Genomic DNA, 144,179 nt, shown 5'->3' with positions numbered 1-144,179 from the left:
AAAGCCACGATTCAGCTTTTTGCCGCCTTCTGAGAGCCTATGGGAGCCGTAGGAAGTGTCACGTTATAGCAGAGATCCTCAGTCTTCAATAAACAGAGGCAAGAAGAACGACACCTTGTCAGACAGGCCACTTCCTGCATGAAATCTTCTCAGGTTTTGGCCTGCCAAATGAGTTCTGTTATACTCACAGACACCATTCAAACAGTTTTAGAAACTTTGGAGTGTTTTCTATCCAAAGCTAATAATTATATGCATATTCTAGTTTCTGGGCAGGAGTAATAATCAGATTAAATCGGGTACGTTTTTTATCCGGCTGTGAAAATACTGCCCCCTAGCCATAACAGGTTAAAATGGTGTAAAATACTTGTATGGTTGAGGAATTTTAATTTTGAGATATGTTTGAATTTGGCGCCCTGCACTTTCAGTGGCTGTTGTCATATCGATCCCGTTAACGAGATTTCAGCCATAAGAAGTTAACACAACTAGGCTACCTGCCACCCCATATCCCCCACACAGGGCAGTAAAATAAACATTTTCATTGGTAGCACTGGTTGTCCAAAAAGTTAGAAGCATCGTGAAATTTAGGAGCACCAGAAAAAGATTTGATAAAAATATAAATCGTTTGAGATTTGGCCTGTATTGGGCTTATATGTATTCTTGCTACTTTTGAAGCAAATGTCCTCTAGAAACTAATATGTAACACTAAATACATTATAAGCTACAAATTTTGATACCACTTTCAGAATAATGGGTTTTTACATTGTAAAAATCACAAGCTTCCTTTTGAGATGCATAACATTGAAAATAGTACACTGTCAGGTGTATGACGACAACATTCAAGAGATCGGTCACTCATTCGGTGCTCTCTTTCACTTTTTTCCTGTGCCCCTAAACATTTGCATAATACTGGTAAAGTTACCCGGTTTTTAGCTAGCTTGCCAATAAAAATGACTGAATAAAGTGTAAACAAATAGTTAACGTGGAGTTTATGAATGTAAAATGTGATCCGCTATAGGAAGAAACATGTTGCACTGGGTCATAGCTTTTGACCAGGTTACATGTTTTCGCTCATGTAACGGTGCGACAATGACGCTAACGAATCTGCACTCACCTGTTCCTCTAAGGAACGCCTTATGATTACTACAATTATGCGCAGGGGGTAAAAAAATGCCATGCTCCCAAAATAAAACTACTAGCCGCACAACAAAATGTTTGGTCGTACATCAGCCTTGTCCCTGTCTGATTCACAGTTGACATCTCTTGGCCACTTGAAACCAGTTGTGTTTGGTTCGGGTAGTGAGTCACTGTACCAAAATGGCAGAACAGATTTGCATGGCCGAAATCTTAAAATGACCCTAGCAATCAGGCATTTCAAACTTTCAAAATCAGGAAACTCTTCTCCCCACCCCCCTTATTCACTGTTCCTATTGTAAACAGGTGAGATAGGTAAACACATGGAGGACACATTCAAGGTAATGTGCACAAACATTGACTTATCACATAGGCTGCTACTGTTTATTATTCGTCACTTTATTCCTAGTTATATGTACATTTCTAACTCCTATAGCTGGTTGTCACATGTAGACTACTGGAATTGATTAGCTAACAAACAAGCAACAAAGAGGTGTTGCCACTGCCCTGGGCGTCCACTCAACCTACTGCCAGTCAAGTCAATGAAGACATAAGGAAAACTATATTTAGTTAACTTTGTACTTCACAAGTCGAAGCTAGGCAGTGTAAATTGTATTAATCTGGTTACGCATACAAAAAACGATCCAAAACAAAACCAAAATGTAAAATCTACGGAGCAAACGAATTCGACTAAGTCCCATTGACTAAGCATAGATTTCGATTAGCATGCGTGAGTTAAATAAAGGTAAAAAATAAAATGTTTTAAATAGTTATGTCAGTTAATAAGAACAAATTCTTATTTTCAATGACTGCCTAGGAACAGTGGTTTAACTGCCTTGTTCAGGGGCAGAACGACAGATTTTTACCTTGTCAGCTCGAGGATTTGAACTCGCAACCTTTCGGTTATGCTCTAACCACTAGGCTACGCTGCCGCCCAAAGCATGACAAATTGAACACAGTATGTATTCCGGTATCATGGTAAAAAAAAAAAATTGTAGGTTATGGCCAACATTTCACTCCGACGATGGAGTTGAATTTCTCTCGTTTCAGCTCAAAAACGATCGCCATATTTCCTAAAATATTTTGTTAAAGAGTAACGTAACGTTAGACTGATCACAGGACCAATATCTGCGCTTTGGTTATGATCACCAGAAATTGCCCACTATGTGGCACCGCCGATCAACATAAACACAATAAAGTTGTTCATTTCAAATGTAAAAACAAAAGTTGCCGCAACCATTGTTATGCAATATTTCCTTTTAAAATAAACTACCAGTGTATCATAGCCTCACCTAACGACACAATCAATCTAACAGTATCTCTACACGATGGGGACTTCGAAAAGGCCACACGTATGGTTAACGTAACTAACGTTAGCTATGTGACGCTATCTTGGTTTTGGTTTTAGCTATTTATTGAAACCACAATCAAATTAATCAAAGTTGTACTTCATCAATTCACCGAAAACGGATAAATTGAACCATATCTCTAAATGAGCTAGCAATACCTGGCTAATTAGCTGACTAGCTAGCTAGGTTTTACATTCCTTTGTTGAACAGCCAACACGAAACCTCCTTCATTGAAGGCCGCAAATTAGAAACATCCCGAGCTTAAGGTTTAGGCTACATTTAAGTTCCTTGTCGACTATCAATTTCGACGCTATGTTATATTATTTGTCTTACCTGTCTAGCTCGCTGAAGTGCGTCTTTAAAAGCGTCGTTCATTCCGGCGCCATTTCCCGACGGCGGAGCAACGTTCGAGTAGTCGGCCATATCTGTTATAACACTTCTCTTCTCAAACCCGGAGAGAGAAGATGGCCGTTCTCGTTGAAAAAGATTATCGCGCTGTGACACAGCAGAAAAAGGGCCACACAAATCTCGCGAGTACAGGCAAAACAGGCAATTGGCTGTGTGATACGTCGATCAAGGACCAAGGCGGGATTTGGGTTGTACTATCCAATGGTTACACTTTTACAAAAAATGATGGGAAAATCCTTTCAAATCTTTGTTTTTACGCCTGCTACGTTAGGTTACAAATCTGGTTACAATGTACACATGTTTTAGTAACTTTCATATTTAGTATGATAACCAAATAAGTATATTTGGAAAATGTAATACTGTAGGAAGTCCTGTATTTTGTGATATACATTATAATATGGACTGAAGACCAAATCAAATCAAATCAAATGTATTTATATAGCCCTTATTACATCAGCTGATATCTCAAAGTGCTGTACAGAAACCCAGCCTAAAACCCCAAACAGCAAGCAATGCAGGTGTAGAAGACACCCTCTTTGTGAGCACACACTGCACTGTAATTTAGAGTCTAAAACACTACTCTAGTTTTTGCATAAATGTGTGTGAAAGAAAGACAAGGGAGGAGGCCATAGATACTTCACAATGATTTAATGACAATAGGGGTCAACGAAGGATTGGTCAGGCTGGAGATTGAGCTCCAATCAGCCCATCCAACAACAGTCCTTTGTTAGTATATTTATTCGTTCTATTTGGTAGTTCATTGCGATTTGAAGTATTTTGGGACAGTTTATGGACAACGGCATCAAGTTTGAAGGTTGTCGTTGTGTACAGAGTATTACATAAAATCAGTCACAAAAAACATACAAATTATAATTGACTATGACTCTGAATCAGGAAAGCACTGTGTCTAGTTTCTTCATCAAGGTGTAGTTTAACAGAGCACATGGAATCGCCCGGACGAAACTGGCCCCCATCCCATTGTAGTATCCTCGTATTCCATGTCTCTCATAGATGCCTGTGAACCCCTGAAGAAAAGTTGTGGGTGAAGTTGAACTGAAAGCTGTAAGACAAGGAAGTAAGAATAGCCTGTTATGGACACATCACATCCAGTATGTCCAGTACAGTGACACAATTCTAATCAGGGACAGGAGGAGCATATCGTGATCATATAAACTGACCGAGACACACTTCTGGTCCTAGGGACGGTGGGTGTCCTGGTTAGATCACATGGCCCTAGGGACGATGTCCTGGTTAGATCACATGGCCCTAGGAACGGTGGGTGTCCTAGTTAGATCACATGGCCCTAGGGACGCTGTCCTAGTTAGATCACATGGCCCTAGGGACGCTGTCCTGGTTAGAGCACATGGCCCTAGGGACGGTGGGTGTCCTGGTTAGATCGCATGGCCCTAGGGACGGTGTCCTGGTTAGATCACATGGCCCTAGGGATGCTGTCCTGGTTAGATCACATGGCCCTAGGGACAGTGGGTGTCCTGGTTAGAGCACATGGCCCTAGGGACGGTGTCCTGGTTAGATCACATGGCCCTAGGGACGGTGTCCTGATTAGAGCACATAGCCTTAGGGACGGTGGGTGTCCTGGTTAGATCTCATGGCCCTAGGGACGGTGTCCTGGTTAGATCACATGGCCCTAGGGACGGTGGGTGTCCTGGTTAGAGCACATGGCCCTAGGGACGATGTCCTGGTTAGATCACATGACCTTAGGGACAGTGTCCTGGTTAGATCACATGGCCCTAGGGACGGTGGATGTCCTGGTTAGATCACATGGCCCTAGGGATGGTGGGTGTCCTGGTTAGATCACATGACCTTAGGGACGGTGGGTGTCCTGGTTAGAGCACATGGCCTTAGGGACGGTGGGTGTCCTGGTTAGATCGCATGGCCCTAGGGACGGTGAGTGTCCTGGTTAGATCACATGGCCCTAGGGACGGTGTCCTGGTTAGATCGCTTGGCCCTAGGGATGGTGGGTGTCCTGGTTAAATCACATGGCCCTAGGGACGGTGGGTGTCCTGGTTAGATCGCATGGCCCTAGGGATGGTGGGTGTCCTGGTTAGATCACATGGCCCTAGGGATGGTGGGTGTCCTGGTTAGATCACATGACCCTAGGGAACGGTGGGTATCCTGATTAGATCACATGGCCCTAGGGATGATGTCCTGGTTAGATCACATGGCCTTAGGGACAGTGGGTGTCCTGGTTAGATCGCATGGCCCTAGGGACGATGTCCTGGTTAAATCGCATGGCCTTAGGGACAGTGGGTGTCCTGGTTAGATCACATGGCCTTAGGGACGGTGGGTGTCCTGGTTAGAGCACATGGCCCTAGGGACGGTGGGTGTCCTGGTTAGATCACATGACCCTAGGAACGGTGGGTGTCCTGGTTAGATCACATGGCCCTAGGGACGCTGTCCTGGTTAGATCACATGGCCCTAGGGACGGTGTCCTTGTTAGATCACATGGCCCTAGGGACGGTGTCCTGGTTAGATCGCATGGCCCTAGGGACGTTGTCCTGGTTAGATCGCATGGCCTTAGGGACAATGGGTGTCCTGGTTAGAGCACATGGCCTTAGGGACGGTGTCCTGGTTAGAGCACATGGCCCTAGGGACGGTGTCCTGGTTAGATCACATGGCCCTAGGGACGGTGTCCTGGTTAGATCACATGGTCAGGAAAGCTTATATGCAGAGTTCATTGAAACAGATAAATGAGTGGCTTATTTTAATTGAATTAAAATGTTCCTGATTATTGTTCTTTGCATGGATCGACCGTTACCCTGAGCTTGCTGCTGCGTTCTGATCACAGCTAGAGGATAGCTGCTCATCTGTCCAGCGGAGAAGGCCACGAAACTGAAAAAGAAGAGCTGGGAGTCACTGCTGTAGTCCTGTTGGGTCTTAGCCCAGGTCACAATGGACTGCGAGAGAGGGAGAGAGAGGGGGGAGGGAGGGAGGAGAGATTGATGGGGAGGTGAGAAAACGAGAGAGAGAGAGAGAGGGGGACAGAGAGATACAGAGAGAGAGAAAGGAGAGAGAAATAGAGTGGAGAGTCAGTGATAGCATACCCATTCAATTAGATTGATGTAAAATCAATGGGTTCGAACCCAGGCCTCCTTCTTTCATAGGCTTTTGCTCAGAGGGCAAACAACACAATCTTGTGGCACGCAGATAGACAATAAAATAAGGTTGATGTAGTTCATGTTGGGTTCTCTGAACAGGTTGGTCATAGCCAACTCAAGATGGACTGACAGCTGAGAGGGGGGGGGGTCAATCCGAGACAACTCAAGACGGACTAACAGCTGTGAGAGAGGCGGGGAGAGGAAGAGAGTGGAGTTGATTACTGTAAAACAAGGTTGATTTATGTTTTCATACCCATCTTGAAGTGTGAACTTGCTCAGAAGGGCTAGAGTTTTCACCATTCCACGAACGGAGTGTGTAGGCCAACAAGTGCACACAAGTCCACATATAGAACTCAATTCATAGGATCTCTATGGTAATATACTTGAAATGGAATGTACATGGAGACTGAGTCCCAAATGATACCCAATTGTCTATAGTTCACTGCAGATAGTTCACTACAGATTGATAGTTCACTACAGATAGATAGTTCACTAGAGATAGTACACTTCAGATGGTACACTACAGATAGATAGTACACTACAGATGGTACACTACAGATGGTACGCCACAGATAGATAGTTCACTACAGATAGATAGTACACTACAGATGGTACACTACAGATGGTACACTACAGATAGATAGTTCACTACAGATAGTACACTTCAGATGGTACACTACAGATAGATAGTACACTACAGATGGTACACTACAGATAGATAGTACACTACAGATGGTACACTACAGATGGTACACTACAGATAGATAGTTCACTACAGATAGTTCACTACAGATAGATAGTTCACTACAGATAGTTCACTACAGATAGTACACTTCAGATGGTACACTACAGATAGATAGTACACTACAGATGGTACACTACAGATAGATAGTACACTACAGATGGTACACTACATATAGTTCACTACAGACAGTTCACTACAGACAGTTCACTACAGATAGATAGTTCACTACAGATAGCTCACTACAGATAGTTCACTACAGAGAGTTCACTACAGATAGATAGTTCACTACAGAGAGTTCACTACAGAGAGTTCACTACAGAGAGTTCACTACAGATGTGATAGAGTGTTAGGCCGTCTGACCTGGTGAACGGCACACTCCACCCCAGCGTACGGGATCATACAGAGGATACTGTGTCTGAAACCCCTGTAGAAGGATGCAGCAGATTCATTCCTGTAGATGGAGCGGGCGCACTGCACCACCCCGCTGTAGGTACCGGCCCATAGGTTCAGTCTCACCTTTAGCACCTGGCAGATGGAAGCAGGGAGCACGTCATTGGCCTAAGTTCTTAACCAATAAATATAGTAGCTAGACAGTGCAGAGCTTCTTACAAGTTGTATATTGACAGTGAGAAATTGTTATGTATATGGTTGACAACGCACTGGAGAAATCAATGATTAAAAGGCACCAAACGGGTCCCCACCAACACTTGATATAACACAAACAGGAATGCATTCAGACTGAGGTCGTGTTCCAGGCCAACTACATTACAGACATTGCATTTGATAATTCTATCCTCCTGATTCCTGCTTACAAGCAAAAACTAAAGCAAGAAGTACCAGTGGCTCGCTAAAATATGGAAGTGGTTAGATGATGCGGATGCTACATGTTTTGCTAGCACAGAGTGGAAAATATTCCGTGATTCATCCAATGGCATTGAGGAGTACACCACCTCAGTCACCGGCTTCATCAAATCAAATTGTATTCGTCACATGCACTGTATACAAGTGAAATGTTTACTTACAAGCCCTTAACCAACAATGCAGTTTTAAGAAAAATAAGAGTTAAGTAAAAAATAGATAAGTAACAAATAATTAAACAGCAGCAGTAAATAACAATAGCGAGGCTATATACAGGGTGTTACGGTACAGAGTCAATGTGGAGGCTATATACAGGGGGTACCGGTACAGAGTCAGTGTGGAGGCTATATACAGGGGGTACAGGTACAGAGTCAATGTGGAGGCTATATACAGGGGGTACCGGTAAAGAGTCAATATGGAGCCTATATACAGGGGGTACCGGTATAGAGTCAGTGTGGAGGCTATATACAGGGGGTACCGGTACAGAGTCAATGTGGAGGCTATGTACAGGGTGTTATGGTACAGAGTCAGTGTGGAGGCTATATACAGGGGGTACCGGTACAGAGTCAGTGTGGAGGCTATATACAGGGGGTACAGGTACAGAGTCAATGTGGAGGCTATATACAGGGGGTACCGGTAAAGAGTCAATATGGAGCCTATATACAGGGGGTACCGGTATAGAGTCAGTGTGGAGGCTATATACAGGGGGTACCGGTACAGAGTCAATGTGGAGGCTATGTACAGGGTGTTATGGTACAGAGTCAGTGTGGAGGCTATATACAGGGTGTTACGGTACAGAGTCAATGTGGAGGCTATATACAGGGTGTTACGGTACAGAGTCAGTGTGGAGGCTATATACAGGGTGTTACGGTACAGAGTCAATGTGGAGGCTATATACAGGGTGTTACGGTACAGAGTCAATGTGGAGGCTATATACAGGGTGTTACGGTACAGAGTCAGTGTGGAGGCTATATACAGGGGGTACTGGTACAGAGTCAGTGTGCGGGGGCACTGGTTAGTCAAAATAATTGAGGTAATAGTATTTGATATTTTATTAGGATCCCCATTAGCTGTTGCAAAAACAGCAGCTACTCTTCCTGGGGTCCAGACAAAACATGAAACATAATACAAAATGACATAATACAGAACATCAATAGACAAGAACAGCTCAAGGACAGAACTACATACATTTTTTGAAAAGCCACACGTTGCCTACATATCAATACATACACACAAACTATCCAGGTCAAACAGGGGAGAGGTGTTGTGCTGTGAGGTGTTGTTGTTTTATGTGTTTTTTGAAACCAGGTTTGCTGTTTATTTGAGCAATATGAGATGGAAGGAAGTTCCATGCAATAAGGGCTCTATATAATACTGTACGCTTTCTTGAATTTGATCTGGATTTGGTTGACTGTGAAAAGACCCCTGGTGGCATGTCTGGTGGGGTAAGTGTGTGTGTCAGAGCTGTGTGTAAGTTGACTATGCAAACAGTTTGGGATTTCCAACACATTGTTTCTTGTAAAAAAACTTTTTAAAGAAGTGATGCAGTCAGTCTCTCCTCAACTCTTAGCCAAGAGAGACTGGCATATTTATATCAGCCATCTGATTACAATGAAGAGAAAAACGTGCCGCTCTGTTCTGGGCCAGCTGCAGGTTAACTAGGTCTTTCCTTACAGCACTGGATCACACGACTGGACAATAATCAAGTTCAGACAAAACTAGAGCTTGCAGAACTTGCTTTTTGCAGTGTGGTGTCAAAAAAAGCAGAACATCTCTTTATTATGGACAGACCTCTCCCCATCTTTACAACCATTGAATCTATATGTTTTGACCATGACACTTACAATGTAAGGTAATGGCAAGTAATTTAGTCTCCTCAACTTGTTCAACAGCCACACCATTTATTACCAGATTCAGCTGAGGTCTAGAACTTAAGGAATGATTTGTACCAAATACAATGCTTTTAGTATTAGAGATGTTCAGGACCAGTTTATTACTGGCCACCCATTTCAAAACAGACAGCAGCTCTTTGTTAAGGGTTTCAGTGACTTCATTAGCTGTGGTTGCTGATGAGTATATGGTTGAATCATCAACATACACAGACACACATGCCTTGTTTAATGCCAGTGGCAGGTCATTGGTAAAAATAGAAAAGAGTAGAGGGCCTAGAGAGCTTCCCTGCGGTACACCACACTTTACATGTTTGACATGAGAGAAGCTTCCATTAAAGAAAACCCTTTGAGTTCTATTAGATAGATGGCTCTGAATCCGCAATATGACAGAGGTTGAAAAGCCACAACACACAAGTTATTTCAACAACAGGTTATGGTCAATAATATCAAAGGCTGCACTGAAATCTAACAGTACAGCGCCCACAATCTTCTTATTATCAATTTCTTTCAACCAATCATCAGTCATTTGTGTCAGTGCAGTACATGTTGAGTGCCCTTCTCTATAAGCATGCTGAAAGTCTGTTGTTAATTTGTTTACAGAGAAATAGCATTGTATTTGGTCAAACACAATTTTTTCCAACAGTTTGCTTGTAAGGGCCGACACTGGAGTCGAGAAGCAGGCACAGGGAGTAAAACATTTCATGGGGAACTGACAAAGAACCAGATAGGAACAGCGTCAGCACACGGGTACACAATGACAAATGATAATCAATGCAGAAGCAGGGTACAGAGCGGGGAACCAGACCAATATAGGGAAGGTAATGACAGAGGTGATTGAGTCCAGGTGAGTCCAATAATTTCTGATGCGCGTGGCGGGGGGGAAGGCAGGTGTGCATAATGATGATGAGTGCGCAATGCTGGGGAGCCTGGCACCCTCGAGAGCCAGGGGGGAAGAGCGGGTGACATCGCTAAGAGCTGGCAGCAAGCTGATAGGTCTGCTGTTAGAACCAGTCAAGGCTGCTTCACCACTCTTGGGTAGCGGAATGACTTTGGCTTCCCTCCAGGCCTGAGGACAAAGACTTTCCTCTAGGCTCAGATTAAAGATATGACAGATAGGAGTGGCTATAGAGTCAGCTACCATCCTCAGTAGCTTTCCATCTAAGTTGTCAATGCCAGGAGGTTTGTCATTATTTATCTATAACAATAATTTCCCCACCTCTCCCACACTAACTTCATACAATCCAAAACGTTTTTCCATCATTCTTGATATCATTGATCTTGGCTTCATAATACAGTTTCTTCTTCTTTTTGTTGAGTTTAGTCACATAATTTCTCATTTTGCAGTTAGTCAGCTAGTCAGATGTGCAGACAGACTTATTCGCCACTCCTTTTCCCCGTCTCTTTCAACCATACAGTTTTTCAATTCCTCACCAATCCATGGAGCCTTAACAGTTCTATCATGTACAGTTGAAGTTGGAAGTTTACATACACCTTAGCCAAATACATTTAAACTCAGTTTTTCACAATTCCTGACATTTAATCCTTGTAACAATTCCTTGTTTTAGGTCAATTAGGATCCCCACTTTATTTTAAGAATGTGAAATGTCAGAATAATAGTAGAGAGAATTATTTATTTCAGCTTTTATTTCTTTCATCACATTCTCAGTGGGTCAGAAGTTTACATACACTCAATTAGTATTTGGTAGCATTACCTTTAAATTGTTTAACTTGGGTCAAATGTTCTGGGTAGCCTTCCACACGCTTCCCACAATAAGTTGTGTGAATTTTGGCCCATTCCTCCTGACAGATCTGGTGTAACTGAGTCAGGTTTGTAGGCCTCCTTGCTCACACACACTTTTTCAGTTCTGCCCACAAATGTTCTATGGGATTGAGGTCAGGGCTTTGTGATGGCAACTCCAATACCTTGACTTTGTTGTCCTTACGCCATTTTGCCACAACTTTGGAAGTATGCTTGGGTCATTGTCCATTTGGAAAATCCATTTGCGACCAAGCTTTAACTTCCTGACTGATGTCTTGAGATGTTGCTTCAAAATATCCACATAATTTTCCTGCCTTATGATGTCATCTATTTTGTGTAGTGCACCAGTCCCTCCTGCAGCAAAGCACCCCCACAACATGATGCTGCCACCCCCATGCTTCACGGATGGGATGGTGTTCTTCGGCTTGCAAGCATCCCCCTTTTCCTCCAAACGTAAAGATGGTCATTATGGCCAAACAGTTCCATTTTTGTTTCATCAGACCAGAGGACATTTGTCCAAAAAGTACGATCTTTGTCCCCATGTGCAATTGCAAACCGTAGTCTGTCTTCTTTATGGCGGTTATGGAGTAGTGGCGTCTTCCTTCCTGAGCGGCCTTTCACGTTATGTCGATATACGACTCGTTTTACTGTGGATATAGATACTTTTGTACCTGTTTCCTCCAACATCTTCACAAGGTCCTTTGCTGTTGTTCTGGGATTGATTTGCACCTTTCACACCAAAGTACGTTCATCTCTAGGAGACAGAACGCGTCTCCTTCCTGAGCGGTATGACGTCTGCGTGGTCCCATGGTGTTTATACTTGCGCACTATTGTTTGTACAGATGAACGTGGTACCTTCAGGCATTTGAAAATTGCTCCCAAGGATGAACCAGACTTCTGGAGGTCTACAATTTATTTTCTGAAGTCTTGGCTGATTTATTTAGATTTTCCCGTGATGTCAAGCAAAGAGGCACTGAGTTTAAAGGTAGGCCTTGAAATACGTCAAATTATGTCAATTAGCCTATCAGAAGCTTCTAAAGCCATGACATAATTTTCTGAATTTTCCAAGCTGTTTAAAGGCACAGTCAACTTAGTGTATGTAAACTTCGGACCCACTGGAATTGTGATACAGTGAATTATAAGTGAAATAATCTGTCTGTAAACAATTGTTGGAAATATTACTTGTGTCATGCACAAAGTAGATGTCCTAACCGAATTACCAAAACTATAGTTTGTTAACAAGAAATTTGAGGAGTGGTTGAAAAACTAGTTTTAATGACTCCAACCTAAGTGTATGTAAACTTCTGACTTCAACTGTACATGTAGGTAGAGTTAAAGTGACTATGCATAGATAATAAACAGAGAGTAGCAGCAGCGTAAAAGAGAGAGCAGGGGCAATGCAAATAGCCCTTTGATGAGCTGTTCAGGAGTCTTATGGCTTGGGGGTAGAAACTGTTAAGAAGCTTTTTGGACCTAGACTTGACTCTGGTACCGCTTGCCGTGCGGTAGCAAAGAGAACAGTCTATGACTAGGGTTGTTGGAGCCTTTGACAATTTTTAGGGCCTTCCTCTGACACCGCCTGGTATAGAGGTCCTGGATGGCAGGAAGCTTGGCCCCAGTGATGTACTGGTGTTGATGTGAGCCATTACCAGTCTTTCAAAGCACTTCATGGCTACAGACGTGAGTGCTACGGGTTGGTAGTCATTTAGGCAGGTTACCTTAGTGTTCTTGGGCACAGGGACTGTGGTGGTCTGCTTGAAACATGTTGGTATTACAGACTCAGTCAGGGACAGGTTGAAAATGTCAGTGAAGACGCTTGTCAGTTGGTCAGCGCATGCTCGGAGTTACGTTCTGGTAATCCATCAGGCCCTGCGGCCTTGTGAATGTTGACCTGTTCAAAGGTCTTACTCACATTGGCTACGAAGAGCGTGATCACACAGTCGTCCGGAACAGCTCATGCTCTCATGCATGTTTCAGAGTTACTTGCTTGGAAGCGAGCATAGAAGTTATTCAGCTCGTCTGGTAGGCTTGTGTCACTGGGCAGCTCGCAGCTGTACTTCCCTTTATAGTCTGTAATAGTTTGCAAGCCCTGCCACATCCGACGAGCGTCGGAGCCGGTGTAGTATGATTCAATCTTAGTCCTGTATTGACGCTTTGCCTGTTTTATGGTTCGTCGGAGGGCATAGCGGGATTTTTTATAAGCTTACAAGAGTCCCGCTCCTTGAAAGCGGCAGCTCTACCCTTTAGCTCAGTGCGGATGTTGCCTGTAATCCATGGCTTCTGGTTGGGGTATGTACGTACGGTCAATAGTGGGACGACGTCATCGATGCATTTATTAATGAAGCCAGTGACTGATGTGGTGAACATATTCCAGTCTGTGCTGTATCTTAGCATCTGCTTCATCTGACCACTTCTTTATTAACCGAGTCACTGGTGCTTCCTGCTTTAGTTTTTGCTTGTAAGCAGGAATCTGGAGGATAGAATTATGGTCAGATTAGCCAAATGGGGGGCGAGGGAGAGCTTTGTACGCGTCTCTGTGTGTGGAGTAAAGGTGGTCTTGAGTTTTTTCCTCTCTGGTTGCACATTTAACATGCTGGTAGAAACTAGGTAAAATGGATTTAAGTTTCCCTGCATGAAAGTCCCCGGCTAGTAGGAGCGCCACCTCTAGATGAGCGTTTTCCTGTTTTCCTGTTTGTTTAGAAATATACATAGACCGCCACCCTTTGTCTTACCATAGGACGCTGTTCTATCCTGCCGAAAAAGCATAAAACCCGCCAGCTGTATGTTGTCATGTCATCGTTCTGCCACGACTCAGTGAAACATAAGATATTACAGTTTTTAATGTCCCTTTGGTAGGATATACGTGATCGTTGTTAGTCTATTATATTATCATATGATGCGGTTCGCTGATTTGTTGCTTCAATTTATTCAGCCTTACTGTATATCAGTAGTTCATACCTCTACAGATTAGAAGGCCGCATGCACAGCGTATTCGGAAAGTATTCAGACCCCTTTATCCACATTTTGTTACGTTACAGCCTTATCCTAAAATGGATTAAATGAATTCTTTTCCTTGTCAATCTACACACAATACCCCATAATGACAAAGTGAAAACTAGTTTTTAGACATTTTTGCAAATGCAAATGTTAAAAAAAAAATTAAAACAGAAATACCTTATTGACATAGTATTCAGCCCTTTGCTATGAGACTCGAAATTGAGCTCAGCTGCATCCTGTTTCCATTGATCATCCTTGAAATGTTTCTACAACTTGATTGGAGTCCACCTGTGGTAAATTCAGTTGATTGGACATGATTTGGAAAGGCACACACCTGTCTATATAAAGGTCCCACAGTTGACAGTGCATGTCAAAGCAAAAACCAGGCCATGAGGTCGAAGGAATGGTCTGTAGAGCTCCGAGACAGGTTTGTGTCAAGGCACAGATCTGGAGAAGGGTACCAAAACATTTCTGCAGCATTGAAGGTCCCCAAGAACACAGTGGCCTCCATCATTCTGAAATGAATGACGTTTGGAACCACCAAGACTCTTCCTAGAGCTGGCCGCCCGGTCAAACTGAGCAATCGGGTGAGAAGGTCCTTGGTCTGGGAGGTGACCAAGAACCGATGTTCACTCTGACAGAGCGCCAGAGTTCCTCTGTGGAGATGGAAGGACCTTCCAGAAGGACAACCATCTCTGCAGCACTCCCCCAGTCAGGCCTTTATAATAAAGCGGCAAGACGGAAGCCACTCCTCAGTAAAAGGCACATGACAGCCCGCTTGGAGTTGGAGCCAAAAGACACCTAAAGACTTTTAGAGAAACAAGATTATCTGGTCTGATGAACCCAAGATTGAGCTCTTTGGCCTGAATGCCAATCCCTACACTGAAGCATGGTAGTGGAAGCATCATGCTGTGGGGCTGTTTTTCAGTGGCAGAGACTGGGAGACTAGTCAGGATCGAGGGAAAGATTAACAGAGCAAAGTAGTGAGAAATCCTTGATGAAAACCTGCTCAGGGCCTCAGACTGGGGCAAAGGTTCACCTTCTAATACAACAACAACCCTTAACACACAGCCAAGACAACGCAATGGCTTTGGGACAAGTCTCTGAATTATGTGGCCCAGCCAGAGCCCGAACTAGAATCTGATCAAACATCTCTAGAGAGACCTGAAAATAGCTGTGCAGCGACGCTCCCCATCCAATCTGACAGAGAGAAGAGAAGAATGGGAGAAACTCCCCGAATACAGGTGTGCCAAGCTTGCAGCGTCATACCCAAAAAGACTTAACACACCGGCCGTCCTACAATCTAAACTTGATGCCCTCAATCTCACACAAATGATCAATGAACCTACCAGGTACCACCCCAAATCCGTAAACACGGGCAGCCTCATAGATATCATCCTGACCAACCTGCCTTCTAAGTACACCTCTGCTGTATTCAACCAGGATCTCAGCGATCACTGCCTCATTGCCTGCGTCCGTAATGAATCTGCGGTCAAACAACCACACCTCATCACTGTCAAACGCTCCCTAAAACACTTCTGCGAGTAGGCCTTTCTAATCGACCTGGCCCGGGTATTGACCTCATTCCGTCAGTAGAGGATGCCTGGTTATTCTTTAAAAGTGCTTTCCTTACCATTTTAAATAAGCATGCCCCATTCAAAAAATGTAGAACCAGGAACAGATATAGCCCTTGGTTCACTCCAGACCTGACTGCCCTTGCCCAGCACAAAAACATAATGTGGCGTACTGCATTAGCATCGAATAGCCCCCGCGATATGCACCTTTTCAGGGAAGTTAGGAAGCAATATACACAGGCAGTTAGGAAAGCAAAGGCTAGCTTTTTCAAACAGAAAATTGCATCCTGTAGCACAAACTCCAAAAAGTTCTGGGACACTGTAAAGTCCATGGAGAATAAGAGCACCTCCTCCTAGCTGCCCACTGCACTGAGGCTAGGAAACACTGTCACCACTGATAAATCCACGATAATTGAGAATTTCAATAAGCATTTCTCTACGGCTGGCCATGCTTTCCACCTGGCTACCCCTACCCTGGTCACCAGCCCTGCACTCCCCACAGCAACTTGGCCAAGCCTCCCCCATTTCTCCTTCACCCAAACCACTATTACTAGCGTGTTCAACCTCTCTTTCGTATCGTCTGAGATCCCCAAAGATTGGAAAGCTGCCGCGGTCATCCCCCTCTTCAAAGGGGGAGACACTCTAGACCCAAACTGTTACAGACCTATATCTATCCTACCCAGCCTTTCTAAAGTCTTCAAAAGCCAAGTTAACAAACAGATCACCGACCATTTTTAATCCCACCGTACCTTCTCCGCTATGCAATCTGGTTTCAGAGCTGGTCATGGGTGCACCTCAGCCACGCTCAAGGTCCTAAACGATATCATAACCGCCATCGATAAAAGACAATACTGTGCAGCCGTATTCATTGACCTGGCCAAGGCTTTCGACTCTGTCAATCACCACATTCTTATTGGCAGACTCAACAGCCTTGTTGACTGCCTTGCCTGGTTTACCAACTACTTCTCAGACAGAGTTCAGTGTGTCAAATCGGAGGGCCTGTTGTCCGGACCCCTGGCAGTCTCTATGGGGTGCCACAGGGTTCAATTCTCGGGCCGACTCTTTTCTCTGTATACATCAATGATGTCGCTCTTGCTGCTGGTGATTCTCTGATCCACCTCTACGCAGACGACACCATTCTGTATACATCTGGCCCTTCTTTGGACACTGTGTTAACTAACCTCCGGACGAGCTTCAATGCCATACAACTCCCCATTCCGTGGCCTCCAACTGCTTTTAAATGCAAGTAAAACTAAATGCATGCTCTTCAACCAATCGCTGCCAGAACCTGCCCGCCCGTCCAGCATCACTACTCTGGACAGTTCTGACTTATAATATGTGGACAACTGTCACGACTTCCGCCAAAGTCGGTTCCTCTCCTTGTTCGGGCGGCGTTCGGCGGTCGACGTCACCGGTCTTCTAGCCATCGCCGATCCACCTTTCATTTTCCATTTGTTTTGTCTTGTTTTCCTACACACCTGGTTTCAATTCCCTCATTATTTGTTGTGTATATAACCCTCTGTTCCCCCCATGTCTGTGTGTGGAATTGTTTGTTGTAAAGTGTATGTGCACTTATGACTGGTTTTGCGACGGGTTATTTTACCCATATTTTGTTGTTCTGGGTGCAGCTTGTTTGTGCATTATTAAAGTGCTCCAGTTACCCATTTCTGCTCTCCTGCGCCTGACTTCCCTGCAGCCAGTTACGCACCACTTACAACAACTACAAATACCTAGGTGTCTGGTTAGACTGTAAACTCTCCTTCCAGACTCACATTAAGCATATCCAATCCAAAATTACATCTAGAATTGGCTTCCCATTTCGCAACAAAGCATCCTTCACTCATGCTGCCAAACATACCCTCGTAAAACTGACCATCCTACAGATCCTCGACTTCGGCGATGTCATTTACAAAATAGCCTCCAACACTTTACTCAACAAATTGGATGCAGTCTATCACAGTGCCATCCGTTTTGTCACCAAAGCCCCATATACTACCCACCACTGCGACCTGTATGATCTCGTTGGCTGGCCCTTGCTTCATACTCTTCGCCAAACCCACTGGCCCCAGGTCATCTATAAGTCTTTGCTAGGTAAAGCCCCGCCTTATCTCAGCGGTCACCATAGCAGCACCCACCCGTAGCACGCGTTCCAGCAGATATATTTCACTGGTCACCCCCAAAGCCAATTCCTCCTTTGGCCGCCTTTCCTTCCAGTTCTCTGCTGCCAATGACTGGAACGAATTGCAAAAATCCCCGAAGCTGGAGACTCATATATCTCTCTCATTAACTTTAAGCATCAGCTGTCAGAGCAGCTCACAGATCATTGCACCTGTACATAGCCCATCTGTAAATAGCCCATCCAACTACCTCATCCCCATATTGTTATTTATTTTTTTGCTCCTTTGCACCCCAGTATCTCTACTTGCACATTCATCTTCTGCACATCTATCACTCCAGTGTTTAATTGCTAAATTGTAATTACTTTGCCACTACGGCCTATTTATTGCCCTAGCTCCCCAATTTTTTTTTTTTGTCATTTTAGCAGACGCTCTTATCCAGAGCGACTTACAGTAGTGAATGCATACATTTCATACATGTTTTTACTGTACCGTACTGGTCCCCCGTGGGAATCGAACCCACAACCCTGGCGTGGCAAACACCATGCTCTACCAACTGAGCCACATGGGACCACTGTATATAGATTTTTCTATTGTGTTATTGATTGTATGTTTGTTTTACTCCATGTGCAACTCTGTGTTGTTGTTTGTGTCGCATTGCTTTGCTTTATCTTGGCCAGGTCGCAGTTGTAAATGAGAACTTGTTCTCACCTGGCCTACCTGGTTAAATAAAGGTGAAAAAAATCAGTATATATTTAAACTCGAGGCTGTAATCACTGCCAAAGTTGCTTCAACAAAGTACTGAGTAAAGGGTCTGAATACTTATGTAAATGTGATATTTTCGGTTTTTTATTTTTAATACATTTGCAAACATTTCTACAAACCTGTTTTTGCTTTGTCATTATGGGGTATTGTGTGTATATTAATGGGGGGGGGGGGCATTTAATCAATTTTATAACGTAGCAAAATGTCAAGGGGTCTGAATACTTTCCGAATGTACTGTATATCTGTAGTTCAGACCTGTCATAGTGCTCTGGTACCTCTAGAGGGTAGAAGACAGCATGAGCCACTGCCCCAGATACACAGCCCAGCCCAAACCTCTGCTGTACTGACAGGCTCTCCTGCTGCCAGCCCTGGGTGTACACCTTCATCTAGAGAGAGAGAGAGAGAGAGAGAGAGGAGAGAGAGAGAGAGAGAGAGAGAGAGAGAGAGAGAGAGAGAGAGAGAGAGAGAGAGAGAGAGAGAGAGAGAGAGAGAGAGAGAGAGCTGGTCCTGGGGCTATGCTCACTGTGTACTCTCTGTATAGGGCCAAATAGCATTCCAGTTTGCTCTACCTTTTGGTCAAATTCTTTCCAATGTGTCAAGTAATTATCTTTTTGTTTTCTCATGATTTGGTTGGGTCTAATTGTGTTGCTGTCCTGGGGCTCTGTGGGGTCTGTTTGTGTTTGTGAACAGAGCCCCAGGACAGCAACACAGTTAGACCCAACCAAATCATGAGAAAACAAAAAGATAATTACTTGACACATTGGAAAGAATTTGACCAAAAGGTAGAGCAAACTGGAATGCTATTTCCCTATACAGAGAGTACACAGTGAGCATAGCCTTACTATTGAGAAAGGCCGCCATATGCAGACCTGGCTCTCAAGAGAAGACAGGCAATGTGCACACTGCCCACAAAATGAGATGGAAACTGAGCTGCACTTCCTAACCGCTTGCCAAATGTATGACCATATTAGAGGCACATATTTCCCTTAGATTACACAGATCCACAAAGAATTCCAAAACAAATCCAATTTTGATAAACTCCCATATCTACTGGGTGAAATACCACTGTGTGCCATCACAGCAGCAGGATCTGTTGCCACAAGAAAAGGGCAGCCAGTGAAGAACAAACACCATGTTAAATACAACCCATATTTAGGTTTATTTATTTTCCCTTTTGTAATTTTAACTATTTGCACATCATTATTACACTGGACATAGCCATAATATGAAATGTGTCTATACCTTTGGAACTTGTGAGTGTAATGTTTACTGTTAATTTGTTACTGATTATATCACTTTTGTTTATTATTTATTTCACTTGGGTTGGCAATGTAAACATATGCTTCCCATGCTAATAAAGCCCTTTGAATTGAATTGAGAGAGAGGGGGGGGATTGGGTAAAGTATCCATATCCGAACGTATTGGTTGTAAATTCTCCAGTGGCCTACATGTTATTACAGTATAATACGTCTTACCTGAGCGTAGATAAGGCACTGTAGAGTTGACTGAGGGGTTCCCTTCAGCACATTCACAGCATTTCCCTGCCACATCGACCTCACACCACCTGCCTTTAGCTCTCTGAATCCCTGGGAGGACGCTTTGGATCCATACACCTAAATAAACACAGACAATATCTTCTTTAATTAATAAGCTCTGTCTCCAGTCCATGGATTCACGGTTCATACAGGTAACAACCAAAACAATAGAAACACCCATTAGCAACGGTCATCGAATTTGGTAAAATGTTTTTTTTTTTTTTACAATTCAAATAAATACAATAGTTGGATAATGGATGAAGATTGTCCAAACTGTTAGAATTGTATAATCCATAGTGAATTAATTATAGCACATACAATATTTTACTGGCACGGACATGCTAATGAATGGAGTAGAGGGATTTTGGTGGGAATTCAATATTCAATTTATTGTTAATTGAATTTTTTTGGGGGGAATGCACTCATATATTTTTACATATATATATATATATATATATATTGCTAATCGTTTCAGGTATTTTTCTTATATCTTGTGTTAAAATAGAGAAAATTATATATGCCTAATTTGCATAAATACACTGGGTGTATTTGCATATATCAAATATTAACATAAAGTGTTGGAACAGGCCTCATGACCTGTCTATACATAACTTGCATTGTTTTACGAGATCCGACAATAATATCACTATAATCCGAGTGTTCATTTTCGGGGAAATTGCTTTAATTTCATTGCATCTAATTTGTAAAAATATCAACTGTACTAAATGATTTAAAAAAAAATCAATTCCCATTTTTTTTTTTAAATCAACTCGTATTTCTTCTCTTTCTTGTGATGTAAGTGTCGAGATAGTGCGTTAAATGCCAGACGAAGCGTTTGTCGTTTTTATAGATACAACGGAAAGACAAAAGTATTTCATTGGACCCATTCCAGCCATTACCAGGGTGTGTTTGACAGGTCATTTACAGGCCTTTCCACAGTCGTAATGATAACGGGGGGAAAACGATAGACACAAGCCAAAGTATGAAAGAGACGCAGGAGTAAAAATGAAAGCAATCAATCCAGCGATTCCCTCAAACACAGTAAATAGTTGGCCGAAGAAGACAGATCCTTAGGTGGGACTTGCTACTTCAATGCACCTTGGCGTATATTCTACAACAGTGCCGTGTATGCATGGATTCCAAGGGAAGCCAGGCTCCCCCCCCAAAAAAACATTGACCAATACTAAAAAATAATTGATCTTTCTGTATTTCATAATTTTCCTTCAATTCGCAAGAGGCTGAGGGGAGAAGATGGGGAGGGCCAGTGTGTGTGTGTGTGTGCGTGTGTGTTGAGAGAGTAGAAGCAGCGGAGTTATGGCTTGACAACTTTTTTTTACCGGTTGTAGGTAGGCTATTTAGATTGGTCATTATGGAGACTCCCTTTTCCCATAAAACATATTAACACGCTAGAATTGATATAACAGCGACGAAGCATTGGAAAAGGACTTTAGGGGCACTAGAGCTCTTTAGATAAATTCATTCTGAGGTGGTTTAAAGTAAACTGCATTGTAATGTCGATAACAGTATCAAATGAAGGCTTTTACTCATGCTCAGTTCTAGGGTCCGATAGCGCTGTGCAAATGGAAATGGAAGTTAATGGAACTTCTGTTATGGGAAAACGTCCACAATGAAAATTACCTTTAATATACATTTTTACATTTTAGTCATTTAGCAGACGCTCTTATCCAGAGCGACTTACAGTAGTGAATGCATACATTTCATACATTTTTATATTTGTTTGTAATTTTTTTTATACTGGTCCCCCGTGGGAATCGAACCCACAACCCTGGCGTTGCAAACACCATGCTCTACCAACTGAGCCACACGGGACCATATAAAGAATGATAGATACATTTGCATCTGTTGGCCATCAAGTAAGCTATTAATTTCTATGCCATTGTAGGATACTGTAGCCTACCATTTTGATACGGTACACTATGTTGAAATGATGATATCACTGGAGACATTGCAAATCAATTTGTGCCACTTTGTGTAGCCTTACCTGGAGCTGGGAAACTGATTTAATAAAAAAAACGAACTCAGTTTGTTGATGTTGCCTTGTGTTATTACTCAATTATTAACGTCAATGTTTAGTTAATTAAACTGGAAGTTAAAAATTGTGATTATGATCACAGCTCTATCATAAATGTATCATTCCCCACATTTAATGTCCGTTTCATTGTGGACTTTTCCCTGAAATGAGATGATGGCATGTTGGCCAATCATGGGCTATAAACTACCTACATCTAGCTCAGCAAACCATAGCAAAGCTAAATTGAAATTATAAACCCAGATTTTAGTGAGTAGCCTATGCCTATTGAAATAACAAGTCAATCTCACAAATAGGCCATTTATAATGGTTTGTAGTCTTAACATCTAACACATAATAACCGCACAATTACCAGAAAATAAATACATTCATTTTTTTAAGTTGGTCGAAGTGTTTCGTGCACAGAGATTTCAAGATCCTCTGTCCAACTTTAATCAGTCAAACTCTCCTGTCAGATTTACCAATAGCTATGCACATGGGCAAACAGGATTTATTTACAATTATTACCTGGCTGCTTTGAGCCCTTTATACTGGCCATATAGCACACCTCCTCGGGCCCTATTGCTTCATCATGGCAGTCAAAACAAGTTAAATCGACATCCATTGCTGGAAAATGATCTGGAGAGTTTAATAAGTGCGATTTATCTTTTCTCTTACGACATATAATTATTATTTTGATGGAAAACCCGAAAATCGTTTTTTTAACCTATGTCGTTAAAAATTAAGTCAATATTCCTTCATAATTTAATCAGTAGCGTTATGGAAAAAGGGTTTAATGGATAAATGGCAACTTCTCTCTTGATGCAAAAAACCTTTTAGGTTTTCACGGGTTATTGGGCTAGAAATGTTAGCTACAACCTGCCATCAAATCCCATTGAAGCATACCTCATGGACAGAAAAACTTGGAATTGTTGCATCTCGTTGTGTTGTTCTCTGGTGGCTAGCTAGCCACCTAGCTAAAATTGTCCCTTTCCTAAATTAGCCATGGATAGAGATATTGATTTGGACTTGCGGTTTTACTTAATGTTCCTTACTGGCTAATGATTATAATGGGAATTCTGATCCAACCATTAATTCATACATTGTGCCCCTGGCCTGAGAGGATGTTAGTTCAATATCTAGCTAGATGTACAAGGCTAATGTTAACTAGCTAACGTTCCCCATGAATAATGTCCTGCACAGCATTTTTATACACGACCCTAATCATGATCGGATGTTAATTGCTTAATTAACTCAGGAACCACACCTGTGTGGAAGCACCTGCTTTCAATATACTTTGTATCCCTCATTTACTCAAGTGTTTCCATTATTTTGGCAGTTACCTGTAGGTCTCTACTGTTCGTTGCTGTAGGATTGAGGTTAGAGTTAGAGTTAATTTCCGAACCATGTTTAATATGAGACTACGAAGTCTGGCAATGCAAAGTGTTACTGGGTGTTATCAAGTTGTAACAAAGAAGTATTTAGGTTATAATATTGTTCCTGTAGTTGTGTCTTGAGGCGGTCGATAGGAGCAGTCAGGGTTCTGGACACGGCGTCGGCCAGCCCCGCAGCCAGGACGAAACTCCTCCATTCCCCTGAGCCTGCTGACAGGTCCGGGGGAAGCTCCAGGGGCATGGTCCGGCTCTCACCCACATCAAACACCTAGAGAGGCAGACAGGAAGACTACATCAAGGCGGTGACCCGATCCTGTAGGTTCATGCTCTACAACATTCGCAGAGTACGACCCTGCCTCACACAGGAAGCGGCGCAGGTCCTAATCCAGGCACTTGTCATCTCCCGTCTGGATTACTGCAACTCGTTGTTGGCTGGGCTCCCTGCCTGTGCCATTAAACCCCTACAACTCATCCAGAACGCCGCAGCCCGTCTGGTGTTCAACCTTCCCAAGTTCTCTCACTTCACCCCGCTCCTCCGCTCTCTCCACTGGCTTCCAGTCGAAGCTCGCATCCGCTACAAGACCATGGTGCTTGCCTACGGAGCTGTGAGGGGAACGGCACCTCCGTACCTTCAGGCTCTGATCAGGCCCTACACCCAAACAAGGGCACTGCGTTCATCCACCTCTGGCCTGCTCGCCTCCCTACCTCTGAGGAAGCACAGTTCCCGCTCAGCCCAGTCAAAACTGTTCGCTGCTCTGGCACCCCAATGGTGGAACAAGCTCCCTCACGACGCCAGGACAGCGGAGTCAATCACCACCTTCCGGAGACACCTGAAACCCCACCTCTTTAAGGAATACCTGGGATAGGATAAAGTAATCCTTCTAACCCCCCCTTAAAAGATTTAGATGCACTATTGTAAAGCGGTTGTTCCACTGGATATTATAAGGTGAATGCACCAATTTGTAAGTCGCTCTGGATAAGAGCGTCTGCTAAATGACTTAAATGTAAATGTAAATGTACATGAAACACCTGGAGAGGCAGACAGGAAGACTACCCCAAAACACCTGGAGAGGCAGACAGGAAGACTACATGAAACACCTGGAGAGGCAGACAGGAAGACTACCCCAAAACACCTGGAGAGGCAGACAGGAAGACTACCCCAAAACACCTGGAGAGGCAGACAGGAAGACTACATGAAACACCTGGAGAGGCAGAAAGGAAGACTACCCCAAAACACCTGGAGAGGCAGACAGGAAGACTACCCCAAAACACCTGGAGAGGCAGACAGGAAGACTACCCCAAAACACCTGGAGAGGCAGAAAGGAAGACTACATGAAACACCTGGAGAGGCAGACAGGAAGACTACATGAAACACCTGGAGAGGCAGACAGGAAGACTACATGAAACACCTGGAGAGGCAGACAGGAAGACTACCCCAAAACACCTGGAGAGGCAGACAGGAAGACTACCCCAAAACACCTGGAGAGGCAGACAGGAAGACTACATGAAACACCTAGAGAGGCAGACAGGAAGACTACATGAAACACCTGGAGAGGCAGACAGGAAGACTACATATATCACCAACTGACAGACAGACTCCTTCTACAGGGGCTTCAGACCCAGCATGCAATGTATAATCTCCTACACTGAGGTGGAGTGTGCGGTTCATCAGGTAAGACAACACACACACGCACACACACGCACACGCACACACACACATACACACACACACACACACACACACACACACACACACACACACACACACACACACACACACACACACACACACACACACACACACACAGCAGACTACATCTCACAAGGACAACAGCAGGGTTTGAATTTTCATTGTTGGACATAAAAGACTGTAAAAACACCAGGAAATCAGCCTCAAGTTATGTTAATTTAAGAAATCTGTTCCCAAGTTTTCCCACGCATAATAGAGATACATGTGATCGTATACAAATAGAAGAAAGGTTTGAAATGATTATAGTTTAGTGAAACATTATATCTGTTTGTGCGTCTTGCGGGACAATTTGCCGTCTACAACTTATTTTGTAATTATGTTCCGGCCCCCGACTGTCCACTCATAATCGGCCTGCGGCTGAATCGAATTGATGATCCCTGGACTACAGTGTGACTAGCTGGGTTTGTACCCGGCTCGTCTGCACACCACAATACTGTGTTAGGCACTAGCTCAGGGAGCTAACGCAATTCCTCTTGTCTCAAGCACTTCGAGCGTCATCTACTAATGATCTCAATGCCGGTGGGGCTCTAGGATGCCAGGCCCAAGTCTCATCAGTGTAACAGACTGGTCTCCTGTTCACTACAAGACTGTGTTAGGCCTCTGAGCTAAAGGCTAGGCATTAACCCTATATGAAGGCTCAGAGAAAACGAGACCCATGCCTCAGAGTCTCACCAGAGTGTGTTTCCATGAAGTGACCAGTTCTCCCAGGTTCTCTGCAGGGTTGAGGATGACATGCTGCAGAAACTCTCCCCAGTCCACGGTCATAGAACTGTCCTTGTCCATCCTGTCAACAACAACAATAACATCGACAACAACAAACAATCAAGATAATGGGTCAACATGATGATAATCAATACATTAATAAACACATTGACCAAAGTGAATGATCCTGTAAGCATCCATATTCTACAGGTCTGTACTGTGTTGTAGACATGATCAAATTGTGCCCAATATAATAATTGCATTCGAGTGTATGTGTGATTAGTGTTATTAAGGTAGACATTAAGTCTGTCAATACATGCAATTAATTTGTTATTACATATTAATCAATATTATCACAAGGTTTTTAACGATGTAATAACACGACAGAGCGAACAGTGAGAGGATAGAAAGGGGGGGGGGAAAGGAACTCTTACATTTGTATAATTCTTTTTGCATTCGGCTTTGATATGTTCACTCCTAACTCCTTAAATAGATCTACGATTTCCTCCTGGCCAATGACCCCTAGTCAGAGAAGACAACATGACCCCTAGTCAGAGAAGACAACATGACCCCTAGTCAGAGAAGACAACATGACCCCTAGTCAGAGAAGACAACATGACCCCTAGTCAGAGAAGACAACATGACCCCTAGTCAGAGAAGACAACATGACCCCTAGTCAGAGAAGACAACATGACCCCTAGTCTGAGAATACAACATGGATAGAAACAGCATGGATCATGTCAAATGTGAATTTCTGGGCCCATATTTATCAAGCGTCTCAGAGTGGAAGTTCTGATCTATGATCAGTTTAGATACATTTCTGGGCCCATATTCATCAGGTGTCTCAGAGTGGAAGTTCTGATCTACGATCAGTTTAGCGTTGTAGATCATACACTCGTAGAGGAAGTAGTTCTATATAGAATGAACCCTATTTCTAAGAGTGTATGGAACCAGATTATTATGGAAGGACCTGATCCTAGATCAGCACAGAGCTGTGGATAATGAAGACCTGATCATAGATCAGCCCAGAGCTGTGGATAATGAAGGACCTGATCCTAGATCAGCCCAGAGCTGTGGATAATGAAGCCCTGATCCTAGATCAGCCCAGAGCTGTGGATAATGAAGGACCTGATCCTAGATCAGCACTAATACTCTGAGATGCTTAATTAAGGGCTTGTCAGTAAGCATTTCACGGTAAGGTCTACACCTGTTGTATTCGGCGCATGTGACAAATTCAATTCGATTTGATTTCTGAGTTTCTAATATTGTCTATAGACAGAGAAAGAGTTCCTTTCAAATGGATAGGGTAAGAGCAGCCTGGATGCCAGTCTGTTTGTGAGGTCAGGCTAAACCTGAAACGGAGAGAGCAGAAACAAAGCACCCAGGTTAGGTTGAGAGACAGACAGGCAGACAGACAGACAGACAGACAGACAGGTTAGAATGACAGACAGACAGACAGACAGACAGACAGACAGACAGACAGACAGACAGACAGACAGACAGGCAGGCAGGCAGGCAGGCGACAGACAGACAGACAGACAGACAGACAGACAGACAGACAGACAGACAGACAGACAGACAGACAGACAGACAGACAAAGTTGTTTCCTCTTCCTGATTCTGAAGGTGTGTTATGGAGTACAGTAGGAGGTCCTGGTGTTCTGTATATGCAATTAAAAACACAACAATGCATGCAAGTCTCCATTAGGCAAATACATTTGACCTTGAAAACTATTCATTTCAGTATATATGATTTATGAATATAGCACTTTAAGTCACGTCAATTCAAATGAGCTATGCATTATATGATGTGACAAAAAAAACAAAAAAGACTCTTCATTGCATCTATTGCATGTAGACCTAGTGTGATACTGTGCAAAAACAAAGACAAAAGCATGCTCAGAATGTCCTCTATGATACTGGAATGCCCCTGTCCCGGGGTTGGGCCCTAAAATTAGCCTACCAGTTTTTTACGCACCGACGATTGGACTACACCACCGCTCTACTTACCGCAATTATTCTTGTCAAGGGCCATGAAGTGAATTCTCCATTTCTTCTCTCTGTCCCTCATATAGCTTAGAAATTCGTCATAATCTAAACGTCCATCCTTGTTTCTGTCATAGTTATTAACGACATTCTGGAAAAGTTAATAAAAAAGGCAATATATCATTTGGCTGCACCATATGAATAGACATTAGACGTACATGTTGACTCTCCCTGTTATGCTGCTGGTAAATTAGAATAGGCTTCACATTTTATTTATATTAGTTATCAAATATTGTAATAAATAAATACCTGAGCCTTCTGATCTGCAGCCATAATTCCAGTTTTTTTCATCTCATTATGAAGTTCTTCCACTGATATAGACCCGTCGTTATTCTTGTCTAGTTTCACAAACAAACCACGGAACTGATCCATGATTCTTCAGTAAAATATATTTTTAATGACAAAATTTGAAATGGAATATAAATAGCACCAATTCTCGTCTGTCTTAATACTACTACAACTACAAGCTATTAATAAGGTGCAAAGGCAATGTGCTTTTTTTGTGTTTTTTTCCCCCACATGAACGCTGAGTCATAAAGCAGCGACAGCCCGAGTGAGCATGTCTTCAATGCGGTAGATGCTCCTCTACGGCAATAGACATGATGATGATGATGACGCGGTAGCCCTACTGTAAAGACGTGAGCCTGCACTTCCACCCCTGTCCACCAGGTGTAGTGCTGAGCCTAGACAAACAGACTGGCCACTGGTCCAGTCAGTGTATTTAACTGATCTGAAATAGATGCGGGAGGCCGGGGCCACCAGGGCCCCAAATAAAAATAGACTATGACGACTTGACCCATGACAACAACAAACAAAAAAAACGTCCCATTCTAACTCCCGGGTCTATAATTCTCTGTTGGTTAATGTATAGACCCAGGTGTTACAATGGTTCACCTTCTATGTTATCGAAGGTCGAGAAGGTCCTGTATTGTTTCAGAACAATGACATGCTGGAATGGTACGGAGATGGGGAGTCGGTCGGGGAGAGGACAGCACCAGAGGTCACTGTCTGGGGTTCATGAAGGACTATGGGTTGTCATAGTTCATTCAGGCCTACTTCTATCGACCTTCTTCCCCGGAAAATAGTGGCACCCTATTCCCTATGTAATGCACTACTCTTGTGCCATTTGGGACAAGGCTCACACTAGGTTGATGGGTCAGCAGTCGTTTAGGCCTAGTTCTGTTTATGTTATGTAACAAGAAGGGATCTCTCTGACATAGTTACGGGCCAGAGAGGTACGGGCCAGAGAGGTACGGGCCAGAGAGGTACGGGCCAGAGAGGTACGGGCCAGAGAGGTATGGGCCAGAGAGGTACGGGCCAGAGAGGTATGGGCCAGAGAGGTACGGGCCAGAGAGGTACGGGCCAGAGAGGTATGGGCCAGAGAGGTACGGGCCAGAGGTCTATAAGCCTGGACAATAGGCCTACAGGTCAGAGGTTAGTGTCTGTCTCAGTAGGTACAGGTCAGAGGTTAGTGTCTGTCTCAGTAGGTACAGGTCAGAGGTTAGTGTCTGTCTCAGTAGGTACAGGTCAGAGGTTAGTGTCTGTCTCAGTAGGTACAGGTCAGAGGTTAGTGTCTGTCTCAGTAGGTACAGGTCAGAGGTTAGTGTCTGTCTCAGTAGGTACAGGTCAGAGGTTAGTGTCTGTCTCAGGAGGTACAGGTCAGAGGTTAGTGCCTGTCTCAGTAGGTACAGGTCAGAGGTTAGTGTCTGTCTCAGTAGGTACAGGTCAGAGGTTAGTGTCTGTCTCAGTAGGTACAGGTCAGAGGTTAGTGTCTGTCTCAGTAGGTACAGGTCAGAGGTTAGTGTCTGTCTCAGTAGGTACAGGTCAGAGGTTAGTCTCTGTCTCAGTAGGTACAGGTCAGAGGTTAGTGCCTGTCTCAGTAGGTACAGGTCAGAGGTTAGTGTCTGTCTCAGTAGGTACAGGTCAGAGGTTAGTGTCTGTCTCAGTAGGTACAGGTCAGAGGTTAGTGTCTGTCTCAGTAGGTACAGGTCAGAGGTTAGTGTCTGTCTCAGTAGGTACAGGTCAGAGGTTAGTGTCTGTCTCAGTAGGTACAGGTCAGAGGTTAGTGTCTGTCTCAGGAGGTACAGGTCAGAGCTTAGTGCCTGTCTCAGTAGGTACAGGTCAGAGGTTAGTGTCTGTCTCAGTAGGTACAGGTCAGAGGTTAGTGTCTGTCTCAGTAGGTACAGGTCAGAGGTTAGTGCCTGTCTCAGTAGGTACAGGTCAGAGGTTAGTGTCTGTCTCAGTAGGTACAGGTCAGAGGTTAGTGCCTGTCTCAGTAGGTACAGGTCAGAGGTTAGTGTCTGTCTCAGGAGGTACAGGTCAGAGGTTAGTGTCTGTCTCAGTAGGTACAGGTCAGAGGTTAGTGTCTGTCTCAGTAGGTACAGGTCAGAGGTTAGTGCCTGTCTCAGTAGGTACAGGTCAGAGGTTATAAGCCTGGACAGGAGGCCTATCCTCTGTCTTGTCCACCCTCTAACCAAACCACAGCCCTTTATTATAAGGCTTATAATAACCTGTTAAGGCTATTACAATGTAATTGACTAGGTTCTTTTCACTCAACTTGGGATGCCAAGTCCATATAGGTGGGTGTTTACAGGCATAAAAAAACTGAATCTTTGCACCTCAACAGATGACCCCCCCCAAAAACGGAATCTTTGCACCTCAACAGATGAATCCCAAAAAAAACAGCCAAATATGGGAAATGACGTGCTTCAGCACCGTTTAAGTTCTAGAAAGAGCCCCTGGATTCCAGCGAGCAGCGTAGAGCATGCCAGTGGGGTCGGACGTAAGAGGAGGGGAGCCACGGCTGTTTTAAAGTGTGTCTATATCGGGATGTGGATAAATATCACGGGGTCCACAACTCTGAGTAATCACTCTAAACGTAGCCAGGCTACTTAATCCATCTGTAGCTGTTCACCGTTCAACTGCCTGACTGTGTGTCCGTGTCTGGCTGGCACTGATATTACTGGTGAGAGTTGCAGAGAGAGAGGAGCGGTTAAGTTTTCCACTTGCCGCCATATCAGAGGGGTCTCTCTCTCTCTCTCTCTCTCTCCGGGATATATTTTCATAGCGGATTGACTGACAGGCAGCGTCCGTCAAAAACTAGCGGGTTCTCTTCTCTCCAGCGTGGGGCCCGCTTCGGGGAAACTATGGGGAAAGATTATTATAAAATCCTGGGGATAGTGAAAGGAGCGGCTGATGAGGACATTAAAAAGGCGTACAGAAAACAGGCTCTGAAATGGCACCCGGACAAAAACAAGGCGGCCAACGCCGAGGAGAAATTTAAGGAGATCGCCGAGGCATATGAAGTCCTCAGTGATCCGAAGAAAAGGGAGATATATGATCAGTATGGAGAGGAAGGTAGGATAATATCACACTCCGCATTTCATTATTGTCTTCTTCTTTTGATTACCTGGTTTTCATGTCATTTCACCCACCCCGTCGTTGAGCGCACACATCAAAATGTGCGTATAGTATAATTGGCCATTATCCAATACAGACCGACATTTTAACCACACTGGCTAGAGAAGACATCATTTCACTCTCATTTCATTTATTCGTAACATTTATCATAATAAACCAATAAGCTGTTATTTCCCTTTAGTCAGGGTGGCGTATCAGTACGCCCATTAATATGCAGACATTGCTCTTGGTTGGTCAGAAATATATAACAGCAATTCTTTCCAAATATATTATCAGATTGTATTATTATTATTACTGTCAATTACAGTAATTGCTGTTGAACATGTCAGTATCGAGCTGTTTTGCAGCCCAAGGCATTAAAACCATTTCAAAAGCAGATGAGAAAACAGCAGATTTGCCATGGTAGGAGGAATCCACTGTACACTATAGACCTGGATCAAATAATATGTACACTATAAACCTGGATCAAATACTATGTACACTACAGACCTGGATCAAATAATATGTACACTATAGACCTGGATCAAATACTATGTACACTATAGACCTGGATCAAATACTATGTACACTATAGACCTGGATCAAATAATATGTACACTATATACCTGGATCAAATAATATGTACACTATAGACCTGGATCAAATACTATGTACACTATAGACCTGGATCAAATAATATGTACACTATAGACCTGGATCAAATACTATGTACACTATAGACCTGGATCAAATAATATGTACACTATAGACCTGGATCAAATACTATGTACACTATAGACCTGGATCAAATACTATGTACACTATAGACCTGGATCAAATAATATGTACACTATAGACCTGGATCAAATACTATGTACACTATAGACCTGGATCAAATAATATGTACACTATAGACCTGGATCAAATACTATGTATGGCAAATATTCCAGCACATTGACTAAGACTATTCCATTAATCCCATTGACTAAGACTATTCCATTGGTCCCATTGACTAAGACTATTCCATTAATCCCATTGACTAAGACTATTCCATTGGTCCCATTGACTAGGACTATTCCATTGGTCCCATTGACTAGGACTATCCCATTGGTCCCATTGACTAGGACTATCCCATTGGTCCCATTGACCAAGACTATTCCATTGGTCCCATTGACTAGGACTACCCCATTGGTCCCATTGACCAAGACTATTCCATTGGTCCCATTGACCAAGACTATTCCATTGGTCCCATTGAGTAGGACTATTCCATTGGTCCCATTGACCAAGACTATTCCATTGGTCCCATTGACTAGGACTACCCCATTGGTCCCATTGACCAAGACTATTCCATTGGTCCCATTGACCAAGACTATTCCATTGGTCCCATTGAGTAGGACTATTCCATTGGTCCCATTGACCAAGACTATCCCATTGGTCCCATTGACCAAGACTATTCCATTGGTCCCATTGACCAAGACTATCCCATTGGTCCCATTGACCAAGACTATTCCATTGGTCCCATTGACTAGGACTATCCCATTGGTCCCATTGACTAGGACTATCCCATTGACTAAGACTATCCCATTGGTCCCATTGACTAGGACTATTCCATTGGTCCCATTGACTAAGACTATCCCATTGGTCCCATTGACTAGGACTATTCCATTGGTCCCATTGACTAGGACTATCCCATTGGCCCCATTGACTAAGACTACCCCATTGGTCCCATTGTAGGCAGCCGGGCAAACTCAAGTGAAGCTCAAGTTAGTGTCAAAGTAATTGCTGTAACCTACATGTATGTATTTGACCCAGGTCTAGTAGCCTATCGTACAGCGACTTATTAGCATTATCCGAATGGTTCCTGACTCGTGTCACTCAGGTCTCAAATGAGCTTATCAATACATATCAGCATTATCTATCAATACATATAAAACATTATCCATCAATACATAGATAGCATTATCTATTGTTATCGGTATTATCTATCAATGCATAGGTTATCGTCATTATCAATACATAGGTTATTAACATTATCTATCAATACATATTAACATTATCTATTGTTATCGGCATTATAAATACATACAGTATGTTATCATCATTATCTATCATTACATAGGCTATCAACATTATCTATCAATACAAAGGTTATCAACATTGTCTATCAATACAAAGGTTATCAGCATTATCTATCAATACATAGGTTATCAACATTATCTATCAATACAAAGGTTATCAACATAATCTATCAATACATACATGTAGGTTATCTGCATGATCTAATCTATCAATACATACATGTAGGTTATCAGCATTATCTGAATGATGTCGTTGTTTCCCAGCTGCTGTCACTCAGGTCTCAGTACATAATATGTTAAATGCAATGCATTATCTGAATGATGTCATTGTTTCCCAGCTGCTGTCACTCAGGTCTCAGTACATAATATGTTAAATGCGATGCATTATCTGAATGATGTCATTGTTTCCCAGCTGCTGTCACTCAGGTCTCAGTACATAATATGTTAAATGCAATGCATTATCTGAATGGTTGTTGACTCGTGTCATTTCCTGTCAGGTCTCAAAGGAGGTCCCAGTAGTGGTCCGGATGACCAGGGCAGCAACTTCACCTCCTACACATTCCACGGAGACCCCCACGCGACCTTCGCCACCTTCTTCGGCGGCGCCAACCCTTTCGAGATGTTCTTCGGACGCAAGGCTAACGGGCGCGGTCCGGGCGGAGACGACGAGGACATGGATGTGGACGGCAACGATCCGTTCGGCTCCTTCACCTCGTTTAATCTCAACGGGTTCCCTCGGGACCGCCACGTGGGGCTGGGCGGGCAGCAGAGGAGGAAGCAGGACCCTGCCGTTCATCACGAGCTGCGCGTATCGCTAGAGGAAGTGTTTCACGGTTGCACCAAGAGGATGAAGATCAGCAGGAAGAGGATGAACCCAGACGGACGGACCATGAGGACGGAGGATAAGATTCTCACCATAGAGATTAAGAGAGGTTGGAAGGAGGGAACCAAGATCACGTTCCCTAGAGAAGGAGACGAGTCGCCCAATACGATCCCTGCTGATATTGTGTTCGTCATTAAGGACAAGCCTCACATGCACTTTAGAAGGGAGGGGTCGGACATCGTGTATCCGGTGAAAGTTAGTCTACGACAGGTGAGATGGGTTTTTGCTTTGTGGATCTCGGTGGGCTGCCTTATCAAAGTAACAGTAAGGGGAAACACTGCCAATAGAAAGTGGTTCAATGTGGAATAACAGATTGATTTGGCTGGTTTAAATGCTGTACAACTGGACACACAGTACCAGTCAAAAGTTTGGACACACCTACTCATTCCAGGGTTTTTCTTTATTTTGACAATTTTCTACATTGTAGAATGATAGTGAAGACATCAAAACTATGAAATAGCACATATGGAATCATGTAGTAACAAAAAAAGTGTTAAACAAATCAAAATATATTTTATATTTGAGATCTTAAAAGTAGCCACCCTTTGCCTTGATGACAGCTTTTCACACTCTTGGCATTCTCTCAACTAGCTTCATGAGGTAGTCACCTGGAATGCATTTCAATTAACAGGTGTGCCTTGTTAAAAGTTAATTTGTGGAATTTATTTCCTTAATGCATTTCAGTCAATCTGTTGTTTTGTGACAAGGTATACAGAAGATAGCCCAATTTGGTAGAAGACCAAGTCCATATTAGAGGTCGACCGATTAATCGGAAAGGCCGATTAATTAGGGCCGATTTCAAGTTTTCATACCAATCGGTAATCTGTATTTTTGGACACCGATTGTGGCCGATTTATATATTTTTTTATACACCTTTATTTAACTAGTCAAGTCAGTTAAGAACAAATTCTTATTTTCAATGACGGCCCAGGAACAGTGGGTTAACTGCCTTGTTCAGGGGCAGAACAACAGATTTTTACCTTGTCAGCTTGGGGATTCGTTTTTGCAACCTTCCGGTTACTAGTCCAATGCTCTAACCACCTGCCTTACATTGCACTCCACGAGGAGACTGCGTGGCAGGCTGACTACCTGTTACGTGAGGGCAGCAAGAAGCCAAGGTAAGTTGCTAGCTAGCATTAAACATATCTTATAAAAAACTATCAATCTTAACATAATCACTAGTTAACTACACATGGTTGATGATATTACTAGTTTATCTAGCGTGTCCTGCGTTGCATATAATCGATGCGGTGCCTGTTAATTTATCATTGAATCACAGCCTACTTCGACAAACGGGTGATGATTTAACAAGCGCATTCGCGAAAAAAGCACTGTCGTTGCACCAATGTACGTAACCATAAACATCAATGCCTTTCTTAAAATCCATGCACAAGTATATATTTTTAAACCTGCATATTTAGTTAATATTGCCTGCTAACATACATTTCTTATAAATAGGGAAATTGTGTCACTTCTCTTGCGTTCCGTTTAAGCAGTCAGGGTATATGCAGCAGTTTGGGCCGCCTGGCTCGCAATGTAACAGCAATATTTAGACTTAGGGATGCCATCCGTTAGATAAAATACGGAACGGTTCCGTATTTCTCTGAAAGTGTTCATTCAGTATTGTTGTAATTGTCATTATTACCAATAAAATAAAAAATCATCCGATTAAATATCGTCCTTTTTTGGTCCTCCAATAATCGGTATCGGCGGCGAAAAATTATAATCGGTCGACCTCTAGTCCATATTATGGTAAGAACAGCTCAAATAAGCGAAGAGAAACGACAGTCCATCATTACTTTAAGACATGAAGGTCAGTCAATCCGTAAAACTTTAAGAACTTTGAACGTTTCTTCAAGTGCAGTCGCAAAAACCATCAAGCTCTATGATGAACTGGCTCTCATGAGGACCGCCACAGGAAAGGAAGACCCAGATTTACCTCTGCTGCAGAGGATAAGTTCATTATATTTAACTGCACCTCGAGGCTGTATAAGAGCTATTTGACCAAGAAGGAGAGTGATGGAGTGCTGCATCAGATGACCTGGCCTCCACAATCACCCGACCTCAACCCAATTGAGATGGTTTGGGATGAGTTGGACCACAGAGTGAAGGAAAAGCTGCCAACAAGTGCTCAGCATATGGGGGAACTCCTTCAAGACTGTTGGAAAAGCATTCCAGGTGAAGGTGGTTGAGAGAATGCCAAGAGTGTGCAAAGCTGTCAACAAGGCAAAGGGTGGCTAATTGGAAGAATTGTGAGTATAAAATATATATTTACTACATGATGTAACCAAAAAATTTGTTATTTCATAGTTTTGATGTCTTCACTATTATTCTACAATGTATATAAAGGTTAAATAAAAATAAAACATTTGTAAATAAGAATTTGTTCTTAACTGACTTGCTTAGTTAAATAAAGGTTACATAAAAAAAAAAAAAGACAGGATTGTGTAGAGGCACAGATCTGGGGAAGGGTACCAAAACATTTCTGCAGCATTGAAGTTCCCCAATAACACAGTTGCCTCCATCATTCTTAAATGGAAGAAGTTTGGAACCACCAAGACTCTTCCTCGAGCTGGCCGACCGGCCAAACTGAGCAATCGGGGGAGAAGGGCCTTGGTCAGGGAGGTGACCAAGAACCCGATTTGTCACTCTGACAGAGTTCCTCTGTGGAGATGGGAGAACCTTCCAGAAGGACAACCATCTCTGCAGCACTCTACCAATCAGGCCTTTATGGTAGAGTGGCCAGACGGAAGCCACTCCTCAGTAAAAGGCACATGACAGTCCGCTTGGAGTTTGACAAAAGGCACCTAAAGGACTCTCAGACCATGAGAAACAAGATTCTCTGGTCTGATGAAAACAAAGTTTGAACTCTGTGGCCTGAATGCCAAGCGTCACGTCTGGAGCAAACCTGGCACCATCCCTATGGTGAAGCATGGTGGTGGCAGCATCATGCTGTGGGGATGTTATTCAGCGGCAGGGACTGGGAGACTAGTCAGGATCGAGGGAAAGATCCTTAAAGAAAACCTGCTCAGGACCTCAAGACTGTGGCGACGGTTCACTTTCCAACAGGACAACGACTCTAAGCACACAGCCAAGACAATGCAGGAGTGGCTTCGGGACAAGTCTCTGAATGTCCTTGAGTGGATCAGCCAGAGCCCGGACTTGAACCCGATCAAACATCTCTGGAGAGACCTGAAAATAGCTGTGCAGCGACGCTCCCCATCCAACCTGACAGAGCTTGAGAGGATCTGAATAGAAGGGGAGAAACTTCCCAAATACAGGTGTGCCAAGCTTGTATCGTCACACGAAGAATACTCAAGGCTGTAATCGCTGCCACAGTTGTTTCAACAAAGTACTGAGTAAAGGGTCTGAATACTTATGTAAATGTGATTTTTGTTTTTGTTTTATAAATTTGCTAAAATTTCTAAACATCTGTCTTTGCTTTGTCATTATGGGGTACTGTGTGTAGATTCTCTCTCTATCTCCTCTTCTCCCCTCTCTGTCTCCTCTTCTCCCCTCTCTCTCTCTCTCTCTCTCTTTCTCTCTCCTTTTCTCCTTTCTCTCCTCCTCTCCTCTTCTTCTTCTCTGTCTCCTCTCTCTCTTCTTCTTCTTCTCACTCTCCTCTTCTCTTGTTATTCATGTATTGAAAATAGCTTCACCTTAAATCACAGCCTTGCTAATCAGTAATGGAGCATAGTTTCTGCTTGAAGGAAAAGTCCTATGTTAGCAAAGCACCAAACCAGAAAAACACATGTTCAATCTGTCAAGGAAATCAAACCACCAATCTGGAGACGATTCCAGACTAATAATAGCTATAATATCTAGTTACAGTATCTTGTGGTTTGTGTGCACGCGTGTGTGTGTGTGCATTGGTGTCGTGCGTGTGTGTGTCTGAGTCTCTGTCTGTGTGTTGTCCACTCTGTCAACATGTCACTGACTATGTACCCTCTCTTTTACCTCTTCTAGTCGTTGTGTGGTTGCTCGGTGACGGTGTCTACAATAGATGGGAAGACGTGTAACATGAAGATCACGGATGTGATAAAGCCAGGCATGAGACAGACTGTAGCAGGACAGGGCCTTCCCTTACCCAAGAACCCCGAGCAGAGAGGGGACCTGGTGGTGGAGTTTGACGTGAACTTTCCTGAGAGTCTCCCCAGCAACGCCAAGGATGTCCTGAAGAGGCATTTACCTGCTTCCTAGAAGAACAGACACACAGAGAGACAGAAAGACAGACACACACAGAGAGACAGACACACACAGGGAGACAGAGAAACACACAGACAGACAGACAGACAGACAGACAGACAGACAGACAGACAGACAGACAGACAGACAGACAGACAGACAGACAGACAGACAGACAGACAGCGACAGACGCGCGCTTTCAACCTCCTCTCTCTCCTCTCCTCCTCGCTCTCTCACCCTCCTCTCTTCTCTCTCTCTCTCTCTCCTCTCTCTCTCCTCTCTCTCATCCTCCTCTCTCCTCTCTCTCTCCTCTCTCTCTCATCCTCCTGTCTCTGTCCTCTCTCTCTCATCCTCTCTCTCTCCTCTCTCTCTCATCCTCCTCTCTCCTCACACATGAGGACAATGATGACTGTTCACAGATCGAGGCCCTTTCTAAAGAATGTGCAATGTATATTTTTTATCTGTTGGGTGTTTTGTCTAAATACCACGCATGCTGCGAAGTTGATATACGTGGAAGTAAATGTGTTGATATTTGACAGTAAACATTTGATTATTTGGGTCCTTCCCACATTCACCTCATGTTCCTTTCTGTTATGTTTCATTTGATTTGGTGTGTGTCCCAAATGGAACCCTATTCTGTTCATATCCTCATAGGACTCTGGTCTAAAGTAGTGCACTATATATAGGGAATAGGGCCCCATAGGACTCTGGTCTAAAGTAGTGCACTATGTAGGGAATAGGGCCCCATAGGACTCTGGTCTAAAGTAGTGCACTATATAGGGAATAGGGCCCCATAGGACTCTGGTCTAAAGTAGTGCACTATATAGGGAATAGGGTTCCATAGGGCTCTGATCTAAAGTAGTGCACTATGTAGGGAATAGGGCCCCATAAGACTCTGGTCTAAAGTAGTGCACTATATAGGGAATAGGGTGCCCTTTGGGACTAGACATAGTGTGTGCCACGGAATGTAACATTGATTATATACTATATAATGTAACACAAGACAAGGATGTAGAGATCTGAGGACCAATGGGGTTTGTTCAGGAAGCAACTTGACTTGGTTTTATACTGGCCCCATTGTTCTGGAGAAGATTCACATTAAATGTCCTGAGCATTTGAAACAAAGTACTGTACATATTTTCATAATAAACATTTGTAACTCTGAAAGGCATACAGTACTTTACAAATAAAACATTTGGAAATCTCGTTTACACCATGGAAAGAGCCCCAATCATTTCAACACAAAACTACGATGATATTTATCTTCAGGTTCTGTAACTACACTGTCTAAAGTATAATATCATGTCAAAACAGCCCTGTACAGGTCATGAGGAAATACATATAGTCTGTCTGTCTGCCTGTCTGCCTGTCTGTCTGTCTGTGTCCACAGCTGCAGTAACCAACGACTGGTTGGCTGTTACTAACACATAAACAGTGTAACTAACACAGAGACGACCTTTCAACGTTCCCCCAGGAGACACCACATCACTCAGACAGATTTATAGGAGCTAAGTGTAGTTAACTGATTCCCTATATAGTGCACCCTATTCCCTATATAGTGCACACTATTCCCTATATAGTGCACCCTATTCCCTATATAGTGCACACTATTTCCTATATAGTGCACCCTATTCCCTATTTAGTGCACACTATTCCCTATTTAGTGCACCCTATTCCCTATATAGTGCACACTATTTCCTATATAGTGCACCCTATTCCCTATTTAGTGCACACTATTCCCTATATAGTGCACCCTATTCCCTATATAGTGCACACTATTCCCTATATAGTGCACACTATTCCCTATATAGTGCACCCTATTCCCTATATAGTGCACACTATTCCCTATATAGTGCACCCTATTCCCTATATAGTGCACACTATTCCCTATATAGTGCACCCTATTCCCTATATTGTGCACCCTATTCCCTATATAGTGCACCCTAGTCCCTATATAGTGCACACTATTCCCTATATAGTGCACACTATTCCCTATATAGTGCACCCTATTCCCTATATAATGCACCCTATTCCCTATATAGTGCACCCTATTCCCTATATAGTGCACCCTATTCCCTATATAGTGCACTCTATTCCCTATATAATGCACCCTATTCCCTTTATAGTGCACTCTATTCCCTATATAGTGCACCCGATTCCCTATATAGTGCACCCGATTCCCTATATAATGCACCCGATTCCCTATATAGTGCACCCTATTCCCTATATAATGCACCCTATTCCCTTTATAGTGCACTCTATTCCCTATATAGTGCACCCGATTCCCTATATAATGCACCCGATTCCCTATATAGTGCACCCTATTCTCTATATATAGTGCACCATATTCCCTATATAGTGCACTCTATTCCCTATATAGTGCACCCTATTACCTATATAGTGCACCCTATTCCCTATATATAGTGCACCATATTCCCTATATAGTGCACTCTATTCCCTATATAGTGCACCCTATTACCTATATAGTGCACCCGATTCCCTATATAATGCACCCTATTCCCTATATAGTGCACCCGATTCCCTATATAATGCACCCTATTCCCTATATAGTGCACCCGATTCCCTATATAATGCACCCGATTCCCTATATAATGCACCCTATTCCCTATATAGTGCACCCTATTCCCTATATATAGTGCACCCTATTCCCTATATAGTGCACTCTATTCCCTATATAGTGCACCCTATTCCCTATATATAGTGCACCCTATACCCTATATAGTGCACCCTATTCCCTATATAGTGCACCCTATTCCCTATATAGTGCACCCTATTCCCTATATATAGTGCACCCTATTCCCTATATAGTGCACTCTATTCCCTATATAGTGCACCCTATTCCCTATATATAGTGCACCCTATTCCCTATATAGTGCACTCTATTCCCTATATAGTGCACCCTATTCCCTATATAATGCACCCTATTCCCTATATATAGTGCACCCTATTCCCTATATAGTGCACTCTATTCCCTATATAGTGCACCCTATTCCCTATATAATGCACCCTATTCCCTATATAATGCACCCTATTCCCTATATAGTGCACCCTATTCCCTACATAGTGCACACTATTCCCTATATAGTGCACCCTATTCCCTATATAATGTACCCTATTCCCTATATAGTGCACCCTATTCCCTATATAGTGCACACTATTCCCTATATAGTGCACCCTATTCCCTATATAGAGTCCCAGATGCAGAAACTGGTGGCAGATGGTTGGAGTCTTACAATGTTTATTAATCCAAAGGGGAAGGCAAGAGAACGGTCGTGGACAGGCAAAAAGGCCAAAACCAGATGAATTGACATTATTAATTTGAAGGATTTGCTAATACAACAATAGATATAATTATAGGGTGAGGGAAGTTAAAATCAATAAATTCAACAAAGTGAACTGTACGCAGCAGTGGTAACAGTTGTAAGCGCTTATAGTAACAAAATGTGTACTCTGTATGTCCTTTTGGATGCGTGTTGTTTCGAGTGAAGAAGACGGGCAGGCAGGCAGGTCTATGGCGCAGAGATACACCGCCAGGTCTCCTGCCCCCAGCCAAGCCTCCTTTCCCCGCACAGCAGACTGAAACAGAGTCGCTGTTGTTCTCCGCGGAGCAGCCTGTGTATTTTATATAGCCCGGTGGACATCACGCCACACGTCCGTCACCAACCTGTTGAATATGACCTACTGTTTAATGATCAAGTCAGGTTGGGTTGACAAGTTGATCATTAAACTCGCTGTCGAAGAACAAAGTCGAACCTGGAGAAAAGGACAGTCAGTCAGTCGAGTTTAGTCGAGGTAAAGGCGGAAGGAAGGAGGATTTGTGGAAGAGGTAACCACACCAATGTTCTAGCCGGAACAGACAGTTCACCGGATTTATCAACCGAGCAAAAACAGATTTATTAACAACACCACACGATGCCTTTAGGACTGAGACGAAAGAAGAACAAGTCGAGAGAGAGCTCGAACCTGGTAGAGAATGAGGAGGTCGGTGGACACGCCGCGGGCAGCTCCGTGAAGTCGACAGTAAACGAAGAGGGGCTCCCACCACCACCTGCTAACTTGCGGCCCAAACTAGTGTTCCACACTCAGCTCGCCCACGGCAGCCCCACCGGAAGGATCGATGGATTTAATAACGTTAAAGAACTCTACGGGAAAATAGCTGAGACGTTCAATTTAAGTCCACCAGAGGTAGGTTTAAAAAAAAAAAAAAAAATTACAGCTTTTGTAGTTTTAGACCAGTGGTCACCTACCTTTTCTATGTCATGGTCCCTTTCTGAGTTCAAATACAAGCTGAGATCTACCGCTCACATTGTTTTTAAAAACATGACTTAAAAAAACGTCAAAAGCCTATGCAACATTCACCAATGAAACCAGTTCTGTAGCAGTGAGGTTTGTGCAGCAGGCTATAAGCCCAGTACATTATCACTGCATATTGGCTATGCTTGAATTTTTCTTCTCAGACCATTTTGAAATGATATTTTAGAAAATGTAGGTATATGATCAAACTTTAGTCTTCCAGCTGGTGGCGAAACTCAAGTCGAACTGCATTATTTCTGCCACATGCACCAATTCATGTTGTTACTCCTATGACCAGAGAAAGTCCAATATTAATCGATATTAAAAAAAGACACACTCCAATAATAATAACAAAACAATCTTATCGGAACAGTGGCCAGCGGTATGATAGATACTTGACTTGCTCTCTGGGCCTGTCTAGTAGGCGGAGGGTCTACCTTCAGACTAGTCAAATGTTTCAAAACGGGAACGCTTGGCCTGCTAAATCAAGTGCACCTACCCTCAACAGCCAACACGAATAATACAAATAAGACGCTTTATCGTTTTTTGGTTTTTTTTTTTCTTCAAAAATGTTTGGTGATCGACTAGAATGCCTTGGAGACCGACCAGTCGATTGCCTTGGAGACCGACCAGTCGATTCCCTTGGAGACCGACCAGTCGATTGCCTTGGAGACCGACCAGTCGATTGCCTTGGAGACCGACCAGTCGATTCCCTTGGAGACCGACCAGTCGATTCCCTTGGAGACCGACCAGTCGATTCCCTTGGAGACTGACCAGTCGATTGCCTTGGAGACCGACCAGTCGATTGCCTTGGAGACCGACCAGTCGATTGCGATCGACCGGTTGGTGACCACTGTTCTAGACAGATAAAAACAAATGCCAGGCGAGTGGTGTAGCCAGTTTAGTGGCCAGCCGGTGCAAGGTTCGAGCAGGGCCAGAACCCCCCACCCTTCACGCTATATTTAATTAATCGTTCCACCCATGAGGTCAAAAGAGGGCAATTTGGTCATTTGACTGCAGGAAAGGGCAACGCAATAAGGCTCGAGGGAGTATGGTATATGGTCAATATACCACGGCTAAGGGCTGTGACTTTAAATCATATTTCTCTCAAAATTGTGATTCACCATGGTCACAACCATAAACTGTCAACTCTACCTGCCTGATAGATTAATATACTGTTGAATAGGAATTTTGGTTTAAATATGTTACATTTAATTAGGTTTTAGAGTCTTAATTAAAGCATGTGAGGAGAAACAGGTTTGTTTTTTAATGTCAACTCCGTCAGGTTTGTTTTTTAATGTCAACTCCGTCAGGTTTGTTTTTAATGTCAACTCCGTCAGGTTTGTTTTTAATGTCAACTCCGTCAGGTTTGTTTTTTAATGTCAACTCCGTCAGGTTTGTTTTTTAATGTCAACTCCGTCAGTTTTTTTTTTAATGTCAACTCCGTCAGGTTTGTTTTTAATGTCAACTCCGTCAGGTTTGTTTTTAATGTCAACTCGGTCAGGTTTGTTTTTAATGTCAACTCCGTCAGGTTTGTTTTTAATGTCAACTCCGTCAGGTTTGTTTTTAATGTCAACTCCGTCAGGTTTGTTTTTTAATGTCAACTCCGTCAGGTTTGTTTTTAATGTCAACTCCGTCAGGTTTGTTTTTTAATGTCAATTCCGTCAGTTTTTTTTTTTTTAATGTCAACTCCGTCAGGTTTGTTTTTTAATGTCAACTCCGTCAGGTTTGTTTTTTAATGTCAACTCAGTCAGGTTTGTTTTTTAATGTCAACTCCGTCAGGTTTGTTTTTTAAGGTCAACTCCGTCAGTGTGCTGACACATCTGATTGAATGGTTGTGTTTTTATTGGGGATTTTCAAATTAATAATTTTTTTGATTTTACAAATGTTTGTATTGAATTTTTATTTTTAGAGGCAAAAATATGTCTGTTTTGAGTATCTGTTATCTACTCCGTCACTAATGGAGTCAATCATTGTTTTTTTGTCAATATTTGGAAAAAATGTGTAATCACTGTTCTGCTTAAACAACGGAAATATTTACTGTGCTAGGCCTAATGTTTACTTTATAAATATTTAATGTTCTAAATCTAAAACATGCTAACGTGCCAAAATGCTAACGCTAACGAATTTCATCGTGCTACAAAACAAAGCAAAAAATACGTTTGGAGATTAGTATTACATATTTGAATAATCTAATATTAGAATGAAACAATCAAGGCCTTTAAACACTTGTTGGACAATAACTGTACAATTTACATTCCTTTTATGGTGTTGGACGAAGTTGAGATAAATCCAGATAGCTGCATTTTATGGGGAAAAGAGATGTATTAAATTAGGGGGTTATTCAAGATAAATATTTGTGGAAAGAAAGTTGAAATTGTCCCATCTTTTAAGAATTCCTGAGGTTTAAAACAGGACATTTTTCTCTCAGCCTCATGGCAAAATGTGTATTATAAACCAGGTGGTTCGAGCCCTGAATGCCGATTGGCTGAATGCCGTGGTATATCAGACCAAAAAAAAAAAGTACATTTTACTGTTCTAACTACGTTGGTAACCAGTTTATCATAGCAATAAGGCACCACGGGGGTATTTGGTATATAGCCACTATATTGCGGCTAAGGGGCAGTATCCAGGCACTCTGTGTTGCATCATGCATAAGAACAGCCCTTAGCCGTGGTATATTGGCCATATACCATACTCCCTCGAGCCTTATTGCGTAGCCCTTTCCTGCAGTCAAATGACTGCAAACCCCTAAGTAGATACATGTAAGAATCACCTTTGGCAGCGATTACAGCTGTTGAGTCTTTCTGGGTGAGTCTCTAAGAGCTTTGCACACCTGGATTGTGTGACATTTGCTCATTATTCTTTTCAAAATTCTTCAAACTCAGTCAAATTGGTTGTGGATCATTGCTAGACAACTACTTTCAGATCTTGCCATAGATTTCCAAGTAGATTTAAGTCAAAACTGTAACTCGGCCACTCAGGAACATTCACTGTCTTCTTGGTAAACAACTCCAGTGTAGATTTGGCCTTGTGTTTTAGGTTATTATCCTGCTGAAAGGTGAATTTGTCTCACAGTGTCTGGTGGAAAGCAGACTGAACCAGGTTTTCCTCTAGGATTTTTTTCTGTGCTGAGCTCCATTCCATTTCTTTTTATCCTGAAAAACTCCTTAGTCCTTAACGATGACAAGCATACCCATAACATGATGCAGCCACCACTATGCTTGAACATATGGGGAAAAGTTGTGCTCTGTAATGTGTTCTATTGGATTTGCCCCGAACACAATACTTTGTTTTCAAGACAAAAAGTTAATTGCTTTGACACATTTTTTGCAGTATTACTTTAGTGCCTTGTTGCAAGCATGTTTTAGAATATTTTTTATTCTGTACAGCCTTCCTTCTTTTCACTCTGTCATTTAGGTTAGTATTGTGGAGTAACTACAATGTTGTTGATCATCCTCAGTTTTCTCCTATCACAGCCATTATTAAACTCAGTAACTGTTTTAAAGTCACCATTGGCCTCATGGTGAAATCCCTGACCGGTTTCCTTCCTCTCCGGCAACTGAGTTAGAAAGGACACCTGTATCTTTGTAGTGACTGGGTGTATTGATACACCATCAGAAGTGTATTTAATAACTTCACCATGCTCAATGTTTACTTTTTCTATATTTACCAATCTACCAATAGGTGTCATTATTTGTGAGGCATTGGAAAACCTCCCTGGTCGTTGTGGTTGAATCAATGTTTGACATTTTCTGCTCAACAAGGACCTTACAGATAATTTTATGTGTGGGGTACAGAGATGAGGTAATCATTCAACAATCATGTTAAACAATATTAGTCCATGCAACTTATTATGTGACTTGTTAAGCACATCTTTACTCCTGAACTTATTGAGGCTAGTCATAACAAAGGAGTTGGTTGAATACTGATTGATTCAAGACATTTCAACTTTTCATTTTGAATTAATTTGTAAACATTTCTGAAAACATAATTCCATTTTGACATTATGGGGTATTGTGTTTGTAGGCCAGTAGCATAAAATGTCAATTTAATACATTTTAAATTCAGGCTGTAACACAACAAAATGTGGGGAAAGTCTGGCTCGCAGTCGGAATTCATCTGGAGGTGTTCATGTCATCTCAATTCATCCCAAAGGTGTTCGATGGGGTTGAGGTCAAGGCTCTGTGCAGGCCAGTCAAGTTCTTCCATGCCGATCTCAACAAACCATTTTCGTATGGACCTCGCTTTCTGAACGGGGGCATTGTCATGCTGAAACAGGAAAAGGCCTTCCCCAAACTGTTGCCACAAAGTTGGAAGCACAGAATCATCTAGAATGTCATTGTATGCTGTGGCATTAAGATTTCCCTTCACTGGAACTAAGGGGCCTGAACCATGAAAAACAGCCCCAGACCATTATTCCTCCTCCACCAAACTTTACAGTTGACACTATGCATTCGGGCAGTGTTCTCCTCGCATCCACCAAACCCAGATTCGTCCGTCGGACTGTCAGATGGTGAAGCGTGATTCATCACTCCAGAGAACCCATTTCCATTGCTCCAAAGTCCAATTGCTTTACACCACTCCAGCTGATGCTTGGCGTTGCACATGGTGAGTCTTAGGCTTGTGTGCAGCTGCTCAGTCATGTAAACCCATTTCATGAAGCTCCCGATGAACTGTTATTGTGCTGACGTTGCTTCCAGAGGCAGTTTGGAACTCGGTAGTGAGTGTTGCAACAGAGGACAGAAGATTTTTTACTTGTGTAGCTTACCACTTAACAGCTGAGCCATTGTTGCTCCTAGACGTTTCCACTTTACAATAACAGCACTTACAGTTGACCCGGGGGCAGCTCTAGCAGGGCAGAAATTTGACAAACTGACTTGTTGGAAAGGTGGCATCCTATGACGATGCCACACAGTCACCGAGCTCTTCAGTAAGACCATTCTACTGCCAATGTTTGTCTATGGAGAATGCATGGCTGTGTGCTCCATTTTATACACCTGTCAGCAACGGGTGTTGCTGAAATAGCCGAATCCACTAATTTGAAGGGGTGTCCACATACTTTTGTATATTAAGTGTTATTACCTATCTGTACTATTAGCCAGGGTAGGGCTCACCAAGTCATTTGGTTAAAGTTTGAATATTCAAGCTGCCTTCCTTCCTTTGGACAGATGACACTTGTTGTCTTTACTTTATTGGTCAATGGATTACAGTGTGTTTTTCTTCTACACTGAGAGAGAGACCTGGTGTTAATACTGAGAGAGAGAGACCTGGTGTTAATACTGAGAGAGAGAGAGACCTGGTGTTAATACTGAGAGAGAGAGAGACCTGGTGTTAATACTGAGAGAGAGAGAGACCTGGTGTTAATACTGAGAGAGAGAGAGACCTGGTGTTAATACTGAGAGAGAGAGAGACCTGGTGTTAATACTGAGAGAGAGACCTGGTGTTAACCCTGAGAGAGACCTGGTGTTAATACTGAGAGAGAGAGACCTGGTGTTAATACTGAGAGAGAGACCTGGTGTTAATACTGAGAGAGAGAGAGACCTGGTGTTAATACTGAGAGAGAGAGAGACCTGGTGTTAATACTGAGAGAGAGAGAGACCTGGTGTTAATACTGAGAGAGAGAGAGACCTGGTGTTAATACTGAGAGAGAGAGAGACCTGGTGTTAATACTGAGAGAGAGACCTGGTGTTAACCCTGAGAGAGACCTGGTGTTAATACTGAGAGAGAGAGACCTGGTGTTAATACTGAGAGAGAGACCTGGTGTTAACACTGAGAGAGAGAGACCTGGTGTTAACACAGAGAGAGAGACCTGGTGTTAACACTGAGAGAGAGAGACCTGGTGTTAACACTGAGAGAGAGACCTGGTGTTAATACTGAGAGAGAGAGACCTGGTGTTAATACTGAGAGAAAGACCTGGTGTTAACACTGAGAGAGAGACCTGGTGTTAATACTGAGAGAGAGAGACCTGGTGTTAACACTGAGAGAGAGACCTGGTGTTAATACTTAGAGAGAGACCTGGTGTTAACACTGAGAGAGAGACCTGGTGTTAATACTGAGAGAGAGAGACCTGGTGTTAACACTGAGAGAGAGACCTGGTGTTAATACTGAGAGAGAGACCTGGTGTTAACACTGAGAGAGAGACCTGGTGTTAACACTGAGAGAGACCTGGTGTTAACACAGAGAGAGAGACCAGGTGTTAACACAGAGAGAGAGACCTGGTGTTAACACTGAGAGAGAGACCTGGTGTTAATACTGAGAGAGAGACCTGGTGTTAATACTGAGAGAGAGAGAGACCTGGTGTTAACACTGAGAGATAGAGACCTGGTGTTAATACTGAGAGAAAGACCTGGTGTTAACACTGAGAGATAGAGACCTGGTGTTAATACTGAGAGAAAGACCTGGTGTTAACACTGAGAGAGAGAGACCTGGTGTTAACACTGAGAGAGAGACCTGGTGTTAATACTGAGAGAGACCTGGTGTTAATACTGAGAGAAAGACCTGGTGTTAACACTGAGAGAGAGACCTGGTGTTAATACCAACGGTAGTCTCATGTCGTCTAAGTAGACTGAGCTAAAGGAGAACAACGGTAGTCTCATGTCGTCTCTGTAGACTGAGCTAGAGGAGACCAACGGTAGTCTCATGTCGTCTATGTAGACAGCTAGAGGAGAACAACGGTAGTCTCATCTCAGTAGTCTCAAATTATTTCCTTATAATGCATTTGGCTCAAATAACACTGATGGAGGGTCAGTGTGTGTACGTCATTAATACAGATGGAGGGGTCAGTGTGTGTACGTCTGTAATACAGATGAAGGGTCAGTGTGTGTACGTCTGTAATACAGATGGAGGGTCAGTGTGTGTACGTCTGTAATACAGATGGAGGGTCAGTGTGTGTACGTCTATAATACAGATGGAGGGTCAGTGTGTGTACGTCTGTAATACAGATGGAGGGTCAGTGTCTGTAGGTCTGTAATACAGATGGAGGGTCAGTGTGTGTACGTCTGTAATACAGATGGAGGGTCAGTGTGTGTACGTCTGTAATACAGATGGAGGGTCAGTGTGTGTACGTCATTAATACAGATGGAGGGGTCAGTGTGTGTACGTCTGTAATACAGATGAAGGGTCAGTGTGTGTACGTCTGTAATACAGATGGATGGTCAGTGTGTGTACGTCTGTAATACAGATGGATGGTCAGTGTGTGTACGTCTGTAATACAGATGGAGGGTCAGTGTGTGTACGTCATTAATACAGATGGAGGGTCAGTGTGTGTACGTCTGTAATACAGATGGAGGGTCAGTGTGTGTACATCATTAACACAGATGGATGGTCAGTGTGTGTACGTCTGTAATACAGATGGAGGGTCAGTGTGTGTACGTCTGTAATACAGATGGAGGGTCAGTGTGTACGTCTGTAATACAGATGGAGGGTCAGTGTGTGTACGTCTGTAATACAGATGGGGGGTCAGTGTGTGTACGTCTGTAATACAGACGGAGAATCAGTGTGTGTACGTCTGTAATACAGACGGAGGGTCAGTGTGTGTACGTCTGTAATACAGATCGAGGGTCAGTGTGTGTACGTCTGTAATACAGATGGAGGGTCAGTGTGTGTACGTCTGTAATACAGACGGAGGGTCAGTGTGTGTACGTCTGTAATACAGACGGAGGGTCAGTGTGTGTACGTCATTAATACAGATGGAGGGTCAGTGTGTGTACGTCATTAATACAGATGGAGGGTCAGTGTGTGTACGTCTGTAATACAGATGGAGGACCAGTGTGTGTACGTCATTAATACAGATGGAGTGGCAGGGTGTGTACGTCTGTAATACAGATGGAGGGTCAGTGTGTGTACGTCTGTAATACAGATGGAGGATCTTCATTTGATCACTCTTTTATTGCTGAGAAGTTTGTAGAGCAGGAAATGCAAACTTGTAGTGTATTCAAGGTTTAAAAAGGTTTCTAAAGTTAGTAATTTCCATTGATTATTATCTACATAATAAATCACATTTCCTGTTGCTGCAGGATTATTTTCCTGCTACAGCAAACTGGCTCAAATTGAGATCTGTATGCAACAGGTCTGAACAGCAACATAGAACGTGTTGAGTTAGGATCAGACAGACAGACAGACAGACAGACAGACAGACAGACAGACAGACAGACAGACAGACAGACAGACAGACAGAGCACAGGCCGGCAGAGCACAGGCAGGCAGAGCACAGGCAGACAGACAGAGCACAGACAGACAGACAGACAGACAGACAGACAGACAGACAGACAGACAGACAGACAGACAGACAGACAGACAGAGCACAGGCAGGCAGATGGACAGACAGAGCTCAGACAGAGCTCAGACAGAGAGGGACAGACAGACAGACAGACAGACAGACAGACAGACAGACAGACAGACAGACAGACAGACAGACAGACAGACAGACAGACAGACAGACAGACAGACAGACAGACAGAGCACAGACAGACAGACAGAGCACAGACAGACAGAGCTCAGACAGACAGACAGAGCTCAGACAGAGCTCAGGCAGACAGACAGACAGAGCTCAGACAGACAGACAGACAGACAGACAGACAGACAGACAGACAGACAGACAGACAGACAGACAGACAGACAGACAGACAGACAGGCAGAGCTCAGAGAGACAGACAGAGCTCAGTTGTGAATTTAGCCGGGATTACGGTGAAAGGGTTGATTAAGTAGTTGTTTACCAGCCAAGGGGATAGAAGTGTTGCACACAGCGGGTGAGACGTAAACAAGGTTAAGACGTAGAGTTCCCATTGGCTGCTCAGAGGTTGGTGTGTGATGTCACAGACAGGAAGGAATAGGTTGAGGTGACTCTGTTGATTGTCACCTGAATACAAACTCTTTGTGACACACCTGACTGAGAAAAACTCTGGACCCCAGTAGGCGGAAGGAGAAACTCCTGGCCCCTTCATAAAGGTCTTTAGCCAGTGATGTTTTGTTTCTATAGTCGGAAGGAAAAACTCCTGTCCCCTTGATAGAGGTCTTTATCCAGTGATGTTTTGTTTCTATAGTCAGAAGGAGAAACTCCTGTCCCCTTCATAATCCAGTGATGTTTTGTTTCTATAGTCGGAAGGAGAAACTCCTGTCCCCTTCATAATACAGTGATGTTTTGTTTCTATAGTCGGAAGGAGAAACTCCTGTCCCCTTCATAATCCAGTGATGTTTTGTTTCTATAGTCGGAAGGAGAAACTCCTGTCCCCTTCATAATCCAGTGATGTTTTGTTTCTATAGTCGGAAGGAGAAACTCCTGTCCCCTTCATAATCCAGTGATGTTTTGTTTCTATAGTCGGAAGGAGAAACTCCTGTCCCCTTCATAATCCAGTGATGTTTTGTTTCTATAGTCGGAAGGAGAAACTCCTGTCCCCTTCATAATCCAGTGATGTTTTGTTTCTATAGTCGGAAGGAGAAACTCCTGTCCCCTTCATAATACAGTGATGTTTTGTTTCTATAGTCGGAAGGAGAAACTCCTGTCCCCTTCATAATCCAGTGATGTTTTGTTTCTATAGTCGGAAGGAGAAACTCCTGTCCCCTTCATAATCCAGTGATGTTTTGTTTCTATAGTCGGAAGGAGAAACTCCTGTCCCCTTCATAATCCAGTGATGTTTTGTTTCTATAGTCGGAAGGAGAAACTCCTGTCCCCTTCATAATCCAGTGATGTTTTGTTTCTATAGTCGGAAGGAGAAACTCCTGTCCCCTTCATAATCCAGTGATGTTTTGTTTCTATAGTCGGAAGGAGAAACTCCTGTCCCCTTCATAATCCAGTGATGTTTTGTTTCTATTGTCGGAAGGAGAAACTCCTGGCCCCTTCATAAAGGTCTTTATCAAGGTGTAACGCGTGTCGTGGACCAAGACGCAACAGGGAAGTGTATACTCATCTTCACTTTTTAATATTGAAGTAGGAGAAACAAATATACAATTAACGGAAACAACACTAACCGTTCTGTCAGGTGATAGGCACAAAACAGAATACAACTTCCCACAATACAAACAAACCCCTAATTATAGGAGCTTCAATCAGAAGCAACGAGGAGCCGCTGCTTCCAATTGAAGGTCAAGAACAAAACTGCACATAGAAACAGAGTGACTAGAATAAACATAGAAAATGCCCTAACATAGAACATATACCAAAACTCTAGACCACTCTAATCAAACACCCCTTGTCTATTCACATAGACTAACAATCCCCGAAACATATAAACAAAATACCCCCTGCCACGTCCTGACCATACTAAACACTAACAAATAACACCTTTACAGGTCAGAACGTGACACAAGGGATGTTTTGTTTCTGTAGTCGGAAGGAAAAACTCCTGTCCCCTTCATAATCCAGTGATGTTTTGTTTCTATAGTCTGAAGGAAAAACTCCTGTCCCCTTCATAATCCAGTGATGTTTTGTTTCTATTGTCTGAAGGAAAAACTCCTATCCCTTTCATAAAGGTCTTTTTCCAGTGATGTTTTGTTTCTATAGTCGGAAGGGAAGACTCCAGATCCAAATAAATGTCCCTTTCCCTGAAGCGTTTTATTTATGTCATTATCATTACTGCACTTGTACATAGCCCATCTATAATTTTGCCCAAACAACTACCTCTTCCCCTACTGTATTTATTTATTGATTTAGCTCCTTTGCACCCCATTATTTCTGTTTCTACTTTGCACTTTCTTCTACTACAAATCTACCATTCCAGTGTTTTACTTGCTATATTGTATTTACTTTTCCCCCATGGCCTTTTTTACCTTTACCTCCCTTATCTCACCTCATTTGCTCACATTGTATATAGACTTATTTTTCTACTGTATTATTGACTGTATGTTTGTTTTACTCCATGTGTAACTCTGTGTTGTTGTACGTTGTCGAACTGCTTTGCTTTATCTTGGCCAGGTCGCAATTGTAAATGAGAACTTGTTCTCAACTGGCCTACCTGGTTAAATAAAGGACTTGTTCTCAACTAGCCTACCTGGTTAAATAAAGGTTAAATAAATATATATTTTTTAAATCATAATGATCATCATGTAGGCATTACTCATTCTGAAGCACAGTGGATCCTCAGGCTCTCCATCCATGTCAATGATCAACCAGACCTATAGTACATGACCCTAACAGCTCTTCCTGTTAACAACCAGACCTACAGTACATGACCCTAACAGCTCTTCCTGTCAACAACCAGACCTACAGTACATTACCCTAACAGCTCTTCCTGTTAACAACCAGACCTACAGTACATTACCCTAACAGCTCTTCCTGTTAACAACCAGACCTACAGTACATTACCCTAACAGCTCTTCCTGTTAACAACCAGACCTACAGTACATGACCCTAACAGCTCTTCCTGTTAACAACCAGACCTACAGTACATGACCCTAACAGCTCTTCCTGTTAACCAGACCTATAGTACATGACCCCAACAGCTCTTCCTGTTAACCAGACCTACAGTACATGACCCTAACAGCTCTTCCTGTTAACAACCAGACCTACAGTACATGACCCTAACAGCTCTTCCTGTTAACAACCAGACCTACAGTACATGACCCTAACAGCTCTTCCTGTCAACAACCAGACCTACAGTACATTACCCTAACAGCTCTTCCTGTTAACAACCAGACCTACAGTACATTACCCTAACAGCTCTTCCTGTTAACAACCAGACCTACAGTACATGACCCTAACAGCTCTTCCTGTTAACAACCAGACCTACAGTACATGACCCTAACAGCTCTTCCTGTTAACCAGACCTATAGTACATGACCCCAACAGCTCTTCCTGTTAACCAGACCTACAGTACATGACCCTAACAGCTCTTCCTGTTAACAACCAGACCTACAGTACATGACCATAACAGCTCTTCCTGTTAACCAGACCTATAGTACATGACCCCAACAGCTCTTCCTGTTAACCAGACCTACAGTACATGAGAGCTGTTAGGGTCATCAGAGCTGAAAGTTATACCGAACCAAAATATAAATGCAACATGTAAAGTGTTGGTCCCATGTTTCATGAGCTGAAATAAAAGATCCCAGAAATGTTTCATATGCACAAAAAGCGTATTTCTCTCAAAATTTGTGCACAAATTTCTTTACATCCCTGTTAGTGAGCATTTCTCCTTTGTCAAGATAATCCATCCTCCTGACAGGTGTGGCATATCAAGAAGCTGATTAAACAGCATGATCATTACACAGGTGCACCTTGTGCTGGGGACAATAAAAGGCCACTCTAAAATGTGCTGTTTTGTCACGCAACGCAATGCCACAGATGTCTCAAGTTGAGGAAGCGCGCAATTGGCATGCTGACTGCAGGAATGTCCACCAGAGCTGTTGCCAGAGAATTGAATGTTAATTTCTCTACCATAAGCCGCCTCTAAAGTCGTTTTAGAGAATTTGTGTGTTCGTCGTCCTCGCCGGTATCTTGACCTGACTGCCGTTCAGCGTTGTAACTGACTTCAGTGGGCCAATGCTCACATTCGATGGCCACTGGCCTCGCTGGAGAAATGTGCTCTTCACGGATTAATCCCGGTTTCAACTGTACCGGGCAGATGGCAGACAGCGTGTATGGCATTGTGTGGACGAACGCAATTGCATTTTTAGCGATGGCAATTTGAATGCACAGAGACGAGATCCTGAGGCCCATTGTCATGACATTCATCCGCTGCCATCACCTCATGTTTCAGCAAGGTATCTGTGACCAACAGATGCATCTCTGTATTCCCAGTCACGTGACATCTATAGATTAGAGACTAATGCATTTCCATATATGAACATTTTTAACTCTGTAAAATCTGAGGAAGGGTTTAATGTTGCATTTCTGTTGTTGTTCATTGTAGTCAGTCAGACAGACAGACAGACAGACAGACAGTCAGACATACAGTCAGACAGACAGCCAGTCAGACAACTAGTCAGACAGACAGACAGCCAGACAGACAACTAGTCAGACAGACAGTCAGACAGACAGTCAGACATCCAGTCAGACAGACATCCAGTCAGACAACTAGTCAGACAGACAGACAGCCAGACAGACAACTAGTCAGAAAGACAGTCAGTCACGCAGTCAGACAGAAAGACAGACAGACAGACAGACAGCGCGCGCGCGCGCGCGCGCGCGCGCTAGTCAGTCAGTCACGCAGTCAGACAGTCAGTAAATGAATGATCAGATTTACCTGAACTTCCTTCGTCTTGGCTGAGCAAATTAACACAGCATCTGTCACGTCAGCATGTCATTGCACATCTCTAGGTTAGCCATTACAAAAATTCCATGGTTTTCTCATTAGATGAAGCAACAAAATTCCTTAAACAAGTTATTCAGTTAGTTATATACAGTATTCAGTTAGTTACACTATATATACAAAAGTATATGGACACCCCTTCGAATTAGTGGATTCAGCTATTTCAGCCTCACCCGTTGCTGACAGGTGTATAACATCGAGCACAACGCCATGCAATCTCCATAGACAAACATTGGCAGTAGAATGACCCATACTGAAGAGCTCAGTGACTTCAGCTTGGCGCTGTCATAAAATGCCACCTTTCCAACAAGTCAGTTCATTAAATGTCTGCCCTGCTAGAGCTGCCCCGGTCAACTGTAAGTGCTGTTATTGTGAAGTGGAAACATCTAGGAGCAACAACGGCTCAGCCGCGAAGTGGTAGGCCACACAAACTCACAGAACGGGACTGCGCTGAGCAGGACAGCACTGAGCGGGACAGCGCTGAAACTCGTAGCGAATAAAAATTGTCTGTCATGGTTCGGGCCTCAACCCCATCGAACACCTTGGGATGAATTAGAACGCCGACTGCGAGCCAGGTCTAATCTCCCAACATCAGTGCCCGACCTCACTAATGCTTTTGTGGATGAATGGAAGCAAGTCCCTGCAACAATGTTCCAACATCTAGTGGAAAGCCTTCCCAGAAGAGTGGAGGCTGTTATAGCAGCAAAAGGGGGGACCAACTCCATATTAATGCCCATGATTTTTGGAATGAGATATTTGACGAGCAGGTGTCCACATACTTTTGATCATGTCGTGTATCTCAGAGTGGAGGTCATTAAAGGTTCAATGCAGCAAATTTTTTTTTATCTCCATATCAACATTTGGCAGAGAGCTCTATTAACTCATTTATTTATTTTCAAGCCAAAACTCCGTCCCACCAAAAAAGGGCTGAAATGTATTTTTCAAACAGCTCTTACAATTAAAAGGGCATTATCATAATTTTCGAAATTCCACAGTATTATTCCAACCTCATAGTGTGGAAGTATATAAAAAACAGAGAAATCACGTGTTTGACTGCACTGTGCCTTTAAAGCAGACATTAACCTGATATTTATTGCAGAGACAAGTCTCATCTGGCTACTGCTTATTATCGATCCTGTGGCCTAGTCACTTTACCCCTACCTAAACAGCGCATTCTGAAAGTATTCAGACCCCTTGACTTTTTCCACATTTTATTACGTTACAGCCTTATTCTAAAATGTATTTAAAAAAAATGTTTTTCCTCACCAATATACACACACAATACCCCATAATGACAAAGCAAAAACAGTTGCTTGGGAGAAACTCCCCAAATAAATTCCCCAAATACAGGTGTACCAAGCTTGTAGCCTCATACCCAAGAAGCCTCGAGGCTGTAATCGCATTTTTGCAAATGTATTGAAAATTAAATACAGAAAATTAAATACAGAAATATAACACCCCTAAGTCAATACTTTGTAGAAGCACCTTTGTCTGCGATTACAGCTTTGAGTCGTCTTATGTCTCAATCAACTTTGCACATCTGGATTTGGGGATTTTCTCTCATTCTTCTTTGTACATTTTCTCAAGCTCTGTTAAGTTAGATGGGAAGCGGCGGTGAACGGCCAATCTTCAAGTCTTTCCACAGATTTGGCTGGACCACTCAAAGACTTTCACATTCTTGTTCTGAAGCCGTTCCAGCTTTGCTTTGGCTGTATGCTTGGTGTCATTGTCCTGTTGGAATGTAAATCTTCACCCCAGTCTAAAGTTGTTTGCTCTCTGAAGCAGGTTCTCATCAAGGATTTGCCTCCATTCATTGTTCCCTCTATCCTTACCAGTCTCCCAGTTCCAGCTGCTGAAAAGCATCCCCATAGCATGATGCTGCCACCGCCGTGCTTCACTGTAAGAATGGTGTTAGACAGGTGATAAGCTGGAATAAGTCAAAATGTGGAATAAGTCAATGGGTATGAATACTTTCCTACGGCACTGTACATGGTCCTGTATGGCTCAGTTGGTGCTTGCACCGCCAGGGTTGTGGGCTCAGTTGGTAGAGCATGGCGCTTGCACCGCCAGGGTTGTGGGCTCAGCTGGTAGAGCATGGTGCTTGCACCGCCAGGGTTGTGGGCTCAGCTGGTAGAGCATGGTGCTTGCACCGCCAGGGTTGTGGGTTCCATTCTTTGGGCCACCCATTTCCAAAATGTATGTCGTGCGTAGCCTATTATAATATATTACATGGTCTGTTCTTGAGTCGTTTTATTAGGTCTTGAATGAAATCAGACAGACTGTCAGGCCAGGTTTTTTACCTCTTCCATGTCCATATACTCTACCTCCCTCAGTTCTAACTCCTTCAGTTTTACCTCCCTCAGTTCTACCTCCCTCAGTTCTACCTCCTTCAGTTCTACCTCCTTCAGTTCTACCTCCCTTAATTCTACCTCCCTCAGTTCTACCTCTCTCAGTTCTACCTCCCTCAGTTCTACCTCCTTCAGTTCTCTCTCCCTCAGTTCTACCTCCCTCAGTTTTACCTCCCTCAGTTCTACCTCCTTCAGTTCTACCTCCTTCAGTTCTACCTCCCTCAGTTCTACCTCCCTCAGTTCTACCTCCTTCAGTTCCCTCTCCCTCAGTTTTACCTCCCTCAGTTCTACCTCCTTCAGTTCTACCTCCTTCAGTTCTAACTCCCTCAGTTCTACCTCCCTCAGTTCTACCTCCTTCAGTTCTACCTCCTTCAGTTCTACCTCCCTCAGTTCTAACTCCTTCAGTTTTACCTCCCTCAGTTCTACCTCCCTCAGTTCTACCTCCTTCAGTTCCCTCTCCCTCAGTTTTACCTACTTCAGTTCTACCTCCCTCAGTTCTACCTCCCTCAGTTCTAACTCCCTCAGTTCTACCTCCCTCAGTTCTACCTCCCTCAGTTCTACCTCCCTCAGTTCTAACTCCTTCAGTTCTACCTCCTTCAGTTCTACCTCCTTCAGTTCTATCTTCCTCAGTTCTACCTTCCTCAGTTCTACCTCCTTCAGTTCTACCTGTGTGTGTGTGTGTGTGTGTGTGTGTGTGTGTGTGTGTGTGTGTGTGTGTATGTGTGTGTGTGTGTCAGGAGAGACAGAGAACATTCTGAGAGAGAGAGAGAGAGAGAAGAGCTAGAGAAAGGACGAGAAGAGAGAGAGAGAGAGATGAAAGAGAAGTGTCAGAGGGAGAGAGAGTGTGAAGGCCCTGATTTCATTGACAGCGTATTCTACTGTTCGTCTCTCCTGTGGCCTTCTGGGTAATGGCCTGACCTGCTACATTAGAACAGGTAGGTAGGCACCACTCTCTCAGAATTAAAATCTGTTGAATTTTAATGAGCCTCTAATTGTGAGAGAGAAGAGCTAGAGAAAGGTAGAGAAGAGGGAGAGAGAGAGAGCGAGAAAGGAAGATAAGAGAGATAGTCACGAATCAAACCTTTATATTTTCTAATGTACTGTACCTGTGATTGGCCCAGCCTCCTTCACTTTATTCCCACCCCCTCTCCTCTCTCTCGCTCTTTCTTTCTTTCCCTCTCTCTCTCTCTCTCTCTCTCTCTAATACTCCACCCTCTCTCTCTCTGCCCCCCTCCCCTCCCCAATCCTGTTATTTTATACTCTTGTAACCAGAGGCAACCCTTGCTGGTGTCAGTGTGTGTCAGCTGATCCCTTGCTGGTGTCAGTGTGCGTGGAGTGCGGAGCAGAGCAGAGCAGCGTAGAGTAGAGCAGAGCAGAGCGGAGCAGAGTAGTGTAGAGTAGAGTAGAGTAGAGCAGAGTAGAGCAGAGCAGAGTAGAGTGGAGCAGAGCGGAGCAGAGCAGAGTAGAGTAGAGCAGAGTAGAGCAGAGTAGAGCAGAGCATAGCAGCGTAGAGCAGAGTAGTGCAGAGTAGAGCAGAGTAGAGCAGAGTGGAGCAGAGTAGAGCAGAGTGGAGTAGAGCAGAGTAGAGTAGAGTAGAGTGGAGTGGAGCGGAGCAGAGCAGAGCAGAGTAGAGTAGAGCAGAGCAGAGCAGAGTAGAGTAGAGCAGAGTAGAGTAGAGTAGAGTAGAGTAGAGTAGAGTAGAGTAGAGTAGAGTAGAGTAGAGTAGAGTGGAGCAGAGCAGAGCAGAGTAGAGCAGTGTTCTATGCCTGTTGGTACACAACCAAAGAGGCTTAATAAGGAAGCAGGCATTTTCTCTGCCAACCAGACCAGAGATATGTCCCAAATGGCACCCTTTTCCCTGTAAAGAGGCCGTAGTAGTGCACTATATAGGGAATAGGTTACTAACCCCAAATATATGTTACCCCTGAAATAGAGGACCCACAGCCTGGTGTCTATGGATTGTTGATAAGATGGTGGGGAAATGGTGCAGAGGTAAGCCTGTCACAAGTGTGTTATTAGCCTTGTATCACACACCCTCCAATTGTTGACATCACACTTGTCTTACCTCTGTTAGCATGTTGGCATCACACTTGTATTACCTCAGTTAGCATGTTGACATCACACTTGTCTTACCTCTGGTAGCATGTTGTCTTACCTCTGTTAGCATGTTGACATCACACTTGTCTTACCTCTGTTAGCATGTTGACATCACACTTGTCTTACCTCTGTTAGCATGTTGACATCACACTTGTCTTACCTCAGTTAGCATGTTGACATCACACTTGTCTTACCTCTGTTAGCATGTTGACATCACACTTGTCTTACTTCTGTTAGCATGTTGACATCACACTTGTCTTACCTCTGTTAGCATGTTGTCTTACCTCTGTTAGCATGTTGGCATCACACTTGTCTTACCTCTGTTAGCATGTTGACATCACACTTGTCTTACCTCTGTTAGCATGTTGGCATCACACTTGTCTTACCTCTGTTAGCATGTTGTCTTACCCCAGTTAGCATGTTGACATCACACTTGTCTCACCTCAGTTAGCATGTTGACATCACACTTCTCTTACCTCTGTTAGCATGTTGACATCACACTTGTCTTACCTCTGTTAGCATGTTGACATCACACTTGTCTTACCTCTGTTAGCATGTTGGCATCACACTTGTATAACCTCAGTTAGCATGTTGTCTTACCTCAGTTAGCATGTTGACATCACACTTGTCTTACCTCAGTTAGCATGTTGACATCACACTTGTCTTACCTCTGTTAGCATGTTGACATCACACTTGTCTTACCTCTGTTAGCATGTTGACATCACACTTGTCTTACCTCTGTTAGCATGTTGACATCGCACTTGTCTTACCTCTGTTAGCATGTTGTCTTACCTCTGTTAGCATGTTGGCATCACACTTGTCTTACCTCTGTTAGCATGTTGTCTTACCTCAGTTAGCATGTTGACATCAAACTTGTCTTACCTCTGTTAGCATGTTGACATCAAACTTGTCTTACCTCTTTTAGGATGTTGGCATCACACTTGTATTAACTCAGTTAGCATGTTGACATCACACTTGTCTTAACCTCTGTTAGCATGTTGTCTTACCTCAGTTAGCATGTTGGCATCACACTTGTCTTACCTCTGTTAGCATGTTGGCATCACACTTGTCTTACCTCTGTTAGCATGTTGTCTTACCTCTGTGTGCATGTTGACATCACACTTGTCTCACCTCAGTTAAAATGTTGACATCACACTTGTCTTACCTCTGTTAGCATGTTGACATCACACTTGTCTTACCTCTGTTAGCATGTTGACATCACACTTGTCTTACCTCTGTTAGCATGTTGGCATCACACTTGTATTACCTCAGTTAGCATGTTGACATCACACTTGTCTTAACCTCTGTTAGCATGTTGTCTTACCTCAGTTAGCATGTTGACATCACACTTGTCTTACCTCTGTTAGCATGTTGGCATCACACTTGTATTACCTCAGTTAGCATGTTGTCTTACCTCAGTTAGCATGTTGACATCACACTTGTCTTACCTCTGTTAGCATGTTGACATCACACTTGTCTTACCTCTGTTAGCATGTTGTCTTACCTCTGTTAGCATGTTGAGATCACACTTGTCTTACCTCAGTTAGCATGTTGACATCACACTTGTCTTACCTCTGTTAGCATGTTGACATCACACTTGTCTTACCTCTGTTAGCATGTTGACATTGCACTTGTCTACCTCTGTTAGCATGTTGTCTTACCTCTGTTAGCATGTTGGCATCACACTTGTCTTACCTCAGTTAGCATGTTGGCATCACACTTGTCTTACCTCTGTTAGCATGTTGTCTTACCTCTGTTAGCATGTTGACATCACACTTGTCTTACCTCTGTTAGCATGTTGTCTTACCTCTGTTAGCATGTTGGCATCACACTTGTCTTACCTCTGTTAGCATGTTGACATCACACTTGTCTTACCTCTGTTAGCATGTTGACATCACACTTGTCTTACCTCTGTTAGCATGTTGGCATCACACTTGTCTTACCTCTGTTAGCATGTTGACATCACACTTGTCTTACCTCTGTTAGCATGTTGTCTTACCTCTGTTAGCATGTTGGCATCACACTTGTCTTACCTCTGTTAGCATGTTGACATCACACTTGTCTTACCTCTGGTAGCATGTTGACATCACACTTGTCTTACCTCTGTTAGCATGTTGACATCACACTTGTCTTACCTCTGTTAGCATGTTGTCTTACCTCTGTTAGCATGTTGACATCACACTTGTGTTACCTCTGTTAGCATGTTGCCATCACACTTGTCTTACCTCTGTTAGCATGTTGTCTTACCTCTGTTAGCATGTTGTCTTACCTCTGTTAGCATGTTGACATCACACTTGTCTTACCTCTGTTAGCATGTTGACATCACACTTGTCTTACCTCTGTTAGCATGTTGACATCACACTTGTCTTACCTCAGTTAGCATGTTGACATCACACTTGTCTTACCTCTGTTAGCATGTTGACATCACACTTGTCTTACCTCTGTTAGCATGTTGACATCACACTTGTCTTTTCTCTGTTAGCATGTTGACATCACACTTGTCTTACCTCTGTTAGCATGTTGACATCGCACTTGTCTTACCTCTGTTAGCATGTTGTCTTACCTCTGTTAGCATGTTGGCATCACACTTGTCTTACCTCTGTTAGCATGTTGTCTTACCTCAGTTAGCATGTTGACATCAAACTTGTCTTACCTCTGTTAGCATGTTGACATCAAACTTGTCTTACCTCTTTTAGGATGTTGGCATCACACTTGTATTAACTCAGTTAGCATGTTGACATCACACTTGTCTTAACCTCTGTTAGCATGTTGTCTTACCTCAGTTAGCATGTTGGCATCACACTTGTCTTACCTCAGTTAGCATGTTGACATCACACTTGTCTTACCTCTGTTAGCATGTTGGCATCACACTTGTCTTACCTCTGTTAGCATGTTGTCTTACCTCTGTGTGCATGTTGACATCACACTTGTCTCACCTCAGTTAAAATGTTGACATCACACTTGTCTTACCTCTGTTAGCATGTTGACATCACACTTGTCTTACCTCTGTTAGCATGTTGACATCACACTTGTCTTACCTCTGTTAGCATGTTGGCATCACACTTGTATTACCTCAGTTAGCATGTTGACATCACACTTGTCTTAACCTCTGTTAGCATGTTGTCTTACCTCAGTTAGCATGTTGACATCACACTTGTCTTACCTCTGTTAGCATGTTGGCATCACACTTGTATTACCTCAGTTAGCATGTTGTCTTACCTCAGTTAGCATGTTGACATCACACTTGTCTTACCTCTGTTAGCATGTTGACATCACACTTGTCTTACCTCTGTTAGCATGTTGTCTTACCTCTGTTAGCATGTTGAGATCACACTTGTCTTACCTCAGTTAGCATGTTGACATCACACTTGTCTTACCTCAGTTAGCATGTTGGCATCACACTTGTCTTACCTCTGTTAGCATGTTGTCTTACCTCTGTTAGCATGTTGTCTTACCTCTGTTAGCATGTTGGCATCACACTTGTCTTACCTCAGTTAGCATGTTGGCATCACACTTGTCTTACCTCTGTTAGCATGTTGTCTTACCTCTGTTAGCATGTTGACATCACACTTGTCTTACCTCTGTTAGCATGTTGTCTTACCTCTGTTAGCATGTTGGCATCACACTTGTCTTACCTCTGTTAGCATGTTGACATCACACTTGTCTTACCTCTGTTAGCATGTTGACATCACACTTGTCTTACCTCTGTTAGCATGTTGGCATCACACTTGTCTTACCTCTGTTAGCATGTTGACATCACACTTGTCTTACCTCTGTTAGCATGTTGTCTTACCTCTGTTAGCATGTTGGCATCACACTTGTCTTACCTCTGTTAGCATGTTGACATCACACTTGTCTTACCTCTGGTAGCATGTTGACATCACACTTGTCTTACCTCTGTTAGCATGTTGACATCACACTTGTCTTACCTCTGTTAGCATGTTGTCTTACCTCTGTTAGCATGTTGACATCACACTTGTGTTACCTCTGTTAGCATGTTGCCATCACACTTGTCTTACCTCTGTTAGCATGTTGTCTTACCTCTGTTAGCATGTTGTCTTACCTCTGTTAGCATGTTGACATCACACTTGTCTTACCTCTGTTAGCATGTTGACATCACACTTGTCTTACCTCTGTTAGCATGTTGACATCACACTTGTCTTACCTCTGTTAGGATGTTGACATCACACTTGTCTTACCTCAGTTAGCATGTTGACATCACACTTGTCTTACCTCTGTTAGCATGTTGTCTTACCTCTGTTAGCATGTTGTCTTACCTCTGTTAGCATGTTGTCTTACCTCTGTTAGCATGTTGTCTTACCTCTGTTAGCATGTTGTCTTACCTCTGTTAATATGTTGTCTTACCTCAGTTAGCATGTTGGCATCATACCTGTCTTACCTTTATTTTTTTAAATATTTTATTTATTTATTTCACCTTTATTTAACCAGGTAGGCCAGTTGAGAACAAATTCTCATTTACAACTGTGACCTGGCCAAGATAAAGCAAAGCAGTGCGACACAAACAGCACAGAGTTACACATGGAATAAACAAACGTACAGTCAATAAAACAATAGAAAAGTCGATGTACAGTGTGTGCAAATGAAGTAAGATTAGGGAGGTAAGGCAATAAATAGGCCGTAGTGGCAAAATAATTACAATTTAGCAGTTAAACACTGGAGTGATAGATGTGCAGAAGATGAATGTGCAAGTAGAGATACTGGGGTGCAAAGGAGAAAAAAAAAATAACAATATGGGGATGAGGTAGTTGGGTGCACTATTTACAGATGGGCTATGTACAGGTGCAATGATCTGTGAGCTGCTCTGACAGCTGATGCTTAAAGTTAGTGAGGGAGATATGAGTCTCCAGCTTCAGTGATTTTTGCAATTTGTTCCAGTCATTGGCAGCAGAGAACTGGAAGGAAAGGTGGCCAAAGGAGGAGTTGGCTTTGGGGATGACCAGTGAAATATACCTGCTGGAGCGCATGCTACGGGTGGGTGCTGCTATGGTGAACAGTGAGCTGAGATAAGGCGGAGCTTTACCTAGCAAAGACTTATAGATGACCTGGAGCCAGTGGGTTTGGCGACGAATATGAAGTGAGAGCCAGCAAACGAGCGCATACAGGTTGCAGTGGTGGGTAGTACATGGGGCTTTGGTGACAAAACGGATGGCATCCAATTTGCTGAATAGAGTGTTGGAGGCTATTTTGTAAATGACATCGCCGAAGTCAAGGATCGGTAGGATAGTCAGTTTTACGAGGGTATATTTGGCAAGTGAGTGAAGGATGCTTTGTTGTGCAATAGGAAGCCGATTCTAGATTTAATTTTGGATTGGAGATGCTTGATGTGAGTCTGGAAGGAGAGTTTACAGTCTAACCAGACACCTAGGTATTTGTAGTTATCCACATATTTGTCACGTTGTGTGTATAGGTGGCAGGGAAGTCAGGCGCAGGAGAAACCAACTTGGTGGAACTGGAGTAGTTTAATAAAGTAAAAACAAACTCCAAAAAAAACAACATACATAATAAAATAAACATGGGTAAAATAACCCGTCGCGCACCAATCCAAAAACACGAGCACATAACAACAAACAATCTCTGACAAGGACATGAGGGGAAACAGAGGGTTAAATACACAACATGTAAGGAATGGGATTGGAACCAGGTGTGTAGGAAGACAAGACAAAACCAATGGAAAATGAAAAATGGATCAATGATGGCCAGAAGACCGGTGACGTCGACCGCCGAGCACCGCCCGAACAAGGAGGGGCATCGACTTCGGCAGAAGTCGTGACAATATTATAAGTCAGAACCGTCCAGAGTAGTGATGCTAGACGGGCGGGCAGGTGCAGGCAGCGTTCGGTTGAAGAGCATGCATTTAGTTTTACTTGCATTTAAGAGCAGTTAGAGGCCACGGAAGGAGAGTTGTATGGCATTGAAACTCGTCTGGAGGTTTGTTAACACAGTGTCCAAAGAAGGGCCAGAATTATACAGAAGGGTGTCATCTGCTTAGAGGTGGATCAGAGAATCACCAGCAGCAAGAGCGACATCATTGATGTATACAGAGAAAAGAGTTGGCCTGAGAATTGAACCCTGTGGCACACCCATAGAGACTGCCAGAGGTCCGGACAACAGGCCCTCTGATTTGACACACTGAACTCTGTCTGAGAAGTAGTTGGTGAACCAGGCGAGGCAGTCATTTGAGAAACAAGGCTGTTGAGTCTGCCGATAAGAATGTGGTGATTGACAGAGTCGAAAGCCTTGGCCAGGTCTATGAATATGGCTGCACAGTATTGTCTTTTATCGATGCCGGTTATGATATCGTTTAGGACCTTGAGCGTGGCTGATGTGTACCCATGACCAGCTCGGAAACCAGATTGTATAGCAGAGAAGGTACAGTGGGATTCGAAATGGTCGGTGATCTGTTTATTAACTTGGCTTTCAAAGACCTAAGAAAGGCAGGGTAGAATAGATATAGGTCTGTAACAGTTTGGGTCTAGAGTGTCTCCCCCTTTGAAGAGGGGGATGACCGCAGCAGCTTTCCAATCTTTAGGGATCTCAGACGATGCGAAAGAAAGGTTGAACAGGGGTAGCAATAATTGCGGCGGATCATTTTAGAAAGAGAGGGTCCAGATTGTCTAGCCCAGCTGATTTATAGGGGTCCAGATTTTCCAGCTCTTTCAGAACATCAGCTATCTGGATTTGGGTGGAGGAGAAATGGGGGAGGCTTGGACAAGTTGCTGTGGGGGGGTGCAGAGCTGTTGACCGGGGTAGGGGTAGCCAGGTGGAAAGCATGGCCAGCCGTAGAAAAATGATTCTTGAAATTCTCGATTATCGTAGATTTATCGGTGGTGACCGTGTTTCCTAGCCTCAGTGCAGTGGGAAGCTGGGAGGAGGTGCTATTATTCTCCATGGACTTTACAGTGTCCCAGAACCTTTTGGAGTTTATGCTACAGGATGCAAATTTCTGTCTCTGTTGACATCATACTTTTCTTGGTCTAAAAACCAGCCCAGCATAGTCTTCCATTCACAAACAAGCAATGAAGTATAGTTTGACCTCATTTAAATCAAATCAAATCGTATTTGTTACATGCGCCGAATACAGCAGGTGTAGAAAAATGAATCTTGAAAAACTGAATTTAAATGTATTTGGCTGACTAAGGGGTATGTAAACGTTCTGACTTCAACTGTATGTGAAATGCTTACTTACAAGCCCTTAACCAACAATGCTTTAATTAAGAAGTTCAGAAAAAAATTACAATTGTTAAGTAAAACATACAGTTGAAGTCAGAAGTTTACATACACCTTAGCCAAATACATTTAAACTCAGTTTTTCACAATTCTTGACATTTAATCCTAGTAAAAATTCCCTGTCTTTGGTCAGTTAGGATCACCACTTTATTTTAAGAATGTGAAATATCAGAATAATAGTAGAGAGAATGATTTATTTCAGCTTTTATTTCTTTCATCACATTCCCAGTGGTTTAGAAGTTTTAAATACACTCAATTAGTATTTGTTAGCATTGCCTTTAAATTGTTTAACTTGGGTCAAACGTTTCGGGTAGCCTTCCACAAGCTTCCCACAGTAAGTTGGGTGAATTTTGGCCTATTCCTCCTGACAGAGCTGGTGTAACTGAGTCAGGTTTATAGGCCTCCTTGCTCGTACATGCTTTTTCAGTTCTGCCCACAAATTTTCTATGGGATTGAGGTCAGGGCTTTGTGATGGCCACTCCAATACTTTGACTTTGTTGTCCTTAAGCCATTTTGACACAACTTTGGAAGTATGCTTGGGGTCATTGGCCATTTGGAAGACCCATTTGCAACCAAACTTTAACTTCCTGACTGATGTCTTGAGATGTTGCTTCAATAAATCCACATACTTTTCCTCCCTCATGATGCCATCTATTTTGTGAAGTGCACCAGTCCCTCCTGCAGCAAAGCACCCCCACAACATGATGCTGCCACCCCCGTGCTTCACGGTTGGGATGGTGTTCTTCGGCTTGCAATCCTCCCCCTTTTTCCTCCAAACAAAACGATCGTCATTATGGCCAAACAGTTCTATTTGTGTTTCATCAGACCAGAGGACATTTCTACAAAAAGTACGATCTTTGTCCCTATGTGCAGTTGCAAACCGTAGTCTGGCTTTTTTATGGCGGTTTTGGAGCAGTGGCTTCTTCCTTGCTGAGCGGCCTTTCAGGTTATGTTGATATAGGACTCGTTTTACTGTGGATATAGACACTTTTGTACCTGTTTCCTCCAGCATCTTCACAAGGTCCTTCGCTGTTGTTCTGGGATTGATTTTCACTTTTCACATCAAAGTACGTTCATCTCGAGGAGACAGAACGCGTCTCCTTCCTGAGTGGTATGACGGCTGCGTGGTCCCATGGTGTTTATACTTGCGTACTATTGTTTGTACATATGAACGTGGTACCTTCAGGCATTTGGAAATTGTTCCCAAGGATGAACCAGACTTGTAGAGCTCTACAATTTTTTTTCTGAGGTCTTGGCTGATTTCTTTTTATTTTCCCATGATGTCAAGCAAAGAGGCACTGAGTTTGAAGGTAGGCCTTGAAATACATCCACAGGTACACCTCCAATTGACTCAAATGATGTCAATTAGCCTATCAGAAGCTTCTAAAGGCATGACATAATGTTCTGGAATTCCACTGGAATTGTGATACAGTGAATTATAAGTGAAATAATCTGTCTGTAAACAATTGTTGGAAAAATTACTTATGTCATGCACAAAGTAGATGTCCTAACCAACTTGCCAAAACTATAGTTTGTTAACAAGAAATTTGTGGAGTGAAAAACGAGTTTTAATGACTCCAACCTAAGTGTATGTAAACTTCTGATTGAAAATGTAGAGAATTAGAAAATAGAAAATTAAAGTAACAAATAATAAAAAGTAGCTGTAAAATAACAAACGAGGCTATTTACAGGGGGTACCGGTACACAGTCAATGTGCGGGGGCACCAGTTAGTCGAGGTAATTGAGGTAATATGTACATGTAGGTAGAGTTAAACTGACTATGCATAGATTATAAACAGAGAGTAGCAGCAGTGTAAAAGAGGGGTCTGGGTAACAAACGAATGCTTCTTACAAAAATGAATCACGCTGATGTGTTCTAATAGAACTGAGATGTTTCATCAATATTTAATATACTGAACAAAAATATAAATGAAACATGTATGTTTCATGAGCTGAAATTAAAGATCCCAGAAATGTTCCATACACACAAAAAGCTTATTTCTCTCAAATGTTGTGCACAAATGTCTTTATATCCCTGTTAGTGAGCATTTCTCCTTTGCCAAGATGATCCATCCACCAGACAGGTGTGGCATATCAAGAAGCTGATTAAACAGCATGATCATTACATAGGTGCACCTTGTGCTGGGGACAATAAAAGACCACTCAAACATTTTTAAGGGAGCGTGCAATTGGCATACTGACTGCAGGAATGTCCACCAGAACTGTTGCCAGAAAATATAATGTTCATTTCTCTACCATAAGCCGCCTTCAACGTCATTTTAGAGAATTAACCAAACCAGCCCAGGACCTCCACATCAAATCAAATCAAATGTATTTATATAGCCCTTCTTACATCAGCTGATATCTCATAGTGCTGTACAGAAACCCAGCCTAAAACCCCAAACAGCAAGCAATGCAGGTGTAGAAGCACGGTGGCTAGGAAAAACTCCCTAGAAAGGCCAAAACCTAGGAAGAAACCTAGAGAGGAACCAGGCTATGAGGGGTGGTCAGTCCTCTTCTGGCTGTGCCGGGTGGAGATTATAACAGCACATGGCCAAGATGTTCAAATGTTCATAAATGACCAGCATGGTCAAATAATAATAATCATAGTAGTTGTCGAGGGTGCAACAAGTCAGTAACACAAGAGTAAGTGTCAGTTGGCTTTTTCATAGCCGATCTTTGAGAGTATCTCTACCGCTCCTGCTGTCTCTAGAGAGTTGAAAACAGCAGGTCTGGGACAGGTAGCACGTCCGGTGAACAGGTCAGGGTTCCAGCAGGTCTGGGACAGCAGGTCTGGGACAGGTAGCACGTCCGGTGAACAGGTCAGGGTTCCATTGCTGCAGGCAGAACAGTTGGAACTGGAGCAGCAGCACGGCCAGGTGAACTGGGGACAGCAAGGAGTCATCAAGCCAGGTAGTCCTGAGGCATGGTCCTAGGGCTCAGGTCCTCCGAGAGAGAGAAAGAAAGAAAGAGAGAAAGAGAGAATTAGAGAGAGCATATTTAAATTCACACAGGACACCGGAAAAGACAAGAGAAATACTCCAGATGTGACAGACTGACCCTTGCCCCCCGACACATAAACTACTGCAGCATAAATACTGGAGGCTGAGACAGGAGGGGTCAGGAGACACTGTGGCCCCATCCGATGATACCCCCGGACAGGGCCAAACAGGTAGGCCTCGCTTCTTCACCAGCGAGATCGTCTGAAACAAGCCACCCGGACACCTGGTGAAACTGGGTTTACACAACCAAAGAATTTCTGCACAAACTGTCAGAAACTGTCTCAGTAAAGCTCATCTGCGTGCTCGTTGTCCTCATCAGGGTCTTGACCTGACTGCAGTTCGGCCTCAGTGGGCAAATGCTCATCTTCGATGGCCACTGGCAGGTTGGAGAAGTGTGCTCTTCACGGATGAATCCAGGTTTCAACTGTACCGGCCAGATGGCAGACAGTGTGTATGGCGTCGTGTCGGCGAGCGTTTTGCTGATGTCAACGTTGTGAACAGAGTGCCCCATGGTGGCGGTGGGGTTATGGTAAGGAGAGGCGTAAACTACGGCAACGAACACAACTGCAGTTTATCAATGGCAAAGAGATACCGTGGTGAGATCCTGAGGCCCATTGTCGTGCCATTCATCCGCCACCATCACCTCATGTTTCAGCATGATAATGCACAGCCCCATGTCACAAGGATCTGTACACAATTCCTGGAAGCTGAAAATGTCCCAGTTCTTCCATGGCCTGCATACTTACCAGACATGTCACCCATTGAGCATGTTTGGGATGCTCTGGATCAACGTGCATGACAGCGTGTTCCAGTTCCCACCAATATCCAGACACTTCTCACAGCCATTGAAGAGGAGTGGGACAACGTTCCACAGGCCACAATCAACAGCCTGATCAACTCTATGTGAAGGAGATGTGTTGCGCTGCATCAGGCAAATGGTGGTCACCATTTTTAAGGGATCTGTGACCAACAGATACCTACATATCTGTATTCCCAGTTATGTGAAATCCAAAGATTAATTCATTTCTTTCAATTGACAGATTTCTCTGTAAAATCTTTGAAATTGTTGCATGTTGCGTTTATATTTTTGTTCAGTGTACATATTACATTGTATGTTCTGTTCTCATAGAACTGAGATGTTTCATCAGTATTTAATATGAAGTTTATCTCATCAATACCTCTCAACATTAATATGTCTGTCTGTCTGTCTGTCTGTCTGTCTGTCTGTCTGTCCCCAGATCATGTTCATTAATATGTCTGTCTGTCTGTCTGTCCCCAGATCCTGTTCATTAATATGTCTGTCTGTCTGTCTGTCTGTCCCCAGATCCTGTTCATTTGTCTGTCTGTCTGTCTGTCTGTCTGTCTGTCTGTCTGTCCCCAGATCCTGTTCATTAATCTGTCTGTCTGTCTGTCTGTCTGTCTGTCTGTCTGTCTCTCCCCAGATCCTGTTCATTAAGATGTCTGTCTGTCTGTCTGTCCCCAGATCCTGTTCATTAATATGTCTGTCTGTCTGTCCCCAGATCCTGTTCATTAATATGTCTCTCTGTCTGCCTTCCCTGTGGCTCAGTTGGTAAAGCATGGTGTTTGCAACGCCAGGGTTGTGGGTTCGATTCCCACGGGGGGCCAGCACAGAAAAAAAAATGTATGAAATGTATGTATTCACCACTGTAAGTCGCTCTGGATAAGAGTGTCTGCTAAATGACTAAAATGTAAATGTCTGTCCCCAGATCCTGTTCATTAATATGTCTGTCTGTCCCCAGATCCTGTTCATTAGTCTGTCTGTCTCTCCCCAGATCCTGTTCATTAATATGTCTGTCTTTCCCCACATCCTGTTCATTAATGTCTGTCTGTCTGTCCCCAGATCCTGTTCATTAATACGTCTGTCTGTCCCCAGATCCTGTTCTGTACATTGAACACCCATAAGGTCGACATGGAGAAGCTGCTCGGTGGTCAGATTGGCCTGGAGGACTTTATATTCGCCCACATTAAAGCGATGAAGAAAGAGGCGGAGGTGTTTAAATCAGAGGACGCCCTGGGACTCACCATCACAGATAATGGGGCGGGATACGCCTTCATCAAGGTATGTAGGAGTTCATCTGTTTATACGATCTATCAGTGAATCAATCGAATAGATTGAATCAATGAAATCAATCAATTTATTGAATTGTATCTCATATATATTATACAATGGTTGAATCATTAAAGGGCCAGTGCAGTCAAAAAACTTTAAAGATACAGGGCGAGACCCAGATGCAGACACTGGAGGCAGATGGTTCGAGTCTGATATTTCTTATAAAATAAGGGGCAGGAAAGAGACAGATTGTGGACAGGCAAAAGATCATAACCAGGTCGGAGTCCAGGAAGTACAGAGTGGCAGGCAGGCTCGAGGTCAAGGCAGGTTGAATGATCAGGCAGGCGGGCTCAGTGTCAGGGCAGGCTGAATGGTCAGGCAGGCGGGCTCAGTGTCAAGGCAGGTTGAATGGTCAGGCAGGCGGGCTCAGTGTCAGAACAGGCAAAGGTCAGAACCGGGAGGACTAGAACAACAGAGACTTGGAAAAAGCAGAAGCACGGAAAAACACGCTGATTGACTTGGCATGACAAGACGAACTGGCAACAAACAAACAGAGAACACAGGACTAAATACCCTGGGAATAATGGGGAAAACGGGTGACACCTGGAGGTGAGTGGAGACAATCACAAAGACAGGTGAAACAGATCAGGGCGTGACAAAAACATGATTTTCCTGTATTTTATATACTGTATATTTCCACACTATGAGGTTGAAATAATACTGGGAAATTGTCCCACTCAGAACCTCTCTGCCAATAACAGCTATGTTCCCTTCCCACTCAGAACCTCTCTACCAATAACAGCTAGGTTCCCTTCCCCACTCAGAACCTCTCTGCCAATAACAGCTATGTTCCCTCCCCACTCAGAACCTCTCTGCCAATAACAGTTAGGTTCCCTCCCCTCTCAGAACCTCTCTACCAATAACAGCTAGGTTCCTTCCCCACTCAGAACCTCTCTACCAATAACAGCTAGGTTCCCTCCCCACTCAGAACCTCTCTACCAATAACAGCTAGGTTCCCTCCCCACTCAGAACCTCTCTACCAATAACAGCTAGGTTCCCTCCCCACTCAGACCCTCTCTACCAATAACAGCTAGGTTCCCTCCCCACTCAGACCCTCTCTACCAATAACAGCTAGGTTCCCTCCCCACTCAGACCCTCTCTACCAATAACAGCTAGGTTCCCTCCCCACTCAGACCCTCTCTACCAATAACAGCTAGGTTCCCTCCCCACTCAGACCCTCTCTACCAATAACAGCTAGGTTCCCTCCCCACTCAGACCCTCTCTACCAATAACAGCTAGGTTCCCTCCCCCACTCAGACCACTCCCAGACAGTCCGAGCAAAATTCTTGGTTGAGAAATGATTAATGATTATTGAAGAGATGCAAGTTTAGTTCTCCTTAAGGTCAGAGTTTTCCACCAATGTCTTGCATAGAGAGAGTGAAACCGATTGCTCCAAGACGCCACCTTGTGTTCGTGAAGCGTCATGTCATCATGGCATCTTCAGCGCATTACACACCAGTTATTTACTTTGTGCTTGATAAGGGTTTTGATTAATCAGCGTTTACATTGGACAGATAAGACAGACACCCCCACATCAGACAGACACCCCAACATCAGACAGACACCCCAACATTAGACAGACACCTCACATCAGACAGACACCCCAGATCAGACAGACACCCCACATCAGAATGACACCCCAGATCAGACAGACACCCCACATCAGACAGACACCCCAACATCAGACAGACACCCCAACATCAGACAGACACCCCACATCAGACAGACACCCCAGATCAGACAGACACCCTAGATCAGACAGACACCCCACATCAGACAGACACCCCAACATCAGACAGACACCCCAGATCAGACAGACACCCCAGATCAGACAGACTCCCCAGATCAGACAGACTCCCCAGATCAGACAGACACCCCACATCAGACAGACACCCCACATCAGACAGACACCCCAGGGGACACAAACCTGCTTAGGGACAATGGCTGAGTCCCAAATGACACCCTATTCCCTATGTATGGCACTACATTAGACCAGGGCTATTCCCTATATATGGTACTACATTAGACCAGGGCTATTCCTTATGTAGGGCCCTACATTTCACCAGGGATATTCCTTATGTAGGGCCCTACATTTCACCAGGGCTATTCCTTATGTAGGGCCCTACATTTCACCAGGGCTATTCCTTATGTAGGGCCCTACATTTCACCAGGGCTATTCCCTATGTAGGGCACTACATTTCACCAGGGCTATTCCTTATAATGGGGCCTTACATTTCACCAGGGCTATTCCCTATGTAGGGCCCTACATTTGACCAGGGCCCATAGTAATAGTGGATATTGTGAAGTGGTATGCAGGGAGCTGGTCGATGATGAGGGTTTACTGAGTGTGAAACTCCCTCTCACAATTCAACGGCTCAGACACGAGACGTAAGTGGCAGGGTCTACAGACAATCATGGATTACAAAAAGAAAACCAGCCACGTCGCGGGGCCCGCTACCAAGGACTGTGGGCTCTCCTCCTCCGTGGCCGACGTGATCAAGATATTTAAACGTGTTAACCCTCGCAAGGTTGCCAGCCCAGACGTCATCCCTAGCCGCGTCCTCAGAGCATGCGCAGACCAGCTGGCTGGTGTGTTTACGGACATATTCAATCTCTCCCTATCCCAGTCTGTTGTCTCCACTCGCTTCAAGATGGCCACCATTGTTCCTGTACTCAAGAAAGCTAAGGTAACTGAGCTAAATGACTATCGCCCCGTAGCACTCACTTCTGTCATCATGAAGTGCTTTGAGAGACTAGTCAAGGATCATATCACCTCCACCTTACCTGACACCCTAGACCCACTTCAATTTGCTTACCGCCCCAATAGGTCCACTGATGATGCAATCGCCATCACTCTGCACACTGCCCTATCCCATCTGGACAAGAGGAATACCTATGTAAGAATGCACCTCTGGCCTGCTCGCCTCCCTACCTCTGAGGAAGCACAGTTCCCGCTCAGCCCAGTCAAAACTGTTCGCTGCTCTGGCACCCCAATGGTGGAACAAGCTCCCTCACGACGCCAGGACAGCGGAGTCAATCACCACCTTCCGGAGACACCTGAAAACCCACCTCTTTAAGGAATACCTGGGATAGGATAAAGTAATCCTTCTAACCCCCCCTTAAAATATTTAGATGCACTATTGTAAAGTGGTTGTTCCACTGGATATTATAAGGTGAATGCACCAATTTGTAAGTCGCTCTGGATAAGAGCGTCAGCTAAATGACTTAAATGTAAATGTAAATGTAATGCTGTTCATTGACTACAGCTCAGCATTCAACACCATAGTACCCTCCAAACTCGTCATTAAGCTGGAGGCCCTGGGTCTGAACCCCGCCCTGTGCAACTGGGTCCTGGACTTCCTGACGGCTGCCCCCAGGTGGTGAAGGTAGGAAACAACACCTCCACTTCGCTGATCCTCAACACAGGGGCCCCACAAGGGTGCGTGCTCAGCCCTCTCCTGTACTCTGTTCATCCATGACTGCCTGGCCACGCACGCCTCCAACTCAATCATTAAGTTTGCAGACGACACAACAGTAGTGGGCTTGATTACCAACAATGACGAGACGGCCTTCAGGGAGGAGGTGAGGGCCCTTGCGGACTGGTGCCAGGAAAACAACCTCTCACTCAACATCAACAAAATGAAGGAGCTGATCGTGGACTTCAGGAAACAGCAGAGGGAGCACCCCTCTATCCACATCGACGGGACAGTAGTGGAGAAGGTGGAAGGTTTTAAGTTCCTCGGCGTACACATCACGGACAAACTGAAATGGTCCACCCACACAGACAGTTTGGTGAAGAAGGCGCAACAGCGCCTCTTCAACCTCAGAAGACTGAAGAAATTTGGCATGGACACTTAAGACCCTCACAAACTTTTACAGATGCATCATCGAGAGCATCCTGTCGTGCTGTATCACCGCCTGGTACGGAAACTGCACCGCTCGCAAACCACAGGGCTCTCCAGAGGGTGGTGAGGTCTGCCCAACGCATCACCGGGGACAAACTGCCTACAATCCAGGACACCTACAGCACCCGATGTCACAGGAAGGCTGAAAAGATAATCAAGGACATCAACCACCCGAGCCACTGCCTGTTCACCCCGAGTTGGGACCGAGAAACTGAAAAAAGCTTCTATCTCAAGGCCATCAGACTGTTAAATAGCCATCACTAGCCGGCCTCCATCCAGTTACTCAACCCTGCACCTTAGAGGCTGCTGCCCTATATACATAGACATGGAATCACTGGCCGCTTTAATAATGTTTACATACTGCTTTACTCATCTCATATGTATATACTGTATTCTATTCTACTGTATTTTAGTCAACGCCACTCTGATATTGCTCATCCGTATATTAATATATTTCTTAATTCCATTTTGTAGAATCAGCCTGTATTAGATGGATAATTCATATTCACACAACAACCAAAACCCATCCAGCACAGAACAGATGCTCCTAAAATTAGGAGATAAATCTGCATTGCAAATATCTGTTCTTTATTTAAACTCTATGAAGCCTCTAATTATCAAAGAGAAGCCTTTCAACTTGTCCTTTATAGGACGTTTCTTGTAGACAGTTTTTTTTTTTACTCATCTTTTTTCGGGATCACCTGTAAAGGATAAATCACACAACGCACTGTAGCATCATTCATTTGTTGTAACTGATTGTAGATTGAACTTAAAACATATTTAAGAAGTCGTTTTTGTCTGAAATTAAAGAAGGCAAAAAGTTGTGATTGTAACTGACAATTAACCTGTAAATCTATGTCGTATGTTTGAATTGTTTACGTGTTCGTTATGCGGGAGAAATGATAAGACAAGCGGAACAACGTGGCTGAGAACTGTTGTAACGGGGATCATTATCGTAGTAACACCTTTTGGAGTGAAGGACAAACTGCGCTGTGTTAGTTTAGTTTTCATGTCTTCGGGTGTAGTTCGTAAAAGTTGAAGTGTGTATGTTAGGATGGTAACGTTATAATAATTAAGGGTGAAGTGTGTATGTTAGGATGGTAACGTTATAATAATTAAGGGTGTAGCGTGTATGTTAGGATGGTAACGTTATAATAATTAAGGGTGTAGCGTGTATGTTAGGATGGTAACGTTATAATAATTAAGGGTGAAGTGTGTATGTTAGGATGGTAACGTTATAATAATTAAGGGTGAAGTGTGTATGTTAGGATGGTAACGTTATAATAATTAAGGGTGAAGTGTGTATGTTAGGATGGTAACGTTATAATAATTAAGGGTGAAGTGTGTATGTTAGGATGGTAACGTTATAATAATTAAGGGTGAAGTGTGAATTCATGCCAGGAATAATAAGTGTGAAGTTTGATTTCCTCCCTTCTGTAATAAGCAGCCAATGAGGTATTTTTCCTTTATTCATGTGTTTAATCTGATACTTTTATAGCTCCAGCTAAACTGTGTATGTATGTAAGCACTTCAGAGTTATACCAAGCTAATAAGTCACTCATAAGACAAGAAGGTTGTAAGAGTGTGCTTAACTGTATTTTCATTTACTTTATAGTTCTCACAGAAGGTGATAATTTTGACTAAAACTACAGAATAAAGCCACCAGTTAAAATCAAGGAACGGTTGCGCTCGTGGTTACTGGAGGGAGCTACAGGGATAATGTCAACATTTAGCTCACTCTCTCTCTCTCTCTCTCTCTCTCTCTCTCTCTCTGTCTCTCTCTGTCTCTGTCTCTCTCTCTGTCTGTCTGTCTGTCTGTCTGTCTGTCTGTCTGTCTGTCTGTCTCGTCTCTCTCTCTGTCTGTCTCTGTCTGTCTGTCTCTCTTTCTGTCTCTGTCTGTCTCTCTCTCTTTCTGTCTCTCTCTCTTTCTGTCTCTCTCTGTCTCTGTCTCTCTCTCTGTCTGTCTCTCTCTCTCTGTCTCTCTCTGTCTCTGTCTCTCTCTCTGTCTGTCTGTCTGTCTGTCTGTCTGTCTGTCTGTCTGTCTGTCTGTCTGTCTGTCTGTCTGTCTGTCTGTCTGTCTCTCTCTCTGTCTGTCTGTCTGTCTGTCTGTCTGTCTGTCTGTCTGTCTGTCTGTCTGTCTGTCTGTCTGTCTGTCTGTCTCTCTGTCTGTCTGTCTGTCTGTCTGTCTGTCTGTCTGTCTGTCTGTCTGTCTGTCTGTCTGTCTGTCTGTCTGTCTGTCTCTCTTCCACTGTCTCTCTCTCTCCATCTCTTCCTCTGTCTCTCTCTCTCCATCTCTCTTTATCCCTCTGTCTCACTCTCTTTCTCTATCTCTCCCCTCTCTCAATTCAATAGACTTTATTGACATGGCAAGTTAAATGACTTACATTGTCAAAGTATACATTTAACAAAAATGGTGGGACCAACAACAATAATAATAATAGTATTGGAAATGGGATTACCATGACAACAATATTAATGAGAATGATACATACATTAAATCAATAGTAGTAGACCAGTCTCAACATGACTGAGAAGACACATGATGTGGTATGAAAGACAACACAAACAAAAAAACATGACATTATACTTTTCAGTGGCTGTCCCTCAGGTTGTGGCAGGAGGACATATACAGTGGGGGAAAAAAGTATTTGATCCCCTGCTGATTTTGTATGTTTGCCCACTGATAAAGAAAGGATCAGTATGTAATTTTAATGGTAGGTTTATTTGAACAGTGAGAGACAGAATAACAACAAAAATATCCAGAAAAACGCATGTCAAAAATGTTATAAATTGATTTGCATTTTAATGAGGGAAATAAGTATTTGACCCCCTCTCAATCAGAAAGATTTCTGGCTCCCAGGTGTCTTTTATACAGGTAACGAGCTGAGATTAGGAGCACACTCTTAAAGGGAGTGCTCCTAATCTCAGCTTGTTACCTGTATAAAAGACACCTGTCCACAGAAGCAATCAATCAATCAGATTCCAAACTCTCCACCATGGCCAAGACCAAAGAGCTCTCCAAGGATGTCAGGGTCAAGATTGTAGACCTACACAAGGCTGGAATGGGCTACAAGACCATCGCCAAGCAGCTTGGTGAGAAGGTGACAACAGTTGGTGCGATAATTCGCAAACGGAAGAAACACAAAATAACTGTCAATATCCCTCGGCCTGGGGCTCCATGCAAGATCTCACCTCGTGGAGTTGCAATGATCATGAGAACGGTGAAGAATCAGCCCAGAACTACACGGGAGGATCTTGTCAATGATCTCAATGCAGCTAGGACCATAGTCACCAAGAAAACAATTGGTACCACACTACGCCGTGAAGGACTGAAATCCTGCAGCGCCCGCAAGGTCCCCCTGCTCAAGAATACATATACATGCCCGTCTGAAGTCTGCCAATGAACATCTGAATGATTCAGAGGACAACTGGTGAAAGTGTTGTGGTCAGATTAGAGCAAAATGGAGCTCTTTGGCATCAACTCAACTCGCCGTGTTTGGAGGAGGAGGAATGCTGCCTATGACCCCAAGAACACCATCTCCACCGTCAAACATGGAGGTGGAAACATTATGCTTTGGGGGTGTTTTTCTGCTAAGGGGACAGGACAACTTCACCGCATCATTTGACAGGGCCATGTACTGTCAAATCCTGGGTGAGAACCTCCTTCCCTCAGCCAGGGCATTGAAAATGGGTCGTGGATGGGTATTCCAGCATGACAATGACCCAAAACACACGGCCAAGGCAACAAAGGAGTAGCTCAAGAAGAAGCACATTAAGGTCCTGGAGTGGCCTAGCCAGTCTCCAGACCTTAATCCCATAGAAAATCTGTGGAGGGAGCTGAAGGTTCGAGTTGCCAAATGTCAGCCTCAACCTTAATGATTTGGAGAAGATCTGCAACGAGGAGTGGGACAAAATCCCTCCTGAGATGTGTGCAAACCTGGTGGCCAACTACAAGAAACGTCTGACCTCTGTTATTGTCAACAAGGGTTTTGCCACCAAGTACTAAGTCATGTTTTGCAGAGGGGTCAAACACTTATTTCCCTCATTAAAATGCAAATCATTTTATAAAATTTTTCTGTATTTTTTTGTTGTTATTCTGTCTCTCATTGTTCAAATAAACCTACCATTAAAATTATAGACTGATCATTTCTTTGTAAGTGGGCAAACGTACAAAATCAGCAGGGGATCAAATACTTTTTTCCCTCACTGTATTTGGCTGCCAAAACACATTTTCACCCAAATAAATATGAGATTTTTTCTTCATCTTTTATAGTTTCAAATTCTTTGTAATGAATTATAATTTTGGGAAAGAAATATTCTCTTAGGTCTGAGTATTTGTCACAGTGTAATAGGAAATGCAGCCTGTCCTCTCTGGGCAGCCAGACTGTCCTCTCTGGGCAGCCAGACTGTCCTCTCTGGGCAGCCAGGTTTGTCTGTGATGACCGGTCTCTATAGCCAGGTTTTCCTCTCTGTGCAGCCAGGTATGTCTGTGATGACCGGTCTCTATAGCCAGACTGTCCTCTCTGGGCAGCCAGGTTTGTCTGTGACGACCGGTCTCTATAGCCAGACTGTCTTCTCTGGGCAGCCAGACTGTCCTCTCTGGGCAGCCAGGTTTGTCTGTGACGACCTGTCTCTATAGCCAGACTGTCCTCTCTGGGCAGCCAGGTTTGTCTGTGACGACCGGTCTCTATAGCCAGACTGTCCTCTCTGGGCAGCCAGGTTTATCTGTGATGACCGGTCTCTATAGCCAGACTGTCCTCTCTGGGCAGCCAGGTTTATCTGTGATGACCGGTCTCTATAGCCAGACTGTCCTCACTGGGCAGCCAGGTTTGTCTGTGACGACTGGTCTCTATAGCCAGACTGTCCTCTCTGGGCAGCCAGGTTTGTCTGTGACGACCGGTCTCTATAGCCAGACTGTCCTCTCTGGGCAGCCAGGTTTGCCTGTGACGACCGGTCTCTATAGCCAGACTGTGCTCACTGAGTCTGTACCTAGTCAGTGTTTTCCTCAGTTTTCTATCAGTCACAGTGCTCAGATGGTCTGCTAACATGTACTGTCTGTTTAGAGACAAATAGCATTGAAGTTTACTTAGATTTTTTGTGGTGTCTTTCCAATAGATTTATATATTTTTATTTTTGCTTTGTGATGATTTGGTTGGGCCAGATGTTCTGAGTGCTGTCCTGAGGCTCTATGGGGTTGGTTTGGGTTAGTGAACTGAGCCTCAGAACCAGCTGGCTGAGGGGGACTCTTCTCTTGTTTCATCTCTTGACATTGAAGGGCTGTGTGATAAAATGTCTTAGGGTCACTTGTTTTTAGATGTGTCTCTCTCTCTCTCTCTCTCTCTCCCCCGGTCCCTCCAACAGCGTATCAAGGAGGGCAGTGTGGCGGACAAGGTGAAGGTGATCTCTGTAGGAGATCACATAGAATGCATCAACGGGAAGAACATTGTGGGATCCCGTCACTACGAGGTGGCTCGCATGCTGAAGGAACTACCTAAGCAGCAGAAGTTCACCCTCATACTGGTGGAGCCCATGAAGGCCTTCGGTGAGTGGACAGCTGGGGACTAGTGTAGGATTTAACATTTTGTAGAGACCAAGGTCTTCTGTGAGGGTATGGGACAAGGGTAGAGGTCTCCAACTCTGTAGGGAGCTGTAGGGTGTGCAGGCCCAGCACTAACACAACTGATTGTAGTCCAGACTACCTGTAGTTATCACACAGAGTTTGACGTGATTGTAGTCCAGACTACCTGTAGTTATCACACAGAGTTTGACGTGATTGTAGTCCAGACTACCTGTAGTTATCACACAGAACTTGACGTGATTGTAGTCCAGACTACCTGTAGTTATCACACAGAGCTTGACGTGATTGTAGTCCAGACTACCTGTAGTTATCACACAGAGCTTGACGTGATTGTAGTCCAGACTACCTGTAGTTATCACACAGAGCTTGACGTGATTGTAGTCCAGACTACCTGTAGTTATCACACAGAGCTTGACGTGATTGTAGTCCAGACTACCTGTAGTTATCACACAGAGCTTGACGTGATTGTAGTCCAGACTACCTGTAGTTATCACACAGAGCTTGACGTAATTGTAGTCCAGACTACCTGTAGTTATCACACAGAGCTTGACGTGATTGTAGTCCAGACTACCTGTAGTTATCACACAGAGCTTGACGTGATTGTAGTCCAGACTACCTGTAGTTATCACACAGAGCTTGACGTGATTGTAGTCCAGACTACCTGTAGTTATCACACAGAGCTTGACGTGATTGTAGTCCAGACTACCTGTAGTTATCACACAGAGCTTGACGTGATTGTAGTCCAGACTACCTGTAGTTATCACACAGAGCTTGACGTGATTGTAGTCCAGACTACCTGTAGTTATCACACAGAGCTTGACGTGATTGTAGTCCAGACTACCTGTAGTTATCACACAGAGCTTGAAGTGATTGTAGTCCAGACTACCTGTAGTTATCACACAGAGCTTGACGTAATTGTAGTCCAGACTACCTGTAGTTATCACACAGAGCTTGACGTGATTGTAGTCCAGACTACCTGTAGTTATCACACAGAGCTTGACGTAATTGTAGTCCAGACTACCTGTAGTTATCACACAGAGCTTGACGTGATTGTAGTCCAGACTACCTGTAGTTATCACACAGAGCTTGACGTGATTGTAGTCCAGACTACCTGTAGTTATCACACAGAGCTTGACGTGATTGTAGTCCAGACTACCTGTAGTTATCACACAGAGCTTGACGTGATTGTAGTCCAGACTACCTGTAGTTATCACACAGAGCTTGACGTGATTGTAGTCCAGATTACCTGTAGTTATCACACAGAGCTTGACGTGATTGTAGTCCAGACTACCTGTAGTTATCACACAGAGCTTGACGTGATTGTAGTCGAGACTACCTGTAGTTATCACACAGAGCTTGATGTAATTCTAGATGCTTTGTCACATATATATACCAGCCCACTTGTAAAAACACATTTGTATGTCAGAGACGCATTAGCCACATTTGAAAGCATTATCTCTGAACCGTTTACGTGAAGTGTATTTATGGTGCTGAACAGAGATGCTGGAGCCGAGGTCGAAGGGAGCCAAGCCGGACAGTGACAATAAGATGGGGACAGGGAGAGGGACTCTGAGACTGCGCTCCAGGGGCCCTGCTACCGTAGAGGAAGTGGTGAGTGTATTCATGTCCCCTTACACCCCTCCCAATACCACCCTTGGGGGTTCCCGCTGATGTTGGGCTAAGCAGGGGTTTGGAAAAAGTGATGTAATCATTTGTATCATTATCTATTACTATACAGTGTATTATATGTTACTATACATTATCTATTACTGTACAGTGTATTATCTATTACTATACAGTGTATTATCTGTTACTATACAGTGTATTATCTGTTACTATACAGTGTATTATCTATTACTATACAGTGTATTATCTGTTACTATACAGTGTATTATCTGTTACTATACAGTGTATTATATATTACTATACAGTGTATTATCTGTTACTATACATGATCTATTACTGTACAGTGTATTATCTATTACTATACAGTGTATTATCTGTTACTATACAGTGTATTATCTGTTACTATACATTATCTATTACTATACAGTGTAATATCTATTACTATACAGTGTATTATCTGTTATTATACAGTGTATTATCTATTACTATACAGTGTATTATCTGTTACTATACAGTGTATTATATATTACTATACAGTGTATTATCTGTTACTATACATTATCTATTACTATACAGGGTATTATCTGTTACTATACAGTGTATTATCTATTACTATACGGTGTATTATCTGTTACTATACAGTGTATTATCTGTTACTATACAGTGTATTATCTGTTACTATACAGTGTATTATCTATTACTATACAGTGTATTATCTGTTACTGTACAGTGTATTATCTGTTACTATACATTATCTATTACTAAACAGTGTATTATCTATTACTATACAGTGTATTATTTGTTACTATACAGTGTATTATCTATTACTATACAGTGTATTATCTGTTACTATGCAGTGTATTATCTGTTACTATACAGTGTATTATCTATTACTATACAGTGTATTATCTGTTACTATACAGTGTATTATCTGTTACTATACAGTGTATGATCTGTTACTATACAGTGTATTATCTATTACTATACAGTGTATTATCTGTTACTGTACAGTGTAATATCTGTTACTGTACAGTGTATTATCTGTTACTATACAGTGTATTATCTATTACTATACAGTGTATTATCTGTTACTGTACATTTTCTGTTACTATACCGTGTATTATCTATTACTACACAGTGTATTATCTGTTACTATACAGTGTATAATCTATTACTATACAGTGTATTATCTGTTGCTATACAGTGTATTATCTATTACTATACAGTGTATTATCTGTTACTATACATGATCTATTACTGTACAGTGTATTATCTATTACTATACAGTGTATTATCTTTTACTATACAGTGTTATATCTGTTACTATACAGTGTATTATCTGTTAATGTACATGATCTGTTACTATACAGTGTATTATCTATTACTATACAGTGTATTATCTATCAGATGCACTATTGTAAAGTGGTTGTTCCACTGGATATTATAAGGTGAATGCACCAATTTGTAAGTCGCTCTGGATAAGAGCGTCTGCTAAATGACTTAAATGTTAAATGTTAAATGTTATCTGTTACTGTACATTATCTGTTACTATACAGTGTATTATCTGTTACTATACATTATCTATTACTATACAGTGTATTATGTATTACTATACAGTGTATTATCTGTTACTATACAGTGTATTATCTGTTACTATACAGTGTATTATCTGTTACTGTACAGTGTATTATCTGTTACTGTTCAGTGTATTATATATTACTATACAGTGTATTATCTGTTACTGTAGATTGTCTATTACTATAGCGTGTATTATCTGTTACTATACAGTGTATTATATATTACTATACAGTGTATTATCTGTTACTGTACATTGTCTATTACTATACAGTGTATTATCTGTTACTGTAGATTGTCTATTACTATACAGTGTATTATCTTTTACTATACAGTGTATTATCTATTACTATACAGTGTATTATCTGTTACTGTTCAGTGTATTATCTGTTACTATACAGTGTATTATCTATTACTATACAGTGTATTATCTGTTACTGTACATTATCTATTACTATACAGTGTATTATCTATTACTACACAGTGTATTATCTGTTACTGTACATTGTCTATTACTATACAGTGTATTATCTATTACTATACAGTGTATTATCTGTTACTATACAGTGTATTATCTATTACTATTATCTGTTACTGTACAGTTTATTATCAATTACTATACAGTGTATTATCTATTACTATACAGTGTATTATATATTACTATACAGTGTATTATCTGTTACTATACAGTGTATTATCTGTTACTCTACAGTGTATTATATATTACTATACAGTGTATTATCTGTTACTGTAAATTGTCTATTACTATAGCGTGTATTATCTGTTACTATACAGTGTATTATCTGTTACTCTACAGTGTATTATCTGTTACTGTACAGTGTATTATCTATTACTATACAGTGTATTATCTGTTACTGTATATTATCTATTACTATACAGTGTATTATCTATTACTACAGTGTATTATCTGTTACTGTTCATTGTCTATTACTATACAGTGTATTATCTATTACTATGCAGTGTATTATCTATTACTATACAGTGTATTATCTATTACAATACAGTGTATTATCTGTTACTATACAGTGTATTTTCTGTTACTATACAGTGTATTATATATTACTATACAGTGTATTATCTGTTACTGTACATTGGCTATTACTATACAGTGTATTATCTGTTACTGTACATTGTCTATTACTATAGAGTGTATTATCTGTTACTGTACATTGTCTATAACTATACAGTGTATTATCTATTACTATACAGTGTATTATCTATTACTATACAGTGTATTATCTGTTACTATACAGTGTATTATCTGTTACTGTACAGTGTATTATATATTACTATACAGTGTATTATCTGTTACTGTACATTGTCTATTACTATACAGTGTATTATGTGTTACTATACATTATCTATTACTGTACAGTGTATTATCTATTACTATACAGTGTATTATCTATTACTATACAGTGTATTATCTGTTACTATACCGTGTATTATCTGTTACTGTACATTATCTGTTACTATACAGTGTATTATCTGTTACTATACATTATCTATTACTGTACAGTGTATTATCTATTACTATACAGTGTATTATCTGTTACTATACAGTGTATTATCTATTACTATACAGTGTATTATCTGTTACTATACAGTGTATTATCTATTACTATACAGTGTATTATCTGTTACTATACATTATCTATTACTGTACAGTGTATTATCTATTACTATACAGTGTATTATCTGTTACTATACAGTGTATTATCTGTTACTATACAGTGTATTATCTGTTACTATACAGTGTATTATCTATTACTATACAGTGTTTTATCTGTTACTATACAGTGTATTATCGGTTACTATACAGTGTATTATCTGTTACTATACAGTGTATTATCTATTACTATACAGTGTATTATCTATTACTATACAGTGTATTATCTGTTACTGTACAGTGTATTATCTGTTACTATACATTATCTATTACTATACAGTGTATTATCTGTTACTATACAGTGTATTATATATTACTATACAGTGTATTATCTGTTACTATACATTATCTATTACTATACAGGGTATTATCTGTTACTATACAGTGTATTATCTATTACTATACGGTGTATTATCTGTTACTATACAGTGTATTATCTGTTACTATACAGTGTATTATCTGTTACTATACAGTGTATTATCTATTACTATACAGTGTATTATCTGTTACTGTACAGTGTATTATCTGTTACTATACATTATCTATTACTAAACAGTGTATTATCTATTACTATACAGTGTATTATTTGTTACTATACAGTGTATTATCTATTACTATACAGTGTATTATCTGTTACTATGCAGTGTATTATCTGTTACTATACAGTGTATTATCTATTACTATACAGTGTATTATCTGTTACTATACAGTGTATTATCTGTTACTATACAGTGTATGATCTGTTACTATACAGTGTATTATCTATTACTATACAGTGTATTATCTGTTACTGTACAGTGTAATATCTGTTACTGTACAGTGTATTATCTGTTACTATACAGTGTATTATCTATTACTATACAGTGTATTATCTGTTACTGTACATTTTCTGTTACTATACCGTGTATTATCTATTACTACACAGTGTATTATCTGTTACTATACAGTGTATAATCTATTACTATACAGTGTATTATCTGTTGCTATACAGTGTATTATCTATTACTATACAGTGTATTATCTGTTACTATACATGATCTATTACTGTACAGTGTATTATCTATTACTATACAGTGTATTATCTTTTACTATACAGTGTTATATCTGTTACTATACAGTGTATTATCTGTTAATGTACATGATCTGTTACTATACAGTGTATTATCTATTACTATACAGTGTATTATCTATCAGATGCACTATTGTAAAGTGGTTGTTCCACTGGATATTATAAGGTGAATGCACCAATTTGTAAGTCGCTCTGGATAAGAGCGTCTGCTAAATGACTTAAATGTTAAATGTTAAATGTTATCTGTTACTGTACATTATCTGTTACTATACAGTGTATTATCTGTTACTATACATTATCTATTACTATACAGTGTATTATGTATTACTATACAGTGTATTATCTGTTACTATACAGTGTATTATCTGTTACTATACAGTGTATTATCTGTTACTGTACAGTGTATTATCTGTTACTGTTCAGTGTATTATATATTACTATACAGTGTATTATCTGTTACTGTAGATTGTCTATTACTATAGCGTGTATTATCTGTTACTATACAGTGTATTATATATTACTATACAGTGTATTATCTGTTACTGTACATTGTCTATTACTATACAGTGTATTATCTGTTACTGTAGATTGTCTATTACTATACAGTGTATTATCTTTTACTATACAGTGTATTATCTATTACTATACAGTGTATTATCTGTTACTGTTCAGTGTATTATCTGTTACTATACAGTGTATTATCTATTACTATACAGTGTATTATCTGTTACTGTACATTATCTATTACTATACAGTGTATTATCTATTACTACACAGTGTATTATCTGTTACTGTACATTGTCTATTACTATACAGTGTATTATCTATTACTATACAGTGTATTATCTGTTACTATACAGTGTATTATCTATTACTATTATCTGTTACTGTACAGTTTATTATCAATTACTATACAGTGTATTATCTATTACTATACAGTGTATTATATATTACTATACAGTGTATTATCTGTTACTATACAGTGTATTATCTGTTACTCTACAGTGTATTATATATTACTATACAGTGTATTATCTGTTACTGTAAATTGTCTATTACTATAGCGTGTATTATCTGTTACTATACAGTGTATTATCTGTTACTCTACAGTGTATTATCTGTTACTGTACAGTGTATTATCTATTACTATACAGTGTATTATCTGTTACTGTATATTATCTATTACTATACAGTGTATTATCTATTACTACAGTGTATTATCTGTTACTGTTCATTGTCTATTACTATACAGTGTATTATCTATTACTATGCAGTGTATTATCTATTACTATACAGTGTATTATCTATTACAATACAGTGTATTATCTGTTACTATACAGTGTATTTTCTGTTACTATACAGTGTATTATATATTACTATACAGTGTATTATCTGTTACTGTACATTGGCTATTACTATACAGTGTATTATCTGTTACTGTACATTGTCTATTACTATAGAGTGTATTATCTGTTACTGTACATTGTCTATAACTATACAGTGTATTATCTATTACTATACAGTGTATTATCTATTACTATACAGTGTATTATCTGTTACTATACAGTGTATTATCTGTTACTGTACAGTGTATTATATATTACTATACAGTGTATTATCTGTTACTGTACATTGTCTATTACTATACAGTGTATTATGTGTTACTATACATTATCTATTACTGTACAGTGTATTATCTATTACTATACAGTGTATTATCTATTACTATACAGTGTATTATCTGTTACTATACCGTGTATTATCTGTTACTGTACATTATCTGTTACTATACAGTGTATTATCTGTTACTATACATTATCTATTACTGTACAGTGTATTATCTATTACTATACAGTGTATTATCTGTTACTATACAGTGTATTATCTATTACTATACAGTGTATTATCTGTTACTATACAGTGTATTATCTATTACTATACAGTGTATTATCTGTTACTATACATTATCTATTACTGTACAGTGTATTATCTATTACTATACAGTGTATTATCTGTTACTATACAGTGTATTATCTGTTACTATACAGTGTATTATCTGTTACTATACAGTGTATTATCTATTACTATACAGTGTTTTATCTGTTACTATACAGTGTATTATCGGTTACTATACAGTGTATTATCTGTTACTATACAGTGTATTATCTATTACTATACAGTGTATTATCTATTACTATACAGTGTATTATCTGTTACTGTACAGTGTATTATCTGTTACTATACATTATCTATTACTATACAGTGTATTATCTATTACTATACAGTGTATTATTTGTTACTATACAGTGTATTATCTGTTACTATACAGTGTATTATCTGTTACTATACAGTGTATTATCTGTTACTATACAGTGTATTATCTATTACTATACTGTGTATTATCTGTTACTGTACATTATCTGTTACTATACAGTGTATTATCTATTACTACACAGTGTATTATCTGTTACTGTACATTGTCTATTACTATACAGTGTATTATCTATTACTATACAGTGTATTATCTGTTACTATACAGTGTATTATCTATTAATATACAGTGTATTATATATTACTATACGGTGTATTATCTGTTACTGTACATTGTCTATTACTATAGAGTTTATTATCTGTTACTATACAGTGTATTATCTATTACTATACAGTGTATTATCTATTACTATACAGTGTATTATCTGTTACTATACCGTGTATTATCTGTTACTGTACATTATCTGTTACTATACAGTGTATTATCTGTTACTATACATTATCTATTACTGTACAGTGTATTATCTATTACTATACAGTGTATTATCTGTTACTATACAGTGTATTATCTATTACTATACAGTGTATTATCTGTTACTATACAGTGTATTATCTATTACTATACAGTGTATTATCTGTTACTATACATTATCTATTACTGTACAGTGTATTATCTATTACTATACTGTGTATTATCTGTTACTATACAGTGTATTATCTGTTACTATACAGTGTATTATCTGTTACTATACAGTGTATTATCTATTACTATACAGTGTTTTATCTGTTACTATACAGTGTATTATCGGTTACTATACAGTGTATTATCTGTTACTATACAGTGTATTATCTATTACTATACAGTGTATTATCTGTTACTGTACAGTGTATTATCTGTTACTATACATTATCTATTACTATACAGTGTATTATCTATTACTATACAGTGTATTATTTGTTACTATACAGTGTATTATCTGTTACTATACAGTGTATTATCTGTTACTATACAGTGTATTATCTGTTACTATACAGTGTATTATCTATTACTATACAGTGTATTATCTGTTACTGTACATTATCTGTTACTATACAGTGTATTATCTATTACTACACAGTGTATTATCTGTTACTGTACATTGTCTATTACTATACAGTGTATTATCTATTACTATACAGTGTATTATCTGTTACTATACAGTGTATTATCTATTACTATACAGTGTATTATATATTACTATACGGTGTATTATCTGTTACTGTACATTGTCTATTACTATAGAGTGTATTATCTGTTACTATACAGTGTATTATCTATTACTATACAGTGTATTATCTGTTACTATACAGTGTATTATCTATTACTATACAGTGTATTATCTGTTACTGTACATTATCTGTTACTATACAGTGTATTATCTGTTACTATACATTATCTATTACAGTACAGTGTATTATCTATTACTATACAGTGTATTATCTTTTACTATACAGTGTATTATCTGTTACTATACAGTGTATTATCTGTTACTATACAGTGTATTATCTGTTACTATACAGTGTATAATCTATTACTATACAATGTATTATCTGTTGCTATACAGTGTATTATCTATTACTATACAGTGTATTATCTGTTACTATACATTATCTATTACTGTACAGTGTATTATCTATTACTATACAGTGTATTATCTTTTACTATACAGTTTATTATCTGTTACTATACAGTGTATTATCTGTTAATGTACATTATCTGTTACTATACAGTGTATTATCTATTACTATACAGTGTATTATCTGTTACTGTACATTATCTGTTACTATACAGTGTATTATCTGTTACTATACATTATCTATTACTATACAGTGTATTATGTATTACTATACAGTGTATTATCTGTTACTATACAGTGTTTTATCTGTTACTATACAGTGTATTATCGGTTACTATACACTGTATTATCTGTTACTATACAGTGTATTATCTATTACTATACAGTGTATTATCTATTACTATACAGTGTATTATCTGTTACTGTACAGTGTATTATCTGTTACTGTACATTGTCTATTACTATACAGTGTATTATCTGTTACTGTAGATTGTCTATTACTATACAGTGTATTATCTTTTACTATACAGTGTATTATCTATTACTATACAGTGTATTATCTGTTACTGTTCAGTGTATTATCTGTTACTATACAGTGTATTATCTATTACTATACAGTGTATTATCTGTTACTGTACATTATCTATTACTATACAGTGTATTATCTATTACTACACAGTGTATTGTCTGTTACTGTACATTGTCTATTACTATACAGTGTATTATCTGTTACTGTAGATTGTCTATTACTATACAGTGTATTATCTTTTACTATACAGTGTATTATCTATTACTATACAGTGTATTATCTGTTACTATACAGTGTATTATCTGTTACTATACAGTGTATTATCTATTACTATACAGTGTTTTATCTGTTACTATACAGTGTATTATCGGTTACTATACAGTGTATTATCTGTTACTATACAGTGTATTATCTATTACTATACAGTGTATTATCTATTACTATACAGTGTATTATCTGTTACTGTACAGTGTATTATCTGTTACTATACATTATCTATTACTATACAGTGTATTATCTATTACTATACAGTGTATTATTTGTTACTATACAGTGTATTATCTGTTACTATACAGTGTATTATCTGTTACTATACAGTGTATTATCTGTTACTATACAGTGTATTATCTATTACTATACAGTGTATTATCTGTTACTGTACATTATCTGTTACTATACAGTGTATTATCTATTACTACACAGTGTATTATCTGTTACTGTACATTGTCTATTACTATACAGTGTATTATCTATTACTATACAGTGTATTATCTGTTACTATACAGTGTATTATCTATTACTATACAGTGTATTATATATTACTATACGGTGTATTATCTGTTACTGTACATTGTCTATTACTATAGAGTGTATTATCTGTTACTATACAGTGTATTATCTATTACTATACAGTGTATTATCTGTTACTATACAGTGTATTATCTATTACTATACAGTGTATTATCTGTTACTGTACATTATCTGTTACTATACAGTGTATTATCTGTTACTATACATTATCTATTACAGTACAGTGTATTATCTATTACTATACAGTGTATTATCTTTTACTATACAGTGTATTATCTGTTACTATACAGTGTATTATCTGTTACTATACATTATCTATTACTATACAGTGTATTATGTATTACTATACAGTGTATTATCTGTTACTATACAGTGTATTATCTATTACTATACAGTGTATTATATATTACTATACAGTGTATTATCTGTTACTGTACATTGTCTATTACTATACAGTGTATTATCTGTTACTGTAGATTGTCTATTACTATACAGTGTATTATCTTTTACTATACAGTGTATTATCTATTACTATACAGTGTATTATCTGTTACTGTTCAGTGTATTATCTGTTACTATACAGTGTATTATCTATTACTATACAGTGTATTATCTGTTACTGTACATTATCTATTACTATACAGTGTATTATCTATTACTACACAGTGTATTATCTGTTACTGTACATTGTCTATTACTATACAGTGTATTATCTATTACTATACAGTGTATTATCTGTTACTATACAGTGTATTATCTATTACTATTATCTGTTACTGTACAGTTTATTATCAATTACTATACAGTGTATTATCTATTACTATACAGTGTACTATATATTACTATACAGTGTATTATCTGTTACTATACAGTGTATTATCTGTTACTCTACAGTGTATTATATATTACTATACAGTGTATTATCTGTTACTGTAAATTGTCTATTACTATAGCGTGTATTATCTGTTACTATACAGTGTATTATCTGTTACTCTACAGTGTATTATCTGTTACTGTACAGTGTATTATCTATTACTATACAGTGTATTATCTGTTACTGTATATTATCTATTACTATACAGTGTATTATCTATTACTACAGTGTATTATCTGTTACTGTTCATTGTCTATTACTATACAGTGTATTATCTATTACTATGCAGTGTATTATCTATTACTATACAGTGTATTATCTATTACAATACAGTGTATTATCTGTTACTATACAGTGTATTTTCTGTTACTATACAGTGTATTATATATTACTATACAGTGTATTATCTGTTACTGTACATTGGCTATTACTATACAGTGTATTATCTGTTACTGTACATTGTCTATTACTATAGAGTGTATTATCTGTTACTGTACATTGTCTATAACTATACAGTGTATTATCTATTACTATACAGTGTATTATCTATTACTATACAGTGTATTATCTGTTACTATACAGTGTATTATCTGTTACTGTACAGTGTATTATATATTACTATACAGTGTATTATCTGTTACTGTACATTGTCTATTACTATACAGTGTATTATGTGTTACTATACATTATCTATTACTGTACAGTGTATTATCTATTACTATACAGTGTATTATCTATTACTATACAGTGTATTATCTGTTACTATACCGTGTATTATCTGTTACTGTACATTATCTGTTACTATACAGTGTATTATCTGTTACTATACATTATCTATTACTGTACAGTGTATTATCTATTACTATACAGTGTATTATCTGTTACTATACAGTGTATTATCTATTACTATACAGTGTATTATCTGTTACTATACAGTGTATCTATTACTGTACAGTGTATTATCTATTACTATACAGTGTATTATCTGTTACTATACAGTGTATTATCTGTTACTATACAGTGTATTATCTGTTACTATACAGTGTATTATCTATTACTATACAGTGTTTTATCTGTTACTATACAGTGTATTATCGGTTACTATACAGTGTATTATCTGTTACTATACAGTGTATTATCTATTACTATACAGTGTATTATCTATTACTATACAGTGTATTATCTGTTACTGTACAGTGTATTATCTGTTACTATACATTATCTATTACTATACAGTGTATTATCTGTTACTATACAGTGTATTATATATTACTATACAGTGTATTATCTGTTACTATACATTATCTATTACTATACAGGGTATTATCTGTTACTATACAGTGTATTATCTATTACTATACGGTGTATTATCTGTTACTATACAGTGTATTATCTGTTACTATACAGTGTATTATCTGTTACTATACAGTGTATTATCTATTACTATACAGTGTATTATCTGTTACTGTACAGTGTATTATCTGTTACTATACATTATCTATTACTAAACAGTGTATTATCTATTACTATACAGTGTATTATTTGTTACTATACAGTGTATTATCTATTACTATACAGTGTATTATCTGTTACTATGCAGTGTATTATCTGTTACTATACAGTGTATTATCTATTACTATACAGTGTATTATCTGTTACTATACAGTGTATTATCTGTTACTATACAGTGTATGATCTGTTACTATACAGTGTATTATCTATTACTATACAGTGTATTATCTGTTACTGTACAGTGTAATATCTGTTACTGTACAGTGTATTATCTGTTACTATACAGTGTATTATCTATTACTATACAGTGTATTATCTGTTACTGTACATTTTCTGTTACTATACCGTGTATTATCTATTACTACACAGTGTATTATCTGTTACTATACAGTGTATAATCTATTACTATACAGTGTATTATCTGTTGCTATACAGTGTATTATCTATTACTATACAGTGTATTATCTGTTACTATACATGATCTATTACTGTACAGTGTATTATCTATTACTATACAGTGTATTATCTTTTACTATACAGTGTTATATCTGTTACTATACAGTGTATTATCTGTTAATGTACATGATCTGTTACTATACAGTGTATTATCTATTACTATACAGTGTATTATCTATCAGATGCACTATTGTAAAGTGGTTGTTCCACTGGATATTATAAGGTGAATGCACCAATTTGTAAGTCGCTCTGGATAAGAGCGTCTGCTAAATGACTTAAATGTTAAATGTTAAATGTTATCTGTTACTGTACATTATCTGTTACTATACAGTGTATTATCTGTTACTATACATTATCTATTACTATACAGTGTATTATGTATTACTATACAGTGTATTATCTGTTACTATACAGTGTATTATCTGTTACTATACAGTGTATTATCTGTTACTGTACAGTGTATTATATGTTACTGTTCAGTGTATTATATATTACTATACAGTGTATTATCTGTTACTGTAGATTGTCTATTACTATAGCGTGTATTATCTGTTACTATACAGTGTATTATATATTACTATACAGTGTATTATCTGTTACTGTACATTGTCTATTACTATACAGTGTATTATCTGTTACTGTAGATTGTCTATTACTATACAGTGTATTATCTTTTACTATACAGTGTATTATCTATTACTATACAGTGTATTATCTGTTACTGTTCAGTGTATTATCTGTTACTATACAGTGTATTATCTATTACTATACAGTGTATTATCTGTTACTGTACATTATCTATTACTATACAGTGTATTATCTATTACTACACAGTGTATTATCTGTTACTGTACATTGTCTATTACTATACAGTGTATTATCTATTACTATACAGTGTATTATCTGTTACTATACAGTGTATTATCTATTACTATTATCTGTTACTGTACAGTTTATTATCAATTACTATACAGTGTATTATCTATTACTATACAGTGTACTATATATTACTATACAGTGTATTATCTGTTACTATACAGTGTATTATCTGTTACTCTACAGTGTATTATATATTACTATACAGTGTATTATCTGTTACTGTAAATTGTCTATTACTATAGCGTGTATTATCTGTTACTATACAGTGTATTATCTGTTACTCTACAGTGTATTATCTGTTACTGTACAGTGTATTATCTATTACTATACAGTGTATTATCTGTTACTGTATATTATCTATTACTATACAGTGTATTATCTATTACTACAGTGTATTATCTGTTACTGTTCATTGTCTATTACTATACAGTGTATTATCTATTACTATGCAGTGTATTATCTATTACTATACAGTGTATTATCTATTACAATACAGTGTATTATCTGTTACTATACAGTGTATTTTCTGTTACTATACAGTGTATTATATATTACTATACAGTGTATTATCTGTTACTGTACATTGGCTATTACTATACAGTGTATTATCTGTTACTGTACATTGTCTATTACTATAGAGTGTATTATCTGTTACTGTACATTGTCTATAACTATACAGTGTATTATCTATTACTATACAGTGTATTATCTATTACTATACAGTGTATTATCTGTTACTATACAGTGTATTATCTGTTACTGTACAGTGTATTATATATTACTATACAGTGTATTATCTGTTACTGTACATTGTCTATTACTATACAGTGTATTATGTGTTACTATACATTATCTATTACTGTACAGTGTATTATCTATTACTATACAGTGTATTATCTATTACTATACAGTGTATTATCTGTTACTATACCGTGTATTATCTGTTACTGTACATTATCTGTTACTATACAGTGTATTATCTGTTACTATACATTATCTATTACTGTACAGTGTATTATCTATTACTATACAGTGTATTATCTGTTACTATACAGTGTATTATCTATTACTATACAGTGTATTATCTGTTACTATACAGTGTATTATCTATTACTATACAGTGTATTATCTGTTACTATACATTATCTATTACTGTACAGTGTATTATCTATTACTATACAGTGTATTATCTGTTACTATACAGTGTATTATCTGTTACTATACAGTGTATTATCTGTTACTATACAGTGTATTATCTATTACTATACAGTGTTTTATCTGTTACTATACAGTGTATTATCGGTTACTATACAGTGTATTATCTGTTACTATACAGTGTATTATCTATTACTATACAGTGTATTATCTATTACTATACAGTGTATTATCTGTTACTGTACAGTGTATTATCTGTTACTATACATTATCTATTACTATACAGTGTATTATCTATTACTATACAGTGTATTATTTGTTACTATACAGTGTATTATCTGTTACTATACAGTGTATTATCTGTTACTATACAGTGTATTATCTGTTACTATACAGTGTATTATCTATTACTATACTGTGTATTATCTGTTACTGTACATTATCTGTTACTATACAGTGTATTATCTATTACTACACAGTGTATTATCTGTTACTGTACATTGTCTATTACTATACAGTGTATTATCTATTACTATACAGTGTATTATCTGTTACTATACAGTGTATTATCTATTAATATACAGTGTATTATATATTACTATACGGTGTATTATCTGTTACTGTACATTGTCTATTACTATAGAGTTTATTATCTGTTACTATACAGTGTATTATCTATTACTATACAGTGTATTATCTATTACTATACAGTGTATTATCTGTTACTATACCGTGTATTATCTGTTACTGTACATTATCTGTTACTATACAGTGTATTATCTGTTACTATACATTATCTATTACTGTACAGTGTATTATCTATTACTATACAGTGTATTATCTGTTACTATACAGTGTATTATCTATTACTATACAGTGTATTATCTGTTACTATACAGTGTATTATCTATTACTATACAGTGTATTATCTGTTACTATACATTATCTATTACTGTACAGTGTATTATCTATTACTATACTGTGTATTATCTGTTACTATACAGTGTATTATCTGTTACTATACAGTGTATTATCTGTTACTATACAGTGTATTATCTATTACTATACAGTGTTTTATCTGTTACTATACAGTGTATTATCGGTTACTATACAGTGTATTATCTGTTACTATACAGTGTATTATCTATTACTATACAGTGTATTATCTGTTACTGTACAGTGTATTATCTGTTACTATACATTATCTATTACTATACAGTGTATTATCTATTACTATACAGTGTATTATTTGTTACTATACAGTGTATTATCTGTTACTATACAGTGTATTATCTGTTACTATACAGTGTATTATCTGTTACTATACAGTGTATTATCTATTACTATACAGTGTATTATCTGTTACTGTACATTATCTGTTACTATACAGTGTATTATCTATTACTACACAGTGTATTATCTGTTACTGTACATTGTCTATTACTATACAGTGTATTATCTATTACTATACAGTGTATTATCTGTTACTATACAGTGTATTATCTATTACTATACAGTGTATTATATATTACTATACGGTGTATTATCTGTTACTGTACATTGTCTATTACTATAGAGTGTATTATCTGTTACTATACAGTGTATTATCTATTACTATACAGTGTATTATCTGTTACTATACAGTGTATTATCTATTACTATACAGTGTATTATCTGTTACTGTACATTATCTGTTACTATACAGTGTATTATCTGTTACTATACATTATCTATTACAGTACAGTGTATTATCTATTACTATACAGTGTATTATCTTTTACTATACAGTGTATTATCTGTTACTATACAGTGTATTATCTGTTACTATACAGTGTATTATCTGTTACTATACAGTGTATAATCTATTACTATACAATGTATTATCTGTTGCTATACAGTGTATTATCTATTACTATACAGTGTATTATCTGTTACTATACATTATCTATTACTGTACAGTGTATTATCTATTACTATACAGTGTATTATCTTTTACTATACAGTGTATTATCTGTTACTATACAGTGTATTATCTGTTAATGTACATTATCTGTTACTATACAGTGTATTATCTATTACTATACAGTGTATTATCTGTTACTGTACATTATCTGTTACTATACAGTGTATTATCTGTTACTATACATTATCTATTACTATACAGTGTATTATGTATTACTATACAGTGTATTATCTGTTACTATACAGTGTTTTATCTGTTACTATACAGTGTATTATCGGTTACTATACACTGTATTATCTGTTACTATACAGTGTATTATCTATTACTATACAGTGTATTATCTATTACTATACAGTGTATTATCTGTTACTGTACAGTGTATTATCTGTTACTGTACATTGTCTATTACTATACAGTGTATTATCTGTTACTGTAGATTGTCTATTACTATACAGTGTATTATCTTTTACTATACAGTGTATTATCTATTACTATACAGTGTATTATCTGTTACTGTTCAGTGTATTATCTGTTACTATACAGTGTATTATCTATTACTATACAGTGTATTATCTGTTACTGTACATGATCTATTACTATACAGTGTATTATCTATTACTACACAGTGTATTGTCTGTTACTGTACATTGTCTATTACTATACAGTGTATTATCTGTTACTGTAGATTGTCTATTACTATACAGTGTATTATCTTTTACTATACAGTGTATTATCTATTACTATACAGTGTATTATCTGTTACTATACAGTGTATTATCTGTTACTATACAGTGTATTATCTATTACTATACAGTGTTTTATCTGTTACTATACAGTGTATTATCGGTTACTATACAGTGTATTATCTGTTACTATACAGTGTATTATCTATTACTATACAGTGTATTATCTATTACTATACAGTGTATTATCTGTTACTGTACAGTGTATTATCTGTTACTATACATTATCTATTACTATACAGTGTATTATCTATTACTATACAGTGTATTATTTGTTACTATACAGTGTATTATCTGTTACTATACAGTGTATTATCTGTTACTATACAGTGTATTATCTGTTACTATACAGTGTATTATCTATTACTATACAGTGTATTATCTGTTACTGTACATTATCTGTTACTATACAGTGTATTATCTATTACTACACAGTGTATTATCTGTTACTGTACATTGTCTATTACTATACAGTGTATTATCTATTACTATACAGTGTATTATCTGTTACTATACAGTGTATTATCTATTACTATACAGTGTATTATATATTACTATACGGTGTATTATCTGTTACTGTACATTGTCTATTACTATAGAGTGTATTATCTGTTACTATACAGTGTATTATCTATTACTATACAGTGTATTATCTGTTACTATACAGTGTATTATCTATTACTATACAGTGTATTATCTGTTACTGTACATTATCTGTTACTATACAGTGTATTATCTGTTACTATACATTATCTATTACAGTACAGTGTATTATCTATTACTATACAGTGTATTATCTTTTACTATACAGTGTATTATCTGTTACTATACAGTGTATTATCTGTTACTATACATTATCTATTACTATACAGTGTATTATGTATTACTATACAGTGTATTATCTGTTACTATACAGTGTATTATCTATTACTATACAGTGTATTATATATTACTATACAGTGTATTATCTGTTACTGTACATTGTCTATTACTATACAGTGTATTATCTGTTACTGTAGATTGTCTATTACTATACAGTGTATTATCTTTTACTATACAGTGTATTATCTATTACTATACAGTGTATTATCTGTTACTGTTCAGTGTATTATCTGTTACTATACAGTGTATTATCTATTACTATACAGTGTATTATCTGTTACTGTACATTATCTATTACTATACAGTGTATTATCTATTACTACACAGTGTATTATCTGTTACTGTACATTGTCTATTACTATACAGTGTATTATCTATTACTATACAGTGTATTATCTGTTACTATACAGTGTATTATCTATTACTATTATCTGTTACTGTACAGTTTATTATCAATTACTATACAGTGTATTATCTATTACTATACAGTGTATTATCTATTACTATACAGTGTATTATCTGTTACTATACAGTGTATTATCTGTTACTCTACAGTGTATTATATATTACTATACAGTGTATTATCTGTTACTGTAAATTGTCTATTACTATAGCGTGTATTATCTGTTACTATACAGTGTATTATCTGTTACTCTACAGTGTATTATCTGTTACTGTACAGTGTATTATCTATTACTATACAGTGTATTATCTGTTACTGTATATTATCTATTACTATACAGTGTATTATCTATTACTACAGTGTATTATCTGTTACTGTTCATTGTCTATTACTATACAGTGTATTGTCTATTACTATGCAGTGTATTATCTATTACTATACAGTGTATTATCTATTACTATACAGTGTATTATCTGTTACTGTACAGTGTATTATCTATTACTATACAGTGTATTATCTATTACTATACAGTGTATTATCTATTACAATACAGTGTATTATCTGTTACTATACAGTGTATTTTCTGTTACTATACAGTGTATTATATATTACTATACAGTGTATTATCTGTTACTGTACATTGGCTATTACTATACAGTGTATTATCTGTTACTGTACATTGTCTATTACTATAGAGTGTATTATCTGTTACTGTACATTGTCTATAACTATACAGTGTATTATCTATTACTATACAGTGTATTATCTATTACTATACAGTGTATTATCTGTTACTATACAGTGTATTATCTGTTACTGTACAGTGTATTATATATTACTATACAGTGTATTATCTGTTACTGTACATTGTCTATTACTATACAGTGTATTATGTGTTACTATACATTATCTATTACTGTACAGTGTATTATCTATTACTATACAGTGTATTATCTATTACTATACAGTGTATTATCTGTTACTATACCGTGTATTATCTGTTACTGTACATTATCTGTTACTATACAGTGTATTATCTGTTACTATACATTATCTATTACTGTACAGTGTATTATCTATTACTATACAGTGTATTATCTGTTACTATACAGTGTATTATCTATTACTATACAGTGTATTATCTGTTACTATACAGTGTATTATCTATTACTATACAGTGTATTATCTGTTACTATACATTATCTATTACTGTACAGTGTATTATCTATTACTATACAGTGTATTATCTGTTACTATACAGTGTATTATCTGTTACTATACAGTGTATTATCTGTTACTATACAGTGTATTATCTATTACTATACAGTGTTTTATCTGTTACTATACAGTGTATTATCGGTTACTATACAGTGTATTATCTGTTACTATACAGTGTATTATCTATTACTATACAGTGTATTATCTATTACTATACAGTGTATTATCTGTTACTGTACAGTGTATTATCTGTTACTATACATTATCTATTACTATACAGTGTATTATCTATTACTATACAGTGTATTATTTGTTACTATACAGTGTATTATCTGTTACTATACAGTGTATTATCTGTTACTATACAGTGTATTATCTATTACTATACAGTGTATTATCTGTTACTGTACATTATCTGTTACTATACAGTGTATTATCTATTACTACACAGTGTATTATCTGTTACTGTACATTGTCTATTACTATACAGTGTATTATCTATTACTATACAGTGTATTATCTGTTACTATACAGTGTATTAACTATTACTATACAGTGTATTATATATTACTATACGGTGTATTATCTGTTACTGTACATTGTCTATTACTATAGAGTTTATTATCTGTTACTATACAGTGTATTATCTATTACTATACAGTGTATTATCTATTACTATACAGTGTATTATCTGTTACTATACAGTGTATTATCTGTTACTATACCGTGTATTATCTGTTACTGTACATTATCTGTTACTATACAGTGTATTATCTGTTACTATACATTATCTATTACTGTACAGTGTATTATCTATTACTATACAGTGTATTATCTGTTACTATACAGTGTATTATCTATTACTATACAGTGTATTATCTGTTACTATACAGTGTATTATCTATTACTATACAGTGTATTATCTGTTACTATACATTATCTATTACTGTACAGTGTATTATCTATTACTATACAGTGTATTATCTGTTACTATACAGTGTATTATCTGTTACTATACAGTGTATTATCTGTTACTATACAGTGTATTATCTATTACTATACAGTGTATTATCTGTTACTATACAGTGTATTATCTGTTACTATACAGTGTATTATCTGTTACTATACAGTGTATTATCTATTACTATACAGTGTATTATCTATTACTATACAGTGTATTATCTGTTACTGTACAGTGTATTATCTGTTACTATACATTATCTATTACTATACAGTGTATTATCTATTACTATACAGTGTATTATCTGTTACTATACAGTGTATTATCTGTTACTATACAGTGTATTATCTGTTACTATACAGTGTATTATCTGTTACTATACAGTGTATTATCTGTTACTGTACATTTTCTGTTACTATACCGTGTATTATCTATTACTACACAGTGTATTATCTGTTACTATACAGTGTATTATCTGTTACTATACAGTGTATTATCTGTTACTATACAGTGTATTATCTGTTACTATACAGTGTATTATCTGTTACTGTACAGTGTATTATCTGTTACTGTACAGTGTATTATCTGTTACTATACAGTGTATTATCTATTACTATACAGTGTATTATCTGTTACTGTACAGTGTTTCTGTTACTATACCGTGTATTATCTATTACTACACAGTGTATTATCTGTTACTATACAGTGTATAATCTATTACTATACAGTGTATTATCTGTTGCTATACAGTGTATTATCTATTACTATACAGTGTATTATCTGTTACTATACATTATCTATTACTGTACAGTGTATTATCTATTACTATACAGTGTATTATCTTTTACTATACAGTGTTATATCTGTTACTATACAGTGTATTATCTGTTAATGTACATTATCTGTTACTATACAGTGTATTATCTATTACTATACAGTGTATTATCTATCAGATGCACTATTGTAAAGTGGTTGTTCCACTGGATATTATAAGGTGAATGTACCAATTTGTAAGTCGCTCTGGATAAGAGCGTCTGCTAAATGACTTAAATGTTAAATGTTAAATGTTATCTGTTACTGTACATTATCTGTTACTATACAGTGGATTATCTGTTACTATACAGTGTATTATCTGTTACTATACAGTGTGTTATCTATTACTATACAGTGTATTATCTGTTACTGTACATTATCTATTACTATACAGTGTATTATGTATTACTATACAGTGTATTATCTGTTACTGTACAGTGTATTATCTGTTACTATACAGTGTATTATCTATTACTATACAGTGTATTATCTGTTACTGTACAGTGTATTATCTGTTACTATACAGTGTATTATCTGTTACTCTACAGTGTATTATATATTACTATACAGTGTATTATCTGTTACTGTACATTGTCTATTACTATACAGTGTATTATCTGTTACTGTAGATTGTCTATTACTATACAGTGTAGTATCTTTTACTATACAGTGTATTATCTATTACTATACAGTGTATTATCTATTACTATACAGTGTATTATCTGTTACTGTACAGTGTATGATCTGTTACTATACATTATCTATTACTATACAGTGTATTATCTATTACTATACAGTGTATTATCTGTTACTGTACAGTGTATTATCTGTTACTATACAGTGTATTATCTATTACTATACAGTGTATTATCTGTTACTGTACATTATCTGTTACTATACAGTGTATTATCTATTACTACACAGTGTATTATCTGTTACTGTACATTGTCTATTACTATACAGTGTATTATCTATTACTATACAGTGTATTATCTGTTAACATGTTATCTGTACAGTGTATTATCTGTTACTATACAGTGTATTATCTGTTACTATACAGTGTATTATCTATTACTATACAGTGTATTATCTATTACTATACAGTGTATTATCTGTTACTGTACAGTGTATTATCTGTTACTATACAGTGTATTATCTATTACTATACAGTGTATTATATATTACTATACAGTGTATTATCTGTTACTGTACATTGTCTATTACTATAGAGTGTATTATCTGTTACTATACAGTGTATTATCTATTACTATACAGTGTATTATCTATTACTATACAGTGTATTATCTGTTACTATACAGTGTATTATCTGTTACTCTACAGTGTATTATATATTACTATACAGTGTATTATCTGTTACTGTAGATTGTCTATTACTATAGCAGTGTATTATCTGTTACTATACAGTGTATTATCTATTACTATACAGTGTATTATCTGTTACTGTACATTGTCTATTACTATACAGTGTATTATCTGTTACTGTAGATTGTCTATTACTATACAGTGTATTATCTTTTACTATACAGTGTATTATCTATTACTATACAGTGTATTATCTGTTACTGTTCAGTGTATTATCTGTTACTATACAGTGTATTATCTATTACTATACAGTGTATTATCTGTTACTGTACATTATCTATTACTATACAGTGTATTATCTATTACTACACAGTGTATTATCTGTTACTGTACATTGTCTATTACTATACAGTGTATTATCTATTACTATACAGTGTATATCTGTTACTATACAGTGTATTATCTATTACTATTATCTGTTACTGTACAGTGTATTATATATTACTATACAGTGTATTATCTATTACTATACAGTGTATTATCTATTACTATACAGTGTATTATCTGTTACTATACAGTGTATTATCTGTTACTCTACAGTGTATTATATATTACTATACAGTGTATTATCTGTTACTGTACATTGTCTATTACTATACAGTGTATTATCTGTTACTGTAGATTGTCTATTACTATAGAGTGTATTATCTGTTACTATACAGTGTATTATCTATTACTATACAGTGTATTATCTGTTACTATACAGTGTATTATCTGTTACTGTACAGTGTATTATCTGTTACTGTACAGTGTATTATCTGTTACTATACAGTGTATTATCTATTACTATACAGTGTATTATCTGTTACTGTACATTTTCTGTTACTATACAGTGTATTATCTATTACTACACAGTGTATTATCTGTTACTGTACATTGTCTATTACTATACAGTGTATTATCTGTTAGTATACAGTGTATTATCTATTACTATACAGTGTATTATCTTTTACTGTACAGTGTATTATCTATTACTATACACTGTATTATCTATTACTATACAGTGTATTATATATTACTATACAGTGTATTATCTGTTACTATACAGTGTATTATCTGTTACTATACAGTGTATCATCTGTTACTGTACAGTGTATTATATATTACTATACTGTGTATTATCTGTTACTGTACATTGTCTATTACTATAGAGTGTATTATCTGTTACTATACAGTGTATTATCTATTACTATACAGTGTATTATCTGTTACTATACAGTGTATTATCTGTTACTATACAGTGTATTATCTGTTACTGTACAGTGTATTATATATTACTATACTGTGTATTATCTGTTACTATACATTATCTATTACTGTACAGTGTATTATCTATTACTATACAGTGTATTATCTATTACTATACAGTGTATTATCTGTTACTATACAGTGTATTATTTATTACTATACAGTGTATTATCTATTACTATACATTATCTGTTACTATACAGTGTATTATACATTTACATTTACATTTAAGTCATTTAGCAGACACTCTTATCCAGAGCGACTTACAAATTGGTGCATTCACCTTATAATATCCAGTGGAACAATCACTTTACAATAGTGCATCTAAATCTTTTAAGGGGGGGTTAAAAGGATTACTTTATCCTATCCCAGGTATTCCTTAAAGAGGTGGGGTTTCAGGTGTCTCCGGAAGGTGGTGATTGACTCCGCTGTCCTGGCGTCGTGAGGGAGCTTGTTCCACCATTGGGGTGCCAGAGCAGCGAACAGTTTTGACTGGGCTGAGCGGGAACTGTGCTTCCGCAGAGGTAGGGAGGCGAGCAGGCCAGAGGTGGATGAACGCAGTGCCCTTGTTTGGGTGTAGGGCCTGATCAGAGCCTGAAGGTACGGAGGTGCCGTTCCCCTCACAGCTCCGTAGGCAAGCACCATGGTCTTGTAGCGGATGCGAGCTTCGACTGGAAGCCAGTGGAGTGTGCGGAGGAGCTGGGTGACGTGAGAGAACTTGGGAAGGTTGAACACCAGACGGGCTGCAGCTTTCTGGATGAGTTGTAGGGGTTTAATGGCACAGGCAGGGAGCCCAGCCAACAACGAGTTGCAGTAATCCAGACGGGAGATGACAAGTGCCTGGATTAGGACCTGCGCCGCTTCCTGTGTGAGGCAGGGTCGTACTCTGCGAATGTTGTAGAGCATGAACCTACAGGATCGGGTCACCGCCTTGATGTTAGTGGAGAACGACAGGGTGTCGTCCAGGGTCACGCCGAGGCTCTTAGCACTCTGGGAGGAGGACACAAGGGAGTTGTCAACCGTGATGGCGAGATCATGGAACGGGCAGTCCTTCCCCGGGAGGAAGAGCAGCTCCGTCTTGCCGAGGTTCAGCTTGAGGTGGTGATCCGTCATCCACACTGATATGTCTGCCAGACATGCAGAGATGCGATTCGCCACCTGGTTGTCAGAAGGGGGAAAGGAGAAGATTAATTGTGTGTCATCTGCATAGCAATGATATGAGAGACCATGTGAGGATATGACAGAGCCAAGTGACTTGGTGTATAGCGAGAATAGGAGAGGGCCTAGAACAGAGCCCTGGGGGACACCAGTGGTGAGAGCGCGTGGTGCGGAGACAGATTCTCGCCACGCCACCTGGTAGGAGCGACCTGTCAGGTAGGACGCAATCCAAGCGTGGGCCGCGCCGGAGATGCCCAGCTCGGAGAGGGTGGAGAGGAGGATCTGATGGTTCACAGTATCAAAGGCAGCAGATAGCTCTAGAAGGATGAGAGCAGAGGAGAGAGAGTTAGCTTTAGCAGTGCGGAGAGCCTCCGTGACACAGAGAAGAGCAGTCTCAGTTGAATGCCCAGTCTTGAAACCTGACTGATTAGGATCAAGAAGGTCATTCTGAGAGAGATAGCAAGAGAGCTGGCCAAGGACGGCACGTTCAAGAGTTTTGGAGAGAAAAGAAAGAAGGGATACTGGTCTGTAGTTGTTGACATCGGAGGGATCGAGTGTAGGTTTTTTCAGAAGGGGTGCAACTCTCGCTCTCTTGAAGACGGAAGGGACGTAGCCAGCGGTCAAGGATGAGTTGATGAGATCTATTACTATACAGTGTATTATCTATTACTACAGTGTATTATCTGTTACTGTTCATTGTCTATTACTATACAGTGTATTATCTATTACTATACAGTGTATTATCTATTACTATACAGTGTATTATCTATTACTATACACTGTATTATCTGTTACTGTACAGTGTATTATCTATTACTATACAGTGTATTATCTATTACTATACAGTGTATTATCTATTACAATACAGTGTATTATCTGTTACTATACAGTGTATTTTCTGTTACTGTACAGTGTATTATATATTACTATACAGTGTATTATCTGTTACTGTACATTGTCTATTACTATACAGTGTATTATCTATTACTATACAGTGTATTATCTGTTACTATACAGTGTATTATCTATTACTATACAGTGTATTATGTGTTACTGTACAGTGTATTATCTGTTACTATAGAGTGTATTATCTGTTACTATACAGTGTATTATCTGTTACTGTACATTATCTGTTACTATACAGTGTATTATCTATTACTATACAGTGTATTATCTGATACTATACAGTGTATTATCTGTTACTATACAGTGTATTATCTGTTACTATACAGTGTATCTGTTACTGTACATTATCTGTTACTATACAGTGTATTATCTGTTACTGTACAGTGTATTATCTGTTACTGTACAGTGTATTATCTATTACTGTACAGTGTATTATTTATTACTATACAGTGTATTATCTATTACTATACAGTGTATTATCTGTTATTATACAGTGTATTATCTGTTACTGTACAGTGTATTATCTATTACTATACAGTGTATTATCTGTTACCGTACATTGTCTATTACTATACAGTGTATTAGCTATTACTATACAGTGTATTATCTGTTACTGTACATTGTCTATTACTATAGAGTGTATTATCTGTTACTATACAGTGTATTATCTATTACTATACAGTGTATTATCTATTACTATACAGTGTATTATCTGTTACTATACAGTGTATTATATGTTACTATACAGTGTATTATCTATTACTGTACAGTGTATTATTTATTACTATACAGTGTATTATCTGTTACTCTACAGTGTATTATCTATTACTATAAAGTGTATTATCTGTTACTATACAGTGTATTATCTGTTACTATACAGTGTATTATCTGTTACTGTACATTATCTGTTACTATACAGTGTATTATCTGTTACTATACAGTGTATTATCTATTACTATTCAGTGCATTATCTGTTACTATACAGTGTATTATCTGTTACTATACAGTGTATTATCTGTTACTGTACATTATCTGTTACTATACAGTGTATTATCTATTACTATTCAGTGTATTATCTGTTACTGTACGGGTGTATTATCTGTTACTATACATTATCTATTACTGTACAGTGTATTATCTATTACTATACAGTGTATTATCTATTACTATACAGTGTATTATCTGTTACTATACAGTGTATTATCTATTACTATACAGTGTATTATCTATTACTATACAGTGTATTATCTTTTACTATACAGTGTATTATCTGTTACTATACAGTGTATTATCTGTTACTCAGAGAGGAGTGTGGACTGTCTTGTGTTTTCCAGCCGACAGAGTTTGAGGAGAGAGCAGTGAAGAAGGTGGATGACCTACTGGAGACTTACATGGGTATCAGAGATACAGAACTGGGTGAGTACACACACGTGCGCGCACACACACACACACACACACACACACACACACACACACACACACACACACACACACACACACACACACACACACACACACACACACACACACACACACACACAGTTTCAACAGCAACATTTCAACTACTGAGAGAGTTGTACAAATTTGTGAAAGCTCCCCGAGCTAACTAACCCTCTCCCCTCTCTCTCTCCTCCCTCTCCTCTCTCTCTCCTCCCTCTCCCCCTCTCTCCTCTCTCCCCCCTCCCTCCTCTCCCCTCCCCCCTCTCCTCTCCCCCCACTCTCTAGCGGCGACCATGGTGGAGGTGGGTCGGGACAAGAAGAACCCTGATGAGTTTGCCATGGCTCTGGACGAGGCTCTCGGTGATTTCGCTTTTCCTGACGAGTTTGTGTTCGACGTCTGGGGCGCTATCGGAGACGCCAAACAGGGACACTTTTAACGTTTTAATTTTCCCCTGATTCCCTAGCCTGGTCCCAGATTTGTTTACAGTTGGCAAGATCGCACAAACAGATCTGGGACCAGGCTACCAATCCCCCTGAGTTCCACAGCTCCACATCTTCACCCAGCCAACTGGACAAACACCAGCCAGTAGAGAAAAAGGGTAGAGTGGATTTATTTTAATTTTAATTTTAAATGGCTCTGTTTTGGTAGGTTTAACAGTGTTGCACCCTAAAAGACAGAATCACTTCAGTCATGTCCAACTCAACCTAGTTTTCTTGCTTGTGTCCCAAATGGCACCCCCCCCCCCATATTCCCTTTATAGTGCACTAGCCATAGGGCCCGTCGCCAAACGTAGTGCACTATATAGGGAATAGGGTGCTATTTGGGATATACGTTCTATGTCCTTTTTCCTACAGGTTACAAAAGGGTTCTGATGTCTGAATCACCACTATAGCACTTGTCTTTAATGACTGGTGAACCGACTTTGAGGATCACATACAGTAGGCTGCCGTATATCAGGGCTTTAATGACTGGTGAACCGACATTGAGGATCACATACAGTATATCAGGGCTTTTTCGAATAGTTCTTAAAATGTTGCTGTGGAGTCTGACCAGCAGCAATGTAGTTATAGTGATGTATTATATAACAATAATGCTGTTAAAGACCCCCCCACCCCATCCTCTACGCCACCGATAATGCTGTTAAAGACCCCCACCCCATCCTCTACTCCACCGATAATGCTGTTAAAGACCCCCCACCCTCCTCTACGCCACCGATAATGCTGTTAAAGACCCCCCACCCCCCTCCTCTACTCCATCGATAATGCTGTTAAAGACCCCCCACCCCATTCTCTACGCCAGCGATAATGCTGTTGAAGAACCCCCATCCTCCTCTACACGTGAGGGATAATCCGTATCTGATTGATTTAACACCAGCAGTTCCTTATCAGAAACAAATGTCTGAATCTGTGAGGAACATTGTGGAACACCAAGTCTTCTAGAGCCTACAGAGGACTTATTTTATTCCAGCTATGGAGAGAGAACTAACATTCACTTTTCATGGATTTTTTTTTCTACAGGCTGCTTAGTATGTAATTTAACTGTAATAGATAAATACTTCTACTTTATTTTTTATTTTAATTGTTCAAATAGAAAATTGTTCACTTGATATTTTAAGCTGGAAAATGTTTTATACCATCTCAAGGCCTGGCTCCACCAACAAGCGAAATTCTCTTTTGGAATTCAGAATTCTCTTTTGAAATTTGGAATTGTATTTTGGAATTCAGAATTCTCTTTTGGAATTTGGAATTGTCTTTTTGGAATTCAGAATTCTCTTTTTGGAATTTGGAATTCGGCAGCCATCTTGAATGGTTATCGAGGTGTCACTGTTGCGGTCAATCGCAATTAAAAATGTCTTACACTGTTGAAAGAAACTACTGTAGATTGAATTGAAATCAACACACTGAATTTGAATAGTAATTCTTAGTGTAGTATTTGTATTGAGTTGTTTTCTATTGAACCCTGCAGCTTCATAATGTTTTCTGACAATACATAAAGGGATCAATCATTGTTATGTCTGTTAGATTCAAATAAAAATACTAGTTGATAGCTGAGTGTTGTATTATTATTCACTTTAACTACAAAGGAATCCATGTGTATATATACTGTATATTCCATTCAACAGACACTATTATGTGGTCCCGTTTGGCTAAGTTGGTAGAGCATGGTGTTTGCAATGCCAGGGTTGTGGGTTCGATTCCCGCGGGGGACCAGTACGGAGAAAAAAAATTATGCATTCGCTACTGTAAGTCGCTCTGGATAAGAGCGTCTGCTGGATTACTAAAATGTAATTATCCAGTGACTTTCAGTCATCCGTGCATACATTTTACGTATGAGTGGTCCCGGGAATCGAACCCACTACCCTGCTATACCAACTGAGCTACTGTCACGACTTCCGCCGTAGTCGGTCCGGCTCCAGGTTTCGGGCGGCATTCGGCAGGTCGACGTCACCGGCCTTCTAGCCATCACCGATCCACTTTTCATTTTCCATTTGTTTTGTCTTTGTCTTACACACCTGGTTTCAATTCCCCAATTACTTGTTCATTATTTAACCCTCTGTTCCCCCATGTTTGTTTGTGAGTAATTGTTTATTGTTTTGGGGTCCGTATTTTGTGGCCTTGTATTTATACGACGTGTATTGTGATGTCCTGCGCCTGACTCATCTCACCAGCTACACACAGACGCATTACAGAATCACTCACCATAAATGGAGTCAGCAGGAGCAGACGACCCCCCTTTCACGGTCGAAGAGCGCGTCCAGCAGCACGCGACCATGTTACAACGTCTGGGCACCGCCATGGATCGCGTGCTGCAGACGATGGATAGATGGGAGAGAGAAGGAGGTCTTCCAACGCCTCCACCAGCCCCATTACAGCAGGCTCCACTGTCCACCCCTCCTTCACCCGGTCCCAGCGGGATTCAGCTCGCACTCCCGAGGGAGTATGATGGGACGGCTGCCGGATGCCAGGGATTCCTACTACAGCTGGAGCTCTACCTGGCGACCGTCCACCCGGCTCCTTCGGGGTGTGAGAGTGTGTCCGCCCTCGTCTCCTGCCTCACAGGCAAAGCCCTGGAGTGGGCCAACGCCGTATGGAGTAAGGGAGACGCGGCGTTGGACCATTACGCAGAGTTCACCCGCCGCTTTCGGGCAGCCGGGCATATACTCTGCTACTCCGTTGATATACTCCGCTACACGCGCCGAGCATGTGTCCCTGGTGCGCAGGGTGCTTGGTCCACTGTTGGAGCATGACCTGTACGTCAAGGCTGAGAAATGTCTGTTCTTCCAACAGTCCGTCTCCTTCCTAGGATACCGCATTTCCACCTCAGGGGTGGAGATGGAGAGTGACCGCATTTCAGCCGTGCGTAATTGGCCGACTCCCACCACAGTAAAGGAAGAGCAGCGGTTTCTAGGGTTTTCCAATTACTACCGGAGGTTTATCCGGGGTTTTGGTCAGGTAGCTGCTCCCATTACCTCACTGCTGAAGGGGGGACCGGTACGTTTGCAGTGGTCGGCTGAGGCTGACAGGGCTTTTGGTCACCTGAGGGCTCTGTTTACCTCGGCTCCCGTGCTGGCCCATCCGGATCCCTCTTTGGCGTTCATAGTGGAGGTGGACGCGTCCGAGGCTGGGACAGGAGCCGTGCTCTCTCAGCGCTCGGATACGCCACCAAAGCTCCGCCCCTGTGCTTTCTTTTCGAAGAAGCTCAGCCCGGCGGAGCGAAACTATGATGTGGGGGATCGGGAGCTGTTGGCTGTTGTCAAGGCTCTGAAGGCGTGGAGACATTGACTTGAGGGGGCTAAACACCCTTTTCTCATCTGCACTGACCACCACAATCTGGAGTACATCCAGGCGGCGAGGAGACTGAACCCTCGCCAGGCAAATTGGGCTATGTTCTTTACCCGTTTTGTTTTCACTCTATCCTACAGACCAGGTTCCCAGAACGCTAAGGCAGACGCACTGTCCCGGATGTATGACACAGAGGAGCGGTCCATGGATCACACTCCCATACTTCCAGCCTCTTGCCTGGTGTTACCAGTGGTGTGGGAGCTGGACGTGGACATCGAGCGGGCGTTACGCACAGAGCCCACTCCCCCCCCAGTGTCCAGCTGGGCACCTGTGCGTTCCGTCTGCTGTCCGCGACTGGTTGATCTATTGGGCCCATACGTCACCCTCCTCTGGTCATCCTGGCATCGGTCGGACGGTGCGTTGCCTTAGTGGGAAGTACTGGTGGCCCACCTTGGTCAAGGACATGAGGGTTTATGTTTCCTCCTGCTCGGTGTGCGCCCAGTGCGCCCGTCCTGGACACTTCGTTGCTGTGGGATTTCCACTGTCTCCATCCGGATCGCCCTGCGCCTCGTCCTCCGGGTCGTCCCCGAGGTCGGTGTACTGTCACGACTTCCGCCGAAGTCGGTCCCTCTCCTTGTTCGGGCGGCGTTCGGCGGTCGACGTCACCGGCTTTCTAGCCACCGCCGATCCACTTTTCATTTTCCATTTGTTCTGTCTTAGCCTTATCACACCTGACTTCACTCAATCAATTACCTGTTTATTATTTAACCCCCTGTTCTCCATGTTGTATTTGTGAGTGATTGTTTGTTATATTGTGTGACTGTGTATATTACGGGTATATATATGATTTTGAGTAAAAGTGATTTTATTACTCATATCTGCTGTCCTGTGCCTGACTCATCTCACCAGCTACCCACAGACGCCTTTACAGTAAGGAGGTAAGGCAATAAATAGGCCATAGTAGCGAAGTAATTAAAATTAGCAAATTAACACTGAAGCGATAGATGTGCAGATGATGATATGCTCTCTCTAATTCTCTCTTTCTCTCTTCCTTTCTTTCTTTTTCTCTCTCGGAGGACCTGAGCCCTAGGACCATGCCTCAGGACTACCTGGCATGATGACTCCTTGCTGTCCCCAGTCCACCTGGCCGTGCTGCTGCTCCAGTTTCAACTGTTCTGCCTGCGGCTATGGAACCCTGACCTGTTCACCGGACGTGCTACCTGTCCCAGACCTGCTGTTTTCAACTCTCTAGAGACAGCAGGAGTGGTAGAGATACTCTCAATGATCGGCTATGAAAAGCCAACTGACATTTACTCCTGAGGTGCTGACCTGTTGCACCCTCAACAACCACTGTGATTATTATTATTTGACCATGCTGGTCATTTATGAACATTTGAACATATTGGCCATGTTCTGTTATAATCTCCGCCCGGCACAGCCAGAAGAGGACTGGCCACCCCTCATAGCCTGGTTCCTCTCTAGGTTTCTTCCCGGGTTTTGGCCTTTCTAGGGAGTTTTTCCTAGCCACCGTGCTTCTACACCTGCATTGTTTGCTGTTTGGGGTTTTAGGCTGGGGTTCTGTACAGCACTTTGAGATATCAGCTGATGTAAGAAGGGCTATATAATAAATTTGATTTGATTTGATGTGCAAGTAGAAATACTGGTGTGCAAAGAGCAAAAAAGTAAATAAAAACAATATGGGGATGAGGTAGGTAGTTGGGTGGGCTATTTACAGATGGGCTATGTACAGCTGCAGTAATCGGTAAGCTGCTCAGATAGCTGATGCTTAAAGTTAGCGAGGGAGTTATAAGTCTCCAACTTCAGCGATTTTTGCAATTCGTTCCAGTCATTGGCAGCAGAGAACTGGAAGGAAAGGCGGCCAAAGTTGGAGTTGGCTTTGGGGGTGACCAGTGAAATATACCTGCTGGAGCGCATGCTACGGGTGGGTGTTGTTATGGTGACCAGTGAGCTGAGATAAGTCGGAGCTTTACCTAGCAAAGACTTATAGATGACCTGGAGCCAGCGGGTCTGGCGACGAATATGTAGCGTGGGCCAGCCGACGAGAGCATACAGGTCGCAGTGGTGGGTAGTATATGGGGCTTTGGTGACAAAATGGATGGCACTGTGATAGACTACATCCAATTTGCTGAGTAGAGTATTGGAAGCTATTTTGTAGATGACACCGCCGAAGTCGAGGATCGGTAGAACACCTAGGTGTTCTACCAGACACCTAGGTATTTGTAGTTGTCCACATATTCTAAGTCAGAACCGTCCAGAGTAGTGATGCTAGTCGGGTGGGCGGGTGCGGGCAGCGATCGGTTGAAGAGCATGCATTTAGTTTTACTAGCGTTTAAGAGCAGTTAGAGGCCACGGAAGGAGTGTTGTATGGCATTGAAGCTTATTTGGAGGTTTGTTAACACAGTGTCCAAAGAAGGGCCAGATGTATACAGAATGGTGTCGTCTGCATAGAGGTGGATCAAGGAATCACACGCAGCAAGAGCGACATCATTGATATATACAGAAAAAAGAGTCGGCCCGAGAATTGAACCCTGTGGTACCCTCATAGAGTCTGCCAGAGGTCCGGACAACAGGCCCTCCGATTTGACACACTGAACTCTATCTGAGAAGTAGTTGGTGAACCAGGTGAGGCAGTCATTTGAGAAACCAAGGCTGTTGAGTCTGCCGATAAGAATGAGATGATTGACAAGAGTCGAAAGCCTTGGCCAGGTTGATGAATACGGCTGCACAGTATTGTCTTTTATCGATGGCGGTTATGATATCGTTTAGGACTTTGAGCGTGGCTGAGGTGCACCCGTGACCAGCTCGGAAACCAGATTGCACAGCGGAGAAGGTACGGTGGGATTCGAAATGGTCAGTGATCTGTTTGTTAACTTAGCTTTCGAAGACTTTAGAAAGGCAGGGCAGGATGGATATAGGTCTGTAACAGTTTGGGTCTAGAGTGTCTCCCCCTTTGAAGAGGGGGATGACCGCAGCAGCTTTCCAATCTTTAGGAATCTCAGACGATATGAAAGAGAAGTTGAACAGACTAGTAATATCCGTTGCAACAATGGCGGCAGATCATTTTAGAAAGAGAGGGTCCAGATTGTTTAGCCCAGCTGATTTGTAGGGGTCCAGATTTTGCAGCTCTTTCAGAACATCAGCTATCTGGATTTGGGTGAAGTAGAAATGGGGGAGGTTTGGACAAGTTGCTGTGGGGGGTGCAGGGCTGTTCACCGGGGTAGGGGTAGCCAGGTGGAAAGCATGGCCAGCCGTAGAGAAATGCTTATTGAAATTCTCAATTATTGTGCATTTATCGGTGGTGACAGTGTTTCTTATCCTCAGTGCAGTGGGCAGCTGGGAGGAGGTGCTCTTATTCTCCATGGACTTTACAGTGTCCCAAAACGTTTTGGCGTTAGAGCTACAGGATGCACATTTCTGTTTGAAGAAGCTAGCCTTTGCTTTCCGAAATGCGTGTGTATATTGGTTCCTGACTTCCCTGAAAAGTTGCATATCGCGGGGACTATTAGATGCTAGTGCAGTACGCCACAGGATGTTTTTGTGCTGATCAAGGGCAGTCAGGTCTGGAGTGAACCAAGGGCTATATCTGTTTTTAGTTCTACATTTTTTTGAAAGGGGCGTGCTTATTTAAGATGGTGAGGAAAGTACTTTTAAAGAACAACCAGGCATCCTCAACTGACGGGATGAGGTCAATGTCCTTCCATGGTACCAGGGCCAGGTCGATTAGAAAGGCCTGCTCGCAGAAGTGTTTTAGGGAGAGTTTGACAGTGATGGGGGGGTCGTTTGACCGCGGACCCATAACGGATGCAGGCAATGAGGCAGTGATCGCTGAGATCCTGATTGAAAAAGGCAGAGGTGTATTTTGAGGGCAGGTTGGTCAGGATGATATCTATGAGGGTGCCCATGTTTACAGATGTAGGGTTGTACCTGGTAGGTTCCTTGATGATTTGTGTGAGTTTGAGGGCATCTAGCTTAGATTGTAGGACTGCCGGGGTGTTAAGCATATCCCAGTTTAGGTCACCTAACAGAATGATCTCTGAAGATAGATGGGGGGCAATCAATTCACATATGGTGTCCAGGGCACAGCTGGGAGCTGAGGGGGGTCTATAACAGGCGACAACAGTGAGAGACTTATTTCTGGAGAGATTCATTTGGAAAGTATGACAGAACTTTGCAGGCTAACTCTGCAGTAGATTGCAACTCCACTCCCTTTGGCAGTTCTATCTGTGACATCTGTTTGTGACATCTGCTGATGTAAAAAGGGCTTTATAAATACAATTGATTGATTGATTGATTGATTGATTGATTGATTGATTGATTGATTGATTGATTGATAGATAGATAATGCGTGACTTTTGTATGCTATAAAAAAAAATAACACATTGAACGAATCTCCATTTTGGACCCTTTCAATCGCACGTGTCTTCTTCTTCATCATTGGGGTTTATCGGCGGTTGGCATCTAACGCTATTGTGCATTACCGCCACCCACTGTACAGGAGTCTGGGCCAGAGCCAGGGAGAAACTAAATCCTATCTGCCAGCCCCGTTTCTCTTTAAAAAATATATATATTTGAGACTGTATCTAATTACTAATTTACTCAATATACTCTTGAAACTCACTTCCTGTATACCCTTCTCCCTCATACTAGATCTGTCTCTCTCTTTCCCTGTCATACTGCCCACACTAATACATGCTCCACTGTCTCTGTTTCCTGGTAATAATCACACTTTCCTGTTGGATGCTTTCCTATCACTTTTAAGGTCTTATTCAACTGGCTGTGTCCCACCCTTAATCTTGTAAATATAGCCTCCTCTCTTCTGTCCCGTCCTGCCGTTCTCCCCTCCCCGACTTTCCTCTGTACTTGAAGTAAATGCCCGCCTTTAGTATCTCTATTCCACTGCTCCTGCCATCTCAACACCACCACTGTCCATATCAGGCTTTCAACCTGCTCCTGCCATCTCTACACCATCACTGTCGATATCAGGCTTTTTGCCTCTGCCTTGCTCATTGAAACTACAACATCAACATCCCCCACTACTTAGTGCTTGTTTAGCCAGTACATCAACTGCCTCGATCCCCTCCACCCCCACATGGGCTGGGACCAAATCAATCTTATATGTATACCCATCTGTCTCATCTTGCGAGGGGTTTGTAGTACCTCATGAAGCAGGTCTTGTCTGCTACATGACCTAAAGTACTGGAGACTCAGCAACACTGCTCATGAATCAGAGCAAATAACTACTAATCTGTCAGTCTTGACTTCCTCCACCCACTGCAAGGCCAACAGTATGGCCATCAGCTCTGCCGTATATACAGCCAGATGATCTGTAATATGTTTCCTGACTTCCTCCACCCACTGCAAGGCCAACAGTATGGCCATCAGCTCTGCCGTTTATACAGACAGATTATCTGTAATACGTTTCCTGACTTCCTCCACCCACTGCAAGGCCAACAGTATGGCCATCAGCTCTGCCGTTTATACAGCCAGATTATCTGTAATACGTTTCCTGACTTCCTCCACCCACTGCAAGGCCAACAGTATGGCCATCAGCTCTGCCGTATATACAGCCAGATGACCTGTAATACGTTTCCTGACTTTCACCCCACATTCCTGCTCTACAAATGCTGACCCAGTACGTCCTGTCCTTGGATCTTTTGAACCATCTGTGTAAATGGCCACAACATCCTGTTACACAGTATCCAGACATCTCTTAAACCAATCAGATGGATCAACACCCTTCCTATCTTTCCCTAGTCTCTCCAATCAGATGGATCAACACCCTCCCTATCTTTCTGTAGTCCAATCAGATGGATCAACACCCTCCCTATCTTTCTGTAGTCCAATCAGATGGATCAACACCCTCCCTATCTTTCTGTAGTCCAATCAGATGGATCAACACCCTCCCTATCTTTCTGTAGTCCAATCAGATGGATCAACACCCTCCCTGTCTTTCTGTAGTCCAATCAGATGGATCAATACCCTCCCTATCTTTCTGTAGTCTCTCCAATCAGATGGATCAACACCCTCCCTATCTTTCCCTAGTCTCTCCAATCAGATGGATCAACACCCTCCCTATCTTTCTGTAGTCTCTCCAATCAGATGGATCAACACCCTCCCTATCTTTCTGTAGTCCAATCAGATGGATCAACACCCTCCCTATCTTTCCCTAGTCTCTCCAATCAGATGGATCAACACCCTCCCTATCTTTCTGTAGTCTCTCCAATCAGATGGATCAACACCCTCCCTATCTTTCCCTAGTCTCTCCAATCAGATGGATCAACACCCTCCCTATCTTTCTGTAGTCCAATCAGATGGATCAATACCCTCCCTATCTTTCTGTAGTCCAATCAGATGGATCAACACCCTCCCTATCTTTCCCTAGTCTCTCCAATCAGATGGATCAACACCCTCCCTATCTTTCTGTAGTCTCTCCAACACTTCTAGATCAACTACTGGAGATGGGAGTAGCCATGGTGGGTTTACAGGAACAGCTACCATTGGACTAAACTCTCTTCCATATGGTCCCATCTCCTTCGCTTGGGTATTACCCCACCTACCCAAAGCTCGTCTTCTGTCTTCGCTCATGTTCCCAGCATGCCTGTAAAATCCCTTTCTCAGGATGAGACACCCCATGTCCTTGTAAGTTGACCAAATAATTCAATGGCAGCTGCTGTCTCCTAACGCCCCGCTACATATTCTGAGTCCTTGTCCCTGTATGACATCTAGCCTTTCCAATGAGGTCAGGGCTGCCGAACCATACGCTATACTGCCATAGTCTATTACAGATGAGGTCAGGGCTGCCCAACCATACGCTATACTGCCATAGTCTATTACAGATGAGGTCAGGGCTGCTGAACCATACGCTCTACTGCCATAGTCTATTACAGATGAGGTTAGGGCTGCCAAACCATACGCTATACTGCCATAGTTTATTACAGATGACGTCTGGGCTGCCAAACCATACGCTATACTGCCATAGTCTATTACAGATGAGGTCTGGGCTGCCGAACCATACGCTATACTGCCATAGTTTATTACAGATAAGGTCTGTGCTGCCGAACCATACGCTATACTGCCATAGTCTATTACAGATGAGGTCTGGGCTGCCGAACCATACGCTATACTGCCATAGTCTATTACAGATGAGGTCTGGGCTGCCGAACCATACGCTATACTGCCATAGTCTATTACAGATGAGGTCAGGGCTGCCCAACCATACGCTATACTGCCATAGTTTATTACAGATCAGATCAATGTAACATACATGGTCCTGAATGAGGAACGCCCAGCCCTCCCACTCCTTCTCCGTCAGACAACGCATCACGTTTAGCACCTTCTTACACTTTCCCACCACTCTCTCGATGTGTTCTGCCCAGGTCAGTCTAGTGTCAAAGTATACCCCAGCCTCCCTCTGCAACTGGATCCTGGACTTCCTGACAGGCCGCCTCGAAGTGGTATGGGTAGGTAACAACACATCCGCCACGCTGATCCTCAACACAGCGGGCCCCTCAGTCAAAAGATACACACAGGGTATCTTTTGACTGGCAGTAAACATTTACTACAGGCTGTGGTGTATCCACTACCATAACTTCACTAAATTATTTTAATTCGCTTCCGCATAGGAGATTCGATTGACTACTCTAACTTTTGCCACCTCCATATCCTTCGCCCTTACAGGGCACACTCCAGGAACTCAGGATCATGATCCCCATTACAATTGTAACACAGGTTGTCCTTCTACACACCGTTCTTTAATATACTCTGTGAGTCTGCAGACACTTGAAACATGGCCAAATCCTTTACAATTCTTACACTGCAATGGTTTTGTGGACAAAAACTCTTCCAGCGTATCTTACATAACCAAGCTTCACATGCGTAGGTATTTGCTCTTTATCAACAACAAAAAACAACAAGACTGAAAGACATTCATCTTTTTCTCCATTTACCCAGCGGGTCAGACTCCGGGCACTAACCACAAGAATATTCTTCAGGTATTCAACCTGAACAACAATTACCCTTTTGTTGAAAATCTACACACCAAGGAAATATTGTCACCTGGCGGTGAGAAAATACCATTATTTTCCAATTCACCACCGTCGCCATTCACTAACCGCGTGTTTCCTGCTGAGTCCCAGTTCGGTTGTGCTGTGAACCGGTCTGGATAGAGCTGCTGTACGGTGTCACCGATCAATACAACAAGCTACCGAGGCTGTCTTTACACGGGTAAATACATGATTCAACTGGCACTATGGACTGTCAGACAAAAAGAAAGATAACAACCTTATTAAAGTAATACACGTTTCTGTCGGTTTGCTTTGAGCATCACATTTTGTTTTGTTTACATTTGTCTCGTTGGCTAGGTTACCTAGCTAGTTAGCTTAGCTATGGTTTATGTAGTAACGTTAACCTTCTTCTTTTTTAACCTAAACAGTTAGCTAGTCACCTCGCCAATAATCTCTGAACCGTTTGTTACTTTTAGAAATGCATCTAATAAAACATTAAATTGGTTAATAACTTGCTAAATGACAGTTAGATAAGTAGCTATGTATTTTATGGCTAGCTAAGTGTCAATGTTTTAACTAAGGGTTTATCTAGTTAAAGGTAATTACTAGTTAGCTTGCTAGTTACTAACAATGTTATCTAGCTAACTTTAGTTAACTAAATAGCTCGATATATATATATATATATATATATATATATATATATATATATATATATAACCAGTTCAACTGTAAGTTTATTCAACAGCTTCCTTAATTTGTAACTAGGTCAATTCAACATTTCCACAGTGGTTTAAGGATAAACCTGTAGTAAGATAATAGATTCAGTGACTGAAACAGATTAATTTCATTCAGTAGTGAGTAGACATACGTTTTCGTTGCCATTGTTTTAAATTCATATATGGAAATATTGTCTGTCCCTTCCTTTATCAGATAAAGGCCATGAACCAAGAGAAACTCGCCATACTTCAGGCCCAGGTTCGGATAGGTGGAAAGGTAACTAACTACTACCTCTACATTTTCAATTTATATTTCATTATGACACAGTACACTATTTCACTTTTTCATATCTGGTAATCAAATCAAATTCTATGTCACATGTGCCGGTGTAGACCTTACTGTGAAATGCTTACTTACAAGCCCTTAACCAAAAATGCAGTTCAAGAAATAGAGTTAAGAAAATATTTACTAAATAAACTGAAGTAAATTTTTTTAAAGTAACAAGATAATTACATAACAATAACAAAGCTATATACAGGGGGTACCAGTACCGAGTTAATGTGCGGGGGTACAGGTTAGTCGAGGTAATTTGTAAAGTGACTATGCATAGATAATAAACAGAGCGTAGCAGAAGTGTAAAAACAAAGGGGGGGGGGGTCAATGTAAATAGTTCGGGTGTCCATTTGATTAGTTGCTCTGCAGTCTTATGGCTTGTTAAGCTGTTAAGGAGCCTTATGGTCCTAGACTTGGCACTCCGGTACAGCTTGCCGTTCAGTAGCAGAGAGAACAGTCTGACTTGGGTGACTGGAGTCTTTGACAATTTTTTGGGCCTTCCTTTAACACTGCCTAGTATATAGGTCAATGTAATGGGTTGGGTTGATGGTTACCAAACCAACTGCTGCCTAAATGCCTGGTTGAAGGGAGTTAGACGTGATAAAGCAGCTGCCAGTCCTGTTTCCCTGAGTTCAGCATTCCTATTATGGACAGATGTTTTGGCCCATTCAGCCTGGGGCCTGTGTGGCTGGACTACGGGGCCCATTGTTTTGTCTCCTACTGTTTAGTAGGGGCATCCTCCTGTGCTGTCTCCCCTCCACAGATAGATGGCGCTGTTGACACTCAGGATATCACTAACCGGTTATTATTTAAATTGGAACCTTTATTTAACTAGGCATGTCAGATTAAGAACAAATTCTTATTTACAATGACGACCTACATCGGCCAAACCTGGACGACGCTGGGCCAATTGTGCGCCTTCCTATGAGACTCCAAATCACGGCCCGTTGTGATACAGCGTGGATCAAGGGGTTCTTCAAAATTGCTTATAAGTTTATGACGGTTGTAAGTTAGGCTTCTAACTCCATTATACTGACCAGAGATGGTTCAAAATGAGTTGAGAAATGTTTTGAGTGAAGACTTGTATACATTTCCCAGGGCTCTGAGTCTAACCAATGGGCAGAAGATTCTGTCTGTGTTCACTGTGTGTGTTGTATCCAAAGGTTTTCAATGGTTGTATCCATTCTCCATTCATGGCTGCTCTGCATTGTTTCTCTTGTTTGTACCCGCTCCCACTGGAATAATGTGTTGTCTTCACTCGTTGTTCTTGTCCGCCGTGAACTCTTAAAAGCTTCATGCCACAATGACTACCACGCTGTAGGACTCATTTTATCTAACGGGTGGCATCCCTAAGTCTAAATATTCCTGTTACATTGCACAACCTTCAATGTTATGTCATAATTACGTAAAATTCTGGCTAATTAGTTCGCAATGAACCAGGCGGCCCAAACTGTTGCATATACCCTGACACAATTTCACCTGGTTAATATTGAATGCTAACCTGGATTTCTTTTAGCTAAATATGCAGGTTTAAAAATATATACATCTGTGTATTGATTTTAAGAAAGGCATTGATGTTTATGGTTAGGTACAGTCGTGCAACGATTGTGCTTTTTTCGCAAATGCGCTTTTGTTATATCATCCCCCGTTTGGCGAAGTCGGCTGTCTTTGTTAGGAAGAAATAGACTTCACAGTTCGCAACGAGCCAGGCGGCCCAAACTGCTGCATATACCCTGACTCTGTTGCAGAGGTGACACATTTTCCCTAGTTAAAGAAATTCATGTTAGCAGGCAATATTAACTAAATATGCAGGTTTAAAAATATATACTTGTGTATTGATTTTAAGAAAGGCATATGTTTATGGTTTGAGCAACGTGTACCTAAGCGATTATATGCAAAGCAGGACAGGCTAGATAAACTAGTATTATCATCAACCATGTGTAGTTAACTAGTGATTATGTGAAGATTGATTGTTTTTTATAAGATAAGTTTAATGCTAGCTAGCAACTTACCTTGGCTTCTTACTGCATTTGCGTAACAGGCAGGCTCCTCGTGGAGTGCAATGTAAAGCAGGTGATTAGAGCGTTGGACTAGTTAACCGTAAGGTTGCAAGATTGAATCCCCGAGCTGACAAGGTAAAAATCTGTCGTTCTGCCCCTGAACAAGGCAGTTAACCCACTGTTCCTAGGCCGTCATTGAAAATAAGAATGTGTTCTTAATCTGACTTGCCTAGTTAAATAAAGGTCCAAAAAAATAATGGCGTCCAAAAATACCGATTTCCGATTTGTTATGAAAACTTGAAATCGGCCCTAATTAATCGGCCATTCCGATTTAATCGGTCGACCTCTAGTACGGACAGCCCAGTAGATCACTGGGGCTGAGCTCCCTGCCATCCAGGACTTCTATCAGGTGGTGTGAAAGGAAGGCCCGGGAAAATTGTTGGGATTCCCGCCACCCAAGCCATAGACTGTCCGCTTTGCTTCTGCACGGACACCAACAGGCTCCTGAACAGCTTCTATCCCCAAGCTGTAAGACTGATAAATAGCTAACAGAATGGCTAAATGGACTGAGTTGACCCATTTGTTTTTTTTTTCACTGTCTCTATACACACTCACTGTCTCTATACACACTCACACACACTGATACTCTAACACACACATAACATGGTCACACATTTATACAGACTCTACACACACACACACGCTTGCATACAATCGTCATATACGCTGCTGCTACTCTGTTTGTCTTATATCCTGTTGCCTAGTAACCTTACCCCTATACATATCTACCTCCATCACTCCAGTATCCCTGTCCCCTTACCCCTATACGTATCTACCTCCATCACTCCAGTATCCCTGTCCCCTTCCCCCTATACATATCTACCTCCATCACTCCAGTATCCCTGTCCCCTTCCCCCTATACATATCTACCTCCATCACTCCAGTATCCCTGTCCCCTTCCCCCTATACATATCTACCTCCATCACTCCAGTATCCCTGTCCCCTTTCCCCTATACATATCTACCTCCATCACTCCAGTATCCCTGTCCCCTTCCCCCTATACATATCTACCTCCATCACTCCAGTATCCCTGTCCCCTTCCCCCTATACATATCTACCTCCATCACTCCAGTATCCCTGTCCCCTTCCCCCTATACATATCTACCTCCATCACTCCAGTATCCCTGTCTCCTTCCCCCTATACATATCTACCTCCATCACTCCAGTATCCCTGTCCACTTACCCCTATACATATCTACCTCCATCACTCCAGTATCCCTGTCTCCTTCCCCCTATACATATCTACCTCCATCACTCCAGTATCCCTGTCCCCTTTCCCTTATACATATCTACCTCCATCACTCCAGTATCTCTGTCCCCTTACCCCTATACATATCTACCTCCATCACTCCAGTATCCGTCTCCTTCCCCCTATACATATCTACCTCCATCACTCCAGTATCTCTGTCCCCTTACCCCTATACATATCTACCTCCATCACTCCAGTATCCGTCTCCTTCCCCCTATACATATCTACCTCCATCACTCCAGTATCCCTGTCCCCTTCCAAATCAAATCAAAATCAAATTTATTTTTATATAGCCCTTCGTACATCAGCTGATATTCTCAAAGTGCTGTACAGAAACCCAGCCTAAAACCCCAAACAGCAAGCAAAGCATGTGAAAGAAGCACGGTGGCTAGGAAAAACTCCCTAGGAAAAACTCCCTAGAAAGGCCAAAAACCTAGGAAGAAACCTAGAGAGGAACCAGGCTATGAGGGGTGGCCAGTCCTCTTCTGGCTGTGCAGGGTGGATATTATAACAGAACATGGTCAAAATGTTAAAATGTTCATAAATGACCAGCATGGTCAAATAATAATAATCATAGTAGTTGTCGAGGGTGCAACAAGCACGTCCGGTGAACAGGTCAGGGTTCCATAGCCGCAGGCAGAACAGTTGAAACTGGAGCAGCAGCACGGCCAGGTGGACTGGGGACAGCAAGGAGTCATCATACCAGGTAGTCCTGAGGCATGGTCCTAGGGCTCAGGTCCTCCGAGAGAAAGACAGAAAGAGAGAAAGAGAGAATTAGAGAGAGCATATTTAAATACACACAGGACACCGGATAAGACAAGAGAAATACTCCAGATGTAACAGACTGACCCTAGCCCCCCGACACATAAACTACTGCAGCATAAATACTGGAGGCTGAGACAGGAGGGATCAGAAGACACTGTGGCCCCATCCGATGATACCCCCGGACAGGGCCAAACAGGCAGGATATAACCCCACCCACTTTGCCAAAGCACAGCCCCCACACCACTAGAGGGATGTCTCCAACCACCAACTTACCGTCCTAAGACAAGGCCGAGTATAGCCCACAACGATCTCCGCCATGGCACAACCCAAGGGCGGGGGCGCCAACCCAGACAGGAAGACCACGTCAGTGACTCAACCCACTCAAGTGACGCACCCTCCCAAGGACGGCATGGAAGAACACCAGTAGGCCAGTGACTCAGCCCCTGTAAAAGGGTTAGAGGCAGAGAATCCCAGTGGAAAGAGGGGAACCGGCAAGGCAGAGACAGCAAGGGCGGTCCGTTGCTCCAGCCTTTCCGTTCACCTTCACACTCCTGGGCCAGACTATACTTAATCATAGGACCTACTGAAGAGATAAGTCTTCAGTAAAGACTTAAAGGTTGAGACTGAGTCTGCATCTCTCACATTGGTAGGCAGACCATTCCATAAAAATGGAGCTCTATAGGAGAAAGCCCTACCTCCAGCCGTTTGCTTAGAAATTCTAGGGACAATTAGGAGGCCTGCATCTTGTGACCGTAGCGTACGTGTAGGTATGTACGGCAGGACCAAATCGGAAAGATAGGTAGGAGCAAGCCCATGTAATGCTTTGTAGGTTAGCAGTAAAACCTTGAAATCAGCCCTTGCCTTAACAGGAAGCCAGTGTAGGGAGGCTAGCACTGGAGTAATATGATCAAATTTTTTGGTTCTAGTCAGGATTCTAGCAGCCGTATTTAGCACTAACTGAAGTTTATTTAGTGCTTTATCCGGGTAGCCGGAAAGTAGAGCATTGCAGTAGTCCAGCCTAGAAGTAACAAAAGCATGGATTAATTTTTCTGCGTCATTTTTGGACAGAAAATTTCTGATTTTTACAATGTTACGTAGATGGAAAAAAGCTGTCCTTGAAACAGTCTTGATATGTTCTTCAAAAGAGAGATCAGGGTCCAGAGTAACGCAGAGGTCCTTCACAGTTTTATTTGAGACGACTGTACAACCATCCAGATTAATTGTCAGATTCAACAGAAGATCGCTTTGTTTCTTGGGACCTAGAACAAGCATCTCTGTTTTGTCCGAGTTTAAAAGTAGAAAGTTTGCAGCCATCCACTTCTTTATGTCTGAAACACAGGCTTCTAGCGAGGGCAATTTTGGGGCTTCACCATGTTTCATTGAAATGTACAGCTGTGTGTCGTCCGCATAGCAGTGAAATTTAACATTATGTTTTCGAATGACATCCCCAAGAGGTAAAATATATAGTGAAAACAATAGTGGTCCTAAAACGGAACCTTGAGGAACACCGAAATTTACAATTGATTTGTCAGAGGACAAACCATTCACAGAGACAAACTGATATCTTTCCGACAGATAAGATCTAAACCAGGCCAGAACTTGTCCATGTAGACCAATTTGGGTTTCCAATCTCTCCAAAAGAATGTGGTGATCGATGGTATCAAAAGCGTCACTAAGATCTAGGAGCACGAGGACAGATGCAGAGCCTCGGTCTGACGTCATTAAAAGGTCATTTACCACCTTCACAAGTGCAGTCTCAGTGCTATGATGGGGTCTAAAACCAGACTGAAGCGTTTCGTATACATTGTTTGTCTTCAGGAAGGCAGTGAGTTGCTGTGCAACAGCTTTTTCTAAAATTTTTGAGAGGAATGGAAGATTCGATATAGGCCGATAGTTTTTTATAATTTCTGGATCAAGATTCGGCTTTTTCAAGAGAGGCTTTATTACTGCCACTTTTAGTGAGCTTGGTACACATCCGGTGGATAGAGAGCCGTTTATTATGTTCAACATAGGAGGGCCAAGCACAGGAAGCAGCTCTTTCAGTAGTTTAGTTGGAATAGGGTCCAGTATGCAGCTTGAGGTTTTGGAGGCCATGATTATTTTCATCATTGCGTCAAGAGATATAGTACTAAAACACTTTAGTATCTCCCTTGATCCTAGGTCCTGGCAGAGTTGTGCAGACTCAGGACAATGGAGCTTTGGAGGAATACCCAGATTTAAAGAGGAGTCTGTAATCCCCCTATACATATCTACCTCCATCACTCCAGTATCCCTGTCCCCTTCCCCCTATACATATCTACCTCCATCACTCCAGTATCCCTGTCCCCTTCCCCCTATACATATCTACCTCCATCACTCCAGTATCCCTGTCCCCTTCCCCCTATACATATCTACCTCCATCACTCCAGTATCCCTGTCCCCTTCCCCCTATACATATCTACCTCCATCACTCCAGTATCCCTGTCCCCTTCCCCCTATACATATCTACCTCCATCACTCCAGTATCCCTGTCCCCTTCCCCCTATACATATCTACCTCCATCACTCCAGTATCCCTGTCCCCTTCCCCCTATACATATCTACCTCCATCACTCCAGTATCCCTGTCCCCTTCCCCCTATACATATCTACCTCCATCACTCCAGTATCCCTGTACATTGTTCATATGGTACTGGTACTGACCCTGTATACAGCTTACTTACTTTGTCACGTTCTTCTTATTTCTCGTGTTTTTGTTCTAACTTATGTTATATTTAGTGCTACATTGATATTGATTACTGCGTTGTTGGGTTTTGGAGCTTGCAAGAAAAGGCATTTCACTTTAATTGTGCAAATAACTTGCTAACTTGTTGTTGTCCTCAGGGAACAGCTCGTAGAAAAAAGAAGGTGGTTCACAGAACGGCAACAGCTGACGACAAAAAACTCCAGAGTTCTTTGAAGAAACTGGCAGTGAACAACATCTCTGGTATTGAGGAGGTATGCCAAGCAATGACTTCATCATCACACCTTTTCTCCAAGTGTTATTATGTTATCAGTGTTTCTATATTGCCAGTCCACTTACCCGTGTGAAAACACAGCTGGGAGTTCTCTCCTAATGTTTTTCTCCTCTTATTCATTAATTCAACATTTTTTGACAAACTAATTTACTGTGCCTTCTGGGACAATTCTGGATTTTTTTTTTCTTCTTTTGACTCTATACTCCAACGTTTTGGATTTTAATTCAAAAACAATGACTATGAGGTTAAAGTGCAGACTGTCAGATTTAATTTGAGGGTATTTTCATCCATATCGGGTGAACCGTTTAGATAATTACAGCACTTTTTGTACCTAGTCCCTCCAGTTTAGGGGACCAAAAGTATTGGGACTTATATTAAAGTAGTAAGTTTAGTATTTGGTCCCATATTCCTAGCACACAATGATTACAATAAGCTTGTGACTCTACACATTTGCTGTTTGTTTTGGTTGTATTTCAGATTATTTTATGAGAAATAGAAATTAATGGTAAATAATGTATCAGTTTGTAGTCACTTATATTGTAAAAAAATGAAGTGTTTCTAAACACTTCTACATTAATGTGGATGCTACCATGATTATGTATAATCTTGAATAATGATGAGTTGAGAAAGTTAGACACACAAATACTAAACTTTTCACTACTTTAATACACATAAGTGAATTTGTCCCAATGCTTTTGGTCCCCTAAAATGGGGAACTTATGTACAGAAAAATATTGTAATTTCTAAACAGTTCACCCAATATGAATGAAAATACCCTCGAATTAAACCTGACCGTCTGCACTTTAACCTCCATAGTCATTGTTTGATTTGAAATAAAAACTTTTGGAGTATAGCGCCAAAAGGAGAAAATGCTTCCCTGTCCAAGTAACTATGGAGGGCACTGAATATGTACAGAGCATTCGTAAAGTATTCAGACCCCTTCTACTTTTTCCACTTTTTGTTACGTTAGTCTTATTCAAATCCTTAATCTACACCCAATACCACATAATGACAAAGTGAAAACAGGTTTCTAGACATTTTTGCAAATGTATTCAAATTTAAATACAGATACCTTATTATGTATTCAGACCATTTACTATGACACTCAAAATTGAGCTCAGGTGCATCCTGTTTCCATTGATCATCCTTGAGATGTTTCTACAACTTGATTGGAGTCCACCTGTGGTAAATTTAATTGATTGGACATGATTTGGAAAAGCACACACCTGTATATATAAGTTCCCACAGTTGACAGGGCATGTCAGAGTAAAAACCAAGCCATGAGGTCGAAGGAATTGTCCGTAGAGCTCCGAGACAGGATTGTGTCAAGGCACAGATCTGGGGAAGGGTACCACAAAATATCTGCAGCATTAAAGGTGTCCAAGAACACATTGGCCTCCATCATTCTTAAATGGAAGAAGTTTGGAACCACGAAGACTCTCCCTAGAGCTGGCAACCCGGCCAAACTGAGCAATCGGGGGAGAAGGTCCTTGGTCTGGGAGGTGACCTAGAACAGAGTTCCTCTGTGGAAATGGGAGGACCTTCCAGAAGGAAAACCATCTCTGCAGCACTTCACCAATCAGACCTTTATGATAAAGTGGCTAGACAGAAGCCACTCCTCAGTAAAAGGCACATGACAGCCCGCTTGGAATTTGCCAAAAGGCCCCTAAAGACTCTCAGACCATGAGAAACAAGATTATCTGGTCTGGTGAAATCAAGATTGAACTCTTTGGCCTGAATGCCAAGCGTCGAGTCTGGAGGAAACCTGCACCATCCCTACGGTGAAGCATGGTGGTGGCAGCATCATGCTGTGGAGATGTTTTTCAGCGGCAGGGACTGGGAGACTAGTCAGGATCGAGGAAAATATAAACGGAGCAAAGTACAAAGAGATCCTTGATGAAAACCTGCTCCGGAGCTCTCAGGACCTCAGACTGGGGCGAAGGTTCACCTTCCAACAGGACAACAACCCTAAGCACACAGCCAAGACAATGTAGGAGTGGCTCCGGGACAAGTCTCTGAATGTCCTTGAGTGGTCCAGCCAGAGCCCGGACTTGAACCCGATCGAACATCTCTGGAGAGACCTGAAAATAGCTGTGCAGCGACGCTCCCCATTCAACCTGACAGAGCTTGAGAGGATCTGCAGAGAAGAATGGGAGAAACTCCCTGAATACAGGTGTGCCAAGCTTGTAGCGTCATACCCAAGAAGACTCAAGGCTGTAATTGCTGCCAAAGGTGCTTCAACAAAGTACTGAGTAATGGGTCTGAATACTTATGTAAATGTTATAGTTTAGTTTTTTTTCTTCTAAAAACCTGTTTTTGCTTTGTCAGTATGGCGTATTGTGTGTAGAAAAACAATTGAATCCATCTTAGAATAAGGCTGTAACGTAACAAAATGTGGGAAAAGTCAACAAGTCTGAATACTTCCCGTATGTATGTATGTATGTATGTATGTATGTATGTATGTATGTATGTATGTATGTATGTATGTATGTATGTATGTATGTATGTATGTATGTATGTATGTATGTATGTATGTATGTATGTATGTATGTACCAGTGATATCCAATTCCAGAACTAGAGGAGACCCCTGCTATTGATAACTGGTGTCCAACCCTCGTCTAAATTACCCCCCCAGGTGAACATGATAAAGGACGATGGCACGGTGATCCACTTCAACAACCCCAAGGTGCAGGCCTCTCTGTCTGCCAACACGTTTGCCATCACAGGCCATGCAGAGAACAAACAGCTGACAGAGATGCTCCCAGGCATCCTCAGCCAGCTGGGGGCAGACAGCCTCACCAGCCTCCGCAAACTGGCAGAGCGGTTCCCACGCCAAGGTGGGTGGGACATGGAGACACCGATAGATACAAGTGTACACACACACACGCAAACACACACGTACGCACGCACACACACACACACAGGCACAGGCAGATGAGAAGGACAATTTCTGACGTGGTCACATTTACACTCTGTCCCCTGTATAGACACACACTCTGTCCCCTATATACACACACACACACACACACTCTGTCCCCTATACAGACAGACACTCTGTCCCCTATACAGACACACACTCTGTCCCCTATATACACACACTCTGTCCCCTATACAGACACTTTGTCCCCTGTATAGACACACACTCTGTCCCCTATATACACACACTCTGTCCCCTATACAGACACACACACTGTCCCCTTTATACACACACACTCTGTCCCCTATACAGACACACACTCTGTCCCCTATACAGACAGACACACTCTGTCCCCTATACAGACACACACTCTGTCCCCTATACAGACACACACTGTCCCCTATACAGACACACACTGTCCCCTATACAGACACACACTCTGTCCCCTATATACACACACACACTCTGTCCCCTATATACACACACTCTGTCCCCTATACAGACACTTTGTCCCCTGTATAGACACACACTCTGTCCCCTATATACACACAATCTGTCCCCTATACAGACACACACACTGTCCCCTTTATACACACACACTCTGTCCCTTATACAGACACACACTGTCCCCTATACAGACACACACTGTCCCCTATACAGACAGACACACTCTGTCCCCTATACAGACACACACTCTGTCCCCTATACAGACACACACTGTCCCCTATACAGACACACACTGTCCCCTATACAGACACACACACACTGTCCCCTATACAGACACACACACTGTCCCCTATACAGACAGACACACTGTCCCCTATACAGACACACACACTGTCCCCTATACAGACACACACTCTGTCCCCTGTATAGACACACACACTGTCCCCTGTATAGACACACACACTGTCCCCTATACAGACACACACACTGTCCCCTATACAGACAGACACACACTCTGTCCCCTATAAAGACAGACACACACTCTGTCCCCTATACAGACAGACACACACTCTGTCCCCTATACAGACCCACACTCTGTCCCCTGTATAGACACACACTCTGTCCCCTATACAGACACACACTCTGTCCCCTATACAGACACACACTCTGTCCCCTATACAGACACACACTGTCCCCTATATACACACACACTGTCCCCTATACAGACACACACACTGTCCCCTATATAGACATACACTCTGTCCCCTATACAGACACACACTCTGTCCCCTATACAGACACACACTGTCCCCTATATACACACACACTGTCCCCTATACAGACACACACTCTGTCCCCTGTATAGACACACACACTGTCCCCTATACAGACACACACTTTGTCCCCTATATACACACACTCTGTCCCCTGTATAGACACACACTCTGTCCCCTATACAGACATACACTCTGTCCCCTATACAGACACACACACTGTCCCCTATACAGACACACACTCTGTCCCCTATATAGACATACACTCTGTCCCCTATACAGACACACACACACTGTCCCCTATACAGACACACACTCTGTCCCCTATACAGACACACACTGTCCCCTGTATAGACACACACTGTCCCCTGTATAGACACACACACTGTCCCCTATACAGACAGACACGCTGTCCCCTATACAGACAGACAGACACTCTGTCCCCTATACAGACAGACAGACACTCTGTCCCCTATACAGACACACACTCTGTCCCCTATACAGACACACACTCTGTCCCCTATACAGACACACACTGTCCCCTATACAGACACACTCTGTCCCCTGTATAGACACACACTCTGTCCCCTATACAGACACACACTGTCCCCTATACAGACACACACTCTGTCCCCTATATACACACACTCTGTCCCCTGTATAGACACACACTGTCCCCTGTACAGACACACACTCTGTCCCCTATATACACACACTCTGTCCCCTGTATAGACACACACACTGTCCCCTATACAGACACACACTCTGTCCCCTATATACACACACTCTGTCCCCTGTATAGACACACACTCTGTCCCCTATACAGACACACACTCTGTCCCCTATACAGACAGACACTCTGTCCCCTATACAGACACACACTGTCCCCTGTATAGACACACACTCTGTCCCCTATACAGACACACACTCTGTCCCCTGTATAGACACACACACTGTCCCCTGTATAGACACACACACTGTCCCCTATACAGACACACACACACTGTCCCCTATACAGACAGACACACACTCTGTCCCCTATAAAGACAGACACACACTCTGTCCCCTATACAGACAGACACTCTGTCCCCTATACAGACCCACACTCTGTCCCCTGTATAGACACACACTCTGTCCCCTATACAGACACACACTCTGTCCCCTATACAGACACACACTGTCCCCTATATACACACACACTGTCCCCTATACAGACACACACACTGCCCCTATATAGACACACACTCTGTCCCCTATACAGACACACACTCTGTCCCCTATACAGACACACACTGTCCCCTGTATAGACACACACACTGTCCCCTATACAGACACACACTCTGTCCCCTGTATAGACACACACACTGTCCCCTGTATAGACACACACACTGTCCCCTATACAGACACACACACTGTCCCCTGTACAGACAGACACACACTCTGTCCCCTATAAAGACAGACACACACTCTGTCCCCTATACAGACAGACACTCTGTCCCCTATACAGACCCACACTCTGTCCCCTGTATAGACACACACTCTGTCCCCTATACAGACACACACTCTGTCCCCTATACAGACACACACTCTGTCCCCTATACAGACACACACTGTCCCCTATATACACACACACTGTCCCCTATACAGACACACACACTGTCCCCTATATAGACATACACTCTGTCCCCTATACAGACACACACTCTGTCCCCTATACAGACACACACTGTCCCCTATATACACACACACTGTCCCCTATACAGACACACACTCTGTCCCCTGTTTAGACACACACACTGTCCCCTATACAGACACACACTTTGTCCCCTATATACACACACTCTGTCCCCTGTATAGACACACACTCTGTCCCCTATACAGACATACACTCTGTCCCCTATACAGACACACACACTGTCCCCGATACAGACACACACTCTGTCCCCTATATAGACATACACTCTGTTCCCTATACAGACACACACACACTGTCCCCTATACAGACACACACTCTGTCCCCTATACAGACACACACTGTCCCCTCTATAGACACACACTGTCCCCTGTATAGACACACACACTGTCCCCTATACAGACAGACACACTGTCCCCTATACAGACAGACAGACACTCTGTCCCCTATACAGACAGACAGACACTCTGTCCCCTATACAGACACACACTCTGTCCCCTATACAGACACACACTGTCCCCTATACAGACACACACTGTCCCCTGTATAGACACACACTCTGTCCCCTATACAGACACACACTGTCCCCTATACAGACACACACTCTGTCCCCTATATACACACACTCTGTCCCCTGTATAGACACACACTGTCCCCTGTACAGACACACACTCTGTCCCCTATATACACACACTCTGTCCCCTGTATAGACACACACACTGTCCCCTATACAGACACACACTCTGTCCCCTATATACACACACTCTGTCCCCTGTATAGACACACACTCTGTCCCCTATACAGACACACACTCTGTCCCCTATACAGACAGACACTCTGTCCCCTATACAGACACACACTGTCCCCTGTATAGACACACACTCTGTCCCCTATACACACACACTCTGGCCCCTATACAGACACACACTCTGTCCCCTATACAGACACACACTCTGTCCCCTATACAGACACACACTCTGTCCCCTATACAGACACACACTCTGTCCCCTATACAGACACACACTGTCCCCTATACAGACACACACTCTGTCCCCTGTATAGACACACACACTGTCCCCTATACAGACACACACACTGTCCCCTATACAGACACACACTCTGTCCCCTATATACATACACTCTGTCCCCATACAGACAGACACACACACTGTCCCCTATACAGACACACACACTGTCCCCTATACAGACACACACTCTGTCCCCTATACAGACACACACTCTGTCCCCTATACAGACACACTCTGTCCCCTATATACACACTCTGTCCCCTGTATAGACACACCCACTGTCCCCTATATATACACACACACCCTGTCCCCTATATATCACACACTGTCCCCTATATACACACACACTGTCCCCTATACAGACACACACCCTGTCCCTTATAAAATGTATATTTTTACCCATTCCTTCTCCAATTGCAGTACTTGACAACAAATCAATGTCAATCAGCAAACCAGAAGATATTGAGGAGGAGGACCACGTTCCAGGTATTGTTTCACACGACACACGTCGTTGTTAAATGACAGCATCATGCGACCTTTGACCTTTTACTGTGATGTGAATGATCACGTGGAGGTGCAGTAGGTTGGTCTCTCTCCCTGGTGTGATATTGTGCAGTATGTTGGTCTCTCCCTGGTGTGATATGGTGCAGTATGTTGGTCTCTCTCCCTGGTGTGATATTGTGCAGTATGTTGGTCTCTCTCCCTGGTGTGATATGGTGCAGTAGGTTGGTCTCTGTCCCTGGTGTGATATGGTGCAGTATGTTGGTCTCTCTCCCTGGTGTGATATGGTGCAGTAGGTTGGTCTCTCCCTGGTGTGATATGGTGCAGTTTGTTGGTCTCTCTCCCTGGTGTGATATGGTGCAGTATGTTGGTCTCTCCCTGGTGTGATATGGTGCAGTAGGTTGGTCTCTCCCTGGTGTGATATGGTGCAGTATGTTGGTCTCTCTCCCTGGTGTGATATTGTGCAGTATGTTGGTCTCTCTCCCTGGTGTGATATGGTGCAGTAGGTTGGTCTCTGTCCCTGGTGTGATATGGTGCAGTATGTTGGTCTCTCTCCCTGGTGTGATATGGTGCAGTAGGTTGGTCTCTCCCTGGTGTGATATGGTGCAGTTTGTTGGTCTCTCTCCCTGGTGTGATATGGTGCAGTTTGTTGGTCTCTCCCTGGTGTGATATGGTACAGTATGTTGGTGTCTCCCTGGTGTGATATGGTGCAGTTTGTTGGTCTCTCCCTGGTGTGATATGGTGCAGTTTGTTGGTCTCTCCCTGGTGTGATATGGTACAGTATGTTGGTCTCTCCCTGGTGTGATATGGTGCAGTTTGTTGGTCTCTCCCTGGTGTGATATGGTGCAGTTTGTTGGTCTCTCCCTGGTGTGATATGGTGCAGTTTGTTGGTCTCTCCCTGGTGTGATATGGTGCAGTATGTTGCTAGTACGCCATGGTGTTCAGGATTATCTCCATGTGATCTTGGAACAGTTTTCAGTCATTTTTAAATATGTTCATTGCTAATCTGAGAACAGGTGATTTGCTTGGGTTTTACTTTGAAATTTGGCTTAGCAGAAGAATGGTTCTGGCCACAGCCAGGCTAGTTTCTCATAGCATATTGAATTAAATATTCTGTGTTTTAAGTTTGCTTCATATGAGACTCGTCTGGAATTAACTCCCATCTCTCCTCTCCACAGATCTTGTAGAAAACTTTGATGAGGCGTCAAAGAATGAAGCCGACTAACCAATCCAAATCCAGCCCTCTTCTACCCTCCACCCAGTACCAACGACCCAGTATCAACTACCCAGTGCCAATGACCCAGTACCAACTACCCAGTACCAACTACCCAGTACCCCACCTACTACCCAGTACCAACTACCGAGTACCAACTACCCAGTACCAATGACCCAGTACCAACTACCCTGTACCAACGACCCAGTACCAACTACCCAGTACCAACTACCCAGTACCAACGACCCAGTACCAACTACCGAGTACCAACTACCGAGTACCAACTACCCAGTACCAACGACCCAGTACCAACTACCCAGTACCAACGACCCAGTACCAATGACCCAGTACCAACTACCCAGTACCAACTCAGTACCCCACCTACTACCCAGTACCAACTCAGTACCCCACCTACTACCCAGTACCAACTACCCAGTACCAACTACTCTGTACCAACTCAGTACCCCACCTACTACCCAGTACCAATGACCCAGTACCAACTACCCAGTACCAACTACCCAGTACCAACTCAGTACCCCACCTACTACCCAGTACCAACTCAGTACCCCACCTACTACCCAGTACCAACTCAGTACCCCACCTACTACCCAGTACCAACTACACAGTACCAACTACTCTGTACCAACTCAGTACCCCACCTACTACCCAGTACCAACGACCCAGTACCAACTACCCAGTACCAACTCAGTACCCCACCTACTACCCAGTACCAACTACTCTGTACCAACTCAGTACCCCACCTACTACCCAGTACCAACTACCCAGTACCAACTACCCAGTACCAACTCAGTACCCCACCTACTACCCAGTACCAACTCAGTACCCCACCTACTACCCAGTACCAACGACCCAGTACCAACTACCCAGTACCAACTCAGTACCCCACCTACTACCCAGTACCAACTACTCTGTACCAACTCAGTACCCCACCTACTACCCAGTACCAACTACCCAGTACCAACTACCCAGTACCAACGACCCAGTACCAACTACCCAGTACCAACTCAGTACCCTCTATCATGTGGGCTCAAACAGGGGCCTGTTCAGGAAGACGTAATGTTACAGAACGTTCAGCTAAAGAAAATGTAACGTATAGAACAGATATGTCTTGTCAAATGTAACGGAGAATCATGTCTGCTCTATCCATTCTATTGACATCTGTGACGTTCAGAATGTTTCACTTTTAACTGAATACACCCCAGACCTCTCTGTTATGGTGGAACTGTCGTTAAAGGAACGGCCGTTATCGTCTGGTATTTTGGACAGAGGCCCAGTGTACCAACGCCATAGCAACACAACATATATTTTAACAGGCTGTCACATTCGGGACTAGATCCCCCTGAGTGACGTGGGCACTTGGTCTTTGCGTTCTTAAATGGTACTCTTTGCCTCTTGTAGTATCACAGTGAGTAAATAAGAGTCCCATTTCGAACGCACCTTACGATCGGCAACATCTAGAAGGTTTAAATGGCCCTTTGCTATAGCACGGCGAACACGTTTCAACCCAGTCAGACATCATTAGACTTATTGAATTGTTATTCTTCCTGTGTATTAAAAACAAAATATGTGATCCATTTTAATATTTCGTTTGCTGTGTTTTTATTGGCTGTATTAGAGATAATAACATTGTGTTTTTATTAGCTGTATTGGGGATAACAACATTGTGTTTTTATTAGCTGTATTGGGGATAACAACATTGTGTTTTTATTAGCTGTATTGGGGATAACAACATTGGTTTTATTAGCTGTATTAGAGATAATAACATTGTGTTTATTAGCTGTATTAGAGATAATAACATTGTTTATTAGCTGTATTCGAGATAATAACATTATGTTTATTAGCTGTATTGGGGATAACAACATTGGTTTTATTAGCTGTATTAGAGATAATAACATTGTGTTTATTAGCTGTATTGGGGATAACAACATTGGTTTTATTAGCTGTATTAGAGATAATAACATTGTTTATTAGCTGTATTAGAGATAATAACATTGGTTTTATTAGCTGTATTAGGGATAACAACATTGGTTTTATTACATTTACATTTTCGTCATTTAGCAGACGCTCTTATCCAGAGCGACTTACTAATTGGTGCATTCACCTTATGATATCCAGTGGAACAACCACTTTACAATAGTACATCTATATCATTTTCTAGGGGGGGGGGGGGAGTAAGAAGGATTACTTTATCCTATCCCAGGTATTCCTTAAAGAGGTGGGGTTTCAGGTGTCTCCGGAAGGTGGTGATTGACTCCGCTGTCCTGGCGTCGTGAGGGTGCTTGTTCCACCATTGGGGTGCCAGAGCAGCGAACAGTTTTGACTGGGCTGAGCGGGAACTGTGCTTCCGCAGAGGTAGGGAGGCGAGCAGGCCAGAGGTGGATGAACGCAGTGCCCTTGTTTGGGTGTAGGGCCTGATCAGAGCCTGAAGGTACGGAGGTGCCGTTCCCCTCACAGCTCCGTAGGCAAGCACCATGGTCTTGTAGCAGATGCGAGCTTCAACTGGAAGCCAGTGGAGTGTGCGGAGGAGGGTGGTGACGTGAGAGAACTTGGGAAGGTTGAACACCAGACGGGCTGCGGCGTTCTGGATGAGTTGTAGGGGTTTAATGGCACAGGCAGGGAGCCCCGCCATCAGCGAGTTGCAGTAATCCAGACGGGAGATGACAAGTGCCTGGATTAGGACCTGCGCCGCTTCCTGTGTAAGGCAGGGTCGTACTCTGCGAATGTTGTAGAGCATGAACCTACAGGATCGGGTCACCGCCTTGATGTTAGCTGAGAACGACAGGGTGTTGTCCAGGGTCATGCCAAGGCTCTTAGCACTCTGGGAGGAGGACACAATGGAGTTGTCAACCGTGATGGCGAGATCATGGAACGGGCAGTCCTTCCCTGGGTGGAAGAGCAGCTCCGTCTTGCCGAGGTTCAGCTTGAGGTGGTGATCCGTCATCCACACTGATATGTCTGCCAGACATGCAGAGATGCGATTCGCCACCTGGTTATCAGAAGGGGGAAAGGAGAAGATTAATTGTGTGTCGTCTGCGTAGCAATGATAGGAGAGACCATGTGAGGATATGACAGAGCCAAGTGACTTGGTGTATAGCGAGAATAGGAGAGGGCCCTGAGTGACACCAGTGGTGAGAGCACGTGGTGCGGAGACAGATTCTCGCCACGCCACCTGGTAGGAGCGACCTGTCAGGTAGGACGCAATCCAAGAGTGAGCCGCGCCGGAGATGCCCAACTCGGAGAGGGTGGAGAGGAGGATCTGATGGTTCACAGTATCAAAGGCAGCAGATAGGTCTAGAAGGATGAGAGCAGAGGAGAGAGAGTTAGCTTTAGCAGTGCGGAGAGCCTCCATGACACAGAGAAGAGCAGTCTCAGTTGAATGACCAGTCTTGAAACCTGACTGATTTGGATCAAGAAGGTCATTCTGAGAGAGATAGCAAGAGAGCTGGCCAAGGACGGCACGTTCAAGAGTTTTGGAGAGAAAAGAAAGAAGGGATACTGGTCTGTAGTTGTTGACCTCAGAGGGATCGAGTGTAGGTTTTTTGAGAAGGGGTGCAACTCTCGCTCTCTTAGCTCTATTGGGGATAATAACATTGGTTTTATTAGCTGTATTAGGGATAACAACATTGTGGGTTTTATTAGCTGTATTGGGGATAATAACATTGTGTTTATTAGCTGTATTGTGGATAACAACATTGGTTTTATTAGCTGTATTGGGGATAACAACATTGAATAGTTCAGATACAGTGTGTGTGTCTGAACTGGCAGCCTATATGGGGCTCTGGTCTCAGGTAGTGGATATACCTATAAGAAATACCTACCATTTGGGACGAAGCCTGTGCATAGTTTAATTATTTTTAATGATATGTTTTGATTTTTCATGTTATTGAGGGCTCCAAAGT

General features: G+C 41.1%; 5 protein-coding genes across 9 annotated transcripts in view; 3 read left to right on the top strand and 2 right to left on the bottom strand.

The window, feature by feature from the left end:
* fubp1 (far upstream element (FUSE) binding protein 1) overlaps positions 1–2,971 on the bottom strand; it is a 35,260-nt gene extending 32,289 nt beyond the window's left edge. For 3 of the 4 annotated variants that reach the window (XM_014141339.3, XM_014141338.3, XM_014141340.3), the window contains exon 1: positions 2,814–2,970. In XM_014141339.3, the coding sequence (XP_013996814.1) occupies positions 2,814–2,903 (90 nt within the window). In that variant the 5' untranslated portion in view covers positions 2,904–2,970. Of the gene's footprint in view, positions 1–2,813 lie in introns of all 4 variants that reach the window. The other variant, XM_014141337.3, reaches the window with a different exon arrangement.
* Positions 2,972–3,519: 548 nt separating this feature from the next.
* Positions 3,520–28,837, bottom strand: slc25a24l (solute carrier family 25 member 24, like). The gene is made up of 10 exons (XM_045694537.2): positions 28,416–28,837; positions 28,131–28,257; positions 26,556–26,643; positions 26,092–26,203; positions 23,778–23,937; positions 20,187–20,326; positions 18,987–19,097; positions 7,110–7,274; positions 5,665–5,803; positions 3,520–3,948 (listed from the first exon to the last, which is right to left on the bottom strand). Exons 1-10 carry the CDS (start codon positions 28,536–28,538, stop codon positions 3,779–3,781), a joined length of 1,335 nt encoding a protein of 444 aa, XP_045550493.2. The 5' UTR covers positions 28,539–28,837; the 3' UTR covers positions 3,520–3,778.
* Positions 28,838–30,923: 2,086 nt separating this feature from the next.
* LOC106569754 (dnaJ homolog subfamily B member 4) lies at positions 30,924–38,894 on the top strand. The gene is made up of 3 exons (XM_014141342.3): positions 30,924–31,523; positions 34,141–34,736; positions 38,493–38,894. The coding sequence occupies exons 1-3, from the start codon at positions 31,313–31,315 to the stop codon at positions 38,724–38,726; spliced, it is 1,041 nt and encodes a 346-aa protein (XP_013996817.1). The 5' UTR covers positions 30,924–31,312; the 3' UTR covers positions 38,727–38,894.
* Positions 38,895–42,457: 3,563 nt separating this feature from the next.
* LOC106569591 (PDZ domain-containing protein GIPC1) lies at positions 42,458–113,808 on the top strand. The gene is made up of 6 exons (XM_082961039.1): positions 42,458–42,917; positions 72,862–73,047; positions 82,365–82,545; positions 84,080–84,192; positions 111,656–111,737; positions 112,047–113,808. Exons 1-6 carry the CDS (start codon positions 42,645–42,647, stop codon positions 112,196–112,198), a joined length of 987 nt encoding a protein of 328 aa, XP_082817165.1. The 5' UTR covers positions 42,458–42,644; the 3' UTR covers positions 112,199–113,808.
* Positions 113,809–122,565: 8,757 nt separating this feature from the next.
* LOC106569747 (transcription factor BTF3 homolog 4) lies at positions 122,566–141,860 on the top strand. Of its 2 annotated transcripts, none has more exons than XM_045694536.2 (6): positions 122,566–123,025; positions 124,499–124,561; positions 131,553–131,666; positions 134,323–134,524; positions 138,966–139,031; positions 140,225–141,860. In XM_045694536.2, the coding sequence occupies exons 1-6, from the start codon at positions 122,840–122,842 to the stop codon at positions 140,269–140,271; spliced, it is 678 nt and encodes a 225-aa protein (XP_045550492.1). In that variant the 5' UTR covers positions 122,566–122,839; the 3' UTR covers positions 140,272–141,860. The 2 variants fall into 2 exon arrangements, with proteins under 2 accessions (XP_045550492.1, XP_013996803.1); XM_014141328.3 differs by lacking the exon at positions 122,566–123,025 and adding an exon at positions 123,041–123,788.
* Positions 141,861–144,179: the final 2,319 nt, after the last annotated feature.

This window comes from Salmo salar, chromosome 14 (assembly GCF_965601325.2).
Source record: "Salmo salar chromosome 14, fSalSal1, whole genome shotgun sequence".
NCBI classification, from domain to species: domain Eukaryota; kingdom Metazoa; phylum Chordata; class Actinopteri; order Salmoniformes; family Salmonidae; genus Salmo; species Salmo salar.
Note: the sequence above shows the minus strand (reverse complement) of the source record. Positions and strands in the feature narration are given on the sequence as shown.

Coding starts and splice junctions, on each gene's coding strand:
- slc25a24l (XM_045694537.2), bottom strand. CDS start 28,538: ATGGATCAGTTCCGTGGTTTGTTTGTGAAACTAGACAAGAATAACGAC. Junction 26,204..26,555: donor GCAAAAAGAATTATACAAAT/GTAAGAGTTCCT, acceptor TGTTGTTGACAG/GATGGACAAGGACAGTTCTA. Junction 19,098..20,186: donor AGTGCCTTATCTACGCTCAG/GTAAGACGTATT, acceptor CTCTCTCTCTAG/ATGAAGGTGTACACCCAGGG.
- LOC106569754 (XM_014141342.3), top strand. CDS start 31,313: ATGGGGAAAGATTATTATAAAATCCTGGGGATAGTGAAAGGAGCGGCT. Junction 31,524..34,140: donor TGATCAGTATGGAGAGGAAG/GTAGGATAATAT, acceptor ATTTCCTGTCAG/GTCTCAAAGGAGGTCCCAGT. Junction 34,737..38,492: donor TGAAAGTTAGTCTACGACAG/GTGAGATGGGTT, acceptor TACCTCTTCTAG/TCGTTGTGTGGTTGCTCGGT.
- LOC106569591 (XM_082961039.1), top strand. CDS start 42,645: ATGCCTTTAGGACTGAGACGAAAGAAGAACAAGTCGAGAGAGAGCTCG. Junction 82,546..84,079: donor GGAGCCCATGAAGGCCTTCG/GTGAGTGGACAG, acceptor GGTGCTGAACAG/AGATGCTGGAGCCGAGGTCG. Junction 111,738..112,046: donor TATCAGAGATACAGAACTGG/GTGAGTACACAC, acceptor CCCACTCTCTAG/CGGCGACCATGGTGGAGGTG.
- LOC106569747 (XM_045694536.2), top strand. CDS start 122,840: ATGAGGAACGCCCAGCCCTCCCACTCCTTCTCCGTCAGACAACGCATC. Junction 123,026..124,498: donor GCCGCCTCGAAGTGGTATGG/GTAGGTAACAAC, acceptor TTCCTTTATCAG/ATAAAGGCCATGAACCAAGA. Junction 139,032..140,224: donor GGAGGAGGACCACGTTCCAG/GTATTGTTTCAC, acceptor TCCTCTCCACAG/ATCTTGTAGAAAACTTTGAT.